Raw genomic sequence first — 144,179 nt, forward strand, 5'->3', positions numbered from 1 at the left:
CTAGAAGCCTTTAATACGAATTATGAAACAGACTGTATTGTGGTATTCCAGTACGTAAGTAGCTGAAATTGTCTCAAGCAGGTTTGCACATCGGTCCAAATCTAATGGTTATATTTTCGCTCCAAAATACAATATTATTTAAGTCGATGCTGACATTCTCGTGCTCCACTTCGGTATAATTCAGATAGTTTTGATTTAGAGGAAGAAAACAGTAAATTTCAAATTCTTGAATCGTCGTTGAAACAGGAAACCTGGTATTATTGTAACATTGACATTTTGGCAGTGATTATCTATCAATCTTTAAAAATGCGATTATAAATCGCATATTGAGAATTTGTCCACTAATACTTCTGTCTGGTACTTTGTACTCAATTGCATCACGAACCATTGCGTCACTATATTACTGTCCACAGCTACATTGAAAAAATTAGACGTAAAGCACATTTTTTCATATATGGATTTCCTGCTTAATATTTCTATGTGATATAAGTTATTACCTTCGTTTTAATAACATTATACCATAGTAGGAGAGAATTTCTCTCTTGTCAGTGAAAGAATATGCAGTTCTGGAAAATTTGCAAAATACTTCGCCACAGGAGCCAAAAACTCTTTATTAGAGTCTCAGCCGTCACTTTTCTTCCGTGAGGGAATAGGTGGAAGCAGAAAATCGGAAAGTTGTGATAAGGTCTTATGGGACCAAACGGCTGAGGTCATCGATCCCTAAGCCTATATACTAGTTAATCTAACTTAAACTATGGAAAACACACACTCCCATGAGCGAGGGAGGACTCGAACCTCCGACGTGGGGAGCCGCACGGATCGTTACAAGGCGCCTCCGACCGCACGGCTAGCCCGCCCGGGATGGAAGCAGAAAACATTGAGAATAGGTCTGATGTTTCAACAATGCGCAACTTCATCTCCCTCCGTTTTCCCATTGCCCAGCACGTACGTGGACGGGTGCTTTTTTATGATAAAAGACTTTCTTTTGAAATCTAGATTATTCAAGGTAATGAAAACGAATAACCCATTCTGAATCACATAAAACAGACATCATGAAATTATCGGCACATGAAAATAACTAAATGTTTTCGGTGCACGAACATCCGCTACTTGGACTGTCACTTACTTCATGGCGCGATGGGAGATATTGAACTTGCCGATAAGTCTCGTCTGCTTGGAACCCTAAGGGCATCAAAATTACAGGCATAAACCGCTCATCGAAATGAAATGTAAGTAAACAGGAATTATAGATATTCTCATATCACCCCATTCGCTGGCTTTACCAACACACAACTTGTCACCATTCGACGTAAGTAGGACCCCGGGCTAAGCAACAGGATTTCGTATTCATATTCACTGGTTACCGCAAACTACAAACGATTTCTCGCCTTCCTACCTGACACAGTTGTGTCTGCTACTGTGGGAGTCAGCACCGACACAAAGAAGGGAGGGGAGAGGTGGGTGCTCTGAGGAGCAGAGCCGCAAGTGGGACCGACGCCGAGCCCCTGGCCCGGCCCCGAATCCGTCCTGCGCTCCGAGGGGAACGTCGGTCGGATAACCCCCGAGAAGGAGTCCACCCTCTCCCTGATCCGGTCCGACGAAAAACGGAGAGGGCGGCGGCAGCGACGACGACGACGAGCGCTGGGAAGTTGAGCTGCTGCGGCGGCGAAGGTGATGAGTCCAGCTCCATTGGTCCCGCAGGCGGTACCGAAGAGATACTCGGGGATGGCCGCGCCGGCCGCAAGATCCCGGGAGGACGCGAATCTGGACAGAAAACTTGCAGAAGGATCTCGCGATCGACAAGTACAAATCTGGTTCTGGTGGCGGCTCAGCAACCCAGCAGGACCGTGAATTAAATACACTACTGGCCATTAAAATTGCTACACCAAGAAGAAATGCAGAAGATAAACGGGTATTCATTTGACAAATATATTATACTACAACTGACATGTGATTACATTTTCACGCAATTTAGGTGCATAGATCCTGAGAAATCAGTACCCAGAACAACCACCTCTGGCCGTAATAACGGCCTTGATACGCCTGGGCATTGAGTCAAACAGAGCTTGGATGGCGTGTACAGGTACAGCTTCCCATGCAGCTTAAACACGATACCACAGTTCATCAAGAGTAGTGACTGGCGTATTGTGACGAGCCAGTTGCTCGGCCACCATTGACCAGACGTTTTCAGTTGGAGAGAGATCTGGAGAATATGCTGGCCAGGGCAGCAGTCGAACATTTTCTGTATCCAGAAAGGCCCGTACAGGACCTGGAACATGCGGTCGTGCATTATCCTGCTGAAATGCAGGGTTTCGCTGGGATCGAATGAAGGGTAGAGCCATGGGTCGTAACACATCTCAAATACAACGTCCACTGTTCAAAGTGTCGTCAATGCGAACAAGAGGTGACCGAGACGTGTAACCAATGGCACCCCATACCATCACGTCGGTTAATACGCCAGTATGGCGATGACGAATACACGCTTCCAATGTGCGTTCACCGCGATGTCGCCAAACACAGATGCGACCATCATGACGCTGTAAACAGAACCTGGATTCATCCGAAAAAAATGACGGTTTGCCATTCGTACACCCAGGTTCGTCGTTGAGTACACCATCGCAGGCGCTCCTGTCTGTGATGCAGCGTCAAGGGTAACCGCAGCCATGGTCTCCGAGCTGATAGTCCGTGCTGCTGTAAACGTCGTCGAACTGTTCGTGCACATGGTTGTTGTCTTGCAAACGTCCCCGTCTGTTGACTCAGGGATCGAGACGTGGCTGCACGATCCGTTACAGCCATGCGGATAAGATACCTGTCATCTCGACTGCTAGTGATACGAGGCCGTTAGGATCCAGCGCGGTCTTCCGTATTACCGTCCTGAACCCACCGATTCCATATTCTGCTAACAGACATTGGATCTTGACCAATGCGAGCAGCAATGTCGCGATACGATAAACCGCAATTACGATACGCTACAATCCGACCTTTATCAAAGTCGGAAACGTGATGGTACGCATTTATCCTCCTTACACGAGGCATCACAATAACGTTTCACCAGGCAACGCCGGTCAACTGCTGTTTGTGTATGAGAAATCGGTTGGAAACTTTCCTCATGTCAGCCCGTTGTAGGTGTCGCCACCGGCGCCAACCTTGTGTGAATGCTCTGAAAAGCTAATCATTTGCATATCTCAGCATCTTCTTCCTGTCGGTTAAATTTCGCGTCTGTAGCACGTCATCTTCGTGGTGCAGCAATTTTAATGGCCGGTAGTGTATATGCAACTGCCCGAATTTCAAAGGATTCTTCCTCTCTCCCAGTGCCCGATATTACCATAAACTCTGAAAATAATAGAATCGTTATGCGCGCAATGCGATACTTACGGAGCGTTGGAGGCGCCGTGCGCTGCGGTGGGTGCAACAACTGAAGCAGCGTGCTGTGGCGCCGAGCACGGACCGTCGCCGGGGTGGGATCGGTATGTTGCGAGCAAGAGCAGCAGCGCTTGCTCCTGCGTGTGAGAGGCACGTAGTTTGTTTATCTGTTGCTCGAACGAACGCACAAATTGTTCAGCTTCTCCGTTGGTCTAAGGATGAAACGGAGAACTGGTAAGCTGTATGATACCATTAGCTGTATAAAACCGTCCAAAGTCCTAAGCCGTTAACTGTGGTCCGTTGTTTGTATCAAATACTTCAGGCAAACCTTCCAAGCAAAAAATAGATGACAGACCCTGAATGGTACTACGGAACGTAGTCGAGTTTATGGGCACCGCAAACGGATATTTGCTAAAAGGGTTCACAACAGTAAGCCAATCAGTGTTCCAAACGGGACCAGCAAAATCAATATGCACTCGTTTCCACGGCGATTGAGACTTTGGTCAAGCTAAAAATGTTTGCGACGGAGCCAGTAGTTTCAGCACAAGTGATGTCATCTATTGAATGAGGGCGACCATGCCCGGCCTAGTACAGTGCCGACGCGCCAACTGTTTTGTGCGTACAATTCTCCAGTGTCCTTGGTGGAGCAATAACAACACATCTATTTTGCAACACTTTAGGAATAAGCACACGCGAATGGCCAGAGTCATTTTGCAATAAAACCACACCGTGCTGGACGAAGAGGCTATGCCGACGACAAAATATTCGCGCACAAAAGAATTCTGAATGTTTTTCACTGAACGAGACCGAGCAGTTCGGATGTAGTGCAACAAAATATTCAAGTCAGGGGTTGCTTCTGTGCCCTGTGCAGTTTTCCTCTAGTGTAGTGGAAAATTCTGTAGAAATTCAGTGTCCTGCGCAAAGATCTGACAACAAGCTGCGGCAGTAAGATCTAATTCAGGATCAGGACCAAAAAGAAGGCGAGAAAGCTCGTCAGCATATGCATGCTTCGACGTGGGCCAGTACAATATTTCGTACAGATGCTGTGACAACAACAAAGCTAGACGTTCCAGCTTCTGAGCCGTGGTCGGCGGAATAGATTTGGACGGATGAAACAAACAATGAAGTGCCTTATGGTCCGTCTAGGTAAAACTTTCGACCAAACAGAATGGTGAAACTGTCACGCCATAGATACTAGCGAGCGCTTCCTTCTCGATTTGTGAATAGTTACATCGAGTCTTTGTTAATAACGTGGAAGCGAAAACAATCGGCCTCTCCCGTGAACCAGATTTGTGCGAGAGCACTGCTCCGATTTCGTACGGAAAAGCGTCCACTGTGAAGACCACAGGGTTAGCGGCATCGAAATGAACAAGGCATCTGTCATTCAAAAACGTATTTTTAAGTTTCTGGGGTGCGTTCTGACACTCATTGCCGTAAACAAAAGGCAGATTCTTCCGGCACAAACGACACAATGGAGCCGCAATCTGGGCTGTGTTGGGTATAAGGCAGAGACGTCCCAGATGACCAGCAAATGTGAGTCAAGGGGATGAACACCCTGGCTATTAAGAACATTCCCTAGGTGCTGAATTTCAGTCCAAAAAAAAAAAAACATTTATCCAGGTGACACTTCAAACCTGTAGCTGAAAGCACCTGAGAAAGGGTACGAAGGTTACTGATATGTTTCTCCGGTGTACGTCCTGACACCAAAATGAAGTACAAGTAATTTGAACACAATGGAACTTTTGCAGTAAGCTGATTTACAGTAAGTAGCGTTATTATATGGCAGGTGCGGAAGCGCTGCCAAAGGGTAAGCGCAAAACTTTGAACAACTTTAAATTTGTGGTGACCAAGGACACTTTCTGAGAGTCCTCATCTAGCGGAATCGACAATACGCATCGCGTAAGTCAGTTTTTGAAAAACGGCTGCTTGCACCAAGCATGTCCACTGATTCCCCAGGGCGAGGCAACGAGTAAACGTCAATTATTGTTTGTGGACTCACAGCGGATTTAAAGTCAACACAAAGACGACGCCTTCCACAGGGCTTTGGTAAGATTACTAAGGGAGAAGCCCATTGTAGCCTGGATAAGAGCAATAACACCATTGTCTTATCATTCTTTAAGTTCACTTGCAACTTTGTCTAGAAGTGTATGAGGGACGGAAGGCGCCTGTGAAAACTTAAGTGCGCCACAAAATTATTTGTTCTGCCAAGTCCTTCAGGAAATAAATCAGGAAACTCCTCAATCAACTGAGTAACACTGTCTTTTGGGTTGAAAGCACAAACAGAAAGTGCTTTGCCCTTAATACGAAGACCAAACAAATCAAACGAATCTAACACAAAAATATTTTGACAGTCTCACAACCGCAAAATTATAAATGTCACTGTTCTGGCGTGAGACTGGAATGTGGCTTGGTACTAGATGTACCAAGCGCTGGAATGTCCTGACCGTTAAATGCACTAAGTTGAGTCCTCATCTAGCGGAATCGACAATACGCATCGCGTAAGTCAGTTTTTGAAAAACAGCTGCTTGCACCAAGCCTGTCCACTGATTCCCCAGATTAGAGTTCAACTGTCCAGAGCCCAACTGTTCATAAGTGGCACGATTAATCAATATAACGGAAGCGCCAGTGTCCCAATGAAGTTGCACACAGCGTCCAGCGATGACTATGTTCACAAACTGTTTGTTTAACTGTTGTTGCACAGCACTTGGGCGGGGTGAAGGCACTTCCTGAATTTGGTCGTTAGTAAGACCGGTTTAGGAAAAACTGCATTCACTGAGTGAGAAGGTGTTCCACGCTTACGGGAGCGAACACGGGTAGAGTTCTTATCCTGTTGCAAGCACACAGACTGTACATGACCTAGCTTCCCACAAGCAAAGCAAGTTGAGTGCCACGAAGGGCAATATTGTCTTTTAAATCTGGAAAAGCAGCGGGGATATGATTTCAGAACAGGCACACGCGTTGACACTTGTTTACTTTGTCCACGGCGTGGTGTCCCGTTTGCGTGAGGTGTCTGCTCCCAAGGCCCTACCTGTCTGTCAGTTTGCGTTGCACTGCAAATGGGAGCTGCCTAAAAGTTTTCCACGGCACTGTCACATAGGTGCCTGACATACAAAAATTTGTAATATTTGATTCAAAGTAGGATCCGAATGTTTGAGAATTTGTCCACTAATACTTCTGTCTGGTACTTTGTACTCAATTGCATCACGAATCATTGCGTCACTATATTACTGTCCACAGCTACATTGAAAACGACACTGTCGCGTCAAACCCTGAAGTTCAAAATGGTTAAAATGGCTCGGAGCACTATGCGACTTAACTTCTGAGGACATCAGTCGCCTAGAACTTAGATCTAATTAAACCTAACTAACCTAAGGACATCATACACATCCATGCCCGAGGCAGGATTCGAACCTGCGACCGTACCGGTCGCCCGGTTCCAGACTGTAGCGCCTAGAACCGCACGGCCACTCCGGCCGGCCCCTGAAGTTCAGTGACCCACAGACGGTACGTCTGTTCTGGCTTTGTCCGCAGTTGTAAGAACTTGTGACGAGCTGCTGCAGCCTGTAGCTGATCCTCGTAATACTTAGTCAGGGCGGAAACTAAATTTTCAAAAACTAGCAACTCCGGTCTACTAGTCGCGAATAACTTCTGAGCGTGGCGGTAAACTCCTGTGCTAGTCGTTGACAAGAAATAAGAAAGTTTCATAGTACCTTGCACTTGATGTGTAGCACGATGAGCGTTAACCTGGCCGTAGTACTCATTCCATTCCTCTTGTTCATTGAAAGCTGGGAACGGTGGAATGAACGGAGAGTGTGCCCTGGATGTGGTTGGCTGTTGTGGCAGATTAAGGCAGCATTGGCTTGTGCATTAATAACCTGCTGGATTGCTGTCATCAACTGCGACCTTTGTTGGTTCTGAAACTGAATAAACTGCATTAAAAATGGTTCAAATGGCTCTGAGCACTATGGGACTCAAAATCTTAGGTCATAAGTCCCCTAGAACTTAGAACTACTTAAACCTAACTAACCTAAGGACATCACACACACCCATGCCCGGGGCAGGATTCCAACCTGCGACCGTAGCAGTCCCGCGGTTCCGGACTGCAGCGCTAGAACCGCTAGACCACCGCGGCCGGCAAACTGCATTAGGTCAAAGCCAGGAGCAACTGGGGACGTAGGCGCAGGCGATGTAGGAGGAGGGTCAAAGGCCATGTTAGGAAGAGGAGCGCCGCATCAAGTAAATAAAATCAATGCAAATACACAAACAATGGAAGGATTGTGGCTAATCTGAAAGAAAGAACACAATGCTCCTCTGAAAGAAGAGAGAGAAATATTGATGATAATCTGTGAAAGTGTTGCGAATAGTGGAGGCAGTGTTGGTTCTGGAACGTGCGGCGCCAGATGTGTCGGCTACTGTGGGAATCGGCACCGACACAAACAAGGGAGGAGGGAAGTTGCGATGGCCGGTGGCAGAAATCTGAAATGATCTGTGCGTAACACACTCAAATTAATAGGACATTTTATTTCTAAAAAGAAAAGAAACATAACTTCTTGTTATGAGGTGACTTCCTGTGGAATTACACTGACACTCTATTACTGTTCGAAGAAGCAAGCTAAGTATCGTCTTCCTATTACTCAGCACTGATGCTCTCGAAGACTGCGACCGAACTGGAACGACTAACGATTGGCGGCTGGTTAAGTGAGCGTTGATAGGGGGCGCTGAACGCTTGTCTTCCTGGACGTGTGGCGCTGCCCGCTCTTTCCATTTGCGCGCGGTTCAACACCTTCTTGATGCCGTTTCGCGGAGCTGCGCTAGTCGGAGTGCGGTCGATGTTTCAGAGCTGCACAATAGATACGGCAGGGCTGTAGGTCCAAACTGTCTGAGTGAGGTGGTGGACTTAAGCTCTATACGGAGTAACAAGTTCATGTCTATATTCATTTCTTTGACTGCTGAAGGCGCGCCACCTGCTTGAGGCGCCGCGGCCTGGAGCATAATGCGTCTACCTGTGCTGCGTGCCTGTCTCTCGGAGCCGCCGCCGGGACCGGATCGGCCCGCGCTGCTCGACCCGCCCTGTGCTAAATATTTCTCGGCTGAATACGACTCGCGCATAGCCAGCGTGAAATTTTGGCGACTTTGAGCTGTAATATCTCGGGCAATAGTTTTTGTAAAGAAATAAAATTCGGCCATCTTGTAGAACTTTATGCGTTCTCTTAAGAATAATATTGTAAAGAATTTTACGAGACATATTTCGAAGTTTGGCTTCTTGCATCTCCTGAAGTAATGCTATGAAGAACGTAAAACTTGGCATGTAGTAACCTATTGTATTGTATGTATAGTATGTTAACCTGGGGACGTAGAAACGACGGAGAGGCTCCGTCCCCGCCTCAGCCGCAGTGGTCCACAGCCCCACGACGACTACCGCAGTCCACTTCACCCCTCCGCCGTTCCACACCGAACCCATGGTTATTGTGCGGTTTGGCCCCCGGTGGACCCCCCACGGAACGTCTCACACCAGACGAGTGTAACCCCTATGTTTGCGTGGTGGAGTAATGGTGGTGTATGCGTACGTGGAGAACTTGGTTGCGCAGCAATCGCCGACATAGTGTAACTGAGGCGGAATAAGGGGAACCAGCCCGCATTCGCCGAGTCAGATGGAAAACCGCCTAAAAACCATCCACAGATTGGCCGGTTCACCGGACCTCGACACAAATCCACCGGGCGGATTCATGCCGCCGGCTGGAGTGGCCAAGCGGTTCTAGGCGCTACAGTCTGGTTCGAATCCTGCCTCGGACATGGATGAGTGTGATGTCCTTAGGTTAGTTAGGTTTAAGTAGTTCTAAGTTGTAGGGGACTGATGACCTCAGAAGTTAAGTCCCATAGTGCTCAGAGCCATTTAAACCATTTGGATTCGTTCCGGGGACCAGGCGCTCCTTCCCGCCCGGAAAGCCGTGCGTTAGACCGCACGGCCAACGGGGCGGGCATGTAATAACCTAACAACACAAGGTTCTTAAATATAAAGTTTCATTTCCGTAGCACTTTTCGGTACTGAATGAATTAAGCAGGAAATTGAAGATGTTGTAAAAAAGTAAAAAAAATGCGGCATTTTCGTTCCGATTTTGCTAAAAAAATATTATGCTCCATAAAACATACCAAGCTGTACAACTGGAATGAAAGTTTGGCGCGATAATCAGGCCCGAAAACAATGTAAACTTCGGGTTAGCATGTCTAGTAGTCTGAACGCATGATGAAAATGAAATTTAGAGTGCGATAGATTGACTGCACAACGATAAGGAATAAAAATTTTTACTCCCCTACTATTTTCCAATAATCTAAAAATTAGTATAAAAGATGTTGATTTTTATTAAATGATCAAAGCAGGGTGTATTCGATACTTTTTTTTTTCAAATACTGTTTTCTATTAATGCTTCAAAGCCAGTCTCGTTCGCACGGTGCAAATCAAGAAATATTGATCCAGCTGAGATAACTGTCGCTAGTGGTGTACTGTCGCAAGGTTCGTCTGTCCTGAAAGGCAATCCAATTGAATTGAGGGCAAAATCACTAAGGCTCAATGATTGAGATGTAGTGCTATACCGCACAAGGAAATTTAGAATTGATAAAACGAGTCATCCTGTGATTAGCATTAAAGCGAATGAAATAAGTAGAGCTACCTGTCAACGTACTGCGTATGGTAGTAACATATGTGGTTAATGTGTGCGCATAGTTTTGATGATGTGTTTTATTGGAAAATATAAAGCGAACTTTTGTTGCATAGAAAAGTTCCGAATAATGTACCAGAGCAGCGAGTTAATTAAGCACGGCATAAACGAAAAGAGATGCTGAGCGTGGGAAATCAATGGAGTGGAACCATTTATTGTTAAAGACGATTTGGTATGGGTATTTTTTTAGGGGAAAACAGTTTTGTCATATTGTTTCATTAGTTTTGTGACTTGACTATTGTGGGTGAAAAGTGGGGGAAGTTTAGCAAATTTATAGCAACACAATAGGGATGCGTTTGTACAGAGAAGATGCTTCAGCACGTGCAGCAGCGCAGAGATCCCCGTCATCGCACAGTCATAGAGATGAGTGTCGCAATAGGAGAAACCCTGGTGTCTCTGACTCTGACTCTGACTTACTTTGTGCAGCCTGCATCTCCTTCAGTTGAAAAACGGTCCACCCTAAAGAACTCCTGACATCAACTGCCAGTGAACTGGGTTACCCCTAGCAAGAATTATTTGTTAAGTAACGATTGGTTAAGAATCCAGCTGGTGAGCAAGTAGGAATACCGAGAACCGGGAATCAAGAGTGAGACCTGACAGACTTAAGCAAATTCTAACGAATTTGCCAAGAAGAGAGAATTTGGTAAAGTTACTTTACTAGTTTGTAAGCGATAATTCAATGGAGTCGTGGCCATTTGTGAAAATGAGATAAGATCAGCGGGCTAATCATAGAAATGCCATGTTGATAAAGAACACAGCCAATGAAACTTGATATTTAAGCTGAACTAGTGTAAAGGAAAACCTCAGTGTACTGTGCATAATTGTCAGCTTGTAAGATGTGTACCAAGTCTTTCCACAGTTACTATGTCCTTAGATCCGGTGGGCCGGATATTCTGATGACGGTAGGCGTGTTGTGCTGCAGCATTTTACTTGTAATGGCTGAATGAAATAAATATGCTGCTCACTATTAGTGAAAGAAACCCATGGAACCGGGGTAAGCCTGGTACAGTTACGTCAGGAGAGATATGCTGATCCCACAATTACTCTCTCCACAGCGGTGGGCCAGTTACCACACATCCCAGATCAGCGGAGACAGCCAGAGTTGTAATACCATTGCCACAGTGGAAAGGCAGAGTCAGTTTTCTTTCGGTGACCTGATTCCTACACGACTGAATTATAGCTTTGTTTGGTTTACTTGATGGGAATCGATATCTTGGCAAAACAAATGGTTCAAATGGCTCTGAGAACGATGGGACTTAACATCTGAGGTCATCAGTCCCCTAGACTTAGAACTACTTAAACCTAACTAACATAAGGACATCACACAGATCCATGCCCGAGGCAGGATTCGAACCTGCGACCGTAGCGGTCGCGCAGTTCCAGACTGAAGCGCCTAGAACCGCTCGGACACACCGGCCGGCTTGGCAAAACAGGCACTAGCCAATCCCGTAGAAATACTCCTCATTTTTAAACAGATGTATGCAGTCTGATAGCCGCCAGCTTCGAGGGTAGGTCTATGTTGATTTTCGAGGTGACATGAATCAACCGCTGGGCTTAAGCTCTCCTAGCCGAGAGCGTTGCTTTGTTCTAATTCTGATGCTGCTGACTTAGCGCCTGCAAACCATGGGGTACCAGTGAACCTCCTTGCAGTCGCTACCAGGCTCCTAAACTGGTGGGCTACGGTTCAAGCTCGAGACCATGCAGAAACTCATCCGCCTTCGTCTGCGAGAGCAAACTTCTGCTTTCGTCATCATTCCTACTGACTCGCTGACTCTTCCGCTTGGCTGACCGAGCGACGCTGCTCGCTGTCGGTGACAATGGCACCTCTTCGCCGGCAAATTACAGCCTATAGTTTGGGAGAAATGGCTCCTCCGAGAACCTTCACGACTGTTTTAGTTTTCTAAGCAATGAAACAGATGTTGAACAATGCTATTTTCATGACGATACGTGGGTCAACAACCAGACATGTACCCATCACTGCACTGCAGCCCGATCCAGGGCAGTGAATTGCTGGCTTCCCGAGCGCTGACAACCCAATTTCACCACCCACCATAGAGGTAAATCCACCCTCGGCCTCTACAACTGGCGTCAGAAGAGTCTGTCACCTCTACACTTTGCGCAAGCTATTGCACATTCAATTAAACTGATCTTCCAAGTCTTTTCCACTTGTGATAGAGCTACAACTTCAAAGTTGTTTATCTTCTCAATCAACTTCAATCTATTTTCAAGTTTCTCTTCAGTTTCCTCTATGCTTGCACTTCGTTCAGATTTAGTAATATGGTAGTCAGGCTACAACCCTGTCTCACTCCCTTCTCCACCACCAATTCCCTTTTTAGTCCTTTTGACTATTACAGCCGCAGTCTGATTTTTGTACAAATCGCATACAACCTTTCACTTTCCGCATTTTGTCCCTGCTACCTTCACAATTTCAAGAAGTGTGTTCCAGTCAACGTTACTGAAAGGTTCCTCTATACTTAGAAAGGCCTTAAATTTATCTTTGTCTTATTTCAGTCTTTTTACATGTCGCAGTGTCGTAAGATTAGAGTGGCTAGACCATTTCCTTCCTTTCTCTGGAACCGAAACAGGTCTTACTCTTAGTCAGCTTCTATAAGGGGTAGTCGGCCATTGTAGCTTAGCGGTTCTAGGCGCTTCAGTCCGGAAGCGCGCTGCTGCTACGGTCGCAGGTTCGAATCCTGCCTCGAGCATGGATGTGTCTGATGTCCTTAGGTTAGTTAGGTTCAAGTAGTTCTAAGTTCTAGAGGGCTGATGACCTCAGATGTTAAGTCCCATAGTGCTCAGAGCAATTTGAAGCATTTTTTTCTATAAGGGGTAGTCAAATGAAAACGAGACAAATGGAAAAAATGTAAGTAAACTGTTCATTATTTCAAAATTAATCACCATATCTTTTCATACATTTATCCTGCTGGGAGAGAAGACGGTCAGTGCTATCATGGTTCAAATGGCTCTGAGCACTATGGGACTCAACTGCTGAGGTCATTAGTCCCCTAGAACTTAAAACTAGTTAAACCTAAGTAACCTAAGGACATCACAAACATCCATGCCCGAGGCAGGATTCGAACCTGCGACCGTAGCGGTCTTGCGGTTCCAGACTGCAGCGCCTTTAATGGCACGGCCACTTCGGCCGGCAGTGCTATCATGGAAAAATGTTTGCGGCTGCCTATGGAAACACGATTGTACGCAGGCGTGGAGTCCTCGTCCGAAGCAAATCGATAGTTACGAATATATTCCTATAGCGTTCCAAAAATATTAACCAACGGCCTTGCCGCAGTGGTAACACCAGTTCCCGTCAGATCACCGAACTTAAGCGCTGTCGGGTTGGGCTAGCACTTGAATGGGTGACCATCCGGTCTGCCGAGCGCTGTTGGTAAGCGGGGTACACTCAGCCCTTGTGAGGCAAACTGAGGAGCTACTTGATTGAGAAGTAGCGGCTCCGGTCTCGGAAAGTGAAATACGGCCGGGAGAGCAGTGTGCTGACCACATGCCCCTCCATATCCGCATCCGGTGACACTTGTGGGCTGCGAATGACAAGGCGGCCGATTGGTACCGTTCGGCCTTTATGACCTGTTCAGGCGGTGTTTAGTTTTTAGTTTTAGTTCCAAAAATATTGCGACTGTATGGAGTATGTTTAAGGGCTTTCCAATGAAACTTCTTCAGCGTAGTCGAAACAACAAGCACATCACCGCCGGGAAAGTCAAGATGGCCTTTCTCTTTCATTACAATGACTTTCTGCAAAACTGTGCCACCTTTATCGCTCAGCAGGACGTGGACACTGCAGCAATTGAACAGTACCATCAAATACAAACGCCCAGTATTACTGAAGGACGGCATCATTCCGTTGCAGGAAGATGCCCACCCACGCGTTGCGAAGGTTGTTTCATTTCACTCTTCCTAAACAGGAAGATCCTCCTCCCTTCCTTTGTATTCCTATTTACAGCCGTATACAGTGATGCTGTAACTGTCTTATGATCACCGAGCCATTGTTCTACGCTGAGTCAAAAAGTTCGGGTCTGTTTGCACCAGTATGTTTAAGATATTGTGGCTCCGTAAACTTTCCCGGCGTAATAATTTGTTGTATTCATATCGGGCGCAGATGACGAGATGTTCCGGCTGGAGACCCGATATGAATACAACAAATTATTACGCCGGGAAAATTTACGGAGTTACATCAAGAGCCTCTACGGGGAGAAGATTTTTGAACGTGTAAGGAAGTTTCATAAACTTCGTAAGAAGAAGGGGAAGTTGCTGATCGCCCTCGCTTTTCTGCTGGGATGCCGGAATGAAGGTATAATAGCTAAATTTGCGAGAATTGTTCATTACGTTGGGACAAGAATAGCCCTTAGTAAGGGAGCCCATTCGTTTTACACGAAGACAACAGGATTTCATACCCAAGGATTTATTTTGTTTGCATTGGGAAGTTTTAGCGTTGCTGTCTGCTGCATCCTGGGATTGGGTTGACCGTTCGTCCTGGGCAATATCAGAGTGGCTCCCTGCAACCGCCGTCAGTAAGCAATCTTCGATGTTTCAGCGACTTTCTTCACAGTCTACAAAAATGGATGATGGTACCCGTCGACATGTCGTGATCAATCGCACAACCAAACAACTGGACGATGCTACGCTGGCAGTATTAGAAGAGCGATTGAATTTAGCACCTACAACCAGGAATGTTCCCATTACGGAATTCATTTTCGCCGTTGAACAAGCAGTGTTCAGGTTTCCCGACGATCTAGCTGATGAGGTTAGGTAAGAGGTCTCTCATACGTTGCGCCAGGCGCCACCCTCCCGACGTAACATCTCGCTTGAAAGAGCCACGATCCGTTCCATCAGAGAAGACCAGGATTTAGTAATTCTTCCAGCATACCAGGGCAATGCAACGGTTCTTCTTTCGCAGGACGATTATGTGGATAAAATGGATCTTTTGCTTGAAGACTCGGCATACCGAAGATTGAAAAACGATTACACTGAACGAAAAAAACGCAAGACGCTTCCACTTTTGAAGAAGAGTTCATTATCTGACGGTGTTCTTAAAAAACTTCGACCTGGTGCCACAGTCCCGCGAAATTATGCGGTTTGAAATTTCCTGGCAGATTAAAACTGTGTGCCCGACCGAGACTCGAACTCGGGACCTTTGCCTTTCGCGGGCAAGTGCTCTACCAACTGAGCTACCGAAGCACGACTCACGCCCGGTACTCACAGCTTTACTTCTGCCAGTACCTCGTCTCCTACCTTCCAAACTTTACCTAAGGTACACAGGCGGAGAGTTCCCCTTCGGCCTATTATCAGCACTTTGGGCGGCCCTACCTACAACGTAGCCAAGTATATAGCGTCCATTCTCAGTCCCCATGTCGGAAAATGCGAACACCATATTTCCAATTCTCTGTTTTTTATTCAGCGTTTGAAGTTTTTGTGACTCAGTCCCACGAATTTGCTCGTTAGTTTTGATGCTGTGTGTCTGTTTACCGGAGTTCCTCTTGAAGATTCATTGCAGTTGATTGGAGAAAAATTGGACGAAGAAACAACTAAGCTTTTTCGCCATGTGTTGACGTCGACGAATTTTTTGGTTATTCAAATATACTTTGAACAAACTGACGGAGTGCCTATGGGGAGTCCATTATCCCCCATAGTCGCCAATTGGTTTATGGACGATTTTGAGGACATGGCGCTGAAGATGGCGTTCTTAAAACCAACTTATATCTGGAGATACGTCGACGATCCGTTTATGGTACGGCCACATGGGAGGGATGCCCTAGATCGTTTCAAAAAGTGTTCAAATGAGTGTGAAATCATATGGGACTTAACTGCTAAGGTCATCAGTCCCTAAGCTTACACATTACTTAACCTTAATTATCCTAAGGACAAACACACACACCCATGCCCGAGGGAGGACTCGAACCTCCGCCGGGACCAGCCGCACAGTCCATGACTGCAGCGCCTTAGACCGGTAGGCTAATCCCGCGCGGCTCTAGATCGTTTCCTAGAACATTTTAATTGCCTGCATCCCAATATTAAGTTCACGATGGAAGTTAAAAAGGATAGAAAACTTCCCTTTTTAGATGTCTTGGTCTACAGGAGGGATGATGGGACATTAGAACATAGTGTTTATCGTAAGCGCATGCATATGGACCGATATCTTCATGCATCAAGTTGTCATCCATCGTACCAATGCAACGGGGTCCTACGTACATTGGTAAAAAAATGGTTCAAATGGCTCTGAGCACTATGCGACTTAACTGCTGAGGTCATCAGTCGCCTAGAACTTAGAACTAATTAAACCTAACTAACCTAAGGACATCACACACATCCATGCCCGAGGTAGGATTCGAACCTGCGACCGTAGCGGTCATGCGGTTCCAGACTGAAGCGCCTTTAACCGCACGGCATTGGTAAAAAGAGCTTACGCCATCTCAGATGTAGATAGTTTGACACAAGAACTGGACCATCTAAAAGCTGTGTTCAAGCAGAATGGTTATACTGACAATCAGATCCGTCGTGCTCTACAGACTGGACCTCCGCGGGAACCAACGGAAGATACAAGCAAATCAGTGGTATTCCTAACTTTTGCGGGGAGCATATCTTCAGAAATAGGTAATATATTAAAGAAATTTAATATTAAAAGTGTAACCCGTCCACCAGCTAAGACCAGAGCCCTGTTGGGCTCAGTGAAGGATGATCTAGGTTTGAGAAAGCGTCGAGTCTACAAGATTCCCTGCCATTGCGGGAAATTGGACAAGCAGTTCGTACGGTCCACGATCGTTGCGTGGATCATCATCGCCACACTCGTTTATTTCAGCCAGAAAAATCTGCGGTGGCGGAACACTGTCTTACGGAAGGACATAAAATGTTGTACGATGAGACATAAGTGCTTGCCCCTCCGTCACGGTATTGGGACTGTGTAATGAAAGAAGCCATTGAAATCCGATTATCTGACAATATTATAAAGAGAGATAAGGGATATCCTTTGGGTAATAGTTGGAACCCTGTCCTGTTTGACATAAAGAAACAACGGTCCTTCTCTCGGTCTTCAAAAACTGTCAGTAGTGTTTGATATCGATTTATCGTTACTGCGAGCTTTCACCACCAGTGCGCTGTTGTGCCTGCCGCTAGAGGGCAGTTATTTTCGCGCAAACGCGGTGAACCCACAGTTGGCGTATAAAGAAACCGCCGCGGCGTGCTTGATTTCAGTTTGGCGAGATAGTGCGACGGCCTACTCACCTGAAGATGGCGGCCAGGCGACGAGATGTTCCGGCTGGAGACCCGATATGAATACAACATGTTTAAGATATTACTTTCATGAGTCGTATCTCTGATTAAATGCTCAAGCTTATTTTCGGATGAGTCACTTGGAATAATTTCACACGATTTCCTGTCCCTACTACCCTACATAATCACTTTAATCTCCTAGTCTGTAGCTGGTAAATTGAAATCTTCATCTAGAACTATAACGCGATAAGAAAATTTACGCGAAATATTTCTAGGTTTTCCCCTCAAATGTTCTGCCACTACCTATCTACGCGATTAAGGAAACTAACATTCCCAGCTCCAACCTGTACCTTGCCCTGTCTAATATAATGTTAATACTTCAATTAGTTCATAGGACGTATGCCTGATATAACTTTAGACTGTCAAGGTAGAAGCTGTCTCTCGAGGAAGATGTCTAATTATCTATTGATGCATACGTATGCCAAACCGAAAAACTGGGCACTTGGTGCACTGGTAAGTCTGTTTTTCGTTTCTGCAGACAAGAATATACACTACGCAACAAAACTAAAGAGCCACTTTTTAATCCTGTCATTTTCTCCAGTTCCAAATTTGGATCGAAGGTCTCTGCAACCTCTCTTTATAATGGTGCAAAAGAGTAGCACCATGCGACGTCACCCTCGGGTTCGGCACCGGTTTAAACAGCAAGTTGTTGCCACTAGCAAAAAAAGGCCAGAGATCAGACTCTCATGTGATGTGTAAGCTGGGTTAATCATGTCACATTGGCACCAAGTTTCAGTACTGCTCTGCTCAGCGTCACGATGGACGTTTCACACCATGGGAAAATCGTCCGTATTTCCCTTGCTCAAATCTCAGCATTTCTCTTGACGCCTCTTACGACGTGAGTCAAACCCGCGACGCCCAACGTAGAAATCACGCAGTTTTCTGCTGAAGGGGGGCGAAGAAAACATTTCGGATAGATCGTTGCACAGAATCGACACGAAAATACCTCAGGATGTGTCATAGATAGCGTGAATGATGTCACCCCTTCTCTTGGGACTATCATTTTCACACATTTCGCTGTCGAAAACGACAGTTCGCTGTGCAATGTGCAAAAAGACTACTTTCTTGACAACCTTTGACACTGCTGTCGCCACTGTGGAGTGCAACGTGATCGTACAGGGTGGAACCACAAGGGACCATTCAGAAACGTTACGTGAAATCTGAGCGTTATTCTTTTTCATCCCTCCTTTTTCGCATGCTCCAATTTTATATGCATGGGGAGTGCGACGTTGCGACGGAACTGAATAAAACACCAAAGAGACGCTTTAAGACCCACCCACGCCGAATTCGGCAACACCCTCGGTGCAACCTGCGCACCTTTGTTGGGAACTTCAAAAAAGTCTCTGTGAAGAGACTCGCATCCATCGATCCCTACCCGCTGGCGGGATAGGCAACACTATCTACACCCCTCAGATTTTGTGTGCAGTAGCCAGAAGGTGCTAACGTGATACACTGTATTAACCAAGACCGTCTGTCAGTGACCCCAGTACAATGTTCCTCACTTGCTCTCTACTATTCCTAAGGTCCAATTACATCCTTCTGTCTCATACTACATCGAACCTATTTTATGGTTTAAATTTCAGCTTCTAAGGAAAGTTATCCCACAAGCACAGAGCAGAGCTACAGAGAGACTCCATTGTGTGAATTATCTCAATTATGATTATTTATTACTATTATTATTTTGTCAACTTTTGACAATGTTGACTGGAATACTTTCTTTCAAATTCTAAAGGTGGCAGGGGTAAAATACAGGGAGCGAAAGGCTATTTACAACTTGTACAGAAACCAGATGGCAGTTATAAGAGTTGAGGGACATGAAAGGGAAGCAGTGGTTGGGAAGGGAGTAAGACAGGGTTGTAGCCTCTCCCCGATGTTATTCAATCTCTATATTGAGCAAGCAGTAAAGGAAACAAAAGAAAAATTTGGAGTAGGTATTAAAATCCATGGAGAAGAAATAAAAACTTTGAGGTTCGCCGATGACATTGTAATTCTGTCAGAGACAGCAAAGGACTTGGAAGAGCAGTTGAATGGAATGGATGGTGTCTTGAAGGGAGGATATACGATGAACATCAACAAAAGCAAAACGAGGATAGTGGAATGTAGTCGAGTTAAGTCAGGTGATGCTGAGGGTATTAGATTAGGAAATGAGACACTTAAAGTAGTAAAGGAGTTTTGCTATTTGGGGAGCAAAATAACTGATGATGGACGAAGTAGAGAGGATATAAAATGTAGACTGGCAATGGCAAGGAAAGCGTTTCTGAAGAAGAGAAATTTGTTAACATCGAGTATAGATTTAAGTGTCAGGAAGTTATTTCTGAAAGTATTCGTATGGAGTGTAGCCATGTATGGAAGTGAAACATGGACGGTAAATAGTTTGGACAAGAAGAGAATAGAAGCTTTTGAAATGTGTTGCTACAGAAGAATGCTGAAGATCAGATGGGTAGATCACATAACTAATGAGGAAGTATTGAATAGGATTGGGGAGAAGAGAAGTTTGTGGCACAACTTGACCAGAAGAAGGGATCGGTTGGTAGGACATGTTCTGAGGCATCAAGGGATCACCAATTTAGTATTGGAGGGCAGCGTGGAGGGTAAAAATCATAGGGGGAGACCAAGAGATGAATACACTAAGCAGATTCAGAAGGATGTAGGTTGCAGTAGGTACTGGGAGATGAAGAAGCTTGTTCAGGATAGAGTAGCATGGAGAGCTGCATCAAACCAGTCTCAGGACTGAAGACCACAACAACAACAACAACATTATTATTTCTCTTTCCTGTCTCAGACGTTATGTCTGCTTAAAATGGAAAGTGACGCGGACCTTGATCAAGCGTGACTTCCTTTTAACTGTACGGTATATGTTACACTGCAATTAGGAACTTTCGGGTAATTGAACATGTATCAATAATTACAGATTTCTGTAGTTGTATATATACGTTTGGGTGTAGCTGTATTGCGTTGCTGTACTGGTGGATATTGTGTGGTATGACTCCTGTGGTTGATAGTATAATTGGCATGATGTCAACTTTATCCTGATGCCACATGTCTTTGACTTCCTCAGCCAGTTGGATGTATTTTTCAATTTTTCTCCTGTTTTCTTCTGTATATTTCTTGTATTGGGTATGGATATTTCGATTAGTGGTGTTAATTTCTTCTTTTTATTCGTGAGTATGATGTCAGGTTTGTTATGTGGCGTTGTTTTATCTGTTATAATGGTTCTGTTCCAGTATAATTTGTATTCATCGTTCTCCAGTACATTTTGTGGTGCATACTTGTATGTGGAAACATGTTGTTTTATAAGTTTATGTTGTAAGGCAAGCTGTTGATGTATTATTTTTGCCACATTGTCATGTCTTCTGGGGTATTCTGTATTTGCTAGTATTGTACATCTGGTTGTGATGTGATGTACTGTTTCTATTTGTTGTTTGCAAAGTCTGCATTTATCTGTCGTGGTATTGGGATCTTTAATAATATGCTTGCTGTAATATCTGGTGCTTATTGTTTGATCTTGTATTGCAATCATGAATCCTTCCGTCTCACTGTATATATTGCCTTTTCTTAGCCATGTGTTGGATGCGTCTTGATCGATGTGTGGCTGTGTTAGATGATATAGGTGCTTGCCGTGTAGTGTTTCCTTTTTCCAATTTACTTTCTTCGTATCTGCTGATGTTATGTGATCTAAAGGGTTGTAGAAGTGGTTATGAAATTTCAATGGTGTAGCCGATGTATTTATATGAGTGATTGATTTGTGTATTTTGCTAGTTTCAGCTCGTTCTAGAAAGAATTTTCTTGAATTGTCTACCTGTCCATAATGTAGGTTTTTTATGTCGATAAATCCCCTTCCTCCTTCCTTTCTGCTTAATGTGAATCTTTGTGTTGCTGAATGTATGTGATGTATTCTATATTTGTGGCATTGTGATTGTGTAAGTGTATTAAGTGCTTCTAGGTCTGTGTTACTCCATTTCACTACTCCAAATGAGTAGGTCAATATTGGTATAGCATAAGTATTTATAGCTTTTGTCTTGTTTCTTGCTGTCAATTCTGGTTTCAGTATTTTTGTTAGTCTTTGCCTATATTTTTCTTTTAGTTCTTCTTTAATATTTGTATTATCTATTCCTATTTTTCGTCTGTATCCTAGATATTTATAGGCATCTGTTTTTTCCATCGCTTCTATGCAGTCGCTGTGGTTATCCAATATGTAATCTTCTTGTTTAGTGTGTTTTCCCTTGACTATGCTATTTTTCTTGCATTTGTCTGTTCCAAAAGCCATATTTATACCATTGCTGAATACTTCTGTTATCTTTGGTAATTTGTTGAGTTGTTGATTTGTTGCTGCCAGTAGTTTTAGATCATCCATGTATAGCAAATGTGTGATTTTGTGTTGGTATGTTCCAGTAATATTGTATCCATAATTTGTATTATTTATCATGTTGGATAGTGGGTTCAGAGCAAGGCAGAACCAGAAAGGACTTAATGAGTCTCCTTGGTATATTCCACGCTTAATCTGTATTGGCTGTGATGTGATATTATTTGAATTTGTTTGGATATTAAGTGTGGTTTTCCAATTTTTCATTACTATGTTTAGGAACTGTATCAATTTAGGGCCTACTTTGTATATTTCCAATATTTGTAGTAGCCATGAGTGGGGTACACTATCAAAAGCTTTTCGGTAATCAATGTATGCGTAGTGTAGCGACCTTTGTTTAGTTTTAGCTTGATATGTCACCTCTGCATCTATTATCAGTTGCTCTTTACATCCTCGTGCTTCTCTGCAACAGCCTTTTTGTTTTTCATTTATAATTTTGTTGTGTGTTGTATGTGTCATTAATTTCTGTGTAATGACTGAAGTTAATATTTTGTATATTGTTGGTAGGAATGTTATGGGGCGATATTTTGCTGGGTTTGCTGTGTCTGCTTGATCTTTAGGTTTCAGATAAGTTATTCCATGTGTAAGAGTATCAGGGAATGTGTATGGGTCTGCAATGTAACTGTTAAATAATTTAGTTAGATGTGAATGTGTTGAGGTGAACTTCTTTAGCCAGAAATTTGCTATTTTATCTTTTCCAGGGGATTTCCAATTGTGCGTAGAATTAATTGCTCGGGTGACTTCATGTTGCAAAATTATCACTTCAGGCATTTGTGGTATCATCTTGTATGTGTCTGTTTCTGCTTGTATTGACCGTGCATGTCTGTTATGTTGTACTGGGTTTGACCATATGTTGCTCCAGAAGTGTTCCATGTCTGTTATGTTTGGTGGATTGTCTATTTTAATGTGTATGTTATCTATTGTCTGATAAATTTCTTTTGGTTTGTGTTGAATGTTTGGTTTTGTTTCCTTCTATTTTCACTTTTTTTGTATCTTCTAAGTCGTTTGTCCAATGCTTGTAATTTCTGCTTCTTTTCATCTAATTGCTCTATCGCTTCTTGTTGTGAGATTTTACCTAACCTTTTTCGTTTTTTGTCTGATATTTCATTTCTTATAAATTGTATTAGCTGTCCGATGTCTTTTCTCAGTTTTTCTATTCTGATCTGTAGCCTGTGTTGCCATGCTGGTTTTGTGGGTTTCTTCTGTGTGTTGGTTTGTTCTGATCTCTGCCTAGTGTGTATGTTTCGTGTAGTGAGTGCTCCTATATAAACCAGTAGCTGTAACTCTTCCATAGTTGTATTTTCATTTATTTTGTTGTGTATAATTGTGTTGATAGTTGTTATTGTTGTTTCGACTTGTGGGTTATTTGGTGGTCTATGCAAGAATGGTCTAATGTCTGTATTTGTGTCTTTGTATTCTATATATGTTAGCTGAAATTTTTCTTCTATATCTAACATGTGTGTCACTTCGTGTTCTATTTGTGCTTGTTCTGGTGGCTGTCTTAAGATTTCGTTTTCCTCTGATTGTTTAATTGGTGCGTGGTGTTCATTGTTTGTTTGCTCTGGAATGTTTGAGTCCATTACCGTATTTTCTTCTTCTTCTGATTGCACATTATTTTGTTCCAGTATTTGTTGTACTTGTTGTTTGATGTTTTCTAATTCTGACTGGGGTATCGTGTTATTTTTGATTATTACACGGATATGATCAGCTAGTCGTTGGTCTGTTAAAAATTTTAATTCTGGGTATCTGGTAATAAATTTTCTGTATACTTGTGATCTGTATCCAGTTGTGTTGGTTCCTAAGTTTGTTGCTTAGTATTAACAGAACATGAGGTGTCGGTTAACTTCATCTGACCATCTCATCCTCTGTCTTTGTTTTCCTTCTAGAGTGGTTGCAGGAAGCATATCCTGCAAAACACCTCTATTTGGATTTAAATCATTTTCCGTGTGGCTAGCAGTGTCGTTACCATTGTGGACGGGCATAGGGTTCAAGCGTCGTCCCCGACCATGGCAGCGCTTTTCCGAGGCTTCATTTATTCTGTCCTGAACCAACTAATCACTCTAAAAGGGGGGTTAGCCCTATTAGTGGTTTGTTCTTTTCGTCGTCTTTTACGACTGGCAGAATATTATTATTACAGGTGAACTAACGACATTAACACAATTCAAGCCTTTATCTATTAAGATTAATTTCTCAAAGCAATAGTAACACAGCAGGAATTCACCGGCAAATGAGTATTCTTGTTCTGAATTTTTCGATACTTTCGAGTCAGATTTAGTGTGAGCTACCGAGCTCTTCACCCACTGATTAAAGATAGTGTCTATTTTGGGTGGGATGACATAATTCAAACTGCAGTTGTTATTCTTGTAGTATTAGGATTTGTAATTGAGCATACACATGCTCAGTTCACATGCCAAGGTAACTCACACCTACATTGCAGTTGTAGTTACACAATAAACAGGGTGTCCCAGAAACGTTGCGGCAAACATCGACAGGTTGTAAAGAGTATCTTGGGGAGCCAGTGCAGTACAGGAACCCGTGTTCGGAAATTTCATTAAACGGCGCTACAGGGCGTTGAAGGTGTGGCTACCGACGCCTGTGACTAGGCCACCCCTTCGGCAACAAACGTAATTTTGTACGCTGACAGGCCACAATCAGAACACATCGCGATGTTGTTTGTTATGCAGTGATCGCGACTGACTGATACGAACATCAGTGGAGAAGATGGAGCTAGCTGCTGCGTATACAAGACTAATCTCCTATGAATGTCATGTTCTGTTGCCTTCATGGATTACGCTTTCGGACACGGGTTTCCATCAAGAGTCTATTTCCCTCCTGTACACCGAAAAACATTGGAGATTTTAGAGGGTTCCCAGAGAAAAATAAACTGTGGATGGAAAGCTGTGTCTGACACCGTTATCCACAAAGGCAATAGAGTGTCGCATTCACAGGAGACATGTAATATCTATTCATCAGCTAGCTCCATCTTCCCCACTGATGATCGCGGCGATCAGTCGCAGTCACTGAATAACAAACAACACTGCCAGACGTTTCGTCAGTGGTCCGGCAGGGTACAAAGTCATGTTTGCTGCCGAAGGATGTCCTAGTGGCAGGCGATGGCACCTTTAACTTCGCCGATCTGTAGCGTCGTTGGATGACGTTTCCAGAGATGCGTTTCTATCCTCCATTTGTTTCTCAACACACCTTCTATAGTCGCTCGAAGTTTGGCGCAACATTTCTGAGACAACCTGTATACTGTTACCTATGTTACTGCAACTAAATAGCTGAATTGTAGCGAAATGTAAATGGGCCATGCAGCCCAAAATATGAGCGGTCGTCAGATAAGGTCAGGACTGTGAAGACAAGGTAAATGAGGGCCTGTACAGAAGCATATACACTAATCAGCCAGAATGAACTACCTGTATAAAGCCACCCACGTGACAGCAGTGTCACCTGGCGAGGAGTAGCTCCTCGACAGACACAGGCACGGTGCATGTACTATCAATTGAGCCTGCTGCCTATTTGTAGAATGGGGGAGGCGCATGTTCTATCTGCGTCAGACTGACAGAATATTGTGATGGCCTGGGGCCTCCGGACAAGCATTTCGGAAACAGGTCGACTTGCCGGTGATCGAGTAGTGCTGTGGCGAGTGTCTTCAACACGTGGCGAAAGTAAGGTGGAAACACGTCCAGACGTCGTGGGATTGGCCGGCCATCCCTTATTACAGATGTCGAACGTCGTAGGCTGGGCAGACTGGTAAAACGGGACAGGTGGCGAACTGTGGTGGAACTAACACCAAAAATTAGTACTGGGCGGAGTAAAAGTGTGTCTGAACACACACTAGACCGTACACTCCTAACGATCGACCTCCGCAGCCGGCAACATATGCGTGTGTCAATGTTAACACAACGACATCGGCAACTTCCACTGAAATGGGCACGTCCCAATCGGCACTGGATGTTGGGGCAGTGGAAGAGCGTTGCCTGATCTGATGAATCCCGACACCTTCTTTATCAAGCCGATGGGCGCGAATCCCTTGTCTTCCAGCGGAACAGCTCCGTGACACCTGAACTGCGAGACGGAGACAAGCTGGCGGCGGCTCCATCATGCTCTGGAGAACATTCACGTGGGAATCCATGAGTCCAGTGCAGCTCGTGCAAGGCACCATGACGGTCAAGGGGTATCGTACAATGGTTGCAGACCACATACACCCCTTCATAATGATCACGTTTCCCAACGGCAGTGGAATTTTTCAACAGGATAATGGACTATGTCACAAGGCCAAGAGTGTCACGGAGAGTGGTTAGAGGAACACAGTTAGTAGACTGGTGAAAAAGGAAAGGCGGCGAACTCTAGTGGAACTAACATCATACTTTAATGCTGGACAGAGTACAAGTGTGCCTGAACACTCCTAACGATTGCCTCCGCAGCCGACAACCGAGGCATGTGTCAATCTTAACGCAATGACATCGATAACTACGACTTAAATGGGCACGTGACCATCGGCAGTGGATATTGGCGCAGTGGCAGAGCATTGCATGGTCTGACGAAACGCAATACTTTCTTCATCATGCCGCTGGGAGGGTGCAAACCTGTCGTTTTCCAGGGGAACAGCTCCTTGATACCTAAGCTGCGGGGCGGAGACAATCTAGCGGCGGCTCCATTATGCTCTGGGGAACATTAACGTGGGCGTCCATGGCTTCAGTGGAGCTTGTTCAAGGTACCATGATGACCAAGGAGTATCGTACACTGGGCGTAGACCACGTAGTTCCGTTCATTAGGATCATCTTTCCCGATGGCAATAGCATTTTCCAGCAAGATAATGAGCCACGTCACACGGCCATCAGTGTGATGGAGTGATATGAGGAACACAGTGGCGAGTTCCAATTGATGTGCTGGCCCCAAACTCACCATATTTGAACCTGATCAAACACATCTGGTATGTGACTGAACATGACGTCAGAGCTCACCGCCGGCCGAAGTGGCCGTGCGGTTAAAGGCGCTGCAGTCTGGAACCGCAAGACCGCTACGGTCGCAGGTTCGAATCCTGCCTCGGGCATGGATGTTTGTGATGTCCTTAGGTCAGTTAGGTTTAACTAGTTCTAAGTTCTAGGGGACTAATGACCTCAGCAGTTGAGTCCCATAGTGCTCAGAGCCATTTGAACCATTTGAGAGCTCACCGCACCCATCCCCGGAATAGTATGAGAATTAAGTGACTTATGTTTGCAAATGTGGTGCCAACCCCATCCAGCGACCTAGCAAGGCCTCACTGCTTCCATGCCACGACATATCGCCGCTGATGTCCGAGCCAAAGGTGGACATACCTGTAATTAGGTAGGTGGTCATAATGTTCTGACTGATCAGAGTAGACAGTCGCTTTTCTGCGGCTCCTTTATAGAGTGGCAAAGGAATGGTACAGGGTACCGTCTGTCCCACATTGTATGGTAGCCTGTGGAGTTTGTATGTGGATGTAGGTGAAGACGTAGACGAAGAAAGTGTATGCAGAGAAATGGCATTCTGATACTGCGCACTGGGTAGACCAATCTCTTTTTTCTAAAGGGCCATAGACTCAGTTGCCTGCAACGTCTACGTCTACACCTGCTGCTGTCAGCCAATAAGTTTGTTGTATTTTTATGGCTATCTCTTTCCTACGCAGCATAATATCGCAGTCTCAAGACATGACTTGTCCTAGGAGAGTATCTTATAATCAGGCACCTGAATTTGTATACAGAACACAGTACTTCTGTTCTTTCCGCATTACACTGCAGGTGCTGCCAACGGAACCGCCAACACCCCCTTCCCCAGCTGAACTGTCGGTGCAGCTACTGGCCGAGCTATACTGCACACATCCTACTCTGCAGAAGACTCCTGGTTCACATCCCAACGGCTGCACGCAGCAACGTGTGCAGCATAATTGGTCGCCGATCGCTGCCGCAGCAGCCATGCGTTGCGTGCTGCTCATTACGGCCCGCCGTAACTAGCGCCGAGTGAGCAGTCTGATGAACTCACATGATACCGCCATCGACAGCCAGATCTCTCCACGGAAGCTAAGCGTGTCGAAATGCCAACTCGGAAGCTATTCTCTTTCGAAATCCCATCCGACATAATCATGTTTCGTTTCTTATTTAATCTTATTAGGATAATAAATTGAATTTGTTCACTCCGAGACACAGCAGTGGATTTTAGTTAATTGACATTTTCAGTATGCTATCTAGTACAACGTCCTCTGGTGAATTTTATTTTGCGGCCAGATGCACTTCCTGACGTCAGAGTAGTCGACTTAATCTATCGGGGAGGGGGGGGGGGGGGGAGGAAGTCGTGTGGCGCCATCTGCCTGTGAATTGTGTGCACTTTGTTCTGTGTACGAGAGTGTGCTGAAAAGTAGTGCCTCCGAATTTTAATGTGAAAACTCTTAAGGCTTCATAAATACAACAAACGTCTTTAACATTCTACATCTTTATTCTTTATCTCTACATATTTGTAGGCCTCTCCCGCTAGAGGGCTCTGAATTGTAGCGGGTAACATGGCGGTATGTTACGTAAGTACGTCAGTGCGTGAGCAACCGCTTGCTGTAGTCGAGTTTCGAATTCGAAGAAATCGTCCTTATATGAAGCACCCTCTCCTCCACCATGACAATGCCAGACCACACACGAGCACTGCAACATCTGCTACAATCCGACGCCTTGGGCTCTCTGTCATCGATCATCTCCCGTACAATCTCGACTTGCCTCCATGAGATTTTCATCTGTTTCCAAATCCTAAAGAACATCGTTCATGACTTCACTTTGATACTGATGAAACGGTGCAAGGAGAGGTGAGGCTGTGGCTCTGTCAAAAACGTCAAACATTCTACAGTGAGTGTTATATCGGAGCCAAGGTAGCCCCTGAAGGCCGGCAACCCATATAACACCACAGAGGACGAGCTTGTCTAGGGCCAAAGGCGTACCCAAAAGAACCTGAATGAACACCGGGTATTTACACACAAGATAATGGAAACAGACATTCCGAGTACTACTTCCTCCTGGGGGGCGGAGGGGGGGGGGGGGGAGGGGACCGGCCGATGTGGCAGTGCGGTTCTAGGCGCTACAGTCTGGAACAGCGTGACCGCTACGGTCACAGGTTCGAATCCTGCCTCGGGCATGGATGTGTGTGATGCCCTTAGGTTAGTTAAGTTTAAGTATTTCTAACTTCTATGGGACTGATGACCACATATGTTAAGTCCCATAGTGCTCAGAGCCATTTGAACCATTTTTTTGCTGGGGGGGGGGGGGGGAGGGGGGGGCGAGCTCGAGCCACGGCCTGCAGGAAGTATCACTGACTGACTGGAGACAGCTATTTAGGGGCTAGAACCAGGCCCGAAGTTCAGTTCACGCCGGATGCCGACCTCGTGTACTGCAACCGTCGAAAATTATGTCTTCGTCTCGGACTTGGACTGTTACTACTGCGTGAGTGTGTTACCACGAACCATTGTAGAAAATAAGAAGTGAACTTTTGTTTGCCTCAATCAGGAGACTTTTTTCGTTATTGTTACCTTTCGTTTGTATGTTCAGACGTCAACCTTGTGAACTTACATCACTAAAAGTTGTGTTGTGAAAAATTGCGAATTTTCGGTTACAACACAAGTGATGACGAGTTGGTGCCTGCGTGTGTCTTCCTCATGGCGGAAGAACTCTCAGTACACGCAGGGACGTTTATTTACGGAACACTTGCAAAACCACATGGATCCTCCGCCCCCGCCGTTTCCCTCTTTCAACGAGGATGCTGAAGACTGGGAAACATACGAGAAGCAGCTACAGTAGCATTTTCAAATCTTCCAGGTTGTCCAGGAGGCTGCTCGTCGTTCCTTCTTTCTTCCTGGAACCACTCCAAAGTGTATGTTCTCTTTACGAAACTCTAACCTCGACCTCCGGATTCTTTGACTTTCCCCCAGATTTGTGAGGCTCTCGCAGCTAACTATTGACGACAGTTCCACGTGTTGGCTGCCCGTGTCGAATTTTAGCAGTGTCGCAAGAAGGCTGGCCAGTCCCCAGTGCGGAGCGGAACTGCAAGGTCTCAGCCGGAAATGTCACTTCAACACACGAGTCTCCAAATGCACTACTGGCCATTAAAATTGCTACACCAAGAAGAAATGCAGATGATAAACGGGTATTCATTTGACAAATAAATTATACTAGAACTTACATGTGATTACATTTTCACGCAATTTGGGTGCATAGATCCTGAAAAATCAGTACCCAGAACAACCTTCTCTGGCCGTACTAACGGCCTTGATACGCCTGGACATTGAGTCAAACAGAGCTGGGATGGCGTGTACAGGTACAGCTTCCCATGCAGCTTAAACACGATACCACAGTTCATCAAGAGTAGTGACTGGCGCATTGTGACGAGCCAGTTGCTCGGCCACCATTGACCAGACGTTTTCAATTAGTGAGAGATCTGGAGAATTTGCTGGCCAGGGCAGCAGTCGAACACTTTCTGTAACCAGAAAGGCCCGTACAGGACCTGCATCATGCGGTCGTGCATTACCCTGCTGAAATGTTGGGTTTCGCAGGGATCTAATGAAGGGTAGAGCCACGGGTCGTAACACATCTGAAATGTAACGTCCACTGTTCAAAGTGCCGTCAGTGCTAACAAGAGGTGACCGAGACTTGTAATCAGTGGCACCCCAAACCATCAAGCAGGGTGATACGCCAGTATGGCGATGACGAATACACGCTTCCAATGTGCGTTCACCGCGATGTCGCCAAACACGGATGCGACCATTATGATGTTGTAAACAGAACCTGGATTCATTCGAAAAAATGACGTCTTGCCATTCGTGTACCCACGTTTGCCGTTGAGTACACCATCGCAGGCGCTCCTGTCTATGATGCAGTGTCAAGGGCTAACCGCAGCCACGGTCTCCGAGCTGATAGTCTATGCTGCTGCAAACGTTGTCTAACTGTTCGTGCAGATGGTTGTTGTTCTGCAAACGTCCCCGTCGGTTGACTCAGGGACCGAGACGTGGCTGGACGATCCGTTACAGCCATGCGGACAAGATGCCTGTCATCTCGACTGCTAGTGATACGAGGCCGTTGGGATCCAGCACGGCGTTCCGTATTACCGTCCTGAACCCACCGATTCCATATTCTGCTAACAGCCATTGGATCTCGACCAACGCGAGCAGCAATGTCGCGATACGATAAGCCGCAATCGCGATAGGCTACAATCCGACCTTTATCAAAGTCGGAAATGTGATGGTAAGCATATCTCCTCCTTACACGAGGCATCACAACAACGTTTCACCAGGCAACGCCGATCAACTGCTGTTTGTGTATGAGAAATCGGTTGGAAACTTTCCTCATGTCAGCACGTTGTAGGTGCCGCCACCGGCGCGAACCTTGTGTGACTGCTCTGTAAAGCTAATCATTTGCAATATCTCAGCATCTTCTTCCTGTCGGTTAAATTTCGCGTCTGTAGCACGTCATCTTCGTGGTGTAGCAATTTTAATGACCAGTAGTGTAATCCTACGTGGACGAGATGGTCCGCGACCATCCAGGTCGCCCCTAACGCGGCTTTCCGGCGCGACGCCCTCAGAGTCGACGATCCTACTCGGGACCAGGTCATTGATCAAGCATTCAAGTACGAAGTCTCTACGGCGGCCGACAAGCGTTTGGAATCCTGGGCGGAAGTGGCGACCCTCCGCGACCACGACGCCTCGGAGCCCGTAGCGTCACTGGCGGAGGTCGAAGACGTTGCCGCCGTCCGTTCCGATGACCGGCGCAGGCCATCCTGTTCTGCTCAGCGACGACAGGGCAGCCGCCCTGTCCAGGAATTCGCGCCCTCGGACTGCTCCGCGGGTCCGGCGGAGACTGTCAGTGCACGGAGACTCCCACGCCCTCGCCAACGCCGCCAGCCCCTCCGGCTGCCGTCCTGCCCGGGACGCTTTAAGAATTATGCACGGGAAGACTGCCCGGGCAGGTGGGCGTATTGTGCAGTGTGTACCCGTAACGGACATGTCAGCTCGGTCTTGGCAGCCCCCTCCTCTTACAGCCAATGACCGTCGGGGACCTTTACCCATGGATGTCAACCAGGTGCAGTCTTCGGTCTCTTCCAAGCTGATGATCGACGTTCAGGTCAACGGTCGGCCGCTGCAGATGCAGGTGGGATACTGGAGAAGCGGTCTCACTGATCAACTATTCCTCTTATGCGAACATTGGAGCGCCTTCCCCCCCCCCCCCCCCCCCCCCTTCCCAGGCGCCCACACCTCGACGCCTCCTTATTTATAATAAGTCAGTTCACGGCTTCCGTCTTGTATAAATCGGTTCGCCGGGAAGTTACCTTCCTTGTGGTCAACAATGCGGCCACGGCGGATCTCTTCGGGTTGGATGCCTTCCGGGTTTTTGGCTTCGTCTTCGACGACAATGTTCGTCTGGTGTCTTCCCAGGTTCCGCTCCCTGCAGTCTACACCTTGTGCTCAGAATGTCTGTTTCCATTATCTTGTGTGTATACAGGGTGTTACAAAAAGGTACGGCCAAACTTTCAGGAAACATTCCTCACACACAAATTAAAAAAAGATGTTATGTGGACATGTGTCCGGAAACGCTTAATTTCCATGTTAGAGCTCATTTTAGTTTCGTCAGTATGTACTGTACTTCCTCGATTCACCGCCATGATTTCATACGGGATACTCTACCTGCGCTGCTAGAACATTTGCCTTTACAAGTACGACACAATATGTGGTTCATGCACGATGGAGCTCCTGCACGTTTCAGTCGAAGTGTTCGTACGCATCTCAACAACAGATTCGGTGACCGATGGATTGCTAGAGGCGGACCAATTCCATGACCTCCACGCTCTCCTGACCTTAACCTCCTTGACTTTCATTTACGGGTGCATTTGAAAGCTCTTGTCTACGCAACCCCGGTACCAAATGTAGAGACCTTCGTGTTCGTATTGTGGACGGCTGTGATACAATACGCCATTCTCCAGGGCTGCATCAGCGCATCAGGGATTCCATGCGACGGATGGTGGATGCATGTATCCTCGCTAACGGAGGACATTTTGAACATTTCCTGTAACAAGGTGTTTGAAGTCACGCTGGTACGTTCTGTTGCTGTGTTTTTCCATTCCATGATTAATGTGATTTGAAGAGAAGTAATAAAATGAGCTCTAACATGGAAAGTAAGCGTTTCGGGACACTTGTCCACATAACATATTTTCATTCTTTGTGTGTGAGGAATGTTTCCTGAAACTTTGGCCGTACCTTTTTGTAACACCCTGTATAGCCGGTGTTTATCCTGGTGCTTTTGGGTACGCCTTTGGACATAGACAATCTCATCCTCTGTGGTGTTATATGGGCTGCCGGCCCTCAGGGGCTACCTTGGCTCCTGTATAACAGTGAGTGTATCAACAACCTGGTCTCTCGTTGGGAGGGATGTGTTTGTCATCAGGATGACTATGTTGAAAAATAAATATGTAGATACGTATAATAAAGATATAGAACAGTAATAAGGTTTAATTTATATAAAATGCTTAAAGAATTTTCATATAAAAATTTCAGAGGCATTACTATTCACCCTCCATTGTGGTATTGTACTTTAGCTGTTTGTGTATAGTATTCTCTAAGGCAGAATGTGGAGATCAGCCTAGCATTTTTCTAAATGAGCTCGAAACTCGCCTAAAATCCACACTAAGGCTGGCTTGCATGCCAGCCCACAGTCAGTGATCCGCCGTGCAGATCCGGATCTGGCTCACAGCCCTGACTCTCACGCTAGTGCGTTGCACTCTACACAAACAAGTAGTTGTATGTTTTAATCGTAAAAGTGGTTTAATTATCACCTAGAAAAAATTCAAGCTGCAACCATGAAATATACTGATCATCTAGGTCTTTTTCCACCAACGGCCTTGCCGCAGTGCTAACACCAGTTCCCGTCAGATCACCGAAGTTAAGCGCTGTTGGGCTTGCCTAGCTCTAGTATGGGTCAGGGTGCACCCAGCCCTCTTTTGGCCAACTGAGGAGCTACTTGATCGATAATTAATAGCACCAGTCACGGAAGCTGATTACAGGCAGGAGAGCAGTGTGCCGAGCATACACCCCTCCGTATCTGCATCTGGTGACATCTGAGGTCTGATGATGACATGGCAGCCGGTCGGTACTGCTGGGCTTTCATAGCCTGTTTAGATGGTGTTTGTTTGTTATTTGTAGGAAATTCTTTACATATCCAACTTTTTCGACGTATTTTTCTCAACAATGGATGAACTATTGGAGACCTCACTTTTAGAAGTCTCCATTTTGGGTAGCCATGAAACTATCCATCTCAGAAATCACCTCCTTGTCATTCTGGAAATGCCTACCACACAAGAGTTCCTTTGTCCGTTGAAAGAGGAAGAAATCACTGTGAGCTATGTCAGGTGAATACGGAGGTGGCACATTGAAGAAGCGTGTGTAACTGTCCAGTGCAGAATGAGCTTGGCATGGTTGTGGAGTAAAAGCGCCCTCTTGGACACCTTCCCGCGACTCTTCGCCTCCACAGCCTCTTGTCACCTGAACAGGAGACTATGGCACTATGCCCCTGTGACAAATTGTCCCTTTAGAGAGGAGTCTGTTAGCATAACATTGTGGTAGTCACAAAAATTACTCAGCATCACCTTACCCCATGATCGAAAGGTCTTCACGTTTCTTGGCAGTGGTAAATCCATATGTTTCCACTGCTAGCTTTACTACCTTGTCTCGGAGTCATAATAACAGACCCAGCACTTGTGTATGTTGATTATGCGGCTAAGGAGGCCATAAGCATTGACCAGACACAAGTGCAACATTTCTGCTGCTGCCTCAGTTCGACGGAATTTCGTTGGGTGTGAGCAGCTGCGGAACTCTATCGTGTTCGAAATGTCGTATAAGATCTTGAAAACATATATAGGGCTGGTTTTCTGGTTTTTCACCATCACATCGATTGTGATGTGGCAGTTATCGAGTACCTGGTCCTCAACTTCTATTGCCATTCTAGTTCTTTCACAGAGAGGTGGTCTACCACTTTGTTCTTCGCCATTCAGAATCTTTTGATCAGATTAGAAGCATCTGTGGCACCAAAGCACTTTGATATAATTGATGCAAAATTCCATTTATCGATGCTTAGCCTTAGCCATGCTGCACTCAGTCTTTTGAATAGCTCCTCCAAACGTTGCACATGCTCTCCCATGTCCTTTGAAATGGAATGGGCTGGTACATTCAACTCTGTTTTATTTTCTTCTGAGTCAAGCAGTGCTTGGCCCCCAGGGGTTTCCCATTTCTCTGTTCTCCTGCACAATGCTTCATTGTCTTCACCCATTTATGATACAGTTTGTAACAACGCGGCTATTGGCCCATTCAAAGCTTGCACCGTTTCATTTAGAACCACTGCTCGTGTTCCTCGCTTTTGAGCGAACTCCATCTGACACTCTACCAGAAAAGAAGGAAACTATTCACACAATAGGCAAAAACAGGAACTAACCTATACTTAATCTTTACACCACATCATAGCCCAATGAGAATCTGTGAAATGGTGTGCTTCATTACCAACCCTTCTACACGAACTAAGGGTAGCACATACAGCTTGAACACATGGGAAGTCATTCACATACAAATTACAGTACAGGCACCTCACTGGGTACAAGTAAACTTCTCTAGTGTTCTCACGGAATTGAGACAAGAATGTAGGTTCCCGCGCTCTAACAAACGACACTTTTAACGTACTGTGAAGGTCCCTATGACTCAACATTGCCATAATAAAGTACACAACAAGGAAGCAAACAAATACTAGTGACACACCACACTGCATTGTTACGTACTTCAGCTTGTCGCTGTTGACCTCACGTCAAAGCGGCCTAGATAATCGTCTGCTGTTGTCCTAGATGTGAGGGTGTGGCATCAGGCGTAGACATTTCCACCCCTGGCAACCACTAGCTGACACCAGATATAGGAATCCAATTTCAGTCTCCTACAGTCGTCAGTGGAGAGCCCGGTGGGATGCGGTGGTGAGGGTCTACTTACGCTCGATAGTGCCAAGAAAACATCATTGACAATAACAATATTTATTGGTCTATAGTACAGGATTGTCATCCAAAGCACCGCACCACAGCCGGGCTGGCAAAGTAGCGCCTCGTCAGCCACTAGTCTTGCAGTATCGCCAGCATAGCGAAGCGTTAGGTGGCAGCTGCTACGTCACGGGTTGGTGTCGATCGCCGAATCCAGCGACCTCCAGCTGTGTATATGTATCTCAAAAGCGGTCTCGTGGACGTCGAAGATCTGCACTCAGGAGTCTTGCCCCAGGTCCACCTGAAGTACTCGCTGGCTCGCAGCGGTCGGCTCTCATCCCATTTAGGAAACAGGATCCAGCAGTATTGGTGTCTGCTGCAGGGACGGGATGAGCGGCAGCGGTGCCCACCCACCAGGAGGTGCCCACCCATAGTCCAGGCCAAGCGTCCAGCAGAGTTGCAGGGTGATGGCGGCCTCCACACCCCATCAGTGCTGCTTCGAAAGTTGTCAGTGCTGCTGGCAGCGAAAGCGTCCTTCCAACAGGACTCATGTTTCCATAGACGATCGAAATCAGCTAGGCGTGCTGAGGGTCAACCTCCATAGCCTCCTCTCTCACTGGACATCAGCAACCGGCACGGGGTCTGAGATTACACACTGGGCAGCCGAAAATCGGCACTAAGCAATCAGACATTTTCTAAGATGGCTGAGATATTTATGTTGGCGCTTCCCAGCGCTCCGCAGCGTTTGGGATGGCAATGACATCATGTGTCCCATACTTTCGCAACTTCACCTTTCAGGGGCTCTTTTCTGCTGAATAGTTACTGTTGTATCGTATCTAGCATTCCTTAAGGAACTCTGCTTTGTCATTAGTATGATGATATCCCTAGGCTTCCATGATGTCATTCTACTTCGCTTGCAGACTAGGTCGCTCGGTCGTTCCCCCGTGCTGCGATGCCTTCCGTGTTTGCCGCAAATCGTTCAGCATTTCCCGCTAGCGGGCAGCCTACTGGTCACTGATACAGGCGGTTTGACTGCTTGGAGCTACCAAGGTACAACTTGGACGATCTTTTAGTGTCCCCGGGAGTACTATCCTGGGGCGTAACAGGAGTAAGCTACAGGAAATGATGGTTAATACGCAGTAAGTACAAGAACCAAGAGGGCCGGCCGCGGTGGCCGTGCGGTTCTAGGCGCTGCAGTCCGGAACCTCCGGACAGCTACGGTCGCAGGTTCGAATCCTGCCTCGGGCATGGATCTGCGTGATGTCCTTAGTTAGGTTTAAGTAGTTCTCAGTTCTAGGGGACTGATGACCTAAGATGTTAAGTCCCATAGTGCTCAGAGCCATTTGAACCAGAACCAAGAGGAAACAAAAAGACTGGAAGACCAAGATTAAAGTGCTCGCATTAAAAAGAGTGCAGGTCAGAGATGAAGTCTATCACCACTAATTTTCAATCTGTACACCGCAAAAGCAGTGGCAGCAATAAAAGAAAAGATTCAAGAATGAAATCAAAATTCAGGGTGAAAGGATATTAGTGATAAATTTTTGCTGATGACATTGCTATCCTCGGTGAAGAGGAAGAAGAATTACAAGACCTGTGCGACGGAATGATTAGTGGAATGAGTACAGAATACAAACTGAGAGTAAACTAAAGAAAGACAAAAGTAATGAGAAGTAGCAGAAATGAGAATAGCGAGAAGCTTAATATCAAAATTGATAATCATGAAGTAGATGAACTTATGAAATTTTACTACATTGGAACCAAAATAAGCTACAACATGTGAAGCAAGAAGGATATAAAAAGCAGACTACCACAGTCAAAGAGGACATTCTTGGCCAAGACAACTCTTCTAGTATCAATTACAGACCTTAATTTGAGAAAGAAATTTCTGAGAATGTACGTTTGGAGCACAGCACTTTACGTTAGTGAATCATCGACAGTGACTGAACTGGAACGGAAGAGAATCGAAGTGTTTGAGATGCGGTGCTACAGAAGATCATTGAAAATTAGATGGATTGATAAGACAAGGAATGAGGAGTGCTCCACAGAATCGGCAAGAACGGAACGTATGAAAAGCAGCGAGAAGAAGAAGGGGCATGATGACATCTGTAAGACTTAAGTGAATAACTTCCATGGAAGTAGAGGGAGCTGTAGTGGGCAAAAACTGTAGGAGCAGACATAGACAGGAATGCATCCAACAAATAATTGAGAACAAAGGGTCCAAGTGCTACTCTGAGATGAATTAGTTGGTACAGGAGATGAGTTCGTGGCGGGCCACACCAACCAGCCAGAGGACTGATAAACTAAAGCAGAAAAGAAGCCGTCCCTAGGTTCTGCCTTCTTGGATTTTATATATGGGACCATTCGGCTAATTCCTCCATCTTGGAATTTTGATTACCCCACCATTTTATACATAAGGCAATTAGAGGATTTTGAATTTCCTGCCATTTTATACATAGTGTAGTTGGGCTATGATGTCACGGAGGGGGGAAAAATCTGGTTATAATGCATGGTGTCATCATTAATGACATCATCAGAAATCTAGCAACAGTGCATGGTGGACCAGAAGGTACAGAGGTATAATACTCCAAACTATCGAATTTGGACTGTGGATGTGCTTAAATATTCAACTGAAAACCGTAACGATGTAATATTTAATCATTTAATCACCTGACAGCGAATACGTGTTTTTATATCAATTTCACTGTAAAATAACATTCGTAATAAGTAAATAAATGCGCCAAAAATTAACATTACGAAAATCCAGTGAACACTTAAGCCGAAACCATCGTAATGTTGCCATAAAGTAATTGCAAAAGCAAGCAAGCTCACTCACGTCTTCGAAAATGTTGCAATATAATGAGCTGCAGAACGTAAACATAAATTGCCGGCCGGAGTGGCCGAGCGGTTCTAGGCGCTACAGTCTGGAACCGCGCGACCGCTATGGTCGCAGATTCGAATCCTGCCTCGGGCATGGATGTGTGTGATGTCCTTAGGTTAGTTAGGTTTAAGTAGTTCTACGTTCTAGGGGACTGATGACCTCAGAAGTTAAGTCCCATAGTGCTCAGAGCCATTTTCGTAAACATAAATTCCTGTCATCGTACAGCTGACCCTCTTTATTTAGACCTTGCACCAATGAGAAATAACCTACTACACACATTAAAAAAGGTTTTGCATCACCCAGGTTCCCAGAACTCCTGAAGATAGACGTTGACTGTGGATAATGTATCACAGACACAGTTCAGAGATGTCACTAAACCGGCCCAAAGATGTAAACAATCATGCATGAGCAGCGCCTATTAGACGGAGGGGGTCCGGCAGCCTATCAGTTTCAGTCATTCCACAAGTAAGGAAGAGCACGGCTCGTGTTGTCTATAGTTCAACCACGCCTAGACGGACAATACCGCGGTTCGATTGCGTCCGCATTGCTACTTTGTGCCAGGAAGGGCTCTCAACAAGGGAAGTGCCAAGGCGTCTCGGAGTGAACCAAAGCGATGTGGAGGAGATACAGAGAGACAAGAGCTATCGATGACATGCCTCGCTCAGGCAGCCCAAGGGCAAGGATGGCCGCTACCTACTGATTATGGCTCGGATGAACCCTGTCAGCAACTCCACCATGTTGAATAACGTTTTTCGTGCAGCCACAGGCCGTGCGTTACGACTCAAACTGTGCGCAATAGGCTGAATGATGCGCAACTTCACTCCCGACGTCGATGGCGAGGTCGACCTTTGCAACCACGACACCATGCAGCGCGGCACAGATGGGCCCAACAACATGTCGAATGACCGCTCAGGATTGGCATCACGCTCTCATCACCGATGAGTGTCGCATATGCCTTCGATCAGACAATCGCCGGAGACGTGTTTAGAGGCAACCCGGTCAGGCTGAACGCGTTAGACACGCTGTCCAGCGAGTCCAGTAAGGTAGAGGGTCCCTGCTGTTTTGGGGTGGCACTATGTGGGGCCGACGTACGCCGCTAGTGGTCATGTAAGGCGCTCTAACAGATGTACGATATGTGAATGCCATCCTCTGACCGATAGTGCAACCATATCGTCAGCATATTGGCGAGACATTCGTCTTCATGGACGACAGTTCGCACCCCCATCGTGCACATCTTGTGAATGACTTCCGTCAGGGTAACGACATCGCTCGACTAGAGTGGCCAGCATGTTCTCCAGACATGAATCCTATCGAACATGCCTGAGATAGATTGAAAAGGGCTGTTTATGGACGACGTGATCTACGCCGAATCGCCGTTGAGGAGTGGGACAATCTGGACCAACAGTGCCTTGATGAACTTGTGGATAGTATTCCACGACAAATACAGACATGCATCAGTGCAAGAGGACGTGCTACTGGGTATTAGGGGTACCGGTGTGTACAGCAATCTGGACCACCACCTCTGAAGGTCTCGCTGTATGGTGGTACAAGATGCAATGTGTGGTTTTCATGAGTAATAAAAAGGGCGGAAATGTTGTTCATGTTCATCTCTATTCCAATTTCCTGTACAGGTTCCGGAACTCTCGGAACCGAGGTGATGCAGAACTTTTTTTGATGTTTGTATATTCCGACTGGTCGGTGACAGAATCATGATGGCGAACACCACAGCTCGCACACATTTTACAAAATACAACATATAAACACACATCCTCAAAAATACTCAAAATTGCTCACATAACAGTAAAAAAGCAAAAAAGGCAACATGATCAAAAAGTAGTGGTAGGTAAATAATATGAATAACAATGAGAATGTATATATTTGAATCTAAATGCTATGGAAATACATTACTGAAACATGCATATTTGGTGAACTCAATGAAAATAAAATTACATCGTAAACTATGCGAACTTCTTGTAAGAGTCTCAAAGGAGGGACAGCGTTATGTTAATGTGAATCATAATGTCGCTTTATTATGCATGATAAATGATGCTATCTGGCGCTGTCAACAGCTGGATGACGATGGCGAACTTGTAGCAGGTTCCTTAATCTTAATATACAACTACAACAATTGTTTTGACGTACTCATAATGGATTTGACAATTCCTCCGTCCCACCCCTCGGGATATGAGTGTCAGGTTCACAGTTTTTAAAGTATAGGGAATCACAAATAACGCAAAATGAAAATTCTTTTCGTCCGTTTTTCACTCAGTACACAACCGTGAATTCGTAGTCTGCCTGTCAACATTCTCGTTTCTGATCACAAGGAAAACTATTTAACAGTATTTATAGCCATTTTCACTATTCTAACGTGCGTGATACTACATTATCTTTCTAATGAAAACTACAAAACTCATCAGCTTTTGCCATTCACGTCACATCCGTGAATTGAGGCCAGCCAGGCAAGTAACAGTCACAGCTTTCCAGTGTATACATTGTCAGTAGTACCTTGCTTGTAGCATTTCACGAGACTCATTCTATTTGAATCGTTCCAATCGTTTTTCCCACAATGTTCATGGCATTATAAAGTCTGTACTCTTTTCGTATTTAAGTGTTCGGCAGTATTTGGCATTCGTTGCATTTGACATAACACAGTCTTGGAGATATATATGGATATTACATGCAACCAATTTTTTAAAAATTTTGATACGATTTATCATTTATTTTCTATACCATGAACTACTTTTCGAGCACTGCAGGCTCATCATCAGATGGAGATGTTAGAAACGTCTGGATGTGCATTATGTGGTAGTGTAGCTAGATGTTATGGTCGTGCTGTTGTAGAAAATAATGGAAATTTCGTGAGGCCGCGTCGTGCGAGAGCGAACTGTTGCAAACTGCAAACGCGTGGCGGCGCGGCGACCGTACGAAAATATTAAACAGCCGCCAACGGTCAAATTGTCCGAGGTAAGCGCGCTTGCGCGATGCGACGAAGCGGACGCGATCAGTTGGTTTGATATTTTCGCGAGAAATGGACGCGGTTTGCGGTCTGTATTTCAACTTAGAATGCAAGATATTTCAATCACTACTGTGCAACGACGTTTTGTATATTCGAACAAGAGAAATAAAAAGTATAATAACACTATAATATCGTACCGTGAATGGAAGTTGTCACAATAATTGGTACTAGAAGTAAGTACGTATAACAGACAACAGATGCAACGAGACGTAAACGTTAACAAAAAGAAGACGGTCTACGAGCACTTCTCGAATTAGAAAGAGAGGATGTTAAAAATATGCTTTAGGATCAAGAAGATAACAATGACGAAGACCTTCTCTGGTTCCAGTCGACATTGCCATTTATGAAAGAGTTGCCATTATTAAGTAAATTACATTTTAGAATGCAGATGCATAAGTCGTTATGAAAGCAGTTGTCGAAGTGTGACGCCCAGAATTTTTACATCTTACTAAACTTACATTTAAAAGAGAAAATGCATATATTGTTACGAAAATAAAGAAATAAAAGAACTGAATTATTATTTATTTGTTTTCTTACTTTAAAGTTACCACCAACCTCTGTTCAACGGAAATAGGTCACTGGAATTTAGTTGAATTCAATTGCAGAATAGGTTTTATAGCATCCACCATATAATCAAACGTTGTAGATAGCATTTGAGCATATCCCTTGAATAGCAAAGACTGATATTCCTATTCTTCATACAAATGGTGAAATTCTCCATGCATATGCATTTTCAAATACATGATATAAATTTCAGTCCTTTGTCGCAGACACTGTTTCTTCACTACCTGATAATTTAGACAAGAGTTTTCCATTATAAATTACATTCGTCTGACCGTAATGAATGTATTGTGATGACTGGGTGGGTGTGCCCAATGTAGAATAAAGCGTCAGCTTACAAGAACTGTTTACAACTGAGTTGCAGACTACTTGCTCTTGGCACTCTCAGGCAGCGCGCTCGCTGCCAGCTCGCTCAAATAAAATTCCCAATTTCTTTTTGCTCCATACTGTAGTAAGATATGGCTTTCGTTTCAGCTTCAAAACAATTTCAGTATGTCAGCTACGTTTGGTACGTTGCAATGTATCACCTAAAATGAGCCAAACGTAAAGTTTGTGCGGTACTTTACTTAGGAATTAAGTATCAGTATAACTATGATTAATATATAGAAAATAGACACTTCATCATCAGGTTGTCATGTGAAATTATCAGATACGAAAACAGTCAATTTCGTGTGACAGTTATGTTCCTTAGAGTTGAATGAGAAGTATTAGATAGTGAAGAAAACACGCAAAATCGAAAGTAGTGTCTTTTTTTTAATTTTTTAAAGGTAAAGGAGAATCTCTACCAAAAAACTGACTCCAGAAGATTATGTGGCTTTGTTTCATTCATATACAGTAGATTTTACAGCAAGAAAATCGAAAAACACCTTTTTCTCACGTACTGTTAGCAAGTCGGTGTGCGGCTAGGCTTCACACGTACAGGGAAACTGCATCGCACCACTTCGCGATGGATCGCTTGCCTATTCGCGCGATCCCTCGCAGCGCGGCATTCGCATGAGACCACTCACGTAAGACGAGGTGTTACCGGCAGCGAAATGCTTATGAAATGAAATGACTTTTATGTTTTACCTCATGGCATCCTTGATAAATTATTTCTGATAATGGATTTTATGCAGGTTGTACACCCACAAACACAGTTTTCAACTGCACTTGGTTTCGTGTTCATTCCCAGTAAACGACACTGGACGTAAGTACAAAGAATATGAACGGGCTATATATCACACGTTGCCCCAGCTCCGTCTTTGACCTGAGATGCAACAGAATAAATATTTACAGCCATAAATAACGGAGGTAAGTGAACAAGCTGCAAGCTGCAAGAGTGTTCATATGCACACAATATACAAGTAATATGAATGGGTTACTACGATGTTTGACAAAGCTTTATTTCGTACAGTCATGGCACCATAAATAATTAAGTTTAAAACCGTTTTCAGTAAAGAAACAAAGTGACATAGTTGTTACATGAATAATAAAATAATAATTTACACAGATGGATGAATAAATTTTATTTTTTTAAGGTGTTTTAGGTTGTTTTGGAAATTCTGGAACACAAAGTTTTGTGTCAATTCAGTTTGGTCAATAAGGATTTTCTGATGTGATTTAGCTTCCGATTATAAATATGTACCTGTTCAAGGAGATTCATCCGTAACCCTTTGTCTCTCAAACTTACGAATCAAATTCTTGATTGTTAGCACACTTGGACTGGCTGTCTTTAGCCTTAACTCGGTCGCAAACCTCCTTTGAGCCGCGTTTGGGCTGTTATTGCTCGCATAGTCGGCCTTCGCTGTACCGTGACATTTTCACGTGCAAATGGTCGACAACAAGAAGGCTTGTGCGCATATGCATACTAATTCCCATCATGCCCCGCGGCCAACCGTGCAGTTTGAACGTTGTGACGCAAATCGGAGTTCTGACGGTTTTTTAGTATAGATCAGTAACTGTCACCCTATATAGATTTGATCCTCTGCTGTCTTCACTACACTCCTGGAAATTGAATTAAGAACACCGTGAATTCATTGTCCCAAGAAGGGGAAACTTTGTTGACACATTCCTGGGGTCAGATACATCACATGATCACACTGACAGAACCACAGGCACATAGACACAGGCAACAGAGCATGCACAATGTCGGCACTAGTACAGTGTATATCCACCTTTCGCAGCAATGCAGGCTGCTATTCTCCCATGGAGACGATCGTAGAGATGCTGGATGTAGTCCTGTGGAACGGCTTGCCATGCCATTTCCACCTGGCGCCTCAGTTGGACCAGCGTTCGTGCTGGACGTGCAGACCGCGTGAGACGACGCTTCATCCAGTCCCAAACATGCTCAATGGGGGACAGATCCGGAGATCTTGCTGGCCAGGGTAGTTGACTTACACCTTCTAGAGCACGTTGGGTGGCACGGGATACATGCGGACGTGCATTGTCCTGTTGGAACAGCAAGTTCCCTTGCCGGTCTAGGAATGGTAGAACGATGGGTTCGATGACGGTTTGGATGTACCGTGCACTATTCAGTGTCCCCTCGACGATCACCAGTGGTGTACGGCCAGTGTAGGAGATCGCTCCCCACACCATGATGCCGGGTGTTGGCCCTGTGTGCCTCGGTCGTATGCAGTCCTGATTGTGGCGCTCACCTGCACGGCGCCAAACACGCATACGACCATCATTGGCACCAAGGCAGAAGCAACTCTCATCGCTGAAGACGACACGTCTCCATTCGTCCCTCCATTCACGCCTGTCGCGACACCACTGGAGGCGGGCTGCACGATGTTGGGGCGTGAGCGGAAGACGGCCTAACGGTGTGCGGGACCGTAGCCCAGCTTCATGGAGACGGTTGCGAATGGTCCTCGCCGATACCCCAGGAGCAACAGTGTCCCTAATATGCTGGGAAGTGGCGGTGCGGTCCCCTACGGCACTGCTTAGGATCCTACGGTCTTGGCGTGCATCCGTGCGTCGCTGCGGTCCGGTCCCAGGTCGACGGGCACGTGCACCTTCCGCCGACCACTGGAGACAACATAGATGTACTGTGGAGACCTCACGCCCCACGTGTTGAGCAATTCGGCGGTACGTCCACCCGGCCTCCCGCATGCCCACTATACGCCCTCGCTCAAAGTCCGTCAACTGCACATACGGTTCACGTCCACGCTGTCGCGGCATGCTACCAGTGTTAAAGACTGCGATGGAGCTCCGTATGCCACGGCAAACTGGCTGACACTGACGGCGGCGGTGCACAAATGCTGCGCAGCTAGCGCCATTCGACGGCCAACACCGCGGTTCCTGGTGTGTCCGCTGTGCCGTGCGTGTGATCATTGCTTGTACAGCCCTCTCGCAGTGTCCGGAGCAAGTATGGTGGGTCTGACACACCGGTGTCAATGTGTTCTTTTTTCCATTTCCAGGAGTGTATTTTATCTATCACAGTTGCCCATTCGTCTTCTACTCTATTTCTTTCCCATATTCTTGTCAATTGCAGCATAATGCTCCCTCTGAAACTCTGAGCAACCTATGGTTTTGTCAACTTATCCAGTTCCCATCTCCTTAATTTCCTACCTTTTTGCAATTTCTTCAGTTTTAATCTACAGTTCATAACCAGTAGCCGCGCGTAATGGCCGTGCGGTTTGAGGCGCCATGTCACTGACTGCGCGGCCCCTCCCGCCGGAGGTCCGTGCTCTCCCTCGAGCATGCGTGTGTGTGTGTTGTTCTTAGCATAAGTTAGTTTCAAGTAGTGCGTAAGTCTAGGGACCGATGACCTCAGCAGTTTGGTCCCTTAGGTATTGACACACATTTGAACATTTTTGAACATAACCAGTAAATTGTGGTCCCAGTCGACATCTGCCCTTGGAAATGTCTTAAAATTTTAAATCTGGTTCTGAAATCTCTGTCTTACCATCAGACGAGTATAATCAGTCTGAAACCTTCCGGTGTCTCCAGGTCTCTTCCATGTGTACAACCTTCTTTCGTGATTCTTAAATCAAGTGTTAACGACGTTAAATTATGCTCTGTACAAGATTCTACCAGGCGTCTCCGTCTTCCATTTCTTTTCCCCCAGTCCAGTCACATCTACTATTTTTCCTTCTCTTCCTTTACCTAGTATGAAATTCCAGTCCCCAATCACTATTAAATTTTTGTCTCGCTTAACAATCAGAATAATTTATTTTATCTCAACATACGTTTCTTCAGTCTCCTGATCATACAAACTTGTATGACGGTGGTGGGTGTGGTTTTCGTGTCTGTCTTGCCTACAATAAAGCGTTCACTGTGCTGTTCATCGTAGCTTACCCGCATTCTTATTTTCTTACTCATTTTAAACCTGCTCCTGCATTACCCCTATTTGATTTGGTATTTGAAACCCTGTACTCACCCGATCAAGAGACCTGCATCTCCTGCCAGGGAACTTCACTAAGTCGCACTATATCTAAATTTAAATTATCCATTTCCCTCCTTTAAATTTTCTAACCTGTCTGCCAGATTAAGGGATGTAACATTCAACGCTTCGATCCTTAGAACACCAGTTTTGTTTCTCCTGACGACGACATCATCCTAAGTAGTCTTCGCCCGGATATCCGAATGAAGAACTATTTTGTTAGCGGAATATTTTACCTAAGAGTATGCCATCATCATCTACCCATACAGTAGAGCTGCATACCCTTGGTAAAAATTACGGTTATAATTTCCCCTTGCTTTCAGCCATTCGCAGTACCAGTACAGCAAGGCCATTTTGGTTGATGTTCGAGACCAAATCAGTCACTCACCCAGATTATTGACCCTGAAACTACTGAAAAGGCTGCTGCTTCTCTTCAGGAATCACACGTTTGTCTGGCCTCTCAACAGATACCCCTCCGTTGTGGTTGCACCCACGGTACGGTTACCTGTATCGCTGAGGCACGTAAGCCTCCCCACCAACGACAAAGTCCATGGTTCATGGGGCAGGGGGATACTGGTTATTGCCACTGTAAACAGTCGTGTCAAGGAAATTAATGCGTTGTGTTAGAATATGCTCTATGGGTGAATTTTACTCACTTCATCAGCTAGGTTATTTCGTGCCTACTCTTTGCTTTTGAAAAGTTTTATAGTGTTTATCAATTGTATAATATACAATTTTACCTGTAAATTTTGGACAGATTAAAAAGAACTTTTGTTCTAGGTTATGCATTAATATATCAACAAGAAGGCCTGCAATACTGCTGCCTATTGCCAGACCATTGTCTTCCATATAAAACGTGCCCTTGAAGGAAAAATAGCTATGTAAGAGTATAAAATCAAGTAATATGATGGATTCATAAATTTCTGCATTCCTCAGCTGTATGTACTTGATTTAATTCCTTTGTAGTAATGAGAGAGTGTGTCCCCAGGGAATATTTATTATATCAAAGGACACAAATGTTGTTGTGGGTGGTACTGCTAGATCTTACGAACTTCTCTTGGTCCTTTGGGCGTGATCTGTTTTTAGTTCTGTAATATCGTTAGCTTCAAAACATTCAAGTGTGTTGTTACTGTAGTCTATTTGGTACACGGCTGTGTTGTTTTTATCTGTCGTTATTGTAAGGGCGTCATAACTGGCTAGATTATTACCTTTGTTTGTAACAATGGTCTGTTCACTGTGGATTGATATCAGCTCGCCGGCCGGTGTGGCCGAGTGGTTCTAGGCGCGTCAGTCTGGACCCGCGCGACCGCTACGGTCGCAGGTTCGAATCCTGCCTCGGGCAAGGATATGTGTGATGTCCTTAGGTTAGTTAGGATTAAGTAGTTCTAAGTTCTAGGGGACTGATGACCTCAGATGTTAAGTCCCATAGTGGTCAGAGCCATTTGAACCATTTTTTTGATATCAGCTCTTGTAATGAAGGCACGTGCCACGTTTACTAGGTCTCCTGCCATCTCCTTCTCCCCCTTTGCCAATCCTCCTGGTACAATATTCATTGGTAATGTCAGAAATAGTTTTGTACGCTGGATAGTGAAAGCTATGTGCATTTGAATATAGGTGAGTAGTGTTGATTTCCTGTACACTGTGTGGTTCCGTTGACTATTGGATTCAAACGTGTAGAGACTAAAACGGGCCATCTTTATGGCTTTTCATATAATGCGTCGTCAATACGTCTATATAAAAAAGTGCCAACTGTAAAAGAGGCTTAATCGAAGTCTTTTCCGCGAACTACCGAAAAATAATTGGCCATTGCTGGTAGTACTGGAGATCCTATCGTCTTACAATGTCCCATTTCCTGATACCTGTTCCTATGCGTCCTTTTAACACATACATGATGAGTGTTATAATTTTCTGAACAAACTGGCTCACTAGAGCTGCAAAATGTCTTCCATTACCATGTTTGTAAACAACGACTCCACATCCAGACTGACCATAACATCTTCACTCAGACCCTTAGTTATTTCAATAAAGGCCTCCAGAACGCGTACATGGTGATCACACACATGCTAATATCCGGCCGCTGTGGCCGAGCGGTTCTAGGCCCTTCAGTCCGGAGCCGCGCTGCTGCTACGGTAACAAGTTCGAATCCTGCCTCGGGCATGGAGGTGTGTGATGTCGTTAGATTAGTTAGGTTCAAGTAGTTCTAAGTCTAGGGGACTGATGAGCTCCGATGGTAAGTCCCATAGTGCTTAGAGCCATTTAAACCACATGCTAATAACGATTCAAATATTTAGAAAGTTTGAGACTTGAAGATACTACAGTGTTGTAAAATGGTCCCGAGCAGCGCCCAGTCTTTATGAATATTTGACAGCCTATAAAGTTTAGGTTGTCGAAAGAGGGTTGTGGTGAGAAGAGGGGGGAGGGGCAGAGGAGGGAGAAGAGAGCAGACGTGGAAATAAACCCGTGACAGCGTGATCTAGGAGTTTTCGTTCTCGACATGCCATACGTCTGATCGCATCTGAGAACAGTAAATGGTGTTCTAGCACTCGTGACATCAGTTCTTGCATGGAGGAAACAGTTGCAATATTCTACCTATCAGCCGGAGAGATGAGTAAGTTATCATCTCAAACGCTCAAAGATATAAAAGATAAATTTTCGTTAAATTCAGTTCATTCACTCAGATCTGAGTTAGGTGTCTCATTGTTCTATCACTCTTAGAGTAAGAGCAAATTCGAGCACTTTGTTCAGTGCCAACTGACACTTTAATCGAAATATTTATTCTTCAGCTCAATATCTTTTTGTTATTCACAGTTGGATGCAATTGCTTAGTTCCTGTGGCATGGCTGAAAAATGCTTTTTTTTTTATCTGACAGATATCTTTTACTCAAGCCCATACCCTGCTGAACCCAATCAGAAAGAGGACACTTCCCCATTAAAAACAAATGGCGTTGCACCTTACGATCCATTTAGATTTAATGACCAACATTTTTCTGTGGCGGAAACCACAGGTGGTGCTCTTGTTACAGACCGTACCGAAACAGGACGCATCTTCTCAGAGCGCAGCACCTAAAGGCCGAGCCAAAAAACTCTTTATTATTCTTCTGATGAACATCAGGCAAAAAGTAATAAAGAACCAGGACATTCAAAAAGTGCTGCTCCCGTTAATCCGAAACGTTGTCTAAGGATTTTCCATTTTAAACCATTGCCTAAAAGAGGCTATGACTGAAAGGAAAGTCAGAATGTTTAAAGTTCGAGTGTTTTAATAACGTTACCTTCAAAGGCAACATTGGTTGTAAGGACGTGCACAACGTGGAACAAGAACATTTAAGACAACAGAGAAACTTCCAACGAAGATATAGTACAGGCCTCTGCACATGATCAGATTTGTGTTGACTGTCGACCAAAAGAATGTATACAATGTTGCAGATGCTAGACCTGAGTTTTGGTGTTGGAAATCCCTGCTTTAAGTTTTTGTTAATTTTCGGCACAATAATCCATTCACTAAATACTATTCAATAGCAAATATCCTGCAATGTTTAGTTAATATATTGTTTTATACATTACAATGATGAAAATGTATGTATTGTTTTTAAATAAAAATTTATGGAACTAAGCACTATAACAAGAAATCAGATCTAATACTTGCAAAGAAAAACAAACCGCCGGCGGGTGGGGCCGAGCGGTACTAGGCGCTTCAGTCTGGAACCGCGCGACCGCTACGGTAGTAAGTTCGAATCCTGCCTCGGTCATGGATGTGTGGGATGTTCTAGGTTAGTTAGGTTTAAGTAGTTCTAAGTTCTAGGGGACTGATGACCTCAGATGTTGAGTCCCATAGTGCTCAGAGCCATTTGAACCATTTGAAGAACAAACCGTCTCCATAACGGAGTGGTTAACACTGACGCCGATCTCTTCTGATCGTTTCCATTTACTGGAATTCGGGCATTGGCTTTCGTCCTACTGAACTGCGCTGCGTAGTTGTAATATTACTAGTCAAAAATTATATATACGTCAGGGAAAAGAATACTTTGAAAATTTGTAAGGTAAATATTGAACGTGTTTAGTTTAAAAAGGTGTTTAACATACATCCCAACAAATAAAACTAAAATTATCATTTTCTACACAGGTAATTACACATTTTCACTTATTTTTTAACTATGTCTGAGGAAACTCACATTGGTGGCGATCTTGCAGCTGTACTAAATTTACAAAATTTAATCGCAATTGCGGATCCTTTCTGGCATTAGCTGCATTAGGTATGAAGATATGTTCATAGCTAATGCAGCTAGTATGCGAAATATTCGGCAATTGCGAATGAATTTCATAAAATTATATTTTTGTTTGTGGCAACACAATGTTACAAAATTTTGAGCCCGTTTATCTTATTACCAACAGGTTATTTGAAATATAACCCACCATGTCTAGCGCCTTAACACTCGCCATTCAGGAGAATGATGCAAAGTTTCCACACCCGGCGAGCAAGATAGCAACAAGTATAAAGGGCTGCGGGAGAGAGACGAATTGCACGCTAGGGGGCTGCGTATACTCGCTAAAGCGGCCACTGTGATTATACAGATTCTTGGAAGCTTATCCAACTCCTTTTCTTTCTCCATAATAGAGCTCGCCATTCCTGGACGTTTTCAAATGAACCCGTCTCTACTTTGCAATGAATTGCTGCAGTATGCAGAAGCCGCCACTCGCATTACTGCATAAATATCTACAGGTACTCCTCCATCATTAAAGACATAAAATAGATAATACACTCTTTATCGTTAACTGATCATTATAATTCGTTACAAACGAATTGAATCGTGTTCCCTGCACAGAAATTGTATGTGAACGTGGAAAAAAAGTGCTTCAGTAATGGCTGTATTGAATACAACTTTACTGAAAATCAAAATTTAATAAGAAGTCCGTCAACAGCAAGACGAAGTTCAAGAAATGTACGCTACAGATGATTCCCAAACATATTTTTATTTCTGAATTTATGTATGATTTCAGTTACAGATGCTGAGCCTTGCATATGATCAATCGCCTGACACTTTCGCAGAGAACATTTCCAAGACATACCTGTCAGTATCGTGTAGTTTCTACAGAATCGAAGTACACGCAGGAGCTCATAGGACATACTAACGATAACTTATAAATCTGATGCACTAACATACTAAAATGAACTTTATTGTGGTTAATAACCTTCTACAATTAGTTATGTAAACAAAAAGAAATGCTCAATTGAAAAAAATTTCACCTGGTTATACATTGTTATAATCACCGTACAGGATAACTTTGTTAGTCCCAAAACGTTCCCAAAAATGACCCATTTTGTGGAAACAGCGTCAATCGGACATGGCATTTGGGAAATATTCCTTGCGGTAGTTGTTGGTGATTTAAGCTGTACAGTCTTCACTGTGAAGTGTTATGTAACTTTTGCTACAGAAAGTACACCATAACTTTTTATAACTTGTAAATATTGAAGTCGGATTCCTCAGTTTCAAGAAATTGCCATGCGATCTTGAGCTAACAGACACGTATTCATAGTCTCTGGATTTCCCAACGGCTTTGACAGCAGTTGCCTACAGAGCATGCAACCCACCTAACGTTCAATGTTTGCGTGTAGCCTACAGCTCTGTGAGCACTTGCGTAGAACTTTGCCTGTAGAAAAACAAAACTAAAGCCAGTTCAGCCCTCAGACAAGCTTAACTAATTTCTAATGAGACGACTGCGTGTTTTCATTTGTGCAAGCTGGTGGCCGATAGAAAGGAAACTAAGTAAATTTTTTTGACCTAAGCAAACAATGGTCTTAATATAATTCACCTACCACCCTGCTTTGTTTCGACAAAATAGTCTCAAGTTGCAAACGAATATTTTAGCTTTAAGCACAGCAAAGAAGGTGGTAAAACTGCTTTGTTGCCCGTTGCGAGAATTCGTAGCGTAATCACACGACGTTTCCAACACTTTCCATGATAATTTCTGTGGTTTTTTTGTAAATTCGTGGTAAGATCTTATGGGACCAAACTGCTGAGGTCACCGGTCCCTAAGCCTACACTCAACTTAATCTAATTTAAACTAACTTACGCTAAGGACAGCACACACACACACCCATGCCCGAGGGAGGACTCGAACCTCTGACGGGGGTAGCCGCGGTGCGAACCGTGACAGGACGCCTAAACCGCGCGGCTACCCCGTGCGGCTACCCCGTGCGGCTACCCCGTGCGGCTGTAGTTGTTTTCTTTTGTTATTTACTGAAAAATATATTTGAAAAAGTCCTTCGTTTCGTTCACGGTCTAGAACTGTTTATGCCTTAGTTAGCAGTTACAATAAAATATTTCTATGTTACTCTCAATATAGGATGGCACAGCCAAGCTCTTCTACTCAAATATTTCCGGAACCGTTAACCCAGTAAATACCAGTGGTTTCTGCCTGAAACCACCATTTTATTGATTTTGTTTTGAAGTGCAACTGCCTCTAGCATGAGACTGCCGATGGTGTTGCAAAACAGACACATATAATGCTACACTGAGATATTTCTACGAATGTAGTGAATTGTAACAGTCACTTATAGCGTTGAAAGCAACAGTCGACGCGGAGATTGAGCTACATGATTGAAGGAGTTTGTGACATGAGATGTTTTATAGTAGCCACACTGAGAAGAACCTTCACAATGGAAGTCAGTAGATGTGAAGATATTGTAAATTAAATTTGAGTTTGTATTACTGTGTTTATGAGTTGCGAAATGAAACCACTGGAACAATATGATTAATTTAATAAAAAATTTATTACGTTTTAGACCCATTTTTGCTTGTTGGTCAGGAATATAATTTGCTGTAGACGTTATGAGCTCATTTCGAGCTCACTTTCGATTCGTGCAGTTGTAACTAGGAACAGGGTGAATATTCAAATGTGTGTGAATTCCTAAGGGACCAAACTGCTGAGGTCATCGATCCCTAGACTTATACACTACTTAAACTAAATTAAACTAACTTATGCTAAGAACAACACACACCCATGCCCGAGGTAGGACTCGAACCTCCGAAGGGAGGGGTTGCGCAATGAAAAACGCGAATTTGCATTCTAATATATCACATGAGATGATAGGTGGTTGAAAATTGTATGTCGTAATGGTTTCGAAGAGAAACCACGTCCTTAAAATAATTGATTCTCTGCATTTCGACAGTTTCTTCTTGTATTAGTAACTTACTATGATAAAGGTTAATTCCGTGAAAAATTTTAAAATTATATTCGAATTTTTACTGTTGGGACTCAGAGGATTGTACTTGGGTATTAATAACCGCTTCATCTATATTTAGTCCCTTACTATTGGATCACTAACGGTTTCGTAGCACTAAAACATACATCTTCAGGTGAACATATGACTAAAACATTACAGCGGAAAAATCATATACCATACATTCACCTGAAGATGTGGCTTTTAGTGCCACGAAACTGGTTGTGATCCAATAACTAAATAATAAATACAGCTGAAGCGGTTATTAATATCCAAAAAAAAAATGGCTCTGAGCACAATGGGACTCAACTGCTGAGGTCATTAGTCCCCTAGAACTTAGAACTAGTTAAACCTAACTAACCTAAGGACATCACAAACATCCATGCCCGAGGCAGGATTCGAACCTGCGACCGTAGCGGTCTTGCGGTTCCAGACTGCAGCGCCTTTAACCGCACGGCCACTTCGGCCGGTTATTAATATCCAAGATGACTACTCATAGCTATGGTAGCTCTGAGCACTATGGGACAGCTGAGGTCATCAGTCCCCTAGACTTAGAACTACTTAAACCTAACTAACCTAAGGACATCACACACATCCATGCCCGAGGCAGGATTCGAACCTGCGACCATAGCAGCAGCGTGGTTCCGAACTGAAACGCCTAGAACCGCTCGGCCACAGCGGCCTAGGACTGAAATATTGTAGTTATGTTTTCACCTAGATAAATTATGAAAAGGAAATCACTAAATGACGCATAGTATCTTTTCAAATCTATATTAACTTCAGCAATATCGGTATCAACTTCAAATGGAACTATAAGTGTTTCTGCTGGTACTGTCGTAGTTCTAAAACAGACAACTAAACAGCGTTTCACTCTTCAAACTCGATAGCCAACTTGGTACTAATTACAGTACTTATAACATAGGGTTTATCTGTTCTGAAGATATAACCGAGTGCTGTTCCTTATGGAAGTTTGTGAATACATTCTCAAATAAGGAAATACGCCACCTCGGGTAAAGGAGAAATCGTGTTACACTACCGATATATCTGTGTGTGTATGTGTGTGTCTGCCGTTCACGAGTGTCGAGATAGTTTGAAAAAATAAAAGTATTTGAGACAACCAGAGAGACTACATATGCTACTTCTCTGCGGAGGAAGCAAGACGAATGCAATGAGAACTCTTAAGCTGTACTTACAAAGGTATCACGACAAAGGCGTCCAACAAGAAAGACACTTCTTCAAGGTGCCAAAAACTGCTATTGAAAGTATACCCGACTACTGGGCAGAGATTAAGGAGGAAGGCTCCAGTGAGCGGAGCAAACCAGATACACTGACGGGAAAAAAATCGCAACACCAAGGAGGAGTTGTGCGACGTAAAAGAAAATTGGTAGGCGTATTTGTATATCTGAAAGATGATGTCTGTTCTAATTTCACACCAGCCCCGTAAGTCTGCCGCTAGTATCGCTACTATGAGGATGCGAAGCAGGTTTGCTATAAATACGCGCTCTAGTGGACGTAAGCTTTAGTTACCTTTGAGATTGGTCGTGCTGAGTTGATGTTAGTCAAGAATGAATTTAAGGCGACAGTGACGTCATTATCTACACCTCTCTGAGTTTCAACGAGGTCGTGTAATGGGGCAACGAGAAGCTGGATGTTCGATCTGCGATGTTGCAGGAAGGGTTATCAGGAATGCAGCCACTGTACATGACTACTGGCAGCGGTGGTCACGGGAATGTACGGTCGCAAGTAGACACGATTCGGACGCCACGTGGCCCTACTGAGAGGTAAGACCATCGTTATCCACTTATGTCTCTGGCGCATTGTACTGCATCTGGAGCAGCCATCTGAGCAGCAATAGACACATCAGAGACACAACAAACTGTTAAAAATCGATTACTGGAAGTAGGGTCGTACAAACATACCGCCGTTTGAGTCTCGTACAGATTCCCGTATGGAGGACATAGTGATAGACATCCCTGGGGTTGTGAAGCAGCTGAATGGGTTGAAAATAAATAAATCGCCAGGTCCTGATGGGATTCCAATTCGGTTTTACAGAGAGTACTCTACTGCATTGGCTTCTTACTTAGCTTGCATTTATCGCGAATCTCTTGCCCAACGTAAAGTCCCGAGCGACTGAAAAAAAGTGCAGGTGACGCCTGTATATAAGAAGGGTAGAAGGACGCATCCTCAAAATTACAGACCAATATCCTTAACATCGGTTTATTGCAGGATTCTCGAACATATTCTCAGTTCGAATATAATGAATTTCCTTGAGACAGAGAAGTTACTGTCCATGCGTAAGCACGGCTTTAGAAAGCATCGCTCCTGCGAAACGCAACTCGCCCTTTTTTCACATGATATCTTGCGAACCATGGATGAAGGGTATCAGACGTATGCCATATTCCTTGACTTCCGGAAAGCGTTTGACTCGGTGCCCCACTGCAGACTCCTAACTAAGGTACGAGCATATGGGATTGGTTCCCAAGTATGTGAGTGGCACGAAGACTTCTTAAGTAATAGAACCCAGTACGTTGTCCTCGATGGTGAGTGTTCATCGGAGGTGAGGGTATCATCTGGAGTGCCACAGGGAAGTGTGGTAGGTCCACTGTTGTTTTCTATCTACATAAATGATCTTTTGGATAGGGTGGATAGCAATGTGCGGCTGTTTGCTGATGATGCTCTGGTGTACGGGAAGCCGTAGTCGTTGAGTAACTGTAGCAGGATACAAGATGACTTGGACAGGATTTTTGATTGGTGTAAAGAATGACAGCTAACTCTAAATATAGATAAGTGTAAATTAATGCAGATGAATAGGAAAAAGAATCCCGTAATGTTTGAATACTCCATTAGTAGTGTAGCGCTTGACACAGTCACGTCGATTAAATATTTGGGCTTAACACTGCAGAGCGATATGAAGTGGGACAAGCATGTAATGGCAGTTGTGGGGAAGGCGGATAGTCGTCTTCGGTTCACTGGTAGAATTTTGGGAAGATGTGGTTCATCTGTAAAGGAGACCACTTATAGAACGCTGGTGCGACCTATTCTTGAGTACTGCTCGAGCGTTTGGGATCCCTATCAGGTCGGATTAAGGGAGGACATAGAAGCAATTCAGAGGCGGGCTGCTAGATTTGTTATTGGTAAGTTTGATCATCACGCGAGTGTTACGGAAATGCTTCAGGAACTCGGGTGGGAGTCTCTAGAGGAAAGGAGGCGTTCTTTTCGTGAATCGCTACTGAGGAAATTGAGAGAACCAGCATCTGAGGCTGGCTGCAGCACAATTTTACTGCCGCTGGCCCCTTCGGCATTTTGCCAAGTCCCGTAAGAGTTAGAGGCTAGAGTGCGTCTGCGCTGAAGATATCGTTGGCCGTCTCACCTTCATTATAAAGAGTGTCTGCTCGTCCGGAAATGCCCAAAAGCCAAAAGAACAGACTATAGGATGAGTCAAGAGGAGAGGCACATGCTTTGACGGGTGATACTAGTGATGATTCTGAACAAAAAAAACTCCTGATTAACATATGCCCTTTTCTTTACCGTTCCCTGTAAACCAATGAAAACAATTAGGCACGGGAAACGTGTAACGTCGTCCTTACTAACCGTGCCAGTACGCAGTTCACTTGCACATGGTGCAGTTGTTTACTTCAAGCCTCAGTCCGACAGTGCTTGTCGTAGTGCACGGTACTATAGTGTTGTTACGTAAACAACGAATACAGTTTTGTGCAGTGAAAATACCACGGATTTTCACAAAAAATGTTTCAAACGGCTCCGAGCACTATGGGACTTAACATCTGAGGTCATCAGTCCCATAGACGTAGAACTACTTAAACCTAACTAACCTAAGGACATCACACACATCCATGCCCGAGGCAGGATTCGAACCTGCGACCGTAGCGGTCGCGCGGTTCCAGACTGAAGCGCCTAGAAGCGCTCGGCCACTCCGGCCGACCGGATTTTCACACATGCAGGGTATGCTGACATGGTGTTTGTCTGTGGATTGTCCAATGTGAATTCCAGAGCTGCTGTGCGAGAATAACAACAACGGTTTCCGAATCGCAGAGTGCCAGATAGCAGGGTGTATAGCAGGGTTTTCACGGATTTCGTGAGCGTGGTACGCTTCCCAGCGTAAATGTTGTCTCTGAATGTCCCATACAACAAACTCTTAATGAAGTTGAGAACATTCTTCAAGTAGTGGAAAGGAACCCTACTACTAGCTCTAGAAGAATTGCTGCCCAACTTGGTAGTAGACAAACACGTGTGATATGCACAGTACACGAGCACGGTCTGTATCCCTTTCATCGTCAGAGTGTACAATATCTGCATGAAGGAGATGCTACCACCCGGCAAGAATTCTGTCAATGGATCATTGCCAATGATTAATTAGTTTCACGTATTCTGTTCACTGATGAGTCAACATTTACCCGGAACGTAATCAACGAGACGCGCAACTCTCGTGTATGGGGAAATGAAAGTGTGCACGCTACTGTGCAAACGAATTTTCAACGACGTTTCTCAGTCAACGTGTGGTGCGGTATTATTGATGAACAACTCATCAGTCCAGTTGTTTTAGATGACCGTCTTACTGGGACACGATATCTTGAGTTTCTTCAAAATGTGTTACCAGAATACGTGGATGTTATCCATTTGGCAACACGAGCCCAAATGTACTTTCAGCATGACGGAGCTCCTACACATTCCGTAAGGCCAGTGACACAGTATCTCAACACAACGTATCCTGATCGTTGGATTGGTCGCCGTGGAGTCATTGCTTGGCCACCGAGGTTACCCGATCTTACACCATGGGATTACTGCTTGTGGTAGTGGCTGAAGAACGACGTCTACAAGCGCAGGGTGGACACAGGAGAGGAACTTCTCGCTCGTATTTTACGTGCTTGTGCCCAGGTAAAGGAATGCTAAACTGAGTTCTGATCGGCGACAGAACACCTGTCTACAAGGGCAGCAACAGGCACTGAAGTTGACGGTGGACTGTTCGATCATCTTCTGTGAGGAAACGTACACAATTAAATAAACCATAACATAACAGTATCTTAATTTACCGTCACCTGCACCTTTCCCTTTCCTAGCTGTTTTCATTGGTTTACCCGGAGACGGTTAAGAAAACGGCATATGTTTATTAGAAGTAGTATCACCTGTGAAAGCATGTACTTTTCCTCCTGACTCACCCTGTATATTAGGCGAGAAAAGCCAAAGATCTCTTCAGTGCAGATGCGCACTGGGCACAAACTCTTACGGGAATCGGCGAAATTCCGCAAATAATGAGCAAGGGCCAACACATAAGTAGTGAAATTACAATGAAATCCAGACCATTACCTGCTTACAGGCGTTGATAAATATCAATGGAGACAGTTGAAAATGTGTGCCCCGACCGGGACTCGAACACGGGATCTCCTGCTTGCATGGCAGACGTGTCCTAAGGAACAGATAACATCTTCATATAGATAAGGCTTATCGGTCAATTATCTTCTTCAGTGCAGATGCACTCACATTGCTCAAACTCTTATGGGAATCGGTGTGTGTGGACAGTAAGTTGGAAATGTGGGTCTTACGTGGAGCGTGCCAGAGGTAAGTCCCTGCAGTCGCACTATCCTCTGTGTCCTCGATAGCTCAGTCAGATAGAGTGTCTGCCATGTAAGCAGGAGATCCCGTGTTCGAGTGCCGGTCGGGGCACACATTTTCAACTGCCCCCGTAGATATTTATCAACGCCTGTAAGCAGCTAATGGTCTGAATTTCATTGTAATTTCATTCTTCGAGAGCAGCAAGATCACCAGTGATATCTGTTCTTTCGGACATGTACAAAAGGACAGATACCATCTTCATATATTCATACATTAGTAGTGTGCGGAAAAGGTGACAACTTGGTTATGACAGGAGGCGAGGTAGGGTAGTTCGTGCATTTGCAGTGACCACTATGCCCGGATGACTTAGTGGTTAGAGTATTTATCCAGTAAGCAGGAAACCCGCGTTCGAACCCAAGTCTGGCACAAATTCTTAACTTTCCGTCCGCAGCTCGTGGTCGTGCGGTAGCGTTCTCGCTTCCCACGCCCGGGTTCCCGGGTTCGATTCCCGGCGGGGTCAGGGATTTTCTCTGCCTCGTGATGACTGGGTGTTGTGTGATGTCCTTAGGTTAGTTAGGTTTAAGTAGTTCTAAGTTCTATGGGACCAATGACCATAGATGTTAAGTCCCATAGTGCTCAGAACCATTTGAACCATTTGAATTTTCTTAACTTTCCCCATTGATTTCCATCAATTCTCGGTTGCAGCGAATGTCTGTAGTTACTTTGTGTCTTAATTCGTAATGGCTGCTGGATCAAAATGTCCGAAAGAATAGACACCACATGTATATATAATAGCGGAACCGTTGCCAAACGCAGTCGTTTATGTTGTGGTGATAACGGCAGCCGATACAAGGGGCGATAATTCTCTAGTCCGGCAGCTGAGGGTATGTGATAAATGGTGTGGGTGGGACAGAATTTTTTAGGAAGCCCATTGCTCGTTCTCGGATGTCAGGCGCACTGTGAGGCGGTTATGTGCTTCGTCACAATACGGCGATTGTCCCTTATAGTGGTCAGAAGTGGTAGACCGGAACTTCAACGACGAGTATCTGTATCTACATCTACGTCTACGTGGCTCCTCTGCAATTAACCCTTATATGCCAGGAAGAAGGTTCATCGAATCACCTTCTGATTATTTGTCTAATCCCCCCCGAACAGCTCACGGGTATAACTTATATCTTTCTGTACAGTCTGTTATTTCTCTTTTTTACTACTAATCCTATGCACTTGGGTGTCAACAAAATATTTCCGCGGTTGGAGGAGAAAGTCGGTAATTTAAATTTGGTGAAAAGATCTCGCCGCAACGCAGAACCCATTTATTTTAATGATTGCCATCCCATTTCGCTTATCACATCCGCGACGCTCTCTTTCCTATTTCACAATAGTATAAGACGAGCTGGCCTTCTTAGAGCATTTTCGAGGTCATCCAAATTTCCTATCTGATAAGAATCCCACACCGTGCAGCAACACTCCAGAAGGGGACGGATAAGCGTAGTGTAGGCCATCTTTTTTGCAGATCTGTTGCATATTCCAAGTGTTCTACGAATAAAACACAGTCCTTTATTCGTCTTCCCCACAGCTGCAGCATGGGCGGCTCCTGGTCTACGGAGACTTGTATCAAGAACGACACATAGTGTTTACTTTTACATAGGGAGTTTACATATGTATCTAGTTTCTAGTGTGGAACAGTCATCTCGTTTTCCAGAATCCATAAGTCACTGCTTATGACGTTACTCTGGAATAACCATGGTCTCAGCGTCCGCATATGAACACTGTCTCATACTGTCAATATGCATTACGTATGACATTTTATTCTGTGATTCCTTACATCATTGTTCCATTAGACTGTATAACAAACGATCCTGCTCCCACATATACTACTGGCCATTAAAATTGCTACACTAACAAGAAATGCAGATGATAAACGGGTATTCATTGCACAAACATATTATACTAGAACTGACATGTGATTACATTTTCACGCAATTTGGGTGCATAGATCCTGTGAAATCAGTACCCAGAACAACCACCTCTGGCGGTAATAACGGCCTTGATACGCCTGGGCATTGAGTCAAACAGAGCTTGGATGGCGTGTACAGGTACAGCTGCCCATGCAGCTTCAACACGATACCACAGTTCATCAAGGGTAGTGACTGGCATATTGTGGCGAGCCAGTTACTCGCCCACCATTGACCAGACGTTTTCAGTTTGTGAGAGATTTGGGTAACGTGCTGGCCAGGGCAGCAGTCGAACATTTCCTGTATCCAGAAACGCCCGTACAGGATCTGCAACATGCGGTCGTGCATTATCCTGCTGAAATGTAGGGTTTCGCTGGGATCGAATGAAGGGTAGAGCCACGGTTCGTAACACATCTGAAATGCAACGTCCACTGTTCAAAGTGCCGTCAATGCGAACAAGAGGTGACCGAGACGTGTAACCGATGACACCCCATACTATCACGCCGGGTGATACGCCAGTATAGTGATGACGAATACACGATTCTAATGTGCGTTCACCGCGATGTCGCCAAACACCGACGCGACCGTCATGATACTGTAAACAGAACCAGGATTGATCCGAAAAATGACGTTTTGCCATTCGTGCACCCAGGTGCAACCAGATGGTTGTTGTCTTGCAAACGTTCCCATCTGTTGACTCAGGGATCTAGACGTGGCTGCACGATCCGTTACAGCCATGCGGATAAGATGCCTGTCATCTCGACTGCTACTGATACGAGGCCGTTGGGATCCAGCACGGCATTCCGTATTAACCTCCTGATCCCACCTATTCCATATTCTGGTAACAGTCATTGGATCTCGACCAACGCGAGCAGCAATATCGCGATACGATAAACCGCAATCGCGATAGGCTACAATCCGACCTTTATCAAAGTCGGAAACGTGATGGTACGCATTTCTCCTCCTTACACGAGGCATCACAACAACGTTTCACCAGGCATCGCCGGTCAACTGCTGTTTGTGTATGAAAAATCAGCTGGAAACTTTCCTCATGTCAGCACGTTGTTGGTGTCGCCACCGGCGCCAACCTTGTGTGAATGCTCTGAAAAGCTAATCATTTGCATATCAGAGCATCATCTTCGCGTCTGTATACCTGATCTTCGTGGTGTAGCAATTTAGTGGCCAGTAGGGTAATTTATTATGAGGATGTGTCCTGCCGTTTGGCAGTTGTATATCAATCAAATGTTTTTTGTTATGATCTGAAAATCGCTTGTAGACAAGCCAAAACTAGCAGTCAATAAAATTACATTTGCGACCATGAGTATTAAGGGTGTTTCTGATTCCAAATCTTTATTCTATTTCTTCCCACTATTTCAGTCCAACGTTGGCTAATGCTTCTTTTGAAACTCTCCATAATCTCTGGATTCTTCAATTTATCCAGGTCTCATATCCTTAATGTCTTCCATGTTGTATTCTCTTTAGCCGTTTTTATGTCGTCTAGTTGTCTCTGTAGGGCTGTACCTTGTGAAGCTAGGAGAGGATGTTGGTTGGTGCGTGGTATCCTCGTTCTATAACACAAAATGCACGCAATTAATAACCGGATTGTTTCTTCTTAAAGAAAGAGCTACTTAACTTAAGTTTCCATACAAGCTCTCTTCTGTATAGACCACGTAGCCTCCACAGCGTACTGGCTAACTAACTGGGGTAAAAGGCTCGAACTGGCTAAACTGACTGGCTAACTGGCCCTCCGGTGCGCGGCGGTGACCCTAATAACTGGCGGTTGAGAGAGCGTTGGCGGCACGTTTCCAGCGAGTATTGTCGTTGGCCTCTTTCGATACTCTCGTAACCTCTGTTTCTTGGTGTGCTGGCGTCAGCATATACCACCCACCCCACCCCCTCACCCCTCCGAAATTCGGCACCGTTGCCGTGTAGTGAGGATGCGAACAGCAGCGGGGAGGGAGGCAGAACGCTGGACGTCGTGATGGGCCTCGAGCCGTGACTGTAGAGGACGGTGGACTCCCGAACTCACCCCATCATCTCCCTTTATTCTTAAATAAATATGATACATAAGCAACCCACCACCTTAAACAATTAATGGGTCCTAATTGATACAATTCAAGTGTTATTACTAGAGCTTACTCTATGGTTAGTTCTTCTGCTCACACTATGGGCACTACTGTTATGTTTAGATTATGTTATCTTATTTCTACTTATGCTAATCTACTTCTACCTGCAGCGTTACAGGTGTGCCAGCGTTGTATAAACTTGCTTTGTTGGCCGTGTTCACCGAGCTAATCCGGGTGAACATGCCCCTGGCACCGGGCTGGCCCAATTGTTGATGGCTGCAGTACTATACTAATGTTGCTATCCTAGCTTATCCTACATCTAACCTAATATTTAACCTAGTGGCGAATTCGGTGAGTGTCTGAATCGGTAAGAAAGGTGCACCCTCCCCCTAATCCCAGACGTGGCGGGTTCCAGCCATGAAGCGACTGGCCAAGTCCAGCGCCTGTTCCCGTGTGTAGGTGATGAGAAGCTTGGCCACTGTTGCTTGAAAGTGCGTACGAAGCGTTCTGCTTCTCCGTTGGACGGCGGGTGAAACGAAGCACTTGCTAGATGACGAATGCCGTTGCGTTCTAAAAACTGTTCAAAGTCACGTGAAGTGAACTGTGGTCCGTTGTCCGATACAATTACTTCTGGAAAACCTAACTAAAACATTGATGACAACGCTTGAATGGTGCGACGTGATATGTTAGAAGCCATAGGCACCGCAAATGGTAACTTGCTAAAGGAGTCTACCACTATGAGCCAACGAGTGTTCCAAAATGGTCCTGCAAAGTCAGTGTGCACTCGTTGCCATGGCGATTGGGTCTTAGACCAAGTTGAGGATGGATGTAGTGGAGCGGATCGGTTCTTCGCGCATGTGCGACACTGACGTCATCTGTTCAATGTGGGAGTCCATGCCCTGCCAAGTACAGTGCCGGCGCGCTCACTGTTTATTGCGTATAATTCCCCAAATTTCTTGGTGGAGCGCCGGCCGCTGTGGCCGAGCGGTTCGAGGCGCTCCAGTCCGGAACCGCACTGCTGCTATGGTCGCAGGTTCGAATCCTGCCTCGGGCATGGATGTGAGTGATGCCCTTACGTTACTTAGGTTTAAGTAGTTCTAAGTCTAGGGAACTATTGTTAAGTCCCATAGTGCTTAGAGCCATTTGAACCATTTTCCTTGGTGGAAGAATCGCTACACATCCATTTGAAACACTTTGGGAATAAGCACACGGGATTGTCCACTGTTTTAAACTAGAATCACACCCTGTTGAACTGAAAAGCATTGTTGTTGTTGTTGTTGTTGTGGTCTTCAGTCCTGAGACTGGTTTGATGCAGCTCTCCATGCTACTCTATCCTGTGCAAGCCTCTTCATCTCCCAGTACCTACTGCAACCTACATCCTTCTGAATCTGCTTAGTGTATTCATCTCTTGGTCTCCCTCTACGATTTTTACCCTCCACGCTGCCCTCCAATACTAAATTGGTGATCCCTTGATGCCTCAGAACATGTCCTATCAACCGATCCCTTCTTCTGGTCAAGTTGTGCCACAAACTTCTCTTCTCCCCAATCCTATTCAATACTTCCTCATTAGTTATGTGGTCTACCCATCTAATCTTCAGCATTCTTCTGTAGCACCACGTTTCGAAAGCTTATATTCTCTTCTTGTCCAAACTATTTATCGTCCATGTTTCACTTCCATACATCGCTACACTGCATACAAATACTATCAGAAATGACTTCCTGACACTTAAATCTATACTCGATGTTAACAAATTTCTCTTCTTCAGAAACGCTTTCCTTGCCATTGCCAGTCTACATTTTATATCCTCTCTACTTCGACCATCATAAGTTATTTTGCTCCCCAAATAGCAAAACTCCTTTACTACTTTAAGTGTCTCATTTCGTAATGTAATTCCCTCAGCATCACCCGACTAAATTCGATTACATTCCATTATCCTCGTTTTGCTTTTGTTGATGTTCATCTTATAGCCTCCTTTCAAGACACTGTCCATTCCGTTCAACTGCTCTTCCAAGTCCTTTGCTGTCTCTGACAAAATTACAATGTCAGCGGCGAACCTCAAAGTTTTTATTTCTTCTGCATGGATTTTAATACCTACTCCGAATTTTTCTTTTGTTTCCTTTACTGCTTGCTCAATATACAGATTGAATAACATCGGGGAGAGACTACAACCCTGTCTTACTCCCTTCCCAACAACTGCTTCCCTTTCATGTCCCTCGACTTTTATAACTGCCATCTGGTTTCTGCACAAATTGTAAATAGCCTTCCGCTCCCTCTATTTTACCCCTGCCACCTTTAGAATTTGAAAGAGAGTATTGCAGTCAACATTGTCAAAAGCTTTCTCTAAGTCTACAAATGCTAGAAACGTAGGTTTGCCTTTCCTTAATCTTTCTTCTAAGATAAGTCGTAACTTCAGTATTGCCTCACGTGTTCCAGTGTTTCTACGGAATCAAAACTGATCTTCCCCGAGGTCGGCTTCTACTAGTTTTTCCATTCGTCTGTAAAGAATTCGTGTTAGTATTTTGCAGCTGTGGCTTATTAAACTGACATGCATTGCCGACATGCAAAATATCGGCGCACAACTTAGTTTAGGATACTGTTCAATGAACGAGGCCAAGACGTGCGAATATAATGCAACAAAATCTTGAGGTATGGGTCTGATTCCGTGGCCTGTGCAATTTTTCTGTGGTGTAAGGGAAAAGGTCCAACATTTCAGAGTCCTGCGCATCGATTTGGCAAGAAGATGCGGCAGATGCATCAAAATTAGAGTCTGGGTCAATCAAAAGGCGAGATGGGGCGTCTGTATTGCCGTGCTTTGCCAAAGGTCTGTACACAATTTCATACTGATACTGCGAAAGCAACAAAGCCCAAGTTGCAATTTTTGAGCAGTGCCTGTAGGAAGCGGCTTTGACGGATGAAACAAGGGCTGCAAAGGCTTATGACATGTCACTAAATACAACATGCGACCATAAAAATAGTGATGGAATTTTGTCAGACTATACACAATAGCAAGAGCTTTTTCAATTTGAGAATAATTGTAGTGAGTTCGAGTAAACAACTTTGAGGTAAAAGCAATAGGTCTGTCTTGTTCACCAATTATGCGTGAAAGCACAGCGCCGGATTGCGAAACTGCTGGCTTAGCAGGGTCGAAATGCACTAAACATCTGTTACTAAGCAAAGCGTTTTTGAGTTTCTGAAATGCGTCTTGATAATCTTTAGTCCACACAAAAGGCACTTTTTTGCGACGCAAGCAGTGCTATGGAGAAGCGATCTGAGCGGCATTCGGTATGAACGGAATGTAGTACCTCATTGTGCCTAGTACTGACTGCAGTGCAGACACATTGCGTAGAACCGGCAGGCCACGGATTGCAAGCAAATGAGATTGCAGGGTGTGCACACCCTGATTCTTTATCACATGCTCTAAGCACTGTAGTTCAGTCTGAAGAAAGTCACACTTTTTGAGACGACACTTGAGTCCTGCGTCTGACAACACTGGAAAAAAAGAGTGTTCCTCTGCTGTACGATCTGAGACGACAATATCGTCGAGGTAGATTGAACAAAATGGCACTTTAGCAGTCAATTGTTCCAAGTGACGTTGAAAAATGGCGGGTGCGGAAGCACTGCCGAAGGGTAAATGCAAATAATCGAACAGTCCTAAGTGTGTATTTACAACAAACACTTTCTGTGATTCTTCACCCAATGGAGTTTGCGAGTAGGCATCACGCAAATATATCTTAGAAAAGTAACGTCTTGCACCAATCCTGTCCATGAGTTCCTCAGGGCGAGGTAATGGGTCAGTGTCAACTACTGTCGGTGGGTTGACTGTAGACTTGAAGTCAACACAAATGCGAAGGCTTAGGCAACAAAACGAGTGGACGGGCCCATTGATTAGCTTGAATGGGACTAATTACACCATTATCTTTCAATTCTTTCTATCCACTGGCTACTTTGTCTCTTAAATCAATTGGAACGGGGTGGGCTCGACTACACTTTGGCTGTGCTTTGACTTTCAATGTAACAAGCGGTACAAAGTTATTAGCTTTTACCATTCCCTCGGTAAATAGTTCAGGAAATTCTTTAAGCAAGCCAGCTGCACTGGCTATCGGATGAAAAGCCGATATAGAAAGTACCGGGTGATCAAAAAGTCAGTATAAATTTGAAAACTGAATAAATCACGGAATAATGTAGATAGAGAGGTACAAATTGACACACATTCTTGGAATGACATGAAGTTTTATTAGAACCAAAAAAATACAAAAGTTCAAAAAATGTTCGACAGATGACGCATCATCTGATCAGAATAGCAATAATTAGCATAACAAAGTAAGACAAAGCAAAGATGATGTTCTTAACAGGAAATGCTCAATATGTCCACCACCATTCCTCAGCAATAATGTTGTGAACAGCACTGTAAAGCATGTCCGGAGTTATGATGAGGCATTGGCGTCGGATGTTGGCTTTCAGCATCCATAGAGATGTCGGTCGATCACGATACACTTGCGACTTCAGGTAACCGCAAAGCCAGTAATCGCACGGACTGAGGTCTGGGGACCTGGGAGGCCAAGCATGACGAAATTGGCGGCTGAGTACATGATCATCACCAAACGCCGCGCATTTGTCGGACATTTTCTGAACTTTGTTTTCTTTCGGTTCTAATAAAACCCCATATCATTCCAAGCATGTCTGTCAATTTTTACCTCTTTACATTATTCCGTGGTTTATTAGGTTTTCAAATTTATACTGACTTTTTTATCACCCGTTGCATTGTCTTGGATGCTAAGCTCAAACAAATGAAAGGCATCTAAACCGAAAATGTTCTCATTGTCAATCGACTTCAACACCGTAAAATTCACTGTCCTGGTGCGACATTTTTATGTAGCTAGCAAACTATACTGTCCAAGCACTGGAATTTTCTGGCCGTTGTAAGCAGTGAGGTGCTTGCTACATTTAGAAAGACGTGGTGAGATCTGAGTTTCTCCTGGCGTATACAACTTTCAAATAACTTCCGGGAATTCAGCCAGGTAACACTTTCAGCAACCGCCGATATTTCGGCGGGAGAACACCCCGCCATAGTTTGCCTTGAAAATGGCGGGGTGTTCTCCCGCCGAAATATCGGCGGTCGCTGAAAGTGTTACCTGGTTGAATTCCCGGAAGTTATTTGAAAGGCGTGGTGATATTAACTGTTCGTACGTAGCATGATTAAGCAAGGTTACTGAGGTACAGGCAATGCGTAGTGAGACAAATAGTTTGTTAGAACGTTGTTGCACAGCACTAGGGTGAGAATGAGGCACAACCTTAATCTTACTTTTCTCAGAACCTGTTGAAGGTTTGTAAAACACAACGTTCACTGCATTTGCACAAGTCTGTTTTTTCTGGGAGCGGGCAAAATTGGCGTGTTTCTGCAGCTGTAAACAAACTGCTTGGACATGGCCTTTTTTTTCCACACGTGTAACACGTTGCGTTACATGATGGGTTATCTTGTCTTTTATGGCTAGCAGAACATCTAGGGCAAGACTTCACTAAGTTCACAGGTCTCTTTACAGGGCCGGATTAGCCGAGCGATCTAATGCGCTGCAGTCATGGACTGTGCGGCTGGTCCCGGCGGAGGTTCGACTCCTCCCTCGGGCATGGATGTGTGTGTTGTTCAAATAGTTCAAATGGCTCTGAGCACTATGGGACTTAACTTCTGAGGTCATCAGTCCCCTAGAACTTAGAACTACTTAAACCTAACTAACCTAAGGACAGCACACATATCCATGCCCGAGGCAGGATTCGAACCTGCCACCGTAGCGGACGCGCGGCTCCAGACTGTAGCGCCTAGAACCGCTCGGCCACTCCGGCCGGCTGCGTTTGTTCTTAAGGATAATTTAGGTTAGGTAGTGGGTAAATTTAGGGACTGATGACCTTAGCAGTTAAGTCCCATAAGATTTCACACACATTTGAACATTTTTTTCTGTTTACATGTTTACTGGGCTGTCCGCGTGACTGTGTACGCGCTCGCTGTTGTGACTGCTTGGGGCGGTCGCGAGCAAGGAGCGACTCGACCCAACAAATCGGGGCCTGGTCAAACTTTTCGGCCACTATGGCACCCGAATCATATTGCTCTAAGGATCAGAGTACTTTGGGGTCTGTTCCCATATTCCACTATCGGGGACATTGAATGTTATACCATCTCGAATTGTGAGGTCACTGTAAAAGTTGACACTGATACACTTAAATTTACACTTCGTAGTCATGCCCGTTAATTCTGTATACCACTGTTCCGGCTTCTACAAACGAAAAACCTGATATCTGGCAACAGCTACTTTAACTTGCTGGTCATAGTTATTGGTTAATGCAGCGATTACTTCATCATAGCTGTGTTCGTCGGGAGACGTCGTTGGGAATAGTTTTTGTATTAACCTAATCAGTGGGGAGCCAGCAATAGAAAGAAAGTATAGTAGCTTAACAGTACCTTGAACGCGATGAACTGCACAATGGGTTTGGAACTGTGTCAGGTATTCGTGCCATTCATCTTCTCTATCGTCAAATTGCCGGAGCGGTGGAATGTTGGGCTGCGGCGCTTACTGGGCGTGTCGGTCGGCCTGTTGTGCGGCCGCCGTTGCTTGTACAGCCTGATGTCGTTGTACCGTCGTCAGCAAGGCGGCAATTTGTTGCTTCTGAAACTGAAAAGCTTATATTAGATCCATTACATCGGCCGTCTGACGTTGAGGCGTGGGAGGAGGGGGCGGAGTAGCCACGGTTTACACAAATACGTTATAGCAGAAAAGCAAGCAAGCAAAGCTTCTGAAAAGAGAAATATGATTAGTTCTACGGCTCCCCTCCTGGAATACATGCAAGAACACAACAACTTATTTGCAACTAGAAACCCCTGCAATCTGAAACACGAGAGAGGCAACCAAATTTTTCTTCACATCTAAGTCTACATACATACTCCGCAATCCACCATACGGTGCGTAGCGGAGAGTACCTCGTACCAAAACTAGCATCTTCTCTCCCTGTTCCACTCCCAAACAGATCGAGGGGAAACTGACTGCCTATATGCCTCTGTACGAGCCCTAATCTCTCTTATCTTATCTTTGTGGTCTTTCCGCGAAATGTAAGTTGGCGGCAGTAAAATTGTACAGCAGTCAGCCTTAAATGCTGCTTCTCTAAATTTTCTCAGTAGGGATTCACGAAAAGAACGCCTCCTTTCCTCTAGAGATTCCCACCCGAGTTCCTGAAGCATTTCCGTAACACTCGCGTGATGATCAAACCTACCAGTAACAAATCTAGCAGCCCGCCTCTGAATTGCTTCTATGTCCTCCCTCAATCCGACCTGATAGGGATCCCAAACACTCGAGCAGTACTCAAGAATAGGTCGCACGAGCATTCTATAAGCGGTCTCCTTTACAAATGAACCACATCTTCCCAAAATTCTACCAATGAACCGAAGACGACTATCCGCCTCCCCCCCCCCCCCTCCCCCCTCCCACAACTGCCATTACATGCTTGTCCCACTTCATATAGCTCTGCAATGTTACGCCTAAATATTTAATCGATGTGACTGTGTCAAGCGCTACACTACTAATGGAGTATTCAAACATTACACGATTCTTTTTCCTATTCATCTGCATTAATTTACATTTATGTATATATAGAGTTAGCTTCCATTCTTTACACCAATCACAAATCCTGTCCAAGTCATCTTGTATCCTCCTACAGTCACTCAACGGCGACACCTTCCCGTACACCACAGCATCATCAGCAAACAGCCGCACATTGCTATCCACCCTATCCAAAAGATCATTTATGTAGATAGAAAACAACAGTGGACCTACCACACTTCTCTGTGGCACTCCAGATGATACCCTCACCTCCGATGAACACTCACCATCGAGGACAACGTACTGGGTTCTATTACTTAAGAAGTCTTCGAGCCACTCACATACTTGGGAACCAATCCCATATGCTCGTATCTTAGTTAGGAGTCTGCGGTGGGGCACCGAGTCAAACGCTTTCCGGAAGTCAAGGAATATGGCATACGTCTGATACCCTTCATCCATGGTTCGCAAGATATCATGTGAAAAAAGGGCGAGTTGCGTTTCGCAAGATCGATTCTTTCTAAAGCCGTGCTGATGCATGGGCAGCAACTTCTCTGTCTCAAGGAAATTCATTATATTTGAACTCAGAATATGTTAGAGAATCCTGCAACAAACCGATGTTAAGCATTTTGGTCTCTAATTTTGAGGATCCGTCCTTCTACCCTTCTTATATACAGGCGTCACCTGCGCTTTTTTCCAGTCGCTCGGTACTTTACGTTGGGCAAGAAATTCGCGATAAATGCAAGGTAAATAAGGAGCCAATGCAGTAGAAATGTTCTCCTCGCCACTGTTGTATTCTTTTTAGCCGCTTTTTGTCGTCTTGTTGTCTCTGTAGAGCTGTATCTTGGAAAGCTAGGAGAGGATGTTGGTTGGTGGCACGGACGCTCATTGTGTAGCACAAACCGCACGCAGTTAATAACTGGCTTCTTTATTCATAAAGAAAGAGCTACTTAAGTTTCCATGTGCTGTGGTACAAGCTCTCTTCTGTATAGTCCACGTAGCCTCAATGCTGCTGAAGGAGAAGTCCGCTATGTTCACTGTAAGGTTACTATATGCTGCCTGTCTTTGTGCTAGAGGTTAACTCTACAGCTCCGTCTCGGTGACACGCTACAACTCCACGGTGTACAGACTCGAACTAACTGGCTAACTAACTGACCCTCCGGTCCGCGGCTGCGATCCTAAATACTGGCAGCTGAGAGGGCGTTGGCAGCGTGTTTCCAGCAAGTCTTGTCATTGGCTTCTGTCGATATTCTCGTAACCTCTATGCTGCATGGTGTGCTGGCGCCAGCGTACGCCAACACATTTCCTGTCCGCAATTCCTTCAGCTTTAATTTGCAGTTCATAAACAATAAATTACGCTCAGAATCCAAACATACCCCTGGAAATGACTTACAGTTTAAAATCTGGTTTCGAAATCTCTGTCTTATCAAAAATGGCTCTGAGCACTATGGGACTTAACTTCTGAGGTCATCAGTCCCCTAGTACTTAGAACTACTTAAACCTATCTAACCTAAGGACATCGCACACAGCCATGCCCGAAGCAGGATTCGAACCTGAGACCGTAGCGATCGCGCGGTTCCAGACTGTAGCGCCTAGAACCGCTCGGCCACCCCGGCCGGCTCTGTCTTATCGTTATGCAATAATGTGCAATATTAGAGTGTCCCCAGTGTCTTCCACGTATGCAACCTACTTTAATGACTCTTAAAGCAAGTACTAGCGATAGCTAAGCTACGCTGTGTGCAAAATTCTACCAGACAGCTTCCTCTTACATTCCTCCCTCCCAGTCCATATTCTTCAAAAATTTTTCCTTCTCTTACTTTCCGTACTACCGAATATCAATCCCCTATCACTTCAAAAATTTTTCCTTCTCTTACTTTCCGTAGTACCGAATATCAATCCCCAATCACATTTAAATTTTTCTCTACCTTAGATATCCGAATAATTTCTTTTATCTCATCATACATTCTTACAATCTCTTCATCATCTGCGGAGCTAGTTGGCATACAAACTTGCACTATTGTGGTGGGTGTTGGTTCTGTGGCTATCTTGCTAACGATAATACGTTCACTATGCTGTTTATAGCACCGTACTGAAATTTCTATTTTATTATTGATTTTAGGCTTGTCTCTGTATTACACGTTCTTGATTCTGTGTTAATAACCTTTTATTGACCTGGAGTCCTATTCGTCTTGCCGCCGCACTTCACTAATTCACACTATGTCTACCAACTGCTTTTAAATTCACGAACCTATATACTCGATTAAGGAATCTAAAATTCCACGCTCTGACCTGTAGAATGCCAGTTTTGTTTTTCCTGACGACAACATCCGGTTGTCCCCGGACTGAGATCCGAAAGGAGCACTATTTTACCTCTGGAATATTTGACATAAGGGGATGTCATCATTATTAAGTCATACAGTAGAGCAGCGTGCCCTTGGGAGAAAATACAGTGCCCTAAGGAAGGCTTGATTTCTGCTGTAAGTAGTAATCTTCAGTGGATTTGAGGTACAATCCAACAAACTCGCAGTAGTACATGTCATCATGTGATCGTATCTGCATAAAGGCAGAAGGAAATTGAGCAGTTTCCTTCCGCCTGTACATCGATAAGATCATATGGTGGTATGTACTACCGTGAGTTTGTTGAACTGTAACTGAAATGCATTGAAGATGGCTATTTATAGCCGAAATCTGGATATGCAAGAGTAATAAAAACTAATGGGACTGCAACTGATTGCTGTCTGCCTTTCCATCCTCGTAGCCTACGGTCACTGCACTTACGGAATCAAAGTTCTAGCTATTAACTATAGCGGCACTAGTTTGCCCTTGCTTTCAGCCGTTTGGAGTATCAGCACTGCAAGGCCATGCTGGTGAATTCTACAAGGGCAAATCAATCAATTATGCAGATTGTTGCCCTGAAACTAATGAAAAGACTGTTGACCTCCTTCCGGATCCATGGGTTAGTCAAGCCTCTCTATAGATAGCCCTCCGTTGTGATAGTACCTATGGTGCAGCTACCTGTATTGGTGAGACATAATAGCCATCCTACGTCGGCAAGGTCAATGTTCTAGCAGGAATTTTGACTTGCTCGTACAATTTACAGATGATGAGAGGTACACACGAAACTTTCCCACAAACAAATGAAAACGAATATGGCTCAGGGTCTCATATGACCCATCACTGACTATTGCGACATCCTACCTCTGGATGCAGTCTCTAAGAGCTACTGATTTCAAAGCCACGTTTTATATTTATGGAAGGGATATATAATCACCAAACGTTTCTGTAATCACATCATCCTTTCCTACACGGATGTAACAGATGGTTCCTCCAGATAGGTAGCGACCGGTTCTGTGCTCTATCTCTACAAAGTCCTAGCTAGTGCTTTGTCTGTAATGCTGCAATGACTTCGTCAACCGGACATTGGGTCTTCCTTCCATTGTTTACGGACGAAACATACTCGAACCTGAGGAGACATCTTTGAGATATGGTAATTTTTCTAGCTAGAACAATGAGTGGTGGACTTTTACAAAACAAAAACATATATGGCCACAAACAAGACTCATAATGACAACTAACCCTTTCGTGGTTAAAATTTATTTAAAAAATAAAAGGTCAAAAGCTGTCTTACATTATACAGTAATACACTTTCACTATGAAACAATATTTAAGTCGAGTGATTCTGAAAATCGATAAGATGGTACACGCGTGCGCCACGAACCTAACTAGGTCCACATTTACATTTGAACCTAGCATTATACGAGGAGCGACAATAAAGTAATGAGACTGATGTGAAAAAAAATTTTGCTTACCATTTCAGTCAAGTTTAGTGTTGTCTCCTTCAAAGTAGTTCCCTTCTGATTGCACAAACTTCTTCCAGCGCTTCTACCATTGATGGTAACATTTCTGGAACTCATCTTCTGTAATATCCTCCAAGACCCTCGTCACAGCTTCTTGGACATATTGTGTTGTTGAAAAATGGTGTCCCGTGACCGCTGTTTTGACTCTTGGAAATAGAAAATAGTCGCACGGAGCGATATCTGGTGAATAAGGTGACTGTGGTAGTACAGAAATTTGTTTTGAGGTTAGAAATTGCTGTACTGACAGAGCAGTATGGGATGGCGCATTTCTCATACCAAGATCTTCAGTTATTATTAGACGAACCGTATCTCGATTGATATCCAGTTTTCTGCAATCATTTTCACAGATAATCTTCGATCAGATCGTACGAGTTCACGCACCTTGGCTAAGTTGACATCCGTTCGTGAGGTTGATGGCCGTCCACTGCGGTCTTCATCTTCAACATTTGTTCTGCCTTCACTGAACATTTTATGCCATCAAAAAACTAGAGCTCTTGAGATACCCTCTTCTCCAAAAGCCTTCTGAAGCTTACCGTAAGTTGTCGTCGCGTTTTCGCCCAATTTAACACCATAAGAAATGGCATACCGTTGCGCAATATCATGCGGATCCATTTCCATGACGAGAGAGACAAACACGTGTTAACTTATTACAGCACACTTATGACTGAGCAGTTGCATCGATGTGCCGCTTGGACTAGAAGCAGGTTATAGACCAAGGTCAAAGATATTGTGCCTACGCAAGCCTGCAGGGTTGCCACATCTTGCAAAGAAAATCAGTCTCATTACTTTATTGTCGCACCTCGTAAATTTCAGTATTTGTTTGTAGAATCATTTTATCACGATGCAAAATATGAAGAAAAGTATTACAAATTGGTACCGAAACACATTTATTCTCGTGAAAACGAAAACATTAAATTTCAATATTACTTTGACCTATTTTTTCTAAACTCTGGGACATCTGCTGTGACCTATAGGTCTCACTAAATGCAAATCATGTGCAAACCAGCAAATTACAGGGTAGTGTAGTAATATTTCAAAACAATGCATATAATATACACTCCTGGAAATTGAAATAAGAACACCGTGAATTCATTGTCCCAGGAAGGGGAAACTTTATTGACACATTCCTGGGGTCAGATACATCACATGATCACACTGACAGAACCACAGGCACATAGACACAGGCAACAGAGCATGCACAATGTCGGCACTAGTACAGTGTATATCCACCTTTCGCAGCAATGCAGGCTCCTATTCTCCCATGGAGACGATCGTAGAGATGCTGGATGTAGTCCTGTGGAACGGCTTGCCATGCCATTTCCACCTGGCGCCTCAGTTGGACCAGCGTTCGTGCTGGACGTGCAGACCGCGTGAGACGACGCTTCATCCAGTCCCAAACATGCTCAATGGGGGACAGATCCGGAGATCTTGCTGGCCAGGGTAGTTGGCTTACACCTTCTAGAGCACGTTGGGTGGCACGGGATACATGCGGACGTACATTGTCCTGTTGGAACAGCAAGTTCCCTTGCCGGTCTAGGAATGGTAGAACGATGGGTTCGATGACGGTTTGGATGTACCGTGCACTATTCAGTGTCCCCTCGACGATCACCAGTGGTGTACGGCCAGTGTAGGAGATCGCTCCCCACACCATGATGCCGGGTGTTGGCCCTGTGTGCCTCGGTCGTATGCAGTCCTGATTGTGGCGCTCACCTGAACGGCGCCAAACACGCATACGACCATCATTGGCACCAAGGCAGAAGCGACTCTCATCGCTGAAGACGACACGTCTCCATTCGTCCCTCCATTCACGCCTGTCGCGACACCACTGGAGGCGGGCTGCACGATGTTGGGGCGTGAGCGGAAGACGGCCTAACGGTGTGCGGGACCGTAGCCCAGCTTCATGGAGACGGTTGCGAATGGTCCTCGCCGATACCTCAGGAGCAACAGTGTCCCTAATTTGCTGGGAAGTGGCGGTGCGGTCCCCTACGGCACTGCGTAGGATCCTACGGTCTTGGCGTGCATCCGTGCGTCGCTGCGGTCCGGTCCCAGGTCGACGGCCACGTGCACCTTCCGCCGACCACTGGCGACAACATCGATGTACTGTGGAGACCTCACGCCCCACGTGTTGAGCAATTCGGCGGTACGTCCACCCGGCCTCCCGCATGCCCGCTATACGCCCTCGCTCAAAGTCCGTCAACTGCACATACGGTTCACGTCCACGCTGTCGCGGCATGCTACCAGTGTTAAAGACTGCGATGGAGCTCCGTATGCCACGGCAAACTGGCTGACACTGACGGCGGCGGTGCACAAACGCTGCGCAGCTAGCGCCATTCGACAGCCAACACCGCGGTTCCTGGTGTGTCCGCTGTGCCGTGCGTGTGATCATTGCTTGTACAGCCGTCTCGCAGTGTCCGGAGCAAGTATGGTGGGTCTGACACACCGGTGTCAATGTGTTCTTTTTTCCATTTCCAGGAGTGTATAAGAAATCACAGTAGCTACTTTAGTTACTTGGAACGCAAAACACGGTGATTTGAAGTGATTTTCGTGAAACAGAGCACTGTGACAGCTATAAACACATGTTGTCTAATACGACTGCTCACAACGTTCTATATATTTACTCCACGGTCTGTAGTCTTTTTCTTTTCTTTTTTTTTTTTTTTCAAATTCTGAAAGCTTCTCGGTTGACGGTAGGACTAGACAGATATGGTATATAGACGTCCTGACGCTCTAAACTGCATATTGCTTTAATCTTTAATGGCACATATGTGTCCCACCAACCACGAAATAGTTAATGAGAACCGTAAAATTGCAAAAGAAAATAAATCAGTATCGTACGTAACATGATGTTTGAGACTGTGACCGTAGTAAAACAACGCAGTAACCAAATAAAATCAAAGAAGCTCTACAATATAAAACAAAGACGAGAAGCTGCTTCTGTAATGTGACATTAGCACCGCTTCACTTATAAAGAAGTATGGGCTCACAGACTGATTTTCCATACAGACTCTCAATGAGAGACGAATCTCTGACAGGAAAATTCTTGTTTTCTGTCTTCGTGCAGTGCAGTTACATTCAGTGAGGAAGTGCTCATACAGCAACTTGGGCTTTTGATGTTTGTGACAATTAGTATTGCTTTCAGTGCTACCTAATAGACACTAGAGCTAGTTTTTAGTTTCTTTCTTCATATTCTGTGCGCATTGTAAATTTATTTTCGTAGCTTTATGCTAGCTACAACACAACAGTCGGCTAGTTCAACCATTTGTTGTTGTGGCCTGCTTGTAATTTCACGGTGGGTGGAGACAGTGCTTGTTGTATGTGGGCAGAAGGGGATTTGGCCGCCATCCAGATACAGATAGAAGCTGCAATGGTCACTGTCGACAGATTTCAGGCTGTTGTGCTAAGGTGCAGCGACGTTAGGTACCTGTGGCGAAAACTGCAATACCTCTGATGCCGCTAGGATCCCCGGGAAACCAAGATGTCACTGCATCTTCAAATACTCAAGATTTGACAGATTAGGCTAAGTTGAGATGTAACGCTCATTGACGCACGCTAATGCCTGATTTAATTTCAAAAGAGTTCATATGATGAGCGGTAGAGAGTATTAGTCCACACAGTTACTCTCTCGCAGTCTGGTCCGGTCTGAGAGATAATGTGACCTGGGGTTCAGTGGTGGAGCTACACTATTCATATAATAATTGGAAAATCTACTTTATCTTGGGTAAATCTTCAAGTATGCAAAGTTATTTGGATGAAATTAAAGGACATTGTAACTCTAATACCATATACAGAAAAATTGATTGACCTATCTCAAGGATGTGAAAAGTACGCAATGTCTCCTCACTGCATCGGAGTTACCGATAGTAAACATATAAGAATACAAAATCCAGAACATTCATGTTCCTTGAAGTTCATTTATAAACTCTTTTTTTCTCTAGTGCTGTCGGCGTTATGCGACTCTGACTATCGCTTTATCTGGGTAGACATTCGCACTTATGGAAAAGACAGCGACTCAAGAATTTTCAGCCGGCCAGTGTGGCCGTACGGTTCTAGGCGCTACAGTCTGGAACCGCGCGACCGCTACGGTCGCAGGTTCGAATCCTGCCACGGGCATGGATGTGTGTGATGTCCTTAGGTTAGTTAGGTTTAAGTAGTTCTAAGTTCTAGGGGACTGATGACCTCAGAAGTTAAGTCCCATAGTGCTCAGAGCCAAGAATTTTCAAGGATACCGTTCTATATGAAAAACTAAGTGTAAAATCTTTGGTAATACTGAAACAAAGACCTTTAAACGAAAACTACAACATGGCACTTTCTTACGCGACCGTAGGCGACGAAACATTTGGTTGATAGAAAATTTAACGAAACCCTACCACGGAAAGCGGCTGACTTATGGAAAAAAGATATTTAACTCTCGGTTAACTTTAGCACGTAGATACGTTGAGTGTACTTTTGGTATAGCGTGTAATAAGAGGAAAATTCTACATTGCCCTTTATATGTTAGTGTAGACTGTGCCGGACACATTGTAAAAACGATTACAGCGCTTCACTGCTATGTTCGAAAGAGCGATAGATTCAAATACGAAGGCATCTTAGAAGAAAATCTCACAAGTATAAATGCTAACCACAATGGACGACCCATTTCATCGGCGGATCATATTAGTTCTAAGTTTACCAACTATTTTGTTAGTGCAGGCAGACTCGATAATGCAGATCGCATGATAAGAATGAAAGTGTACTTTTTTACAGTACAGCTTTTCTTGCCCATAGTTTTTTTTTCTTTTTTTCTAATCGTTTCCCTCACAGAAAGTCAAAACCAACTCTTCCCAAGCTCGCCGCCTGAAAATTTTATTTTTCTACAATTCTGACACTATGTTCCAAAATGCTAGCCATTTTTCTATTTCGTCGGTTAGCAGCTCGTGCCTTCGATTTCACTCATTTTTGCTAACGTCCAACAAAGAAAAATAACAGAAACACCAGAAAATACATCTGGCTACGGTGAAAACGCGCGGTCAACGGAACAGTACATGGGAGCTATTTATCTTCTAACCGCACGTCGGCGGGCGTTCGTCTGCGTCTAGAGACTTTTCCCGCTAACGCGTGTCGAAGCGGCTTAGCGTGCGCTCATTGTATCGGTTGCAGGTTGAATGTTGGATGTCTGAATGCGTGATCTGAAAACACACGTCATAATTGCGTCGTCTAAATTTAGCATCAATGGAGTACTTTTACGTGCAATATTTTAATGACTAATACAGTCGTCTTAGTTGCTGCGGGCAGAGTTGTTATACGTACTCACTGACTGCATTCCAACCAGCTTGTGAAGTATTGTTGTTGTCACGCCACTATTTGTAGCCTAGTTCGACCCACGACTACCGCTAATCCATTTGATGCTCAATTTTGGTTCTGAACCCGCACTGTTTTTGCTTGAAATACACTTTCCCTCAGCATTTGCCAGTTTTGGAAAATGAGATGGACGATGAGATCTAAGAAAACTGAGTGTCGGACCCCAAGCCTTGTTTAAATTGAAACCTCGAGATTTCTCTTCCTTAACTAGGCTGTCCCAGAAACTTATCGTTTCCACTACGATACTTGTGGTTTTCATTTCATAATTACATTCGTGAGAGTGCTCAGCGAAAAATGATTTGCTTGGTTGTTTTCGTTAGATGTGTCACTCGCTGATGTTCCTTGCACCTCCTTCTACTGTTCTAACAGTCTGTCCCATGTAAGACATGCCACGGCCGCATAAAGTGCGGCACATACACAGCTTTCGGAGACCTAGAGCGCCTTTAACATTACAAGGAAGGCATTTTACACATTACAAGGAAGACATTTTACCTTTATTACGGAGACGAAATGTACTGAATGCCATGCTTCCGTAGGACGCAGGAATCTACCGGTCATTCCGGAGATTGGGCCAGAGTAAGACAAATCAACGATTCTTCTCTTCTCTTTTTCAGCTTTCAGTCTCAACTTCTTTCTCGAACGTTGTTGGTTTTGACTGAAGTCCCACGCAATCTGTCGCCCGACTGTATTGAACTGGGGAGCTAGAAACGACGCAGAGGCTTCGTTCCCACCATAGCCTCAGTGGTACACAATCCCACAACAGGCTACAGCAATCCACTCACACCCCCACACCCCACCGGCGCCCCACACTGAACCCAGGGTTACCTGCGCGGTTCGGCCCCCAGTGGATGGACAGCTCTCCCCCCCTCCCCCGGGAACGTCTCGCACCAGACGAGTGTAACCCCAATGTTTGCGTGGATGAGTAGTTATGGTGTACGCGAACGTGGAGTAAGTGTTTGCACATCAATCGCCGACATAGTGTAACAGGTGGAATATGGGGAACCAGCCCGCATTCGCCGAGGGAGATGGAAAACCACCTTAATAACCAACCATTCACAGACTGGCAGGCACACCGGACCTCGAAACTAACGAAACTAATCAGCCGGTTTGATTCGTACCGGGGACCGGCACGCCTTCCCGCCAGCAAAGCAGTGGGTTAGACCGAACGGCTAACGGGGCAGGCTTCGCCCCGATTATTCATTCCTTCGGAAAACTGTCCTAGATGCTGTAAATCTTGGGCGTGCTCTCCTTCCCGGGCAGCGTTCGAAAGCACATCATTAATCAAACATGGTGCGAAGACCTGAGAGTTCGCAAACATTTGATAGGTTTACCACCAACCGAGGATGGAAGATAAACAGCGGAGGAATCGCGAATCTTTGGACAGAAGGTGAGAAGGCGAACATAAGAATGGGCCATCCCGCTGTTCCGTTAAGCCTTAGCAACAAATACGAGGTGCTACCCCGTGTTGATAAGACATCTGAGCCAGCAATAGATGCCTCATCTGTTGGGCTCCACCATTAGGCGTGTAATGGAGCCGACACGTCCGGAAGTAAGGCCAGCATACATTAGGTATGTTTGCTGGGAGTTATCCTCCAAAATTTTGTATTTGTCAAATTGAATACATGATATTGTAAAGTAAAAATGTCAAGAAAGCTCTAAATCTCATGCATACCTCTGACAGGACAGTAAATTAACAGATATTTGCTACTCTTTGAAGTGCACTGTATGAACCAACTGTCGAGCATGTATGTCAACTACTTCAGAATTCTGTTGTATCCGAAGTAAAGAGTTTAGTGACCGAAAGAGAACTGAAAGACAGGACTTTGTAATAGTTATCTTTCTGGTATTGCTGACAGGAAGTTAGTCATCAGAAGAACAGGTACTCTACGTTATTTAGATCGGTTTTACACTGTAAAAGTTCTTTGACAAAAATCGTTACACTGTTGATGTTTGAGATGCCAACATTTGTCTGTGTAGCAACATTCAATGTATTCTGCTTTATCTTTTTCCTTTATAACATATCTACATCGGGTCGGCAAGGTTATTATCGGATTTGACTTTGTTAACGCTAGAGAGTGACCGTATTCCATTCCCTCGATTATCCCTTTGCCTCGTGGGGTAGTTTGTGTGCCCCAATTGTCTGCATGTAGTTTCATCCATGAGAAAGTGTGCGAACGTTTTCTAAATGTTTTCTAATCCTGTTAATGATGTGGGACATGGGTACAACCCCAGTATTCACCTAGTCAGATGTGCGAAACCGCCTAAAATCTACATACAGGCTAATCAGCTCACGTGCCCTCTTCGTTAACACGCCGCGCGGATTCTATCAAGGCCCAGCGCACATGCCAGAAGCAAAGTAGCGGCGTGCTAACACGCATGGCTATTCCGGACGTGTGGAGCTCAACTGCTGTCAAATGGTTCAAATGGCTCTGAGCACCACGGGACTTAACATCTATGGTCATCAGTCCCCTAGAACTTAGAACTACTTAAACCTAACTAACCTAAGGACAGCACACAACACCCAGCCATCACGAGGCAGAGAAAATCCCTGACCCCGCCGGGAATCGAACCCTGGAACCCGGGCGTGGGAAGCGAGAACGCTACCGCACGACCACGAGATGCGGGCCAACTGCTGTCGACAGAGGTTTACTTGAAAGATGGAATGACTCGCCGTTGTCTTCAACCATGAAACCAGATGCTGCCTGCACTATAGTGATGGTCGTTTGCGTGTACGACATAGATCTGGTAAGCACTGTCTCGAAGAGTGCATTCGTCCAAGACACACTGGCCGCACCCCATGCTTTATGGTCTGGAGTGCGATGAGCTACAACTCTGTTTCACCTTTGGTTTTTCTGGAGGGGACGCTAATTAGCGCTCGGTAGGCGCAGAATGTTGTTACGCCAGTCCTTTTGACATTCTTGAAACAGGAAGGTGATGTGTTGTTCTAATAGGATACTGCTCACCCGTATACTCTCTATAACACTCAGCGTGCTCTGCATGACGTGCAGCAACATACTTGGTTAGCACGATCCCCGGACTTGTCTCCAACTGAGCACGTGTTGAATATCATGGGACGAGAAGTGACTCGTGTGACTTGTCAACCAACAACCCTTACCGAAATACATGAACAGGTTGAGCAGACGTGGAATAACGTATCCCACAACAGTACTCGTCATCTGTACTGTCGACTGGGTGTCAGAGTCAGCATCTGCGTTGCCGCCCATGGAGGCTACCTAACGTACCAACATGGGTGTTTCAGCATGAGTCGATACCTGGTACGACAGAACCGTTTGTGCTATTGATTTGTAAATGTAATCATTTCATGTACTCCATATGCACTTTTTCATCAATAAATCTTGAGCGAATTGGAAACTTCTAAAAGGGTGTACTAAGTTTTTTTCCTACAGTGTATATCTATGTATGGATGGTGTTTCTGTTTGATAGGTATGTTGCTTGTGGCAATATGAACATTCCACAAAGAGGACTAAGAAACATTAATCATTTTTCCCTGCGTTTCAAGAGTATATGGAATTTTAATGTATTACAGTTATGCACACCTAAAAAAGTTTTCCATCACCTCGATTCCGAGAGTTCCGGAACCTGTACAGAAAATTGGAATAGAGATCTTCTTAATGCTCATGAAAACCACACATTGCATGTTGTACCACCATACAGCGAGACCTTCAAGGTGCTCGTCCAGATTACTATACACACCACTCCCTCCAATACCCAGTAGCACGTCCTTTTGCATTGATGCATGCCTCTATTTGTCGTGGCATACTATCCACAAGTACATCAAGGCACTGTTCGTCCAGATTGTCCCACTCCTCAACGGCGATTCGGCGTAGATCAATTAGAGTGGTTGGTGGGTCACGTAGTTCACACGTCTCAGACGATTGTCTGGTTGAAGGCATATGCGACACTCTTCAGTGAAGAGAACGTGATGCCAATCCTGAGCGGTCTATTCGGCATGTTGTTGGGCCCATCTGTACCGCGCTGCATGGTGTCGTGGTTGCAAAGATGGACCTCGCCATGGACGTCAGGAGTGAAGTTGCAGATCGTGTAGCCTATTGCGCACAGTTTGAGTCGTAACACGACATCTTGTGGCTGCGCGAAAAGCACTATCCAACATGGTGTCGTTGCTGTTAGGGTTCCTCCGAGCCATAATCCGTAGATAGTGGTTATCCACTGTAGTAGTAGCCCTTGGGTGGCCTGAGCGAGGCATGTCATCGACAGTTCCTGTCTCTCTGCATCTCCTCCACGTCGCTTTGGTTCACTCCGAGACGCCTGGTCACTTCCTTTGTTGAGAGCCCCTCCTGGCACAAAGTAACAATGCGGACGCGATCGAACCGCGGTTTTGACCGTCTAGGCATGGTTGAACTACAGACAACACGAGCCGTGTACCACCATCCTGGTGGAATGATTGGAACTGATCGGCTGTCGGACCCCCTCCGTCTAATAGGCGCTGATCATGCACGGTTGTTTACATCTTTGGGCGTGTTTAGTGACATCTCTGAGCAGTCAAAGCGACTGTGTTTGTGATACATCATCCACAGTCAACGTCTATCTTCAGGAGTTTTGTGAACTGGGGTGATGCAAAACTGTGGTACATGATACATGATACATGGTAACGCTGTGTCAATGCTTGAACTCATGAACACTGCCATATGAGATCTCATGAATAATTATAAATATTTGGTACATACGAGCTAAGGACAGGATGACTGCTGTTTACAGATAGCTGTTAACTGACAATTTCTTTACCCAAACAGTATTGTTGATGCAGTGGCATGTCCGAAGGAACATTGCACCGAATTTCTTATTAACACAGACACTGCTATTTCATACTTATTCGGGAATACTAGGCTCCCGACTCTCAATAAATATGTCCTTCCTGGACGGGAATACACGTAACTTACTAGTGCGGGTTGTGACACATAGACGACGTCATATGGAATTTCTGATCTGGCCGTGAGGGCCACCACTTGTATAAAGTGATAAATTCGGGTGTGAGTCCTGCTCCGGCACAAACTTTTACTGTTACCATTCCAATATAAAAGCGTTGGTATTTCGTATTCATAGCTGCTAATACATTTCCTGTATTTCTGGGCTGCTGCAGTAGCTGTAGTGCTTGTTCCTTCGGAGAAGCATGCATGTCCGGCGAAATATTGCATTGTACGTCTTAATAACACAGGCACTTCTGTTTCGTATCGACTAAATGGGAAAGCCTAAAAGGTAATTTAATCCAAGGCTGCGCTAGATGTTGAACTGTATAGTGGTCTGAATGCAAGACAAAATCAACCTTAAGATAATGGCAGTAAGAAGTGATTGTAATTGGATTTAAACAAGTAAACCCCTCCACATTTAGATACATACTCGGCAAGCCACCTTATGAGGCGTGGCGTAGGGTAACCTGTACCAATACTAGCCATTTCCTTTTCTGTTCCACTCGCAAATAGAGCGAGCGAGAAACGACTGTCTATAAGACTCCTTACGAACCCTAATCTTTCTAATCTTATCTTCATTGTCCTTACTCGAAATGTACGTCGGAAGCAGTAGAATGTTCTGCAGTCAGCCTCAAACGCCAATCCTCTTAATTTCCTCAATAGTGCTCCTAGAAAAGAACGCCGCCTTGCCTCCAATGATTCCTATTTGAGTTCCAGAAACATCTACGTAATACTTGCGTGTTGTTCGAATATACCGGTAACACATCTAGCAGCGCACCTCTAAAATGCTTCGATGTCTACCTTTAATCCGGCTTGGTGCGGAAGTATGGCTGTGATGGCGGGTCGTGAGTCGTGGTTGGGTAGCTGAGTTGTTCGACCACTTGCCAGTAAGAGGCAAAGGGTACGAGCTCGACTCCAGGTTCGGAACATAGTTTTAATCCGATACAAAGTTTCGGCGTCATTCGTATTACGTACTTCGCGAACTGACCAACAACTACGCTGATTCTGTGATTAATGGCTGGCCCTACACGTAATATATCACACTACACCAAACATGGATTACGTTAAAAACACTTAATCATTCTCTAGGACCAAACATGCTAACCAGACAGAACAATTTTAAATGTAGAGTGTGTCCCCGTTATTGAATTCCGAAATGTAGTAGAGCTATTACATCTAGAAAGAAATAAAGCTATATCTGATAAAATGTGACAAAAATATTACTTTAAGAAACACATATTACACTGCTTAAAGAGCTTTTCTCGGTACAATTTCATTCACACTTTTAGATGAGGATGTAGAGTGTTGTAATAATACGAGAGTTATTCAGAAAGCCGGCCGCGGTGGTCTAGCTGTTCTAGGCGCTCAGTCCGGAACCGCGCGACTGCTACGGTCGCAGGTTCGAATCCTGCCTCGGGCGTGGACGTGTGTGATGTCCTTAGGTTAGTTAGGTTTAACTAGTTCTAAGTTCTAGGGGACTGATGACCACAGATGTTAAGTCCCATAGTGCTCAGAGCCATTTGAGCCATTTAGTTGTTCAGAAAGTAGGGAACGATCAACCGCGAAATGGAAAATACAGTGAAAATCTGATGAAGCTTTGCACATATGTGTTGGGCACTGTGTCTAGTAGACCCGCATCATATCGCTCTTTTCACTTATGAGCTCACAGTGAGAACGTAAAGATGACTAGAAATAAGCGCCTCCCTCCAAGTATGAGGGTGCGGCGAAATATTTCGCCTGAAGCTTTGCAGTCCACGTAACACAACTGTCATGCGGTTCGTTCTACACGACAATTCTCGGCCGCACTCTGCAGGGGCAATGAAGATGCTCCTGCAGCGTTTTCGATCGGAAGTGTTTGATCACTATACAGCCCGTAATTGGCTACCCCTGAGGTTCATCTCTGCTCAAATGAACCGCTGGCTATAAAGATAATATTTTGACATAGACAACGAGCTGCAGTCCAGAGTAGAAAATTGTCGAAAAGCACTGGCGGCTGTCTTCTATAACGAGGAAATCGAAAAGTTGGTACATCGCTACGACAGATGTCTAAATCTGAGCGGCGACTGTGTAGGGAAGTAGCTGGAAGGTGTAGCTAACCGTTGCAAATAAAACAGTTTCGATTTTCACTGTGGTTTCCATTTCATGACCTATCGTTCCTTACTTTCCGAATAGCCGTCGTACTTATTCCATGTATTATTATCACAGTCCAAAAACAGCTTCATAATCGAACACACATACCCCGTTAACCTTTATTGACAGGTGTAGCACTAATCGAGCTAGCAACTTATAAAGGTCTGATTGCAGAACACGCGTCTGTGCCGACCGTGTGTGTCGGATATCACTCGAACGAAACAGCGGCTGCAGCACGCGCTGTGGTTGAATTCTGGCAGCCGTCTCACATCCCACCACCACCTTCCTCAGTACAGCCAAGTGCTTCAAAAGATATCTGCAGTTTGGAGCTGCAGTCAGCACAGCCATATACTGCACATCACGACTGTAATGCGATGGAAAGCGCTGGTTTGTTTCCTGCCACAAAATAAGATTATTTTACGAGGTTATTCGATATTCTTTTAATCGGCGTATATTAACAGGAAGAACAGGCAGTACTTCAGCATAGCAAAGCGATCATCGCTAAGAACGTCTTTCTACGACCCTTAAGTGTGCGTGGCGATATAGTCTCCTAGCTGCTACGCCTGTGCGGAGTTTTGATCTACCAGAATGTTGAACACAGTGCTAAAGTGTGGTTTACGCAGACTGAGTGGGATGAGTAATGCCGTAATCGATGCTCAGATAACGAATGAGTATGGCCCATGTCATCTTCCAGACATCGTCCTACTTGGCATTAAGGTCACTATCTTGGAGATATGTATACATGGGAATGCAACACTCGAGGTTGTTCTGGAGACCCCTCCATTTATCTACTTCATTCAGGTGTTATCAAATTGGGCCAAGTAGTTAGAAAATTAAAAAATTTACGAAATCACTTCTTTGCTTCGCTGGATGTTCTGGAAAACTACAGCAGATACACGTCTTGGACATGTTTTATTAGATTCATCAGACCAATGACAACAAAATAAATTGACATCGTGCTTTACTTCAACCTCGTATAGTTTTGCGATGGCTTCATATTAGCGAAGTTGCTAAATTTCAGGCAAAATCTTTTATTAGCCGTTACTCCGTAACCAAACATTTGCGAACCTATGTTTATATGAAATTTTCTTTAGTTTCTTCGTGAATCACCCCGTATGATGTAGATGTAGATGTATTACTGAATGTACCTGCAAGATTATGCACTGTACAACATATAGTTCGGGAGATATGACGTTTTCTACGAGGGAGTTTGATTCGTTAAAGAATTGGAGGTGGGGGTTTACTGGTAAAGTACGAAGTGAACAAGTTGTCGAAGAAATAAGCAAGGACGTAAGTCCGTTGGAGACCCTTCCCAGAAGAAGAGACAGGTTAGTGGGACATCTGCTGTGGCGTCTTGGTATAGTTAGTTCAAAATGGTTCAAATGGCTATGAGCACCATGGGACTTAACATCTGAGGTCATCAGTCCCCTAGAACTTAGAACTACTTATACCTCACTAACCTAAGGAGAGCACACACATCCATGCCCTAGGCAGGATTCGAAACTGTGACCGTAGCAGTCGCGCGGTTCCGGACTGAAGCGCCTAGAACCGCTCGGCCACCGCGGCCGGCTATAGTTAGTGCTCTAAAGGGGAGTAGAGGGGAAAATAGTAGTAACAAGCAAAGACTAGAACGTTTAGGATGTAACAGTTAAGTAGAGATGACAAAGTTAGCCCAAGATTTGGAAATGTGAAGGACAGGATCAGATCACTCGAGACTGATGACTTCAAAGAGAGATCTTGCAGCAAGAATCGATGGAAACGGTGTCTTTACAAACACGAAATACATTTCTTGCAGGAAGAATTTGCACTTGGCTGCAGCAATTCACACAGCAACGCACTAATTATTATTTATATTTTACTTATTTATCAGCTTCCGTGGTACCATCCAAAACAAAACTACGTGGTCATGGATCAAGTCAGTATATAGCTTACGCCATTCTGATCAGAAAATTTATAAACAGAAGAACTAAGGTATTAATAATGCAAGAAAAATTGTGAAGGAGTATACAAATAAATAATTATTGATCAAAGTGCACTACTATGGCGAAGACCTCCTGTACGGAATACGTTGTGCCATTTGGAACGCTTTAACCATAAGTTTGAAGTCTTGGGTTTATCACTCATTTTCTTCCGCTGAAATTCTATTGAAAGCGAAACCTGCTGAATAGCGCACACCTTGCGGTCCAGTATTTATGGATGTGTCAGCCAAGTGCAAATCTTTTTTCCGTCTCTAGTTTACTAAATGAATATTGCAGTTTCTCTGAATGGGTCAATATCAAATCTCATGATGAAGTGTATGAAAATAAATGCCGGGTTAGAGTCCTAAGAAAACTTAACAAGAAGTAGACGAATTTCACGAACTGACATTACAAATAAGTCTGACCGTCTTTTTCGGGGTTACAAATATTCTTGGTACTGAGTTGCTCTAAAATATGATACCATACGAGACAATAGAGTTAAAGCAATCGAAGTAAACACACCTGTACGTTTTAGTGTCAGAGACGGTGGACATTATTCTTACAGTGAAGGTAACAGCACGCAGTTTCCCACAAGTTCTTGAACATGATATCTCGAAGAAAGCTGTTTATATTCTCTCAGTCCTAAGAATTTAAAATGCTCGACTTCTCTGATTGTTCTATCACATTTGGACAATAAAAGTTTGCTTTTACAAAACCGCTTTGTAAAGTAATCAGACGTTTGAAGTTGTTTTATATATCGGAATAGAAAAAAAGGTTATGGCTGCCTATAGCACACAACGTCAACGGACAGCAAAGCCTATATACTAAATTGCTACTTGAAGTGATTTCGCGGTGACGTGGCTGGCGCGTAAATGATTGGATTGGCTTGGATTGATTTGGGGGGAAGACACCAAACAGCGAGGTCATCGGTCGCGTCGGATTAGGGAAGGATAGGGAAGGAAGTCGGCCATGCCCTGTTAAAGGAACCATCCCGGCATTTGCCTGAAGCGATTTAGGGAAATCACGGAAAACGTAAATTAGGATGGCAGGACGCGGGATTGAACCGTCGTCCTCCCGAATGCGAGTCTAGTGTACTAACCACTGCGCCACCTCGTTTAGCACGCGCACAAATGATATCACACTGCCTGTAGCTGTCAAACCGGGACGTATGTGTGTCGTGGAGCTGAGGGAGGTCACTTGTGCAGTTGGCGATGTATTGTGCCTCTCTCTCCTTCTCTTACAAGTTATGAAACCATCTGTTAACTAACTGCGCTAAAGTCTGGAGTTGCGCGACCGCTACGGTCGCAGGTTCGAATCCTGCCTCGGGCATGGATTATGTGATGTCCTTAGGTTAGTTAGGTTTAAGTAGTTCTAAGTTCTAGGGGACTGATGACCTCAGAAGTTAAGTCCCATAGTGCTCAGAGCCATTTGAACCATTTTTGAACTAACTGCGATACACCGTTCGTCATAAGAATAAACCTCATGTAAACATTTCACCATATATTCTTCCACGTTTGCTGGAACCTCATTGGATTTCTTTTACGTTGAGCGGAAGCCAAGCTGTCTCGAGTACAGTCAAGTACGATAGTGAGAACATGTTTTAAGGTTTAAGCTGTGCGTTACGCGTACGTCGGCTCAGCGATAATATGGAACATCGGGTTTACCGCCGCATTTAACTTGGACAGCAGTGGCCAGGCAAGCCATCCAGCTAACCTGCAGTAATGTGAATAGCTGCAGTAAGGACGTAAAAAGAGACGAGCAGAGGAACAATATAGCCTTCAACGTGATTTAATTTTTGAACAGAAGGAAATAACAGAGGGGCAAACTCAGGCGATACGCTTCTTAGGTGACCGGACGGAAAACACTACGTGTTCTCGATCTTAGCTAACATAGTATTGTAACTAAAAACATGAGCGATGCAAATTCCTGACTTTAACAAGCGGAATTTTCTGCATGAGCTACGTGTGGCGTAAAAGCGCGCTGCTGAGATTTTACCATGTAGTTGAACCAACTGCAGGTATTACAGTCAGTCGTCTGGTAATCTCTGAACTCGTTCCACATAGGACTCCGAGGAATATATTTCAGTACTGCAACGTTAATAATGAGGCGATCAGTAACAGAATCCCAAGCCACTAAATAGTCCACATTTCCTCCTCCTCTTTTATGACGTGTTGTTCTACATTTCGCCATATGACGCCGGCCGGAGTGGCCGTGCGGTTCAAGGCGCTACAGTCCGGAACCGAGCGACCGCTACTGTTGCAGGTTCGAATCCTCCCTCTGGCATGGATGTGTGTGATGTCCTTAGGTTAGTTAGGTTTAATTAGTTCTAAGTTCTAGGCGACTGATGACCTTAGAAGCTAAGTCACATTGCTCAGAGCCTCGTCATATGACGTGTAACAAAGCTTCGTGCCATAGTTCCACTACGTCTGGCAGCTTAAATGTCTCGGGACAAATCCATTAACTTGGCTCCAGATCAATTCCACGGGGCTCAGATTGCAGTGTTAAGGTGACAACTGTAAAAATATACCATTTGTGCAGTGTGCTCGACGCCGTCAAAATGATCGTTATTCCATGTTTCTACTACACTGATCGCCCTGGTTCGTGTGAGACCACATCCATCCTACAAAACAATGGGCATACTCAAAGAGCATTTGATTTTTGATTTCTTAACTTCAACAATATTTAACAATCTTCCACAAAATATTGATAACTAAGAACGTGTATTTGCAATGAAAACCAGAATTTCGAGTGCGATATGTAATTAGAAAGTAGAAGACGTGCATTTTTTCTTAAAAAATGATGGTTAATTATGAGTTAATTACCATGTATTTGAGAATTTCCTATACGCCAAGCATATAATTATAATACTATCCGTTATTTTTATTACATACTGTTTCTCGTAAAACGTCAAAGCTTATTTCTCTCTGTAATCTCGTGATAAACGTTAACACCAACTTGTTTGTCGCCATTAACGGTATGCCGCCTGCATGTTTCACTACCAATCAGCAAGCATCTACATCTACATCCATACTCCGCAACCACCTGACGGTGTGTGGCGGAGGGTACTTTGTGTACCTCTATCCGTCCTCCCTTCTATTCCAGTCACGTATTGTTCGTGGGAAGAAAGATTGTCGGTATGCCTGTGTGTGGGCTCTAATCTCTCTGATTTTATCCTCATGGCCTCTTCGCGACATATACGTAGGAGGGAGCAATATACTGCTCCACTCCTTGGTGACGGTATGTTCTCGAAACTTCAACAAAAGCCCGTACCGAGCTACTGAGGGTCTCTCCTGCAAAGTCTTCCACTGGAGTTTATCTATCATCTCCTTAACGCTTTCGCGATTACTAAATGATCCTGTAACGAAGCGCGCTGCTCTCCGTTGGATCTTCTCTATCTCTTTTATCAACCCTATCTGGTACGGATCCCACACTGGTGAGCAACATTCAAGCAGTGGGCGAACAAGTGTACTGTAACCTACTTCCTTTGTTTTCGGATTGCATTTCCTTAGGATTCTTCCAATTAATCTCAGTCTGGCATCTGCTTTTCCGACGATCAACCTTATATGATCATTCCATTTTAGCCGGCCGAAGTGGCCGTGCGGTTAAAGGCGCTGCAGTCTGGAACCGCAAGACCGCTACGGTCGCAGGTTCGAATCCTGCCTCGGGCATGGGTGTTTGTGATGTCCTTAGGTTAGTTAGGTTTAACTAGTTCTAAGTTCTAGGGGACTAATGATCTCAGCAGTTGAGTCCCATAGTGCTCAGAGCCATTTGAACCATTTTCGAACCATTCCATTTTAAATCACTCCTAATGCCTACTCCCAGATAATTTATGGAATTAACTGCTTCCAGTTGCTCACCTGCTATATTGTAGCTAAATGATAAAGGATCTTTCTTTCTATGTATTCGCAGAACATTACACTTGTCTACATTGAGATTCAATTGCCATTCCCTGCACCATGCGTCAATTCGTTGCAGATCCTCCTGCATTTCAGTACAATTTTCCATTGCTACAACCTCTCGATATACTACAGCATCATCCGCAAAAAGTCTCAGTGAAATTCCGATGTTATCCACAAGGTCATTTACATATATTGTGAATAGCAACGGTCCTACAGCACTCCCCTGCGGCACACCTGAAATCACTCTTACTTCGGAAGCATTAGCAGTGTCATCCATTTTCACGGTAAGGATTAACAGCGTTTACAGAGACTGCGGCTACACGATTTTTTAAATAAAAATTACTTAGCTAATTTATGATTAAGGAAAACATTGATTGCTGTTAATACATCAGAACGTCTTAAAGTTTCATTTACAGTGACATAGTAATCAGATATCTAACACCTACTTCCAAGAGCGGAACAACACCAGTGTACGAGAGCTACGGCTGCTGACCAGTGATCACGTTTGTGTTTGTTTAAACAGGTTTATTCTTATGATGAACGAAGTAGAGAACTCTGCATGTACGGTTTGTTAGTGGCTATATTTCTTTCGTTACCTTACAGACTGGTGACACATCCTTATCTCACATTTGAATGAGAAACAAGATAGAATATTACTTTATTATACAGCAATAATCTTACATCCGGTGCAGTAAGTCATCTTTCACTGATACAGTATTTTCCAAATAATTGTTTCTCATACGTTCTTAATTCAACCTATATGGCGTTCAGATGATTAGTAACATACTTTGGTATTTCATTCCTGAATTCAACATTTATGGATTTAATACGTTTGGGTGTAACAGGTGCAGACTTCGGTAATGTGCCCGTACATGAATATATTCACTGCTCTAAGACATTCAACTGTACTGAAACTGTATGAATGTGTTACTGAGCTTTGTTTTTTCCCGTGTCTTGAATTCACTAGTGCTGTAGTATTAATAAAATCAGATTATCTGACACATTCATACAGTTTCAGTTAACGTCATTACCATCATTTTTCCAAAATTAAATTCTCTACAGCTTCAGCTGAAAACAAATTGGGCCAAGTAGTTAATAAATTAAAAATTTTACGAAATTACTTATTTGCTGCTCTGGATGTTATGAAAAACTACTGCAGATACACGTCTAGGACATGTTTTATTACATTCACCAGACCAATAACAACAAAATAAAGGGAAATCGTGCTTTACTTTAACCTCGTACAGTTTCCTGATGGCTTCATATTATCGAAGTTCCTAAAATCCAAGCAAAGTCTTTTATTAGCCTTAACTCCGTAACTAAACATTCGTAGACCTATGTTTATATGATTTTTTTATTTAGTTTTACTTGTAGAATAACATACTAAAATATTTGCATATCTTCGTGAATCACCCTGCATATGAGGACACTGACTGCAGAATGTGTTTCGAACAAAGTTAACATTAGAGAAGAAATGAATTAAAACGTCGTACTTGATGCTGCAGTGTTGCTGCACGAAGAGGGAAAATGTAGCAAGCGAAAACCTTTTTGCCTTTCATTATTTTGTAGGGCAGGTCAGCGAGATAAAGTACGTAAGGGTTTTAAATTATGTGTGTAGCTAGTCGCAAGTCGCTAAAAGTGCTCTCAATTTCAAATAATGGAAGAATATAGGTATGGGTACTACCGTGCCTTCAGTTACGCTACCTGAAGACATAATTACACGAATTTGCTAACTGTAATACTTAAATCACTGTGTTAAACCGTGGACATAAGATTATAGCTGTTAATGACTAGATTATGACAGCATTTTACGTTTTTAAGCTCGGTCAAATGAAATGCTGAAACTCTGTTCCTTCTGGAAGCCTTGAGATAGTCAACCTGCAACTGTAACTGTGCCCGGATTAGCCGTTGGGTAACATACGGTCCTGGTAGATGCGTCCACTTAATCATTTAACACTATTCGGTAGCAACTCATTTCAAATAATACAAGGTTCTTCTTCTACGGATTTCTGACAGCCCACATTTCACTTCCACACAATCCTGCGCTCCAGGCACACACATTCAGGAACTTAATTCTTAGTTCCACATCAGTATTTCATACCACAGCACTTTTACTGAAGAAATGTTTCTTCGCCCTTTGCTACTTTTGATATCTATCTTGTTCCAGGGATCCTGTGCTGCTGCCGAAATGTGTTCCAGCATTAATAATGTATTCTGGAAGTGTATCCATTACACTTACATCGAACTTTTTAGCGCATTATACCTCAGTTATAGTGCAAATGTTACCTGATACAGTGCATTACACTTGGAGGATACTGCGTTCAACGGCATTGGTATATATTGGTTTATGCATTCAGATACGACTGCAATAGTTCCATATATCTATCCGATAAAGCACTCTGTGTGATATTCGTTTTACTCAGTACACTACATATAGCAGGACGGTGATACATCTACATCTACATCTACATTGATACTCCGCAAGCCACCCAACGGTGTGTGGCGGAGGGCACTTTACGTGCCACTGTCATTACCTCCCTTTCCTGTTCCAGTCGCGTATGGTTCGCGGGAAGAACGACTGTCTGAAAGCCTCCGTGCGCGCTCTAATCTCTCTAATTTTACATTCGTGATCTCCTCGGGAAGTATAAGTAGCGTTGAAAGTGACTTGTGGAAATCACAATCAATATAGACAGCTTGCTCATCGTTGACAGTGAAATACAGCAGAGGTGAAACCATACTTTGACAGTCTTACACCATCATCACCAACTCTGAAACTGCGTGATGTCACTGCCCATGAGTTGATACAGTGGGTGGTATATGTTTCACTTCACGATTGCGAGTATTACATTCTGAAATACTGTAATACGAAATTAGTTCATCTTGGCTTTATTTATTGTTATTCCACTTCAGCGATCATGTCTAAAACAGTCTTTTACATTGCCATTCGATAGGACGCTCTGATCTTGGTCTGGTGTTTGACATTCTTTTAATCAATATGCATTGACATAAACAAAAAAAACACTGTAAATGAAAGGTATTAGCATTGTTGTACATTTCTGATATTCCTCAGTAGTCTCAGCATTACGGTAAACCACTAATAGTGATAGCGTTTGAGAGCTGTACATTTTGGTCACACAGTATGATTCCACTCTGTTCTGAAACTTCTCTCCGTAAACCCATACAACAATTTCTATGTATACTGAGAAGTCTTTTTAAAACTTCCACTGTATTTGTAGTGGCTTTGGGCTAATGATCTTTTTCACTCACAGTTCCACGTGATCAGATTGAGATCACATTCACCATTTCAGACTCTCTGGATACAATTGCGTACATTAACTTTTACTGTGTCTTAGCTGCAACAAAGGTCTTTTTTCCCAATGGGAACCTGAGGTACACATTTGTGAACGTTCAATCTTTTCATCATGTGCAAATGCTACCAACTGTTGGACATCACTTGCGGCGTCGCATTGCATTACAAACCGTATTAAGTTCCACTCACTTGGTGGTGATTTCCTCATACACGCACGCCTCATTGACGTTACTGACACGCAGTTCTCAGCCGGAAAAAGCTACAGAAAAAACAGCTGTACAAGTCTTAATCTCAAGTCGTACTAAAATTGTTTTGTCGGTCGAAAGAATAGTTAAATTAAAGTATTTATCTGCGTAATATTTCACTCTATTACGATAAGCTTACACACACAAGTTAGTAATCCAGCCTTACACTAAGCTTTACAAAGTCTGACTGGAACCGCGCAGGTTCGAATCCTGCCTCGGGCATGGATGTGTGTGATGTCCTTAGTTTAGTTAGATTTAAGTAGTTCTAAGTTCTAAGGGACTGATGACCTCGGATGTTAAGTGCCATTTGAACAATTTTTTTTCAAAGTCTGAAAAGTTCACGCGCATACCTTATTCATAGCCGTAGTAAGTTCATAGTAATCCTTCACCGAAAATTTACAAACGGATTGTTTCTTTTAGAACTGCTCGCGCACATGTTGCTATTATCAGTCTCACGGAACAAAGTGTTCAAGTTCGCGAGTAAACAAAACGCCACGCGATATTTAAATGTTTTAAACGCCACCTAAAGTTCTGAATTTCACCCTGTACAGTAACTCGAATTCTCTTCCACACTCAACGGCACTTCTAAAACATTTTAGTACGTAAATATCACAACATCAATAAATTTCAACGGAGCACATATTAATAGGTCTGACCACTACGAAATCCAAGCTCCGATTCTACTCATCTCTCTCCACAAAAGAAGCTTCTAGTTCCCAAAAAATTGGCAAATATGCTAATTTCTGATTGACGGAGAAACATCACAGGCAATTGGAAAGCAGTATCAAACCCGTTCACTCCCGCGCATATATAGAGAACCAAACAAAACTCGTCACTGAATCGGAATAGTAAATTGCCCTACATAAACTTAGGAAACCCAGAAATATACAATTCCCTCTTAACAAAACTATTTTACCGAAGTCATAATCTCATTTTCCCAGTACCATAAACTGACGAAATAGTTTATAATAAATTCCCTGGTACGAATAACTAACATACACGTAATTCTCGAATTAGTTCACTTTATAATATAAACATTTACATGAAACAGTACTTAATATCACACCTTCATTCACTCACATAATTAAACACAATAATAGTAGTAATTAACAAACAATGAGAAAATTAAAGAAAACAAAACCGGAAATAAAATTGACAGAATTTCGACTGTAGCTCAGTGTCCGTCAGCTAGTGCCCTCTATCATATCGCATAGAAACTACACACACTCAAGCCATCGGACACCACCTGTCTTGAGCGTGACTCATACTGTACGTCTGTTCACAGGTCTCCCATCTCAATAGGGACGATGTAGAGGCGCTAAGCCTCGCACTATGAAAATATCAGCAAGTCATTGTAGCAGTGCGCAGCAACTCGGGACCAATAGTAACACGGATGTGGCTGGTTCGCTATATTCCTCTGTCTAATTGAATATTGTTAGTGTTATTTTGCATGGTAACTATTGAACGATCATTTTGCTATTTATTACAACGGAGAATATTTCGTAATTAGTTATTTTAGTCCATAAAATGAAGCCAAGAGAAAAAAGTATGTTTTGAAAATGGGTACATATTTTTCTATAAATCTTGCATTTAAAATCATTAAAAAATCATCTCAGAGCGTTAAGACATAAAGAAAACTTTTCTGTCCTACAGAAAAAATTCAAGTCTGAAAGGTTTAATTTTTAGTGATGTGACTGAGATTATGTGCTATATGGAACTTAGTCTAAATGACATGGTTTTCATTCCCCTGTACACCACCTCATCAGCGGCTATGAAGTTGTTCCAGGGTGAAACTCTTTGGCCATAAGAATTAGGAGTATGATGGCTAGTGCACCAGCATTAAACAGTACATAAATCGTATATCCCAGCTGAACTTCTGAAATCTGCAGGAGCAAAACTTAATCAGGAGTTGTATAATCTTGTTTTCAAACATGTACGAGCAGGGTAAAATTCCTACAGACTTTGAAAAAAACATTATGATCCCCATTCCAAAGAAGGCAAATGCTACAAGATGTGAAAATTATAGGACGCTCAGTCTAGTTACTCACGCCTCTAAAATAGTAGCCTCAATTATCCCAAAACGCATAGAACAAAAAGTCGAAGCTACACTCTCCGAAGACCAGTTTGGATTCCGGAAAGATAGAGGAACCAGAGAAGCAACATTTGCTCTAAAACTAATAATAGAGAAACGACTAGATAAGAACCTGACAACACACATAGTTTTCGTAGATGTAGAGAAAGCCTTTGATAACGTTAAATGGGATAAGATGTTTGAGGTACTCAAAAAAGTAGGAACAGACTATAAAGACAGAAAACTGATATGTAACCTGTACAAAAACGAGACAGCAGTTATCCGTGGACGGTCAAAACAAGAAAAGGTGCAGACACGGAAACGCGTCCGACAAGATTGCGCACTATCCCCTGTTATCTTTAACCTATACATTGAAGAGGCGCTGAAAAAAGTAAGGGAAAATTCACAGACAGATGTAGTAATTCATGGCCAACGAATAGATATGATAAGATATACCGATGATATAGCTGTCCTAGCTGAAAGTGAAGAAGATCTTGTAGTCCTACTGAATAGAATGGATAAAGCTATGGGGGAAGAATATAATATGAGAATTAATAAAGCAAAAACAAAAGTAATGGCATGCGACAAAAGTCCAAGTCCATGTAGGCAATGAACTGCTTGACCAAGTTAATAAATTTACTTACTGGGCAGTAATATTACAGGGATGGAAAGAGCAATGCAAAAGTTACAAGTAGAATTGCTCAGGCAAAGGCTGCTTTTAACAAGAAGAAAAACATCTTAACATCTAAGAGCATCAGCCTTGATATCAGGAAAAGATTTTTGAAATCATATGTGTGGAGTGTGGCATGGAAACATGGACTCTCGGGACAGAGGAAGACCAGAAGCTAAATTATTTTGAAATGTGGTGCTATAAATGCATGCTGAAAATAAAATGTATCGACAAGGTCACAAATGAAGTGGTTTTGGAAAGAGCAGGTGGGAAGAGAAGCTTCTGGAGTTTCATTGTTAAAAGAAGAGTGCAATTTACGGGCCATCTATTAAGACATAAAGGACTCCTGAACACAATCATAGAGGGATATGCTGAGGGAAAAAGACCAAGAGGAAGACCGGGGCTGAGGTAAATGGATCAAATCGTGATAGATGTGGGATGTAACACCTATAAAGAAATGAAGAGAAAAGCTGAAAGACGCACAGAATGGAGACAAGCTGCCATTGTAGCTGTTGCAAACCAATCCTTGGATTGACCACTACAGAAGAAGAAGAAATAGTATACACATTAATGTTGGTTATTCAAACTTTTCAAACAGCATCATGCTTTCTGCACACATTTTTTGTGGTGGCTGCGCAAATTTGCCTCACTCCTTGAACCAGGGTTTAATATGTATAATGATTGTGGATTTATAATTGATGATAGAGTATACCATTTGTTTGGGTCCATGAAAATTCTGACGCATCCGTGATCACATACAGACTTACACCTAAGAGACATTAGTGATAATAAGTAATTCTTCTTCACTGTGTTGCCAGGTTTCAGGTGCTTATAAAACAGGCCTACAGATGCTGTTTCATCATTTGCTGTTTTATATCATGTGGAATAGTCTTTAGTTTAATTATTTTGCATGTCAGCCTATGTTTATATAAAATAACAATCTACTCCACAGTTCACATTTGTGTGGTTGGTGTAGGGATTACAGGCCCGCTGCACGTTTGTTCAAATAACATAATAAACTAAACTAAACTCCGCCCGAACAGGCAGTAGAGGCCCAACGGTACTGACCGGCCGCCGTGTCATCCTGAACCCACAGGCGTCACTGGATGCGTATATGGAGTGGTATGTGGTCAACACACTGTTCTCCCGGTCGTATATCTGGTTACGAGACCGGAGCCGCTACTTCTCAATCCTCAGTTTGCCTCGCAACGGCGGAGTGCACCCCGTTTGCCAACAGCACTCGGCAGGCCGGATGGTCACCCATCCAAGTGCTAGCCAAGCCCGACGGCGCTAAGTTCGGTGATCTGACGGGAACCGGTGTTACCACTGTGGCAAGACCGTTGGCTCAAATAAAATAATGTTCATTAGAAGATATGACATGACTTGGGTGTCTAGCGGTTTGGAGAAATAAAAACAGGAATAATTTACGAGGTGCATTCAAGTTCTAAGGCCTCCGATTTTTTTTCTCGGGACTGGAAAGAGATAGAAACATGCGCATTGTTTTAAAATGAGGCCGCGTTCATTGTCAATACGTCCCAGAGATGGCAGCACCGTACGGCAGATGGAATTTTACCGCCAGCGGCGAGAATGAGAACTGTTTTAAATACTTAAAATGGCGACGTTTTCCTTACTTGAACAGCGTGCAATCATTCGTTTTCTGAATTTGTGTGGTGTGAAACCAATTGAAATTCATCGACAGTTGAAGGAGACATGTGGTGATGGAGTTATGGATGTGTCGAAAGTGCGCTCGTGGGTGCGACAGTTTAATGAAGGCAGAACATCGTGTGACAACAAACCGAAACAACCTTGGGCTCGCACAAGCCGGTCTGATGACATAATCGAGAAAGTGGAGAGAATTGTTTTGGGGGATCGCCGAATGACTGTTGAACAGATCGCCTCCAGAGTTGGCATTTCTGTGGGTTCTGTGCACACAATCCTGCATGACGACCTGAAAATGCGAAAAGTGTCATCCAGGTGGGTGCCATGAATGCTGACGGACGACCACATGGCTGCCCGTGCCGCATGTTGCCAAGTAATGTTGACACGCAACGACAGCACGAATGGGACTTTCTTTTCGTCGGTTGTGACAATGGATGAGACATGGATGCCATTTTTCAATCCAGAAACAAAGCGCCAGTCAGCTCAATGGAAGCACACAGATTCACCGCCACCAAAAAAATTTCGGGTAACCGCCAGTGCTGAAAAAATGATGGTGTCCATGTTCTGGAACAGCGAGGGCGTAACCCTTACCCATTGCGTTCCAAAGGGCACTACGGTAACAAGTGCATCCTACGAAAATGTTTTGAAGAACAAATTCCTTCCTGCACTGCAACAAAAACGTCCGGGAAGGGCTGCGCGTGTGCTGTTTCACCAAGACAACGCACCCGCACATCGAGCTAACGTTACGCAACAGTTTCTTCGTGATAACAACTTTGAAGTGATTCCTCATGCTCCCTACTCACCTGACCTGGCTCCTAGTGACTTTTGGCTTTTTCCAACAATGAAAGACACTCTCCGTGGCCGCGCATTCACCAGCCGTGCTGCTATTGCCTCAGCGATTTTCCAGTGGTCAAAACAGACTCCTAAAGAAGCCTTCGCCGCTGCCATGGAATCATGGCGTCAGCGTTGTGAAAAATGTGCACGTCTGCAGGGCGATTACGTCGAGAAGTAACGCCAGTTTCATCGATTTCGGGTGAGTAGTTAATTAGAAAAAAAATCGGAGGCCTTAGAACTTGAATGCACCTCGTACTATGTGATTCATCTACATGTGGTAACTGATACAGGTCGTAGTACGTTTCTTAAATAAGGTTTATAAATGGTGGCACAATGTAAAATTAAACATGACACCAGTACAATGGTTTCATAAAGCACAGAAATGATATCACACTGCCTGTTCCTGTGTAACCGGGGAGCATGCAGATCCTGGAGTTGGCGGAGGTCGCTTGTGCAGTTGGCGATGTATCGTGCCTCCCTCCTACTCCTCCTGCAAGTTCTAAAGCCACCCGTTAAGTCACTGCTAGAATGTTGCGTGTAACATGCTCTATTTCCATCGTTTTTGTATTTGTTACCTTACTCACTGGTGACACATATTTATCACGCATTTGAATGAGAAATAAAAAAATTGTGGTGAAGTATTATTATATTATACAGGGTATTACAAAAAGGTACGGACAAACTTTCAGAAAACATTTCTCACACACAAATAAAGAAAACATGTTATGTGGACATGTGTCCAGAAACGCTTAATTTCCATGTTAGAGCTCATTTTAATTTCGTCAGTATGTACTGTACTTCCTCGATTCACCGCCAGTTGGCCCAATTGAAGGAAGGTAATGTTGACTTCGGTGCTTGTGTTGAGATGCGACTCATTGCTCTACAGTACTAGCATCAAGCACATCAGTACGTAGCATCAACAGGTTAGTGTTCATCACGAACGTGGTTTTGCAGTCAGTGCAATGTTTACAAATGCGGAGTTGGCAGATGCCCATTTGATGTATGGATTAGCACGGGGCAATAGCCGTGGCGCGGTACGTTTGTATCGAGACAGATTTCCAAAACGAAGGTGTCCCGACAGGAAGACGTTTTAAGCAATTGATGGGCGTCTTAGGGACCACGGAACACTCCAGCCCATGACTCGCGACTGGGGAAGACCTAGAACGACGAGGACACCTGCAATGGACGAGGTAATTCTTCGTGCAGTTGACGATAACCCTAACGTCAGCGTCAGAGAAGTTGCTGCTGTACAAGGTAACGTTGACCACGTCACTGTATGGAGAGTGCTACGGGAGAACCAGTTGTTTCCGTATCATGTACAGCGTGTGTAGGCACTATCAGCAGCTGATTGGCCTCCACGGGTACACTTCTGCGAATGGTTCATCCAACAATGCGTCAATTGCATTTCAGTGCAAATGTTCTCTTTACGGATGAGGCTTCATTCCAACGTGATCAAATTGTAAATTTTCACAATCAACATGTGTGGGCTGACGAGAATCCGCACGCAACTGTGCAATCACGTCATCAACAGAGATTTTCTGTGAACGTTTGGGCAGGCATTGTTGGTGATGTCTTGATTGGGCCCCATGTTCTTCCACCTACGCTCAATGGAGCACGTTATCATGATTTCATACGGGATACTCTACCTGTTCTGCTAGAACATGTGCCTTTACAAGTACGAAAAAACATGTGGTTGATGCACGATGGAGCTCCTGCACATTTCAGTCGAAGTGTTCGTACGCTTCTCAACAATAGATTCGGTGACCGATGCATTGGTAGAGGCGGACCAATTCCATGGCCTCCACGCTCTCCTGACCTCAACCCTCTTGACTTTCATTTATGGGGGCATTTGAAAGCTCTTGTCAACGCAACCCCGGTACCAAATGTAGAGACTCTTCATGCTCGCATTGTGGACGGCTGTGATACAATACGCCATTCTCCAGGGCTGCCTCAGCGCGTCAGGGATTCCATGTGACGGAGGGTGGATGCATGTATCCTCCCTAACGGAGGACATTTTGAACATTTCCTGTAACAAAGTGTTTGAAGTCACGCTGGTACGTTCTGTTGCTGTGTGTTTCCATTGTATGATTAATGTGATTTGAAGGGAAGTAATAAAATGAGCTCTAACATGGAAAGTAAGCGTTTCCGGACACATGTCCACATAACATATTTTCTTTCTTTGTGTGTGAGGAATGTTTCCTGAAAGTTTGGGCGTACCTTTTTGTAACACCCTGTAAATCATTAATCATACACTGAGTGCAGCTATCTTTCACTGATACAGTATTTTCCAACGCTCTAAATTCTACCTGTATGGCGTTCTAACCAGCAGGACCAACAAGACACGCTACGATCGCAGGTTCGAATCCTGCCTCGGGCATGGATGTGTGTGATGTCCTTAGGTTAGTTAGGTTTAAGTAGTTCTAAGTTCTAGGGGACTGATGACCTCAGAAGTTAAGTCGCATAGTGCTCAGAGCCAGTTGAACCAACAAGACATTTCAGTATTCCATCCAGAGGCGGTTTAAGGCCCAAGCGACGCAAGGCGATTGGGGCTCCATGCTGAAAGCGGCACCAAAGGCGCACAGTTCTAAGATTTTTATACAGGATATGTCCCAATTAGCAGCGGCCATCTGGGGCGCCAAGCTGACAGGGGCGGCAGGTGCGCTCAAGTGCAGGGTTTGTGTACAGTACGTATAACATTAATAGTGAATTCTGACACTGAAAGTTTGTGCGGGTAAAGGGGGAGGCTTTTGATGAAAAACGTTCTCGAACTAACCCTGATCCCAGCCCTAAATTCTACGTGTATGGATATAATAGTTATAGGTACAACAGGTGCAGACTTCGGTACTGTGTGGATACATGAATTTATACACCGCTCTAAGTCATTCACATGTATACTGTGCTCATGCACACAACACGCTACATCATTATACACAGCTTTAACACACGGTTGCCATCGGCTCAGTCTGTCAAACACAACTGATAATGCGCTCCCTCGGTTACGAAATTTGACAACAATTGAAGGATGTAGAGCCTCCAGATCCAACATCAAGTGTGGCATTCCCGTAGACATCTACACTATGTGATCAAAAGTATCCAGACACCCCCAAAAACATATGTTTTTTATATTAGGTTCATTGTGCTGCCACCTACTGCCGACTACTCCATATCAGCTACCTCACTAGTCATTAGACATCGTGAGAGAGCAGAATGGGGCGCTCCGCGGTACTCACGGACTTCGAACGTGGTCAGGTGATTGGTTGTCACTTGTTTCATACTTATGTAAGCGATATTTCCACACTCCTAAACATCCCTAGGTCCACTGTTTCCGATGTGATAGTGAAGCCGAAACGTGAAGGGACACGTACAGCACAAAAGTGTACAGGCCGACCTCGTCTGCTGACTGACAAAGAACGCCGACAGTTGAAGAGTGTCGTAATGTGTAATAGGCTGACATCTATCCAGACCATCACACAGGAATTTCAAACTGCATCAGGATCCACTACAAGTACTCTGACAGTTATGCGGGAGGTGAGAAAACTTGGATTTCATGGCCGAGCGGCTGCTCATAAGCCACACATCACGCCAGTAAATCCCAAACGACGCCTCCCTTGGTGTAAGAAGTGTAAACATTGGACGACTGAACAGTGGAAAAACGTTGTGTGGAGTGACTAATCACGGTATACAATGTGACGATCCGATGTCATGCTGTGAACATGGCGAATGCCCGGTGAACGTCATCTGCCAGCGTGTGCAGTGCCAACAGTTAAATTCGGAGGCGATGGTGTTATGGTATGGTTGTGTTTTTCATGGAGGGGGCTTGCTCCCCTTGATTCAGGTCAGGACTCTGTGTAGGCTAGTCCATTACAGGGATGTTATAGTCATGTAACCACTCCGCCACAGGCCGTGTATTATGAACAGACGCTCTATTGTGTTGAAAGATGCAATCGCCATTCCCGAATTGCTCTTCAACAGTGGGAAGCAAGAGGGTGCTTAAAACATAAGTATAGGCCTGTGCTATGATACAACCACGCAAAACAACAAGAGGTGCAAGTCCACTCCATGCAAAACACCACCACACCATAATACCTCCGAATTTTACTGTTGACACTATACACGCTAGCAGGTGACGTTCACCGGGCATTCGCCATACCTACACCCTCCCATCGGATCGCCTCTTTGTGTACCGTGATTCGTCAATACACACAACGTTTTTTCACTGTTCAATCGTCCAATGTTTACGCTCCTTACACCAAGCGAGGCGTCGTTTGGCATTCACCTGTCCGATGTGTGGCTTATGACCAGCCGCTCGGCTATGAAATCCAAATTTTCTCACCTCCCACCTAACTGTCACAGTACTTGCAGTGAATCATGATGCAGTTTGGAATTCCCGTGTGATGGTCTGGACTAATGTCTGCCTGTTATATACTATGACCCTCTTCAACTGTTGGCGGTCTCTGTCAGCCAACAGACGAGGTCGACCTGTACGTTTTTGTGCTGTACGTGCCCCTTCCCGTTTCCACCGCACCATCACATCTAAAACAGTGGAACTAGGGATGTTTAGGAGGGTAAAAATCTCGCGTACAGGCGTATGACACAAGTGACACCCAGTCACCCGTTCACGTTCGAAGTCCGTTAGTTCCGCGGAGCGCCGCATTCTGCTCTCCCACGATGAGGTCGCTGATATGGAGTACCTGGCAGTAGGTGGCAGCACAATGCATCTAATATGAAGAACGTGTGTTTTTTGGGGTGTACAGATACTTTTGACCACATAGTGTATATGACTGTTAAGTATGGAGCTATTGCATCAGCATGCTATGAAAGGATCCTAGTTAGTGTACAGTCTGAACCAGAAGACATGCTTTTATTAAGTGATTTAAGTTGCTTCACTACTCCGAGGATATCTACTTCTAAGCTACTCATGTTAGCAGCTGTTCTCGATTCGAATTCTGCATTATTTATTCCGTCTCCTTAGGAGAAGGAATTTCGGAAGACTGTCTTTAACAACTCTGGTTTGGCAGCACTGTCATCGATAGTATTTCCACTGCTATCGCGCACAGAAGGAAATGAAAATGCCTTGCCGTTAGCATATTTTACATACCACCAGAATCTCTATGGATTTGTTGCGAGGTTTTGAGACAAAGTTTCGTTGTGAAAATTATTATAAGCAGCTCGTATTGAATTCCGCTCTACATTTCGAGCTCTTGTAAGAGATCGCCGATCTTGGAGATTGTACGTTCGTTTAAATTTGTATACTTTTCTCGTTGTTGCGCAAGAGTGTCCTGACCTGTTTCGTGTTCCAAGAGGAATCAGCTCCGTCGTTAGTTAACGTACACTACTGGCCAATAAAATTGCTACACCACGAACATGACGTGCTACAGACGCGAAATTTAACCGACAGGAAGAAGATACTGTGATATGCAAATCATTAGCTTTTCAGAGCATTCACACAATGTTGGCGCCGGTGGCGACACCTACCTCGTGCTGACATGATGAAAGTTTCCAACCGATTTCTCATACACAAACAGCAGTTGACCGGCGTTGCCTGGTGAAACGTTGTTGTGATGCCTCTTGTAAGGAGGGGAAATGCGTACCATCACGTTTTCGACTTTGATGAAGGTCGGAATGTAGCCTATCGCGATTGCGGTTTATCGTATCGTGACATTTCTGCTCGCGTTGGTCGAGATCCAATGATTAGCAGAATATGGCATCGGTGGGTTCAGGAGGGTAATACGGAACGCCGTGCTGGATCCCAACGGCCTCGTATCACTAGCAGTCGTGATGACAGGCATCTTATCCGCATCGCTGTAACGGATCGTGCAGCCACGTCTCGATCCCTGAGTCAACAGATGGGGACGTTTGAAAGACAACAACCATCTGCACGAACAGTTCGATGACGTTTGCAGCAGCATGGACTATCAGCCCGGCGATCATGGCCGCGGTTACTCTTGACGCTGCATCACAGACAGGAGCGCCTGCGATGGGAACTCAAAGACGACCCTAGGTGCTCGAATGACAAAACGTCATTTTTTCGGATGAATCCAGGTTCTGTTTACAGCATCATGATGGTCGCATCCGTGTTTGGAGCCATCGCACTGAACGCACATTGGAAGCGTGTATTCGTCATCGACATACTGGCGTATCACCCGGCGTGGTGGTGTGGGGATGCCATTGTTTACACGTCTCGGTCATCTCTTGTTCGCATTGACGGCATTTTGAACAGTGGACGTTACATTTCAGATGTGTTATGACCCGTGGCTCTACCCTTCGTTCGGTCCCTGCGAAACCCTACATTTCAGCAGGATAATGCACGACCGCATGTTGCAGGTGCTGTAAGGGCTTTTCTGGATACAGAAAATGTTCGACTGTTGCCCTGGCCAGCACATTGTCCAGATCTCTCACCAACTGAAAACGTCTGGTCAATGATGGCCGAGCAACTGGGTCGTCACAATACACCAGTCACTACGCTTCATGAACTGTGGTATCGTGTTGAAGCTGCATGGGCAGCTGCACTTGTACACGCCATCCAAGCTGTGTTTGACTCAATGTCCAGGCGTATCAAGGCCGTTAGTACGGCCAGAGGAGGTTGTTCTGGGTACTGATTTCTCAGGATCTATGCACCCAAGTTGCGTGAAAATGTAATCAAATGTCAGTTCTAGTATAATATATTTGTCCATTGAATACCCGTTTATCATCTGTATTTCTTCTTGGTGTAGCAATTTTAATGGCCAGTAGTGTATTTGGTATAAATCTCTCTACTGCTGCCGATCTTCCTGTTCGTATATGCCGATTAACCGAATTTCGAATAACCTGGTAAAATAATTTTATTTCGTTGCTGGAAACAAACCAATGCCTTCCATCGCTTTACAGACGTGATGTGCAGTATACCGCTGTGCTGACTGCAGCTACAAACTGCAGTTATGTTCTGAAGCAGCTGCAGAGCTGTGGCCGTGGTGGAGGGAAGTAACACGGCTGCCAGCATTAAGCCACACCGCTGCGGCGGATGCTGACAAGTACACGTGTTGCGGCCACTATTCCGCTCGTGTGGCATCGGACACACACGGTTGGCGCAGAAGCGTGTTCTGCGGTCTGACCTCCGTAAGTCGCTACCTTGCTCAGTTCTACACCTGACGACAGAGGTTCCGTTATGAAGCCGTTTTTGGACTGTGATAATAATACGTAGAATAAGTGTCATTACAAGACTCTACATCCTAACTGTGAATGAAATTCAGGTCGTTCAATGAATTCGAAAGTAAAGTTCTATGTACTGACTTGGCAGAAACCCCTAAGAAATTTTGATCTTATGTCAAAGCGGTAGGTGGATCAAAACTAAATGTCCAGACACTCTGACCAAAATGGTACTGAAACAGAGGATGACAGACTAAAGGCCGAAATACTAAATGTCTTCTTCCAAAGCTGTTTCACAGAGGAAGACTGCATTGTAGTTCCTTCTCTAGATTGTCGCACAGATTACAAAATGGTAGATATCGAAATAGACGACAGAGGGATAGGGATACAATTAAAATCGCTCAAAAGAGGAAAGGCTGCTGGACCTGATGGGATACCAGTTCGATTTTACACAGAGTACGCGAAGGAACTTGTCCCCCTTCTTGCAGCGGTGTACCGTAAGTCTCTAGAAGAGCGTAGCGTTCCAGAGGATTGGAAAAGGGCACAGGTCATTCCCGTTTTCAAGAAGGGACGTCGAACAGATGTGCAGAACTATAGACCTATATCTCTAACATCGATCAGTTGTAAAATTTTTAAACACGTATTATGTTCGAGTATAATGACTTTTATGGAGACTAGAAATCTACTCTGTAGGAATCAGCATGGGTTTCGAAAAAGACGATCGTGTGAAACCCAGCTCGCGCTATTCGTCCACGAGACTCAGAGGGCCATAGACACGGGTTCCCAGGTGGATGCCGTGTTTCTTGACTTCCGCAAGGCGTTCGATACAGTTCCCCACAGTAGCAAAGTAAGAGAATATGGACTATCAGACCAATTGTGTGATTGGATTAAAGAGTTCCTAGATAACAGAACGCAGCATGTCATTCTTAATGGAGAGAAGTCTTCCGAAGTAAGAGTGAGTTCAGGTGTGCCACAGGGGAGTGTGGTAGGACCGTTGCTATTCACAATATATTTAAATGACCTTATGGATAACACCAGAAGTTCATTGAGGCTTTTCGCGGATGATGCTGTGGTATATCGAGATGTTGTAACAATGGAAAATTGTACTGAAATGCAGGAGGATCAGCAGCGAATTAACGCATGGTACAGGGAATGGCAATTGAATCTCAATGTAGACAAGTGTAATGTGCTGCGAATACGTAGGAAGAAAGATCCTTTATCATTTAGCTACAATATAGCAGGTCAGCAACTGGAAACAGTTAACTCCATAAATTTCTTGGAGTAGGCATTTGGAGTGATTTAAAATGGAATGATCATATAAAGTTGATCGTCGGAAAAGCAGATGTCAGACTGAGATTCATTGGAAGAATCCTAATGAAATGCAATCCGAAAACAAAGGAAGTAGGTTACAGTACACTTTTTCGCCCACTGCTTGAATATTGCTGAGTAGTGTGGGATCCGTACCAGATAGGGTTGATAGAAGAGATAGAGAAGATCCAACGGAGAGCAGCGCGCTTCGTTACAGGATCATTTAGTAATCGCGAAAGCGTTACGGAGATGATAGATAAACTCCAGTGGAAGACTCTACAGGAGAGACGCTCAGTTGCTCCGTACGGGCTTTTCTTGAAGTTTCGAGTACATACCTTCACCGAGGAGTCAAGCAGTATATTGCTCCCTCCTACGTATATCTCACGAAGAGACCATGAGGATAAAATCAGATAGATTAGAGCCCACACAGAGGCATACCGACAATCTTTCTTTCCACGAACAATACAAGACTGGAATAGAAAGGAGAACCGATGGAGGTACACAAAGTACCCTCCGCCACACACCGTCAGGTGGCTTGCGGAGTATGGATGTAGGTGTAGATGTAGAAATTGTACCGAAAACAGCTCAATAAACAGTTTAATATGTGTTTGCTTAAAGTAATACTGATGGCATATTTTCTTTACATATGATAGGGCTACTACACATATCAGAAAAAGCTTTGCATCACCTCGGTTCCTAGAGTTCCGGAACCTGTACAGAATATTGGAATAGAGATCAACATAAACTTCATTTCCGCCCTATTACCATACAGTTAGACCTTCAGAGGTCCAGATTGCTGTACACACCGGTACCTCCAACACCCACTGGCACGTCCTCTTGCACTGATGCATGCCTGTATTCGTCGTGGCGAATTATCCACAATTTCATCAAGGCACTGTTGGTCCAGATTGTCCCATTCCTCAACTGCGATTCGGCGTAGATCCCTCAGAGTGGTTGGTGGGCCACGTCGTCCATAAACAGCCGTTTTCACTCAATCCCAGGCATGTTCGATAGGGTTTATGTCTGGAGAACATGCTGGCCACTCTAGTCGAGCGATGTCGTTATCCTGAAGGAAATCATTCACAAGATGTACACGATCGGGGCGGGAATTGTCGTCCATCAGGACGAATGCCTCGCCAATGTGCTACCGATATGGTTGCACTATCGGTCGGAGGATGGCATTCACGTATCGTACAGCCGTTACGGCACCTTCCATGACCACCAGCGGGGTACGTCGGAACCACATAATGCCACCCCAAAACAGCAGCGAACCTCCACCTTGCTGCACTCGCTGGACAGTGTGTCTAAGGCGTTTAGCCTGACCGGGTTGCCTCCAAACATGTCTCCGACGATTGTCTTGTTGAAAGCATATGCGACACTCATCGGTGAAGAGAACGTGATGCCAATCCTGAGCGGTCTATTCGGCATGTTGTTGGGCCCATCTGTACCGCGCTGCATGGTATCGTGACTCCAAAGATGGACCTCGCCGTGGACGTCGGGAGTGAAGTCGCGCATCATTCAGCCTATTGCACACAGTTTGAGTCGTAACACGACGTCCTGTGGCTGCACGAAAAGCATTATTCAACATGGTGGCGTTGGTGTCAGGGTTCCTCCGAGCCATAATCCGTAGGTAGCGGTCGGTCATCCACTGCAGTAGTACCCCTTGGGCGGCCTGAGCGAGGCATGCCATCGACAGTTCCTGTCTCTCTGTATCTCCTCCACATCGCTTTGGTTCACTCCGAGACGCCTGGACATTTCCCTTGTTGAGAGCCCTAAGTAACAATGCGAACGCGTTCGAGCCGCGGTATTGACCGTCTTGGCATGGTTGAGCTACAGACAACATGAGTCGTGCACCTCTTTCCTGGTTTTATGACTGGAACTGAGCGGCTGTCGGACCCCATACGTCTATTAGGTAGTGCTCATGTGTGGTTGTTTACATCTTTGGGCGGGTTTAATGACATCTCTGAACAGTCAAAGGGAATGTGTCTGTGATACAATAACCACAGTCAACATCTGTCTTCAGAAGTTCTGGGAACCGGGGTGATGCAAAACTTTTTTTGATGTGTGTATATTTTGGAATTCGAAAAGGAGGACACTTTCTATATTTTAAAATATTCTGTCTGGTTAGCATTTCTGATCGTAGGAAATAACTAAATGTTTTTAACGTAATATATGTTTGATGTAGTGTGATACGTTATATGAAGTCGTACAATCAGCGTAATTGTGGGTCAGTTCACGGTGTACAGAACATGAGTGTTTTTTGGTCGTGTGACTAGGGCCTCCCGTTGGGTAGTCCGTTCGCCTGGTGCAAGTCTTTGGATTTGACGGCGATGGGGATGAAATGATGATGATTAGGACAACACAACACCCAGTCCCTGAGCGGAGAAAATCTCCGACTAGCCTGGAATCGAACCCGGGCCCTTAGGATTGACATTCTGTCGCGGTGACCACTCAGCTACCGGGGGCGGACAGAACATGAGTGATGTTGCCTGTCAGTCTGTGTTCATTTTTTCTAACCATTGTAACTGGATTATTGTTTTCGAAATTTCATGCAGACAAGATCACGTCATTGTGATTAAGCATCATAATTCCCCAATGGTGGCAGAGCCCATATGTAAACCTGGGATAAGTTACCAACTGGCAGCTACCTGTTTTCCTAAGCCACCTTGTGACGTCATTGTCCGCCAAAGTCTACCATCAATCTGTCACAGTCTACCATCGGTCCGACGTCTTTTCCCCACCGTAATTTTTCTCCGCACCCATCTCTCTTTTAAACTGAGGCAGGTGAAATTGCATTATAATTAGGTTACAGTAGAGCGTCGATTATCGGAACGTCGGTCAACAGGTCGACCACTTAATCCAAATGTTAATTGCTGCACATACCGCCTTCTCCCCGCTACAGTCAACCCCTGCTCCTCTCCTTCCCAGACCCCCACACTGGCCAACTCCACCGCACCAATGCTGAATTGTTAAAAACAGTAACCGCCTGCACTCTGTTACGATCACTTGTGTCAACTTCGTCATGTAAACTTGCGATCTAAAATGGTTAAATGTAAAAATGTTGTCCTTTCTACGACAGATAAACACGAAACTAATAAAAGGTTAGAGAAAGTTGAATCTGCAACCAAGTTATCTAATAAGTATGAGTGCAAGGTTGGTAAGTGGACGTCGTAAAACTATGAAGCTCGCCACGAACATGGATCTAGATGAGGCTGTTTACACAAAACAGATCAAAAGTATAACCTCTCTCTGGTTCTATGTGAAAAGGCAGTTCAAGTTTATCTAAATCTTGGATGTTTGTCGAATTGTAAAACGAGAATTGGCTGGTTGAAACGCTTTAAGTGTATACATAGTATTCTTTAACTACAGATAGAAGTAGAAAAACTGTCTGTTGATTCTTCAGCAGCTGATTCTCTCAAAATCAAGCTATGGAACGAAATTGAGGGAAGAAAATTATGCTCTCGAAAACAATTGCGATGATGATGAAACTGAGCTCAGTCGGGAAGCTTTGCCAAGGAAAAGTTCTTCATTCAGGTCGTGAATTAGCAGCATTTGGTCTTAAAATAAGCAAGGATGGTATGACTGCTTCAGCTTGTGCTAACACTACTTGTAGCCACCGACTGCCTATGCTTGTATTTGGTAAAAGTAAGTACTGCGTTGTTTTATACACGTTATATGTCTGCGATACGTGTTGTTTACACCTCATAAAAGAGCACGTGGATGGATACTACTACTTCCACGGTATGGTTTAGCGAAGTTTTTATACCCTGTGCAAAAGCTCATCACTTAAAGAATGGCAAAAGGGTGAAAACATCATTGCTCTTTGATAACGCACCATCGCATCCCTCATGCGATATCTTAAACGAAAATGACTATTTCAAAAAGGTGATGCTTCTTCCACCTAACGTAATTTCCTTATTACAGCCCTTTAGTCAAAGCGTTACCGAGATTTCCAAACGGTATTACAGAAAAAAATTAGAATGAAATTTTCACTCTACAGCGGAGTGTGCGCCGATGTGAAACTTCCTGGCAGATTAAAACTGTGTGCCGGACCGAGACTCGAACTCGGGACCTTTGCCTTTGCCTTAAAGCTGTGAGGACGGGGCGTGAGTCGTGCTTGGGTAGCTCAGTTGGTAGAGCACTTGCCCGCGAAAGACAAAGGTCTCGAGCTCGAGTCCCGGTCCGGCACACAGTTTTAATCTGCCAGGAAGTTTCAGAAAAGAATTGTTACATATTAGGAAGCTGTTGTTAGGAGAAGAGGAGGAGAAGAAAGTCTGTTAAGAAATCATCAAAATATTGATTTGAAAGATGCGTCGTACTTGATCAAAGAAGCATGGAATAGTGTAAAGGAACAGAATTTAATAAAAACTCGGAATAAAATTTTGGATATGGCAGAAAGAACAGAATGATATGTTCTAAATGTTCAGTGTGCTAAAAGAACACAGTTGCCATGAATATGATGAAGAAGACGATGAAGACTGAATGAGTGTCGACCCTGCAGATCTAGGGAACCATATGATGCAAGATGGAGAAACTGTAAACCTCATCACTGATAAAACTGACGCCGTCAGCACCTCATAAACTGGTGGTCCATAAAACGAAGACGAAAATATACCAGCTGCTTCTGAAGCATTTACCCGTGTAGATACTGCTTTTCGATGGTTCGAAACTCAAGGTGAAAGCGATCATTAACAGATAACTGTTCTACAAAGAGTGCGTGACTTAGCTGTTGATAAGTGGGTAGGCTTGTTAGACAGGCCAAACCTAATAAAGCGTTAACTCTATACATATGTACTGTACATGCAGAATGAATATTTATTAAATACTTTTTGTATATTGGGCTGTACTGCATCCATTGCTAGTGTAGTTGCCTTTGAACTAATAAAATAGATTCATGTGTGATCTTAGGCTTTTCCGGCGATTTGACTGTTTGTACTGTTCTCGGGTCTCCGACCGGGTGCAGTCGTTTTCAAACCATAATATTTCGACAGCGTTCCTTGCCGTTATCTTCAGGTGATACCTGCAGACTGAGGATCTCCGCTGAATCTCCTCTCCTTTATACTCTGATCGCTCCCCACCCCTTCCCCCGGGACCTGCCGCACGCGGCGCTGCGTGGGATGGTGGTGGGGAGGGGCGGGCCGCTGGCCGCTGGATGCGAACTGTGGACCATCAGATGTCCTGTGGCCTTCGTCGGGCGAGGAAGTCGCTTTGGGTCGGCGCTGTGCTTTTACTTGTCTGAGTGCTGGGTCCCAGGCTTTGCTGAGGTTGAACCCGGCGTGTCTGTTGATCAGCCCATCAGCTACACGTATTTCAATCGCCTCTTTCAGAACATAGTCCCAAAAAGACGAGGCCTGCCGTAAAACTTCTGTTTTCGCGCACTCCATAGTAGAGACGCCGGGTTCAATCTCAGCAAAGCCTGGGACCCGGCACTCAGCCAACTAAAAGCACAACGCCGACCCAAAGCGAGCTTGACGATGTGGTCGAGCGGTTCTAGGCGCTTCAGCCTGGAACCGCGCGACCGCTACGGTCGCAGGTTCGAATCCTGCTTCCGTCATGGATGTGTGTGATGTCCTTAGGTAAGTTAGGTTTAAGTAGTTCTAAGTTCTAGAGAACTGATGACTTCAGATGTTAAGTCCCATAGTCCCTCAGAGTCATTTGAACCCAAAGCGACTTCCGCGCCCGGTGAAGGCCACAGGACATCTGATGGTCCACAGTTCGCATCCAGCAGCCAGCAGCCCACCCCTCCCCACCACCTCTCCACAACGCGGGCGAAGGGGTGGGAAGCTATCAGAATATAAATGGGAGGAGATTCAGCGGAGACGTTCGGTCTGCAGGTATCACCTGAAGATGACGGCAAGGAGCGCTGTCGAAATATCGTGGTTTAAAAACGACTGCACGCGGCTGGAGACCCGAGAACAGTACAAACAAAAGAAATCCATGTTATTGTAAACATGTATTTTTATTGGTAAATTGGAAAATGAAAGTATACAATTCGATTATCCAGATAGGCAGATTTTCCAAACACCCATGTCCCCCAGATAGTTCGGATAATCGATGTTCTATTGCACTTTGAATTTCTTGCGGAGTTCTGTTATGCATAAAGGATGATGTACCATAATTACCTGATGAGCTGACATGTAGATCTGGAATAAGCTGCAACCTTTTTTCCCGGCCTTTTTTTTTTTAATGCAATCTTATGATGTCATAGCCTGCGATCTTTTTTCTGATACCATCAGAACTTCGTAAATGCTTACCCGCGAGTAATTTTGCGATAGCTGGGACTTAAATTAACGTTTAGACATTCTGAAAATCAGAACTCATATTTTGGGAACACACATGATGTGAAACTATTCTGTAAAACTCTCATTAAATGGAGTACCTGTTTATAAATATTCCTATTTTGCCGGCATGATAATGTACGCACTAACTTTTTACACTACTGGCCATTAAAATTGCTACACCAAGAAGAAATGCAGATGATAAACGGGTATTCGTTGGACACATATATTATACTAGAACCGACATGCGATTACATTTTCACGCAATTTGGGTGCATAGATCCTGAGAAATCAGTACCCAGAACAACCACCTCTGGCCGTAATAACGGCCATGATACGCCTGGGCATTGAGTCAAACAAAGCTTGGATGGCGTGTACAGGTACAGCTGCCCATGCATCTTCAACATGATACCACAATTCATTAACAGTAGTGAGTGGCGTATTGTGACGAGCCAGTTGCTCGGCCTCCATCGACCAGGCGTTTTCAATTGGCGAGAGATCTGGAGAATCTGCTAGCCACGGCAGCATTTGATTTTATGCATCCAGGAAGGCCCGTACAGGAACTGCAACATGCGGTCGTGCATTATCGTGCTGAAATGTAGGGTTTCGCAGGGATCGAATGAAGGGAAGAGCCACGGGTCGTAACACATCTTAAATGTAACGTCCACTGTTCAAAGTGCCGTCAATGCGAACAAGAGGTGATCGAGACGTGTAACCAATGGCACCCCAAACTATCACGAACGGTGATACGCCAGTATGGCGATGACGAATACACACTTCCCATGTGCGTTCACCGCGATGTCGCCGAACACGGATGCGACCATCATGATGCTGTAAACAGAACCTGGATTCATCCGAAAAAATGACGTTTTGCCATTCGTCCTTTCGGTTCGTCGTTGAGTACACCATCGCAGGCGCTTCTGTCTGTGATGCAGCGTCAAGAGTAACCGCAGCCATGGTCTCCGAGCTGATAGTCTATGCTGCTGCAAACGTCGTCGAACTGTTCGTGCAGATGTTTGTTGTCTTGCAGACGTCCCCATCTGTTGACTCAGGGATCGAGACGTGGCTGCACGATCCGTTACAGCCATGCGGATAAGATGCCTGTCATCTCGACTGCTAGTGATACGAGGCCGTTGGGATCCAGCACGGCGTTCCGTATTACCCTCCTGAACCCACCGATTCCACATTCTGCAAACAGTCATTGGATCTCGACCAACGCGAACAGCGATGTCGCGATACGATAAACCGCAATCGCGATAAGCTACAATCCGACCTTTATCAAAGTCGGAAACGTGATGGTACGCATTTCTCCTCCTTACATTAGGCATCACAACAACGTTTCACCAGGCAACGTCGGTCAACTGCTGTTTGTGCATGAGAAATCGGTTGGAATCTTTCCTCATGTCAACACGTAGTAGGTGTCGCCACCGGTGCCAACCTTGTGTGAATGCTCTGAAAAGCTAATCATTTGCATATCACAGCATATTCTTCCTGTGAGTTAAATTTCGCGTCTGTAGCACATCTTCGTGGTGTAGCATTTTTAATGGTCAGTAGTGTACTTCTAGAACGCATGTGGCGCCTTCTTTAGTGATTTTACAACTGGTGTCTGAGAAGGGGGTTGGGGACCTGGTGAGAGAGGTTGGGAAGGGAGTGAAATGGACCTTGACAGTTTGTTTGTATAAATATGCATAAATGAAAGTGTTTCAGGATGCTCATAGCTCCACTAATCTTGGGATTATTTAAAATTTCACCTTTGGTTCTAGTCAGTTGGTTTTGAATTTCGCTTTTTACATTGTTCCATGTGATCCAAGAATGTAAGGTGATTCTATTGATTGGTCTACTGTTGAGTTAGGTTGTTATTCCTGTGAGGATGTATATGTAGATCTATTATGAGATGAGAATGTCAAATTATTCAACTCAGGGAAATGTACGAGCTATGTAAATTATGGGTACGGAAACGCGAGGCTCCCAACTGTTGACAGCCTCACTTCCTTTCTTCTGTTATTTCACTGTTCTATCTCCGTGTGAGTAAGGCTTTCTACTGTCTGCGTGCTTGTTGACAGACAAGACTAATGGGTTGTACATTGCGTTATAGTGAATGAGCGCTAGAGGCAATGGAAGAGTATCCGTGATCACTACAGAAAACAGAGAAAAGAAGGAATAGGGATCACAGGATCCGCTGTAAAAAAGAACATAGCCAGCTATTGAACAGCGTGAGATTTCTAGAATGTGTGTGAAATGAAAGCAGCGCTTCTCAGATTTTATACCACACTGGAGATATTGACTTGTTACATATTGTCATTTTGTCATTTGGAGATAGTGAGTGGAGCTGTCGGCGCTAGAAAATGGAGTGCCAAGTGGAGAAATCGGAACATTTTCGACATATTCTACTGTTTGAGTTCAATAGAGGGGTGACAGCAGCGGAAGCACCCAGGTACATTTGCGCCGCGTATGGAGATTGGACAGAGCACGGCAAGAAAATTGTTTTCTCCTTTTAAAGAGGATTATTTGGCATTAGTGACTCTGCACGTTCAGGAAAACCTTCAGGGTTTGATGAATTCCGTATAAACGTATTACTCCACAGTGATCAACGTCATGTACCCGAGAACTGACAGATGTGATGACTTCTTATCATTCCACCATCGTGTGACATCTGCGTGCATTGAGGAAGGTTAAAAAATCGGGTATATGGGTACCACATGCTCTAAGCCAAGATCACAAACATCAGCAGCATCTATGCTTGCTCGTCATCAACTGGCTAGAGAACAACTCCGACCATTCCTACCCTGTACCGTTACTGTTGACTATAAATAGTGTTTTATGCTAACACAAGGAAAGTAAAGGAATGGCTGAGCCCAAACAAAGCAGCAACTTCCCGTACAAAGACCTGTATGCATGCACTAAACATAATGTTATGTATCTGGTGGAACTGCGACGGTGTGGTGTACTACAAACTGCTTCCCCAAGGACACTGCTCACATTTGTTGTCAACAACGGAGATGTCTTGCAGACGCAATCCAAGAACAACGACCAGGAAGACTCCCTGAAGTGATGCTACTCCAAGATAAAGCCCGTCCGCATTCTGCTAGACTGACAGAAAACATTGTACAAGAGTTGAGACGGGAAATCATTCCGCACCCACCTTATTCACCTCATCTTGTGTCCTCAGATTTTCAACTTTTCTGCTCTCTATCAAACAACCTTCAAGGATGAAAATGCTCTCCGAACACGGCTCGGCGAGTTCGCCACAAAACCACATTTCTTCTACAGTCACGGAATCGGAAAGTTACACAGTGTTGGCGGATTGTTGTAAATAGTGAAGGAGAATATATTATTGCTGGCTAAAGTCTCTGTTATGTATATCTCCTCTGTGTTTATGAAACTTATGGAAAAGCGCTATGAATTTGTGCACCAACCTAATAGAAGTACCAGTTCCAATAGAATTGTTGAGTCTGAGGTAGCGGCAGTTAGTATGGGCTTTACGAGAGTGACTAAGTGTGGGGATAACAACATGGGTAATTTAAGTGCAGTAGTATCTGCCCCATAGGGTCATGAATGTCGTGTTCAGGAAAGATAACCTGGGACAGATACACAGGGAAGTGCATGTGCTGGTAATTTTTGCGTGGTGCAGAGTGAAACTGCAGACGATGTTGTTTTTAGGTACTACAGAGAATGGATAAGAAGTTGTTGATAATTGTGTTGGAGATTTTGTGCCAGAAACGGTGCAGACACACATATTTCGTCAGAAGCAGAGTGAGCGGAGGAAGAGAAAGAGGAGACGAGTTTGTAGAGTGGATGATTAAGTAGATAGGGCTGAATCTGTCCAAAAGTGTACGCCAGAGACTAAGAATGTGGTGAGAGTGAGTGCAAGTACTCGGTAACAGTCTTGCAGGGCAAGCAGCTCATCTGAGAAACAAACTGTTTATAGGATAGCCGAACTCCGGTGTACATGATGAGTATGAAATGGGTGAAGGCTACAACGCAGGCCGGAAAATATATGTTCTGACCGAAATTCATGCCAAAGTTAAACTTTGACGACAGAAAGCTGTTCTCAGTGTAGAGCTGTCACGAGGTGCGGCTAGTATACGAGACAAACCACTTAAAACGTGTACAAATACATTAAGGAGTAACTCGCAAGGTACATTGCCACCAGGCAGTGAGCAAGAGCACCGGAAAAGCAAGCATTTCGAGAAGAATTTAGTCTGTAAGGAGTGCTGCAGTGGGAGGAATAAATGGGATTAGCTGTTGAATTGTTGTGAATGGTGGTACTGTTCGTCGTTTTCTTTTGAGAATAGTTTTGGTAGTATTTTGTCTTGGGAAACATAAGGGGAACTATTGTCACAAGGACAAAGTTCCGAAAGTTATTCCAAAGAAAAGGGTTAAGAAAAGACTGGATAGATAGATGAGATGTCAAGCGTAAGAGTTTAGTAAAGTCAAAAAAATGGCTCTGAGCACTATGGGACTTAACATCTGTGGTCATCAGTCCCGTAGAACTTAGAACTACTGAAACCTAACTAACCTAAGGACATCACACACATCCATGCCCGAGGCAGAATTCGAACCTGCGACCGTAGCGGTCACGCGGTTCCAGACTGAAGCGCCTAGAACCGCGCGGCCACATCGGTCGGCAGTGAAGTCAGGCCTTGTTATGTTGAAATTGATATGTTAAGGATAATTTATTTAGAATGGAAGAGAGCCATTTTAGTTTCCAGTGTTGAATAGATATTTGGAAGTTTTTTGGTTAAGGATGGCGAGAGGCCTAGCAGTGAAATATGTTTCGTAGTTTTTGAATAAATGAGCAGGTCAAGATACCCTTGAGAAATGTTATGAGATTAAGAACCATGAGCGAGGGATGAAAGACAGATATATGGAGTCAGAAATTTATATAGTAATTAGTTGAGAGGGACCGATTTAGTAAGACGTCCGAGTCAGCTGCCGCCAATGCTGAGTTCCCAGTGAGACTTGGCACCACCGCAGTCCGACACCTGCCAGATGGCAGCAGGTCATTTCCCTTGCTCAGCAGTCTTTGCGAATCGCCGCAGTGACGAAAGCAGTGTGTGGAGCCGTGTGGCCTATACAATGCCGAAGAAAGTAGCGTGCTCCGGATGTCAACAGCCATAACCCCTAAAGCCCCTATTACACCTATTCACAAGCGCCCCAAGCATGTATATCTGTAACTACATGCTGGTTCACGTAGACCTATTACACCATCCACGCGGGTTATACCTAACGCACGTGCGCAGTAGACAGTGATAACGCGCGAAACGCAAACAGAATTGTCTGATCTCTTGTAAAGTCGTTCGTTCTACTGTGCGAAACACAATTGGAACGTAATTTGTTCAAATTATTTATGTGACTCAAGGTTCCTACTTAATAAGAAATTCTTTTATCAATTATTTATGTGACTCAAGGTTCCTACTTAATAAGAAATTCTTTTATCATTATTTATTCAGTAATTGTTTTTCTCTTAGGTAGGTTACTGCTGTACTGAATTACATGCTCAATGGTAAATTTTATATTACGACACTTGCTTACACAAGTACATGTATTTACACAGCATTTTGCACATACAAGACCCATTTGTTTTTGCAGCTATTGCCCTGGCAGTGACAGTAAATCTGCGGAATAGGGCAGAACGACGACGAAAACAAAAAGCCAGATGTTGTTGAGTTAGGCCCTGACTGAAAAGAAGGGACAAAGGCAGGGGATTAAATTCACTATTTAAGAAAGAACTGAGACTCGAAGGTCAACATGAATTTCGGAGCTTCGAGAAGCTGCTGTCTATGATAGAAGATGGAATTAGCAAGTGTGACGCAGTCATGACAGATGCTGTCTCACATTCTCGAAAGTAAGAATTCAATCATATGTTTATACGTTTTGTGACCATACCAGCCTACATCACGAATAAAATACCGATAAATGCCCTGTTACGTTCCAGGCTGGTTGTAACATTACATTTCCTGGATGCTGGGGAATATTTTAAGAGTCTCGCTTTTAGCCATAGAATAGCACAGCCCACCATTTCAAAAATTGTTGTGGATAGATACACTGCAATTTGCAACACTTTAAAGGACCAATACTTAAAGGTGCAACTTGTGTTATTTTTCCAAGTTACTGCTACTCAGAGTTTTGCGGTCCTTGTCTGTCGCTCTGGGCCAAACTGCATGGACTTTCTACCCTATCACTGCCAGTTTCTCTTTTCCGGCATGCTGAAATAAAGCAAGAGATGCAATCAAACCAAACATGAACTTTCTTAAATTAAGGCATTACCATACAAATCGAAAATCACCGTATAACGTTATATGCATATTCTTCAGAAAGAAACCATTGCCGACGTACCTTAGCATGACCTTTCCTCGCTGTCTGCCTGATTTAAGATGCTTAACGCCTGTTTCCTCCATTACATTGCTAGAATACGAAGCAATCAATAAAAAAAAATGCTTTCACAAACAGCTTGTATAAAAGAGAGTCTACTGGCAAAAAAAAATTTTCTGAATTTATGAAACCTACTAACTGAAACAAAATGCGTAAAATCCGCAACAGAAAATCCGAAGTTAGCTACTAGCTACCTAACAATAAACAAATACCAAGCAGAAAGCACTGTGGTCCACCGTTCTGCGCATGCGCGAGTTATCGCTGGCTACTGCGCATGCGCGCATTGACGGCAGTTTAGAACTGCTCCCTATTTTGGTGCGCGGATAATGTGTCTGTTAATTTTCGTAGTTTTACCCTTTCTACCGCTAGACGGCCGTCGCGCTAGACCAGTACCGTTCGCGGCAGATCGTCGTGTAATGCCCGCTTAATACCCACTTAAGGGTTGTTGGCCTACCAGGGGCCTGCCATCAACAACTCAGCGCACCGGTTCAGCAGCCATGACGAAACCTGCCGCCCATACGTCAACGCTGACCAGTGACTACAGAGAGGCGAGGAACTACATCATATACTGAAGTCAATTAAGGTCATTCTTAAGTGTCAACAATGATTCAACTGGGCCCACCAGCTCACAATTCAGCACCACCACACCCCTCATTGCTTAGAGTTGCTTATCTATAGCCAGTTCTAATTTGTCATCCCAATGGTAGCTGAAAAATTTGACTTAGTCACATGTATGAACAATATTAACATGGTTTGCATGCTTTAACGGAAGACACTATTTTTTCTATATCTTATAATTAAATGTTTCGCCGGCCTTATGGCAGAGCGGTTCTAGGCGTTTCAGTCTGGAACCGCGCGACTGCTACGGTCGCAGGTTCGAATCCTGCCTCGGGCATGGATGTGTGTGATGTCCTTAGGTTGGTTAGGTTTAAGTAGTTCTAAGTTCTAGGGGACTGATGATCTCAGAAGTTAAGTCCCATAGTGCTCAGAGCCATTTGAACCATTAAATGTTTCCCTGAAACATTGATGTCTCTTCGTTATCTGCGATAATGATCGAAACAGAAGAAATGAATTACAATTTGTGCTGCGGCCGGGACTCGGACTCAGGTCTTCTTGCTTGCAGCACAAATTAAATTCATTTCTTCTGCTTCGATCATTATCGTAGTTAACAAAGAGACTTCAATGTCTCAGAGAAACAGTTAATTATAAGATCTATAAGATCACCTATGGTGATCCCATTACGTCCAACGCTGGGGTGCTATTCCAGTGCCGCAGAGCCCTGGTGATAGTGACAATGTACGGAAAAATTAGCTGAAGATATAAATTGAATTTTGTGTTGGGGTGGGCACTCAACTTGGGTAGTTCGTACAGTAATCTTCAGTATTGTGTTGTGGTGGGGTAATGGTTGGCACTTCTGCCTAGCAAGCAAGAATACCCCCGTTCGAGGCCCGGCCGCAGCACAAATTTTAATTCATTTCTTGTGCTTCGATCACTATTTTTTCTGTTTGGATGATTAGAGCGGGTTCTGGTACCCGAAACCAGTCATCAATTCAATAAGAAGATCTGAATTTCGTAATTTTGGTTGTTTTCTACATCAAACTGTCTTTGAAACTTATCCTAGTTACAACTTAGCCGGTGTTGGTGTGCTACTTACACAGTGTAGGCAGTGGTGTGGTTTGTAGTCCCACTGCTGAGTTCTCTTTTCACTGACATATGGGATGCGCTGACATTCTGTGCATGTATTTGGTAAGTATTAGTAGCGTTGTGTTTCAGGTGTTTTCGTTTCCCGGTTAATGATACTTGCGCAGTGGTTTCATTGTTCCAGTTAGACGTCATCTGCATGCTGCCTCCCAATGACTGTGGTACGTAAGCATTTGATTAGTGGGTCCTTTAGTAAGCGCAGCTACACATTACACAGTTTTTAGCCTGCTATTTTCAGCTTTCTGCCTCCCATAAAGTGTCTAATCCTTTTGGTTTTCGGTTTATTTATACTCCGTCCCTTCTCTCCGACAATTTTAGGGTAAGGGTGACATAATTCAGTTACAGTTGTAAGGTGCCTGTTGTGCGGTCACATATGGGTATTCAGTTTGATGAACCATATATGATAGATGCGCTTGCTTGTTAGTTAGCTTTGACATGGACACTTTGACCTACTATGTATTGGAATGTTCAGTGTAGATGATATATGTTACTAGAATCACATTTTTGCTTGTGACATAACCATTCATCACTTCCTTAGGACCACGTATGCCTATAAATCCCCACGTGAACTCATACTTGAATGATTGGAATTTCAAATTCACTTAAGAGCGACCCACTTTATATTTTCATATTACCGTTTCTAGTTTTAACTATAAAAAGAAAATAGTTTAAGCGCCATTGTGCTTATCGTTACGCCAGCCGGTGTGGCCAAGCGGTTCTAGGCGCTACAATCTGGAACGGCGCGACCGCTACGGTCGCAGATTCGAATCCTGCCTCGGGCATGGATGTGTGTGACGTCCTTAGGTTAGTTAGGTTTAAGTAGTTCTAGGTTCTAGATAACTGATGACCTCAGATGTTAAATCCCATAGTGCTCAGAGCCATTTGAACCATTTTGAGCTTATCGTTACATTCATTAGTACGATTGTGATAAGTGAAGACTCTTTCCCTACCTTGGAGAAAGTTGACAGGCTCTGCAGCCTCAGACAGCCAAACGCATTTGGTGCATCTGTCTGGTTTTTGCAGCTAAGCCTGGCCACGCAACCATCACAAGAAAATTAGCTGCGTGTCCTGTCGTGTGCGTGTCACTCCCATATGGCTTCCACCTTCATACACCCAACTGGGCCTATACGTATTTCTACACTGAATAAACCTAAATCATTCTCACATTCTCAACTAAAAAATATTCATTTAATTTTTGACCGGTGTTCCTAATGTATTTTCCTAACTTTATAGGGCAGCTTATTGTACCGAACTTTGTAACTGAAGTGCGGAGTTGACTAGATGGCCAGATCCACGATAAAACAATGTTTTAATCATCATTCGAAATAAGATACTGATTACCTTTGGCACTATTTCAATGCGTTGTGGCGCTGCAGTCTGGAACCGCGAGGCCGCTGCGGTCGCAGGTTCGAATCCTGCCTCGGGCATGGATGTGTGTGATGTCCTTAGGTTAGTTAGGTTTAAGTAGTTCTAAGTTCTAGGGGACTAATGACCTCAGAAGTTGAGTCCCATAGTGCTCAGAGCCATTTGAACCATTTGAATGCGTTGTGATTCCAATCAGCTTCCGCGATAGCTAATTGCCTCAAAGAGACTCGATGCTTACTTGCCATGGGAAATCCCCTGAAAATCGAAGTACAACTACGAAGACTGGTCGAGAGCTCTGATGGAGCAAATGTTATTCAATGTTTCTGAACGAAACGTGAATTCAATTTAGTTGAGTTCTTTTCCTTAAAAAATTTTTTTATTGAAAAGTTTGAAGAGCGCGCCATTTTCCCAATAGACTGTGTATGACTGTATAACTTTTTTTCATTTTTTTTTCTTCACACTGCCGGTTTCTGCCATTGCCCATTCTCAAGTGTGTCTCTAAAAACATACGTGGCTAAATCGGCGTTTCAAATTTAAAAATCACGTGCCATGCATAATTGTGCAAACCACAGTCATCAAACGTACTTATCTAGCAATATTTCCTACCAACAGACTGTATAGACTCAATCAACAAACTGCCACGTTTATTGAATCTGTGGAGCCCACGCAGAAAAAAAAATTGTCGATTTTACTGAAATGTTTCGTATTTTATGTTATCCTTCTGCAAACTCAAACACTAGATGGATAATCTTGACAGTAATTTAACTGTAGCACACCAGCAACTAATACAAATTTCTATTGTGCAATGTGACAAAAACAGTAGTTTCAGTTAATAACTACTTTAGAAAAATTTGTTGTGAAAATTTACTTTAACTGTATTGAATTCTCAGCAAAAGTAAATAAGAAAAACGACCAATGAATTTGCTCATTGTTCATTGTTCATTGTTGCCCTGAGAGAGCGTTCAATTTCGTATTCTTACGAAATTCACGACACAAGTATTTATCGTAATTGCAAACTTCAAAAAAGCACGTTTATATACTCAAATTATTATGTAAAATTACTTGAATAGTAGAAACAGGAATTTTTAAGGTAAATAACAAACTGTTCAAATGTGTGTGCAATCTTATGGGACTTAACTGCTAAGGTCATCAGTCCCTAAGCTTACACACTACTTAACCTAAATTATCGTAAGGACAATCACACACACCCATGTCCGACGGAGGACTCGAACCTCCGCCGGGACCAGCCGCGCAGTCCGTGACTGCAGCGCCTCGGACCGCTCGGGTAATCCCGCGCGGCGGTAAATGACAGTTTAAAGCAGTAAGTTTAAGTTATTCTATTTTTTCAAACCTGCATCACATATTTTGAAATACTGACTGAGCTCTCAGACACTTCTGATATTGCTAATAAACGTAAGACTTCCCTTGCCTTGAATATGTAGACAGTGAGTTGCTGCTGCTGAGATGATACGGCAGATAAATAATGTCTACATATCTAACTATGGGTGCCTGTTATTGCAACAAGACGTTGTGGTCGTCGCCGCCATTATGCCCTTGGTAGCCGTACCCAACGTTGCTGTCGTTATTAGTTCCGTAATTCAGAGAAACAGTTAATTATAAGATCTATAAGATCACCTATGGTGATCCCATTACGTCCAACGCTGGGGTGCTATTCCAGTGCCGCAGAGCCCTGGTGATAGTGACAATGTACGGAAAAATTAGCTGAAGATATAAATTGAATTTTGTGTTGGGGTGGGCACTCAACTTGGGTAGTTCGTACAGTAATCTTCAGTATTGTGTTGTGGTGGGGTAATGGTTGGCACTTCTGCCTAGCAAGCAAGAATACCCCCGTTCGAGGCCCGGCCGCATCACAAATTTTAATTCATTTCTTGTGCTTCGATCACTATTTTTTCTGTTTGGATGATTAGAGTGGGTTCTGGTACCCGAAACCAGTCATCAATTCAATAAGAAGATCTGAATTTCGTAATTTTGGTTGGTTGGTTTTTCTAGTTCCGCAATTTAAGCAACAAAGACGACTTTCCCCCCATCAACTGTTGCTGCCACTTCCGAATATTAGCACTGCCCGCACTATTCACAATTCTGAAAATAACTGAAAATACAAAACGCGAATTGCATCCGCACCGTCTGCCAGTCTGTCAGCAACTATCCTTTCCCCCACTTTTGTACACAGCTAAGTCGCGCAAGTTCATCTTGTCTGACGAAAGGAAAACCCAAAGTGGATCACCTTCATAGTTTTATTTACATTATTCTGCTTATTGAAAACTATTAAAGCTGAGATAGCGTACGTCAGTTTCTTTCACTAAATGACAATATATAGTCAGTTTAAAAATACTAACGTTTAGTGCATATCATACAGGGTGACAATTATGAAATAAAATCGCCATAACTACTGAACAGTTTGCGTTACGACGTTCAAAATGCACGGAATTAGTATGGGCATGCATGGTTTGGATTAGCGAGAAAGCTCACTTTCATTTGGACGGGATCGTCAATAAGGAAAACTGGCGCATTTAGGGGACTGACAATCTGCATTTCGGGATGGAGAAGTCTCTTGACCCTCAACTGGTGACTATTTGGGATGCACTGTCCAGTCACGGAATAATCAGTGCGATATTTCTTGATGGCGCTGTGACTGTCGAACGGTACTTGAAGGATTTGGAAGATGATTTCATCCCCATTGACCAAAGTGACACTGAGCTCGACAAGGTGTGTTTCATGCAAGACGGACCTCGACCTCATCGAAACTGGACAGTTTTTGATGTCCTGGGGGAGCCCTTTGCGGACTGCATTTTTGCTCTGGGCTACCCAGAGTCCACTGACATGGACCTCGATTTACGCCGTATTCTCTGGATCTGAAGACATGCAACTGCTTTTTGTGGGGCTATATTAAAGATAAGGTGTACAGCAATAACCCTAAAACCATTGCTGAGCTGAAAACAGCCGTTCAGGAGATCATCGACTGCATAGATATTCCGACGCTTCAGCGGGTCATTCAGAATTTCGCTATTCGTCTGCGCCACATAATCGTCACTGATGCCAGGCATAGCGAACATGTTGTTGTTGTTGTTGTCTTCAGTCCAGAGACTGGTTTGACGCAGCTCTCCATGCTCTCCAGCTTCTTCATCTCCTAGTACCTACTGCAACCTTCATCTTTCTAAATCTTCTTAGTGTATTCCTCTCTTGGTCTCCCTCTACGATTTTTAGCCTCCACGCTGCGCTCCAGTACTAAACTGGTGATCCCTTGATGCCTCAGAACATGTCCTACCAACCGATCCCTTCTTCTAGTCAAGTTGTTCCACAAAATTCTCTTCTCCCCAATTCTATTCAACACCTCCTCATTAGTTACGTGATCTGCTCATCTAATCTTCAGAATTCTGCTGTGGCACCACATTTAAAAAGCTTCTATTCTCTTCTTGTCTAAACTATTTATCATCCACGTTTCACTTCCATACATGGCTACACTCCATACAAATACTTTCAGAGACGACTTCCTGACATTTAAATCTATACTCGATGTTAACAAATTTCTCTTCTTCAGAAACGCTTTTCGTGCCATAGCCAGTCTACATTTTATATCTTCTCTACTTCCACCATCATCAGATATTTTGCTCCCTAAATAGCAAAACTCATTTACTACCTTAAATGTCTCATTTCTTAATCTAATTTCCTCAGCATCACCCGATTTAAGTCGACTACATTCCATTATCCTCGTTTTGCTTTTGTTGATGTTCATCTTATATCCTCCTTTCAAGACACTGTCCATTCCGTTCAACTGTTCTTCCAGGTCCTATGCTGACTCTGACAGAATTACAATATCATCAGCGAACCTCAAAGTTTTTATTTCTTCTCCGTGGATTTTAATTCCTACTCCGAATTTTTCTTTTGTTTCCTTTACTGCTTGCTCAATATACAGATTGAATAACATCGGGGATAGGCTACAACCCTGTCTCACTGCCTTCCCAACCATTGCTTCCCTTTCATGCCCCTCGACTCTTATAATTGCCACCTGGTTTCTGTACAAACTGTAAATAGCCTTTCACTCCCTGTATTTTACCCCTGCCACCTTCAGAATTTGAGAGAGAGTATTCCAGTCAACATTGTCAAAAGCTTTCTCTAAGTCTACAAATGCTAGAAACGTAGGTTTACCTATCGTTAATCTGTCTTCTAAGGTAAGTCGTAGGATCAGTATTGCCTCTCGTGTTGAAACATTTCTACGGAATCCAAACTGATCTTCCCCGGGGTCAGCTTCTACCAGTTTTTCCATTCGTCTGTAAAGAATTCGTGTTAGTATTTTGCAGCCGTGACTTACTAAGCTGATAGTTCGGTAATTATCACATCTTTCAACACCTGCTTTCTTTGGGATTGGAATTATTATATTATTCTTGAAGTCTGAGGGAATTTCACCTGTCTCATGCATCTTGCTCACCAGATGATAGAGTTTTGTCAGGGATGGCTCTCCCAAGGCTATCAGTAGTTCTAATGGAATTTTGTCTACTCCTGAGGCCTTGTTTCGACTTAGGTCTTTCAGTGCTCTGTCAAACTCTTCACGCATCTTCATCTACATCCTCTTCCATTTACATAATACTGTCCTCAAGCACATCACCCTTGTATAGACCCTCTATATACTCCTTCCACCTTTCTGCTTTCCCTTCTTTGCTTAGAACTGGGTTTCCATCTGAGCTCTTGATATTCATACAAGTGGTTCTCTTTTCTCCAAAGGTCCCTTTCATTTTCCTGTAGGCAGTATCTATCTAAGCCCTAGTGATATATGCCTCTATACCCTTATATTTGTCCTCTAGCCATCCCTGCTTAGCCATTTTGCACTTCCTGTCGATCTCATTCTTGAGACGTTTGTATTTCTTTCTGCCTGCTTCATTTACAGCATTTTTATATTTCCTCCTTTCATCAATTAAATTCAGTATATCTTCCGTTACCCAAGGATTTCTACCAGCCCTCGTCTTTTTACCTACTTGATCCTCTGCTGTCTTCACTATTTCTTCTATCAAAGCGACACATTCTTCTTCTACTGTATTTCTTTCGCCCATTCTTTTCAATCGTTCCCTAATGCTCTCCCTGAAACTCTGTACAACCCCTGGTTCTGTCAGTTTATCCAGGAGCCATATCCTTTAATTCCCACCTTTTTGTAGTTTCTTCAGTTTAAATCTACAGTTCATAACCAATAGATTGTGGTCAGGGTCCACATCGGCCCCTGGAAGGTCTTACAGTTTAAAACCTGGTTTCTAAATCTCTGTCTTACCATTATATAATCTATATGAAACCTTCAAGTATCTCCAGGCCTCTTCCATGTATAGAACCTTCTTTCAGGGTTCTTGAACCAAGTGTTATCTATGATTAAGTTACGATCTGTGCAAAATTCTACCCCTATTCCATATTCACCTACTACGTTACCTTCTCTTCCTTTTCCTACTATCAAATTCCAGTCACCTATGATTATTAAATTTTCGTCTCCCTTCACTATCTGAATAATTTCTTTTATCTCATCATACATTTCATCGATCTCTTCGTCATCTGCGGAGCTAGTTGGCATAGAATCTTGTACTACTGTGTTAGGCGTGGGCTTCGTATCTATCTTGGCCACAATAATGCGGTCACTATGCTGTTTGTAGTAGCTTAATCTCATTCCAATTTTTTATTCATTATTCAACCTGCTTTAACCTATCCAATTCTCATTTTAAATTTTCTAATCTATCTGCCCGATTAAGGGATCTGACGTTCCACGCTCCGATCCGTAGAACGCCAATTTCTTTCTCGTGATAACGACGTCCTCCTGAGTAGTCCCCACCCGGAGATCCGAATGCTGGACTATTTTACCTCCGGAATATTTTACCCAAGAGGACGCCATCATCATTTAACCATACAGTAAAGCTGCATGCCCCCGGGAAAAATTACGGCTGTAGTTTCCCCTTACTGTCAGCCGTTCGCAGTACCAGCACAGCAAGGCCGTTTTGGTTAGTGTTACAAGGCCAGATCAGCCAATCATCGAGACTGTTGCCCCCGCAACTACTGAAAAGGCTGCTGCCCCTCTTCAGGAACCACACGTTTGTCTGGCCTCTCAACAGATACCCCTCCATTGTGGTTGCACCTACGGTACGGCTATCTGTATCGCTGAGGCAAGCAAGCCTCCCCACCAACGGTAAGGTCCATGGTTCATTGGGGGGGGGGGGGGGGATATCGAACATGTCATAACCTATATCCGAATATCTGTAGTGACCTTTATATGTTGAATAAAGTGTGGGAACCCCGTAGTTTGTAACTAATTTCAGTTTTTTTCATATAGTTTAATAATTGTCACCCTATAAGTTCAATTCAGTATGTTGCAAGACTTCACTTTCTAGGTATCACGGCAGTCTCCGATAGAAGTTTATTGCTGGATATGAGAAATTTCTCTCGAAAAGTGTAAAAAACGCTGAACTTGAATTTAAGTTACGTTAAATGCTGTTACTATTATCTGGTTTATGATTTCGCAGTTAAGAGATATTGTTTTATTGTAACTGACATAGACATCTGAGACGGGGGCTCAGTCCCTGAAACATGGTAGTGGGAAGACTTCAGTCATTAAATAACAACTGTAGCGGATGTTTTAATCACGGAAAGGTATGGACTGCTTAGGTAAGAAATAGCTTTCTAGTAAAATTGAGGGACTTGGATATTTACCTTCTTTTTTAAGCGGAGTAGTGGAATGTATGTGGTAATACCAATGTTAACAGAGATCTTGTCGGATTAGTATCGGAGATGTCACAATAAATGTCAAGTTTCAGCAACTATCACACGTCCAAATTCATGGCACAGGGAAGGAATAATGTCTTGAGGGAGAAGATACTCCAAACTAATTGGAAGCAAATGTGGAGAAATGCGAAGTATACAGCATGGAAACAACAACAACAAGAAAGCAATATAGAGGGTGCCATTCCAAGACAGAGGAAACTTGAGGATTGTCTATACCACAGACACAGGGGGTAATTTAAAGGGCGTACTCGGCAAGTTTGAGGTATATCCCAAAATTATTGTGGTGATATTGTTACAGTAGTGTGTCTTCTTTTCTTTTTCTGATCATGTACAGGGAGTTGCAGGTTTCTTTAGCAAGAGCATGCGGCATTAGGGTGAGTAGTATAACACGGGAACGGTGGAGCACATGGATTGCTAATATTTTACTGTTATCCTTCAAATAACGTAGTATCCTCACCACCATGAGTGTTTATTTATGCATATAATATATAAGGCTTTTAAGATTACTAGCTCCCTTTTACATTATGTATATACACTGTCTGAAAAAAAAATGTAGTACACCCCTTGAGGCTTTCCAATTCATTCAAGATTTATTGTTCCAACAGTGGATATGGAGTACATGAAGTGATTCCATTTACAGATCAACATGCAATTATGAGGTCCCAGGTATCGATCCATGCTGGAACACCCAATAGTACGTAGTATAGCCTATACGGGCGGTAATGCATGCGCTGACTCTAGCATCCAGTCGATGGTACAGATAGCGAATACTGTCCTTGGATACGTTATCCCATGCCTGCTCCACCTCTTCATGTAGTTCTGTAAGATTTGTTGGTTAACGAGTCGACAATTCACTTTTCCTTCTGTCATATCCCACACGTCGTCGATTGCAGATAAGTCCGGAGATCGTGCTGGCCAGGGAAGTTGCTACACGTCTTCCACAGCACGTTCCGTTTCACGGGCAGGGTGTTGGCGAGCATTATCCTGTTGAAACAACACATCACCTTCCTGTTACAAGATCGGCAGAAGAATGGATCTAACAACATTCTGGAAGTACCTATAGGTGGTTAGCGTCCCCTCCAGAAACACTATAGAAGTACGAGAGTTGTAGCTTATTGCACCCCAGACCATAAGGCCTAGGTTGCGGCCTGTGTGTCTTGGACGAATGTCGTACGCGTGAACGACCATCACTCTCGTGCAGGTAGAATCTGCTTTCATCGCTGAAGTTGACGGCGACCCATTCCATCTTCCAAGTAATCCTCTGACGGCACCAGTAGAGGTCTCCATGCCGGCCGCTGTGGCCGAGCGGTTCTAGGCGCATCAGTTCGATAGCTACGATAGCTGGTTCGAATCCTGCCTCGGGCATGGATGTGTGTGATGTCATTAGGTTAGTTAGGTTTAAGTAGTTCTAAGCCTAGGGTACTGATGACCTCAGATGTTAAGTCCCATAGTGCTCAGAGCCAGTTGAACCATTTTTGAGCCCTGCACTTCCGGGACAGCTACGCTTGTTAGCACGCCACTACCTGAATTCTGGCAGGTGTGCTGGTCATGATCGAATCCGCCCGGCGTATTAATAAAGACGGCCGTTGTGCTGATCAGCCTAGATGTAGTTTTCAGGCGGTTTCTCACATCTGTCTGGATGAATACAGGACTGGTACCCATGGCCCACATCATTTAAACGATTAGCAAACATTCAAAAAATGTTCGCGCACTTTCTAGTGAATCACACTACGTGCAGACAGTTGTGGTACACAAATTCCTCCCCACGAGGCAAATGGGTCTCCATGCAGGTACGATATAAAGGCAAACGAGAAAGAAGTTTACCGTATTAACAGAATCTTCCGTCGGTTCTTGGTAGAACAACATTATAATAAATGAAAAGCACCGGACGGAAGATTCTGTTAATATGATAAAATGTGCCACAACAGCACAATTATCCGTCTTTTATAGTAGATTGCTGAGACAAAAAGCAAAGTCAACACAATAATACTCAGTAAATGTTTGAAGATGGCCTTGTAAGCCGAAAACCGATTAACAATAAATGTAATATTGTAGAACAAAAGCAAACTGGTGCTTTTCATTTATTAAAGACGTTTACATTAAATGTTGCTGCATAGACAAATGTCGGAATCCATTCTCGTTGCAAGAACGGCAGAGGAGTGAATCTGGCAACATTCTGCGTGTACCGATCGCTGGTTAGCTTCCCCTCTAGAAAAACCAAAGGTGAGCAAGAGTTGTAGCTTATCGCACTCCAACCGGCCTTTGTGGCCGAGCGGTTCTAGGCTCTTCAGTCTGGAACCCCGCGACCGCTACGGTCACAAGTTCTAATCCTGCCTCGGGGATGGATGTGTGTGATGTCCTTAGGTTAGTTAGGTTTAAGTAGTTCTAAGTTCTAGGGGACTGATGACCTCAGAAGTTAAGTCCCATAGTGCTCAGAGCCATTTTATCGCAATCCAGACCATGAGACCTGGGATGCGGCCAATGTGTCTTGGACGAATGCATTCTACGAGACAGCGCTCACCAGAACTATGTAGTACGCGCAAACGACCATCAGTTGCCCGAAAAGGGAAATGTGGCTTCCAGGTGCACAAATTTTTTCCAGTAGGCTATTTTTTAATTTGGTGTAGTTTTCTTAAAAGGTAATCTAACAAAGTTTATTATTTAATATTTTGTAAAATGTCCATAATTATCAGCATAATATGCTACTGTGAGTAACTGTAAAGTTTCTTACTTGGTGGAGCAGTTAATGACACATGCATCTCATTATGGATGGTTCCTAAAAGGCTGATTATTATATAAGGTTTTTATTGCCATGAGTCCAAGAACCGTTGTACATATTTTATGTAATCAAGTGAAGTTAGTGTCTTTGGATATCCTTGCAAACTTTTGTGCAGAAAAGCACATGAGTAATGGGCGATATACTGACAGGGCGCCAGAAACAGTACAGAGGACTAGTGGACTGCTGTGACATTTCGCCAGAAGCAAACACCGACTGCACTCAATGGAGGACAGGACAAAGAGAGTGAATGAATGGGCGTCACCGCCACACCGCCAGAGCGAACGGGACACAGTGGAGAACGACAAATCACACCTTCCTTTATAGCTACCACCAGCTGGGGGTATAAACCGCCCCCTCCTCGACCACGGAGTGTGGCCCATGAAGGACTAGAAGAACTATTGCCTTCAATGAGAGCCATGAGATCCCCTAACTTGAGCTGTTTAGCTGGAAGGGAAAGGGACAGCAGCTGCCTGGACCTTGCCACACCATCGCAGGAAGTGAGCCAGGGTGATTTGACTGGAAAGACCGTCGTTGATATGTGTGCGTGACACAGTCACGGATTTTGACACGCACATCAATTATGGAGACTATTTCCCCTCAGGAAAAAAGATACAAACCTTAATCCTGTCGTTTAACTCTTGTTTTCAGAGTACGCTGATGCAACAGTTCCATACTTAACAATCGTAAACAACCGATTGCTCGACCAAAGACCCATGCCTAAAAACTGTAAAGTTGCAGAGGTCACACCAATATTCAAGAAAGGCAGTAGGAAAAAGACACTAAATTACAAGCCCATATCATTAACGTCAATATGCAGCAGGATTTTGGAACCTACACTGGTGTTCAAAATTAAAGCACCAAACGGAAATTTTGGAAGGTTGCGTTTATTTTGCCACAAAACAGTATAAACAGGTGATAGCAAAGTAGAAAAAATGCAAAGAATACAGAAAGTAAACATGCATAACAATAGACGAAAATGTGCTTCGTTCTTATCAACGTAACAGATTTGTATACACATTCCGACAACTGGCTAATGTGCTCACTAGGGAGTGTTACCACCTCTGGTAGTAATACATGCCTGACAGCGACGGAGCATGCTGTGAATACCGTCATTAATGTCATGTTGAGGCAATAACGCTCATCCTTCCTGCGGAGCTGCTCGCAAGCCTTAGAGAGTGGTTGGTGGATGTTGACGTGATGCAACCAGTCTCCCTAGAGCATCCCAGACATGTTCTATGGGATTCAAATAGGAGGAGCGAGCACACCACGCCGTGTGTGCAGTATATTCCGTTTCCATGAAAACATTAACCACTTGGGCCGTATGAGGTCGAGCATTATCGTCCATCAATACGAAGTCTGGACGCACTGCACCTCACAACAACCGTACATGACGTCCCAAGATCTCGTCATGGTACCTGACAGGAATTAAACCTTTCCGATTCACCTGTAAAATTTCATGAAGACGTGTTCGAGTGGTCAATGTAATCCCGGCCCACACCATTAAGGATCCTCCTCGATATCGGTCTCTTTCAACAATCTTCGGGTCTCGAAATCGTGTTCCACATTCCCTTCAGATGCGAGTCCGTCGAGAACCACTCTCCAGACCAAATCGGGACTCATCTGTGAAAAGATCATTGGCCCACTGTTCGACTGTCCAGGTGGCATGTTGACGACTCCACTCAAGACGTTCCCTTCTCTGAAGACGCGTCAGACACACACATACAGGAGGTCTGCGACAGTAAAGGCCACTCTGTCGAAGCCGTCTCTGCGCCGTTTGTTGCGATACAACACGTTCAGTGGACGCTGCGAGGTCAGATGCCAGTTACTGCGCATTACTAAGGCGGTAACGTCGTGCCCTTACAGCCAAATAACGGTCCTTTCTTTTTGATATCACAGGGGGTCGGCCCTACCCTGGTCTTCGGCATACAGTTTCGGTCTCTGTAAACTGTCGCCACATCCGAAAAACAACACAACGATTCACGTTAAGCAATCGGGCCGCATGAGTTTGCGACTGACCTACTCCAATTCTTCCTATGGCCCTCTACCATAAAGAGTCTGGTAGCCGTCTTCTCTGTGCCATATTGCACTATCTGTGACTGTGTACACAGCGATTGTGAATGTGGGAATACCCAGAAGACGCTAGTCCGTTTGATAGGTGTTGGTTCAAATGGCTCTGTGCACTATGGGACTTAACTTCTGAGGTCATCAGTCCCCTAGAACTTAGAACTACTTAAACCTAACTAACCTAAGGACATCACACACATCCATGCCAGAGGCAGAATTCGAACCTGCGACCGTAGCGGTCGCGCGGTTCCAGACTGTAGCGCCTAGAACCGCTCGGCCACCCCGGCCGGCTGGTAGGTGTCCTGATGTCATCGTTGGCGTAGTTTCCCGTTGACCGAAATGCCAGCTTCCGTACAGAACACGATTATACAGACATCTGTTGACAGTTTTTATAACTGTATCGTGAAACAGACACAGGACGGGGAAATAGCGGTTTGTTGCTTTAATTTTGGACATCAGTGTATACTGTGTTCGTACATTAGGAATTACTTCTAAGAGAACATTCTACAGATACACAGTCAACACGGATTTAGAAAACATCGTGCTTGTGAAACACAACAAGCTCCTTACTCACACGAAGTGTTGAATGCTATTGATAAGGGATTTCAGATAGATTCCGTATTTATACATTTCCAGAAAGCTTTTGACACTGTACCACACAATCGGCTTGAAGTGAAATTGCGTCATTATGGAATATTGTCTGAATTATGTGACTCGATTCGCTATTTCCAGTCAGAGAGGTCACATTTCGTGGTAATTGACGGAAAGTCGTCACGTAAAACAGAAGTGACTTTTGGCGTTCCACGTGGTAGTAACTTATCAATATAAACGATTTAGGAGACAATCTCAGCACCTGTCTTAGGTTCTTTGCAGGTGATGTTGTCGTTTATCGTCTAGCAAAGCCATCAGAAGATCAAAACAAATTGCAACACGATTAAGAAAAGATATCTGTACGGTGCGAAAATTGGCAATTGACTCTGAATGATGAAAAGTTTGAGGTCATCCAAATGAGCGCTAAAAGGTATCCGTTAGACATCAGTTACACGATAAATCGGGCCAATCTATTAGCCGTAAATGCAGCTAAATACCCAAGAATTGTAATTACGAACAACTTAAATTGGTAAGAACACATAGAAAATGTTATTGGGAAGGCGAATCCTAGACTGCGTTTTATTGGCAGAACACTTAGAAGATCCAACAGATTAAAGAGACTGCCTACACTGCGCTTCTCCGTCCGCTTTTGGAGTATTGCTGCCCGGAGTGGGATACTTACCAGAAGGTGTTAACGGGTTACATCGAACAAGTTCAAAGAAGAACAGCACGTTTTCTATTATCGAGAAATAGAAGAGAGGGTGTCACTGACATGAAACAGGGTTTGGGGTGAATATCATTAAAACAAAGGCGTTTTTCGTTGATGCAGGATCTTCTAACGAAATTTCAATCACAAGCATTCTCCGCCGAATCCAAAAACATGTCTTTGACGTCCACCTACATAGGGAGAAATGATCATCATAAAAAAATAAGGGGAATCATACCTCGCACGGGAAGATGTAGATCTTCGTTTTTTTTCTGAGCGCTGTTTGAGATTGGAATAATAGAAAATTATTGTGAAGGTGGTTCGATGAACCCTCTGCCATACACTTAAGTGTGACTTGCAGAGTATCCATATAGATGCGGATGAACTGCAACCGCCGGGTGAGTGGCTCATGTTTAGAACCCTATGGCCCCATATTTCTTTATGTTTGTGCCTCTGTGTAGCTTACTGGGCAATTACTTCGCAATTATTATACCAAGTTTCTTCATGCCATCTGTTCCTGGCGGCTATAGAAGCATGCCTCTCTCCATCTCGCATGCAGAAAATGTCTCACTCGTCACTATAAGAATGGTTCCATGACCCATGGTAGTTTTCTTCGTTTCAATGAAAAAGCGACCCATATGTCACAATTCTTGTTACCGTTATCCTGTGACTATGAATCTACGCGCCGTCTTAGTCTCTCTGGAATATAATTTACCGACAAACACATCTTGCGAATAATATGTAGAACTGTATCTACGGTTTTAACTACTTTTAGGATGAAGATTGCCATATTTTAGTTATACCTTTTGTGTATGTGTAAATATTGTGACCACACTTCTGTTGCTTCCGATAGTGTTTCTAATTATTTTTGTACTGTATATACCTCTAGGACTGATAAAGTAGGGTGATTATGCGATTACTCAAACATATTTTGCAGACACTTTTTTTAAAAAATCTCGATGTTTTTGGACCATGTTCTTTTTTTCGTAATAAGTCTATCGTTTTAGCATTGTTTCTAATTTTGTTGATATTAATTGTGCCTTTACGATTCATGGAATACCCACATCAAAAAAAGTTTTGCATCACATCGGTTCAGAGAGTTCCGGAACCTGTACAGAAAATTGGAATAGATTTCAGCATAAACATCATTTCCGCCCTTTTTATTGATCATGAAAACCACACATTGCATATTGTACCACCACACAGAGAGACCTTCAGAGGTGGTAGTCCAGATTGCTGTACACACCGGTAACTCTAATAGCCAGTAGTACGTCCTATTGAATTGATTCATGCCTGTATTCGTAATGGCATACTATCCACAAGTTCATCAGGGCACTGTTGGTCCAGATTGTCCCACTCCTCAACGGCGATTCGGCGTAGATGTCTCAGAGTGGTTGGTGGGTCACGTCGTCCATAAACAGCCGTTTTTAATCAATCGCAGGCATGTTCGATAGGGTTCACGTCTGGAGAACATGCTCGCCACTCTAGTCGAGAGATGTCGTTATCCTGAAGGATGTCATTTACTAGATGTGCACGATAGGGGCGCGATTTGTCGTCCATGAAGACGCATGGCTCGCCAATATGCTGCCGATATTGTTGCACTATCGGTCGGAGGATGGCATTCACGTATCGCACAGCCGTTACGCCACTTTCCATGACCACCAGCGGGGTACGTCGGCACCACATAATGCCACCCCAAAACACCTGGGAACTTCCACCTTGCTGCACTCGCTCGACAGTGTGTCTAAGGCGTTCAGCCTGACCGGGTTGCCTCTAAACACGTCTCCGACGATTGTCTGGTTGAAGGCATATGTGATACTCATCGGTGAAGAGAATGTGATGCTAATACTGAGCGGTCCATTCGGCATGTTGTTGGGCCCGTCTGTACCGCGCTCCATGGTGTCGTGACTGCAAAGATGGACCTCGCCAAGGACATCGGGAGTGAAGTTGCGCATCATGCAGCGTATTTCGCACAGTTTGAATCATCCACCGCAGTAGTAGCCCTTGGCGGCCTGAGCGAGGCATGTCATCGACAGTTCTTGTCTCTCTATATCTTCTCCATGTCCGAACAACATCGCTTAGTTCACTCCGAGAAGCCTGCACACTTGCCTTGTTGAGAGCTCGTCCTGGCACAAAGTAACAATGCGGACGCGATCGAACCATGGTATTGACCGTCTAGGCATGGTTGAACTACAGACAACACGAGCTGTATAGCTCCTTCCTGGTGGAATGATTGGAACTGATCGGCTGTCGGACCCGCTCCGCCTAATAGGCGCTGCTCATGCATGGTTGTTTACGTCTTTGGGTGACATCTCTGAACAGTCAAAGGGACTGTGTCTGTGATACAATATCCACAGTCAACGTCTACCTTCAGGAGCTCTGTGAACCGGGGTGATGCTAAACTTTTTTTTATGTGTGTATTTTTCAGGATGTATTTAGGCCATTATTATAAAATGTGGTTTAACAAACACATTTTGCAAACCCATCCTTTTGAAAATCTCGATGTCTTTGGATCGCGTATTATTTTTGCCACTGTTCGTGTGTACTCGTACTGATTTGAGGTCGTAAGGCAGACAGTATTTTCCCTTATGTATGTAATACCATTATTTATTTGGCATGTATTACCTTATGTAATTAATTCGTGAAGAGTATATAATCCGAACCTTATGTGACTTGACATGGATTGTTGTATGAATGGTTTAATACTGTGCCTCGGGCATGGATGCGTGTGATGTCCTTAGATTAGTTAGGTTTAAGTACTTCTAAGTTCTAGGGGACTGATGACCTCTGATGTCAAGTCCCATAGTGCTCAGAGCCATTTGAACCATTTGTTTAATACTGAAACATGTTAAAATCAAGGCGTGTTGCACTATGAAATGTAGTCACTGCAACACTTCAATTAAGGATGTGTGAGTCAACATATATATACGGCCAAGGAATGACTGAGTGTAAGATACTGGTGCAGTTCTTTGATATGTGAAATGTAATGTCATTAACCGAAAATTAGAGTGATTGAGCCGATGAGTGACAACAGTACATAGGTGTTCATAAATAAACAATTAAGTAGTGTGGGATCACACTCCTTACCCCACTCTCAAACCAGACCAAATGGACAATGGAAACTGACCTCAGCTAACTATAGAGCAATGACACAGCTGTATAAAAAATGCTAGCTTAAGTCGCGCTATATTACTTCTTACTGAGACGAACGCTGGCACACACTTTTTTTTGTACGGCTGTGCACGTAATGAATGGGCCCTGCTGACTGCAGGCTGGGTTGTTACGATGAAAGAAAGCTGTGCTCTTGCTGTGTGTATAATTTACGCCACGTCTAATAGGCAGACAGTGGGCAAGAGAATGATAACTGTCAGAAGCAACTGCAGAAGATCAATGTCCAATGTTTCCTCCATCCAAATTCCCAGTTTTTAATGTAGATACACTATGTGATCAAAAGTATCCAGACACCCCATAAAATATATTTTTTTCGGATTATAATGTATGTAAAAAGGGAATATCTAAGTTTGTATTTAGTCTCACCATCACCGTATAGCTCAGCACCTGGAACTCGCTTAACGCTAATGGAGGAACATTTAACCTTCATGCGCTCGCGCTAGAAATAGTAACGCGAGCGCTCACGACCGCCCGAGAGTTTTCATCAATCTCTTGAGGTTTTCCGTTTTTGAAGGTCATATTTCCATAAATATTGACATATGATATCTCACACAATATTGCAAACACATTTGTAATCAAAATTATTTATTTAACAACAAAATATACAATGGAATACAAAAAGGAAGCCAAATACCCAAATGAAATATAAGAACATTTTTTTTAATTGCAATGTTTTGGGACTATATAATGTAATACTTAAGACTAGAATTATTCACTGTCTTAACTCGTCACAAGAAAAGCTAGTTTTGCTTTGAAGAAAGAATTTTTGATTGAAAACGTCAGAAACATTTCTGTCAGATGAAAAATACTGATCAGTCTGTATGCATTTCATTTTCGTTTTGGGGCTGACAACAATTATTGCACGTAACTGTCGTGGTTGAATGTCGTAGACAGACGTTTCTTCCACATTCACCGCATTCTCGCTTTATTTTTATATTCTTTTTTGAGCCACACAAGTAACGTATTCCTCTCCTTGTAGGGGTTGATACAGCTGGATAAACTACGTCACTCTCTCTGTAATTTTCCAAAAATACTAACAAATTTTTTGGTAAATGCTTCAATTTAGCTCTTTCTTTCAGGTTTTCGCTCATCAGTTCCAAACATAACGCATGTAAGAATTGTCTTCTCGTTTTTTCTTTCATATTACATGTGTTGAATTGAAAAATGCGTAACGAATTTATTCCTGCCAAGTCAAGTATGCGGAAAAATATACATGCAGGCCACCTTTGTGTTCTTCTTGATGTTGAAATTCTGGAGCACATGCTCATTCACTAGAAAATTGGAAGAGTCTATAAAATTGAGGAACTATTGAGGAATTACAAAAAGAAATACTTACATTCCGAAGCAGAAGAGTAGAACAGTCTCGTACACGCTCACAGGGCGGTAACTGACTTTTTGTAAGTGCCGTAAGCGCACGCAAGGCGGTGAACTGACCGCCGAACGTGTTCGGACCTATTTGAACTTGTCCTGAGATGCAGAGAGGTGCGGCTTGGACGAACTTTCAGCAGCATCTGTCGGAAAAAGGTGCAACTAGAGAATACATGTGCCTCCCGCTGCCTCGTTACCTTTGTGGAGTAAGTATGGCGCGAAATTGCAAAAAGGCGGTCACTTCACCGCCCGCGCGAGCGCATGAAGGTTAACTTCTACCTATTGTCAATGTTCCTGCAGTGGGCAATCACTGGAGCTGGAGCGGCATCCTCATCTGTGCAAAACTTCTTTACAAGGAATTGAACCAGCCATGGCCTAACTCAAGGCTGAAAGCCAATAATGACTTCAGAATTCATTCTTATACGAGTAATGAAAATGCTCATACACTGCCTAGACAGAGTTGTCTATACCATGTGATCAAAAGTATCCGGACACCTGGCTGAAAATGACTCACAATGCTAGAATTCAATATGGTGTTGGCCCACTCTTAACCTTAATGACAGCTTAAAATCTCGCAGGTATGCGTTCAGTCAGGTGCTGGAAGGTTTCTTGGGGAATGGCAGCCCATTCTTCACGGAGTGCTGAACTGAGGAGTGGTATCGATGTCGGTCTGTGAGGCCTGGCACGAAATCGACGCCGGCCGAAGTGGCCGTGCGGTTAAAGGCGCTGCAGTCTGGAACCGCAAGAC

Source organism: Schistocerca americana, chromosome X (assembly GCF_021461395.2).
Source record: "Schistocerca americana isolate TAMUIC-IGC-003095 chromosome X, iqSchAmer2.1, whole genome shotgun sequence".
Classification (NCBI taxonomy): Eukaryota; Metazoa; Arthropoda; class Insecta; order Orthoptera; family Acrididae; genus Schistocerca; species Schistocerca americana.